General features: G+C 36.6%; 2 long non-coding RNA genes across 2 annotated transcripts; one reads left to right on the forward strand and one right to left on the reverse strand.

The window, feature by feature from the left end:
• Positions 1–16,669: 16,669 nt before the first annotated feature.
• Positions 16,670–63,116, reverse strand: LOC110364778 (uncharacterized). The gene is made up of 3 exons (XR_010470539.1): positions 62,999–63,116; positions 18,668–18,738; positions 16,670–16,808 (listed from the first exon to the last, which is right to left on the reverse strand). It is a non-coding gene; the product is annotated as an uncharacterized LOC110364778 (long non-coding RNA).
• LOC110364777 (uncharacterized) lies at positions 56,243–65,813 on the forward strand. The gene is made up of 3 exons (XR_002423766.2): positions 56,243–56,378; positions 60,235–60,356; positions 65,598–65,813. It is a non-coding gene; the product is annotated as an uncharacterized LOC110364777 (long non-coding RNA).
• The last annotated feature ends 78,366 nt before the right edge of the window (positions 65,814–144,179 follow it).

The following is a 144,179-nucleotide window of genomic DNA, read 5'->3' on the forward strand; positions in this document are numbered from 1 at the left end:
AAATGGTGGGAAAATACATTCTTATTTCCCATCAGTGACTGAGTTTCAGGATTAGACCTGAATTTAGGGAATGCTCCAAAAACTGCTTCCTGCATGGAATGTTGGGTCATATTAAATACTTGTTTAGGAGTGATTTAAAATAAACAGATAAAAAGTAGAAATTATAGATGGACTAATTTGATAAACTATCTCACTAAATATACCATTACTATGTTAATTTTCTTATAATAGCAATGTTATTGGGACAGTACTTTTTTAAGAAACAGACAAATAGGAGATTTAAACACTTGTCTTTACATGCTTCTGAAGTTAGCCTTAATAGAGCTAGAAAGAAATATGGTTTTCTCTGTTTGCTTCTATCAGAAATTTTTAACCACTTTTTTAGTCTGGGATATCTTTCTTTAGAATTTTGGGCAAAATCTCAAAGCACATTATTTTGCTACATTTAGTACACCTGAATTTCTACCTACAGCCTGCAAAATCAAATATTTTTTTCATGCAGATCCCAGCCCTCAAAACTCCTATAAGAAAGGATGTTCTTCTTCTCCTTTCCCTTTGAGGAGTACAAAACAAGCTTCTAGGTAAAAGTCATTTTGTTTTACAAGCTGACGCTCTTTTATTCTCTGTTAATTCTAATGACGTCTTAGAAACATGAAAAGATTGATTATGTCCTTTTATATGTAATATCTATAAATTCTCATTTATTTCAATCTTGTTCTGTCTGATATAATTACTAAAATCCTTTGATGAAAGTATACATTTATTAATCTCTCTCTCAAATTCTAGGAAATGCTTTGTTTCTTTTCATGTGTTCATACAGGGAGAAAAACAAAATAACTTGAAAAGTTTACAATAAATTCTTCCAAACTCATGGAAAGTAATTTTCAAACTACTTAAAAGAGGTAAGGAACAAATATGCAGTTGTTCTAGATCCTGAAATTACAAACATGAAATTCAGATTCACATCTGTTCACTAAAACTATGCATAAAAAATAGGCTTTTAAGCACCCAACTAAACCAATTGAATCATCTGCTATCTATTTTGCATTCATAAATGCATAGGCAGAACATGGAAAATACTCTTACTCAAATCCTTGTCTAAATGTTATAGTACTTCACTACTTGAGACTTAAAATATGTGGCTTTTTTTAGATATAAACAATAAAAACATGTTAGTAATAGATGTTAAACTTTAAAAGTACCCATAAAGACTGTTTCAGGCTAAAATTCTGAAATGGCTAGTGTGTAAAAGTAAACGACAAAAAGAAGAAAAACATTTTTCCATGATCCTATAAAGTTGAGGCTCTTCCTTTCCTTTCCTTTCCTTTCCTTTCCTTTCCTTTCCTTTCCTTTCCTTTCCTTTCCTTTCCTTTCCTTTCCTTTCCTTTCCTTTCCTTTCCTTTCCTTTCCTTTCCTTTCCTTTCCTTTCCTTTCCTTTCCTTTCCTTTCCTTTCCTTTCCTTTCCTTTCCTTTCCTTTCCTTTCCTTTCCTTTCCTCTCCTCTCCTCTCCTCTCCTCTCCTCTCCTCTCCTCTCCTCTCCTCTCCTCTCCTCTCCTCTCCTCTCCTCTCCTCTCCTCTCCTCTCCTCTCCTCTCCTCTCCTCTCCTCTCCTCTCCTCTCCTCTCCTCTCCTCTCCTCTCCTCTCCTCTCCTCTCCTCTCCTCTCCTCTCCTCTCCTCTCCTCTCCTCTCCTCTCCTCTCCTCTCCTCTCCTCTCCTCTCCTCTCCTCTCCTCTCCTCTCCTCTCCCCTCCCCTCCTCTCCTCTCCTCTCCTCTCCTCTCCCCTCCTTTCTTTCTTTCTCTCCCCACCCACAATAATATATAATTTCTCTTCTCAAGGACGCATGACTTGTTAGTATAAAGAACCATAAGTAATTCTGGGTCAGGAAAGACTATTATCTACTTTATGACAGAAGCTGATAGCAGTCCTCAAGCAAAGAATATAGAATATACAGTAATGCTTACCCACCTTCCAGCACCCCATGGCTTAGAATCTTCTTAAGTTAAGGATATGATCTTTTGGCTTAAAGCTTTAAATAGTTTTTACTTAATTAATGTGGGTTTTTTTTTTGTTTTTTATCTATTTCTAATCTGCCATTAATGATTCCCTTTTGCTATGAGACTCTTTCACAGTCTATCCCCAGTATAGAACAAGTAGTTGCTTTTGTTTTAAAGTTCTGCATAATGATTTCTTTGCATCAATTTTAGTACTTTCATTATCAGAAATATTGCATAATCATTCAGTATCTGCACACCTCCTATGATTATATGGCTCTTCATAACATCTCCCTTCATTATTTCTTTACAAAGTGGATTTTTTTTTTTTTTTTACATTGTATTCCAACTTGATCATTACTCATGAAAAGACAACTGTTTTGTCTATAAATATTTTGAGTGATGGTGACCACACTCTCACTACTTAGCACTCAAGAAGCAGGCACATCAGAGATTTACACAGTTGTGTAATGATGCATAGGGTTTAATTCTCTATTCATTTCTGAGTAATTCCTGCATTTTGAACACTGTTTTGATTAACATTTTTCATAATGATTCTCGGATCTCTTTCCTGTGTGAAGTAGGTAGCTTAGAAGACATCACCTAGCCCATGTGTTTAGGGTTTTTTTTCACCATATGTATTACTTTGATTTTATCATTCTTTAATATCATCTGTCAGTTTACCACTTAGTCTCTTGATACCGTGTTATTCTCCATAGCTTTTTAGAGCCAACAGGTTTTATTATTCTCAGTGTTTCTGGATCACGAGGAAACTTTGTCATCTCACTAAGTACTGCCTTCTACATATTATTTTTCAATATGGTGAACAGTGAAACTCCAGGCATAAATCCCCGTGGAATGTGCTTGAAATGTGATCATTTATTTTCCCCTTTCTTTCCCAGTCCTTTAGCTGACTATTAATCCACAAAATCTTAAGAACCTGTGCTGAATGATCTTTCTGAAAGGTTTTCAATGTTATCATATGATGTACTTTTAAATACTTAAATAAAATTAATATTGAGTGAAAATTGACTCAGTATGGTAGTATATGACAATAGGAAATTCTTAATGTTGCTGCCTGCCTAAAATCCAAATATCTTGCTAAAAGGACACAATAAGTACACAGCATTTTTTCTTAACCCATGGGCTTTGATGAGGTGCTGTAGTCCTGAGTGTCTGTGTACCTGAGAATGTTTTAACTGGGAAAACAAACTCTGGCTTTATAAGAGAAAGATTGAATTCTCAAAATTTTTTTTTTTTCTGATTCTGTTGTTATTTCTTTTGTTGTCCTTTACACTTTCCTGTGGTCTGGCACTGACTCATTTACAGAAACTAAAAATCCTGTTTGAAATGCAGATTCCAGAAGGATGACTGAGTTATTGTTCTGGATTTAGACATTTTTACATAAATGCTGCTGACGGAAATCACACAGAAGTGTCTCTACTGTCCTTTTAATCCCTCAACAATAACAAATTGTAGTTCTTGTTATAGGGTAATCATGGTTGCTCTTCTATACAACACAACTGGTCTTATTCCTTTACATTTTATTCTGTTCATTACTGATGTTTATCTGCGTTTTAATTTGTGTTTAATAAGAAAGGTTCTCCTATTTCCCTCAAAGATGTTTAATTGAAGTGAAGGTGACCAGCAGGTGGTTTGCATAAAATTTCATTAGCCTCTTAGACTGTTTTTGACACCCTAGCAAGAATACTTCATTACCATGCAAATGGTCATTGGTCCTGTTTCCAAACTAATCACCATGTAACATAACATAGATATAACAATGTTATATTCTCTGAGATTTATATGATTAATTCTTCTAATTTCAGAGTTATAAAGTTACACAAGTGGCTGCAGCATGGCAAGTATCTCATACAAGCCATATTATATTGTGCTATTAAGGGTATCCAGTGCTATTCAGATAAGAGAAGAACCAAAGAAAATCTGTTTGACACTCTTATCCTTTGAGATAAAGAAAATGGTGTTTGCTTTTCAGCTTTGAGATGCCACCAAGGCAACCCATACAAGACTAGTATTAAATTTCATTTATTTGGTTATCTCTTGTGAATATGAATAAATGAAGGTCTTTTTGCTTATAAGTTTTTAATACAATAATAATAATAATAGTTTCTAAGAAGTACAATTATTTTTTTAAAAAAAGAAAAAGTAAAAAAATCCCATTTTTTAAATTTTAATTGTGGCTTTATTTTCATATTGTTGACTTATTTAAATACCAGATGTTGATTTTTAGTGTCATTTTTAGCTTGTATATTAAGCAGTAGAAAATTTCACGTCAGTATCCACAGACTGGTTGCTTATTTTCAGTACATATTTTGTTTACATTCTCTCAAGTAGAATTCTATTTTTTCTGAATTCTGCTCTGAACATTGGATTTAAACATGGATTCAATGAATTTGAGTAATACAAGTTACATATATAAGGAAATACTGTAAAATTAGAGTGATTTTTACTGAAATCCTTTTCATTTTGAGGGTTGTTAGTTAGAGGACTGGTCATTTGAGGTAATGAGTTTTAATAACTGTTATCTACATACAGAAAAGCATGGAAATTTGCATGCTTCTTCCATTTTTTGTTTTGTTTTGTAAAAGAATTAAAATAGACTATCACAAGACTTTGAAACTGCAGGTAAGAAATGCTAAAGCTGTTGGATGTTTCAACCCAGTTTAGTGAGTACTTAAGTATAAATGCCTGAAGACTAGCACTGAAGTTGCATGTAGGCCAAAAAGCCATAGACAGAGAATTTGTACTTGTTTTCACAAATATGTAGAAACAAAAGTAACCCATAAACTTCATCTTTTTTTTTTTTTTTTTTTTCTGTAGACAATTATTTGTCTTTTTGGTTTTTATTGTAATCATATTGACAATTCAAGAGCTACTTTTCAACATGAAAAATTATAGAGCTTTGACATCCTGCCTCATGTACGCCAGTCACTGGTATATGTCATTATATGAACAGCATGCAATTTCTGTGAAGAACTGGAACCTCTAGCTCAAATTTACAGCTAGGGGGTTCAACTGATGTACTTTCAGCTGGTCTGCTTGACCTAATGAAGTGCCATCCTTCTACTGGTCTAGTAGAGATGAAGGTCCTGACAGAGAAAAATGTGACTGGCAGTTGATGATACCAAACGGCGTCCAGTGACCTGATTGCCATGGACCCTAAGATTATATCCTGTAGGACTGTTGCTTTAGGTGTTCCCACAGATCCTTCCTTGAGGTCACTGCCTATCCATACCTTACTGTCTCAGGTCCTCTTGGGGTCCCAGTTTCTCTGCAGGACCCATTTGATACACAATCACCACATACATAAACTCATTTCTTCCTGAAGAAAAAAAGCCCAGGTTCTCCAAATAGCTGCCCTGATTTATAATGTCATATTAGGATTCTGTTAGTATGCTCTATGTATAGCTGGAGCTCCAGTAATCATAGATAATGATGTTATTAAACCAGCATGGGAATGCTCTATGAAGTGTCACACAGCAGATTAGACTTTCATCTCTTGCCTATCACCAGAGCAGTAGGATGATTAAAATCACATGCTCATAGTGCTTTTCTGAGGTCTTGGAACCAAATTAAATTAATTATTTCTACAAGATTGTTACTCTTTTCTTTCCTTTTCAACTCTACAGGTATAAAGTGAAACTCACAGTTATCTTCTTTGGAAAGAGGACTCTTTGGGCAGATTCACAACTATGCATATCCTGGCCCTGGCTTGGTGGCCCAGAAGGCTTTGAAGTGAGAGTAGCAGACTGTGAGCATAAAACTAATTGCAAAATTTCAGTGTTACCAACACTGTAAATGATACTCAATTAGCTAGTTGACAAAGTTGCTGTCATAACAATGGTTGCTGCTACTACTGTTAATACAGACAATTTCTGACTTTAACAAGGAGTGTTATCTTTTCTGAAATTCATAAGTTGTTACGATAATAAATGAAATTACATGACTTAAAGGACCATGCCTTATTCTGACATATGACTTACTCAATTAGTGGCATAAATCTTACTGCACATCATGGAAAATGAGTCTCAAATGCAGTATCAGGAAAAGATTTAGGCTTCTGAATAATTTAAGAGCTTAAATATACATCAAATCTCAAGATTTTTTAATCAAGTTTTAGTATTTATACCTTTGAGTTGTTTACTTACTGTAATAGTGAAGACTTGTTAGTCATTGTGGAATAAGTATAATTAAAGTAAACCTCAGGAATAGAAAAAAAAAACCCTGTTTGTAAATCATTATCCTTAGTTTGTAATTTATCAACTAGAACCTCACCTTTTTTTTTTTTTCCTATATTTTTCTTTATTTTTTTTTCCCTGAAGAATCACAACATTGGGATGACTATGGTCAAGAGAGGAAAGCAGTTTTAATATTCCAATGTCTGCACCATAAAGGTCAAGTTACAGATCTTGTGCTCTTTTATTAAGGCAGAAAATATTTTAAAGCATTTCTGCTGACCCAATGGGTAATAAAGAATAGGGAGAGTGATTGATTTTTCTTATAAATTAATCTCAGGCCACTTTAAATTACTATACACCATAGCCAAGTTCTTTAAATTCCATTAAAAGGTGAATGGACAATCACTGACAATCTCTGAACATCTGGTTTGCATTTCAACATCTTTGCCTTGTGAATACTACTAAGATACAGTGCTAGTTGATATTTAGATAAATATGTTTTTGGGCGTGTTTCCATTACTTTGTTATCCTACCATTAATTTGTGCTGTGTGTAATAGTATGATGTATAAACTATACGGTAGAGTGTGTTAAATGCATGGTATATTTTTGTACAGTAGAGTTGTACAATGCATAGAAAATAAAAGCATGTGAAACAGTGAGCCTGTATCACAAAGTAACTGCAGAAGATAAAAAGCTGACTGGAGTAGCTCTATAACAATTTGGATGCCAGCTGGAGGTCTAAAATCATGCCTCTGTTGTAAGTACTACTGGAACACGATAGTAACTACAGCATGGTAATTAACTATTAAATCAAGAGAGCAGTATTGCACCCTCCCAACCTTTTTCTCCAGCCTCAGCTTTTTTACTTCAGTCTTGCCCTGGTTGTGCTTCAGGAAACCTGTTCAACCTAGAGAATCAATCCCATGTAAGCACTGCTTGAACATCACTCACCAAATTAAGCACAACATACAACCCTTATCTAGCACTTTTTCACCAGAAAAAGCTGCTAACAACATCTTTCACTGCAGCTTCTGTTTTGGAGTTTTGTATGAATGAATACTTTTTATGGAATCAGATAGTCAGGGTAAGCACACAAGTAAGAAAAAAAGGTTATTTTTTATAATTTTCCCTAATGGTTACTTAAAGCTTTCAGTTTCCAACATGCCAACAAAATTGTTAGCTAGAACAGCAGCAGAGATACAAATGACACTAATGTGCAGCCACAGTGATAGATTTAAAAATGTAAATGAGTATTTGCAGATTTTTTGAGAACAGAAATCATTCAGTTTCACCTAAGTTGTAAGGAACAATGTAAACAATGTTTATATATGTTATTCATAGCATTCCCCTGATCTTGCTGCAGAACCACCATGAGGTACAGATGATGTAGTGTTTTTTACCCTAGCTTCTCTCTTGAAGACCCCGAGGACTTCAGTATTCCCACAGCTGGGAATATGAAAGAAAAAAAAAAAAAAGAAGTGTTTCCTGTGTGTTTAACTAATCTGGAAAAGGCAAGATCCTATCTCCCCTCAGAACAAACATAAAGCACCTCAGGAGTGTGAGAAATTCCTCAGTATTGTCCTTCTACAGAGTGTTTCAAAAAGATGCACCCTATTTCAAAGATTTCAAATTAGATCCATCTTTTTGAAACACCCAGTATATCAGAAGTTTCTGAAGTTGTGGTACCATCAGTTATAATTTGTCCTTAAACTTTTCCAGGAACAGTGCACCTGTACAGAAACCTCAAAGTTCTAGCTAAACGCTCCATTGTAGCCTTTGATATCTTTATGTTATGATTAATTTAATACATTAATTAATTAAGCATTTCCATATTTATAATTGAGTGGTTATGCATGGGTAATTATCACATTACCACTTAAGTACCATAAACACCTTCTCTCACTGAAGATTTTTGTATCCCTTTTTGCTTTTCTTTGCAGTTTATATGTAACATTATTCAGCAAATACAAACAGTAAGATAAATATTTAGGTCCTAGAATACCTTAATTTTATTTTATATGTTGAAGTTTGTATTTACTGAATGATGCTGAGAAGCCATTATTACCTGACAAATAATAGACAGTAGTCATCATGGCTGATGACTGAATCCAACTTAATGCTAAATTGCTATAAGTTTTACAGCAAAAGTTGCAACTTTAGAAGTTAGTTTAAGACAATAAAATTTATAAAATTATGTTATACCACATTTTCTATCACAGCAGTATCTTAACCTATTATATGTTTTGTAGGCTCCATTTCTCTTCTGCTAGGTTGCAGATTCTTGTTTGGTGACATGACTGTGTAAGCTAATATCCACCCTCTTCCCAAGCACTTTTTCCCACCATCAAACTGCCTTCTGTTTGATGCTACCCACAGTTGCATCCAGCTGTTCATGCACTGAACTGCGGAATTGATCCAGCTGTAAAAGAGCTCAAACATTTTTTGCAAAGGTAATTTACCATAAATTAGATCATCAATCCAATCCATTCTGTGGCTGCATAAACACTTGTGTCAGCACTGAGCAGGGGCTCCTGGACCAGAAAAAGCCTGGGGAATGAGGGCAGGCTGGTACACTGCACAGCACAGTTGCTGTTGAAGGATCAAAGGCCCAATGTCCAGGACTCACACTCGACTGTAGAATATCTGGGACATATAATTGGCTCATTCTGACTAAGGCTAATTTTCATCATTATGCTATGTACATACATTTTTGAGAGGAGATGTTATGTTAACTTTCCGTATTTACTGAAAGCTAAGACTTACCTTTGCTCCCAAATGAGAAACTGGTAGCTGCAAATCTCACAGGCCCAAGAGGCTGCATTTCTTACATTTATTTATGAACCACCTTGTGCCTTGATCTTGCCTCTGGATCTGCTAGTGTGCCTGTCACTTAAATCATAGAGCTTCACAGATGCCCAAAGGGCCATACAATAAATGAAGATCAGAAGAGCTTTAAGCAAGATAAGAGTTAGAGAAATAAAAAAAATTGCCATGTTGGCTTCAACATCTTTTTTACTTTCAACCACTGAAAGATCTTTCAAATACTTAATTCTGTTTAGAGTATTTTCTGCTGAAACTGAAGATGATAATTTTAGTGTGCAGGTTTTTCTGTCATATCCTCTGACAAAACTGTTGAATAGCCACTTTGAACAATGGATTTGTGTTTTTGCAAAAAACTTTTAGGAACTCCCTTAATTTGTTTCATTCTAGTTTTGGAATAAGTGTTAATGTGGTCTTGAAGATTCACCTTTTGCTGAGAAATATCTAATTTGCAGTCTTCGCTCATCAACATTCACATGTTCCATATTACCTACCATCAGTTCAATTTCATTATGCTCTTTTTGAGTAAAACTGAATACAAGCTTGCCATGGTAATGGCTACTGTTAGCAGTAAGGGAACTTGGGCTCAGCACTCCAGTGCCATCCCAGTGCAGCACCAAAGCAATAGCTCCAGAAAGCTGAATTAGAGCTGGTAGTTGAAGCAGAACACATTTCCCATTCTCTCTACATTACTCCTGCAAGTGATATCTTTCAGAGCCAGTGCTTTCAGGAAGAAAAACAGCCTACTGCTCTTGAGTCTAGGTTATGCATCCATGAAACTACTCAGGCAGCAAGAGAAGTTGAATATTTCAGTATCTGTCTAGGCCTACTCCATGTTTACAGAAAAAAATACTGAATAAAAGGTGCTACATTTCTTTAATACCTACTAGTGCAGATTTCTAAGATAATCTTCCAACAAGGAGTGAAAGTGGAGCAGTTGTGTTTGAAAATACTTGCACATCTGGCAACTGTGTATTGAAGCTCCTTATTTGTTAACTCACACCCTTTGTGCTGCATCTGTTTAAGAAATCAGGGTACATGTCTCTATTGAAAAACAATTTCCTTGCAGATACATAGAGTACAGCCTGAATAAATCAGCTGGAAGGACTCAGAAATATACAGGCATAAAATGTGCACATTAATTGATGTGTTCAATAGCTGCCTCTGAAATTGCAGAGTAAGTTTTTTACACTAAGCAATGATAACAGTAAGTACATCGTGTTATCTTTCAAAAGCTGAACCAAAAGTGCCAAGGGTAAAAAAAATTTAACTTATTAGTAAAAGTCAGCCATATAGAGTCAGGAGATATGACTTTTCTAATGCATTTTATATTAGATCCATATTTTATACATGTAGAAGAAAAATTATGGGAGTACCCCAGGTCCTCTCTGATGCTAAGTAGAGCTTTGGAACTAAATTTATATACAGGATAATTATTAAAGGTAAAATTTCCTCTAGGCACAATCAGTGTAGAGCTGTTTACGGTAGATATCTGCACATTTTTATCAAATATTTTCTCAGTGTATGGAGAAAAGTTTTCTCACAGGGAGAGGATGTTATAATAGTCTAGCAGATTACCATCTTATGTGTAGATCTCGATATTGGCAGCACTTCTAATATACACTGCAAAATACTGTCTGTTTTGCACGTAACTTGAGGACCAGTAACTTGCTAACCTGAGCCTTTGAAGTTCACTAATCATGGAGCTCTTTAAATTGCTTTTTGTTGGCAGAGGAAATAAACTTGGAAGGAGTGAGGTCCTTCTGCCTTTTGAGCTCTGCAGACTGTGTACGAGAGCTCTGTGGCTGTAGCACAGAGACTGGTGCTTTTGCTCTCCACAGCAAGTTGCAGTGCAGAGGCCCCCAAGCTAGCAGAAAACGTTTGAATGCCAGAGCTGCAAGAAGTATAGACACACAGATGCCTGTGATTGCTGAGAACTAATAAGCCCTGCTAACAAGCAGGTCTATTCAGCTGGGATGTAGCACTGTGCTGATCCTGCTGCGCTGTTTTGGAAAGTATGTATGTTCAACACCCCAGTTCGCTGTGTAGATATACCAGCTTGCTCAGTGGTCTCCAATGCAATACACCGATAGGCTCTGAAAACTTGTTTGTGTCTTGAATCTCTAAAGATATGTGCAAGACGAAGCTTCCATGTTGAAAGGGTCACACTCCTGCCCAAAGATCTCATCTTGTTCTGTGTAAAAATGTGAGTAATCACTTTAGAAGATGACAGGAAAAGTCTCCATGAGAAATAATAGCAAATTAATTGTATGGTATTCACTCATTGAAGATGTCAGGCAGCTACTTATATGACTGACTATGGTTACATGTATTTGCACTGTATGTAATGAACATACTGTGGTTATGTACAGATTCAATTTTGTGAACAGTTCATTGAATAGTTCCAAAAGGTCAGAGCTCTACTGTGTGCTTCAGCAAAGAGGTGCACACAGTGGAGAGCAGTGGTGTTGTAGAGAAAATTATGGATGATTTCCTGACTACTTTGTCCATTCAGAAGCCAAAAATCTTCTTTGCATGTGCAACTTGTAGACAGTATGGATGCAGGTATGTTTAATGTCCAAAGACACACTTTGATTTAAATAAATAAATAGATAAATAAATGTCAGCAAGTGTGGAGACCTCCAAGTCTGGAAAGAATTGTTCTCCTTTAATACAAACAGACAACATTTAAAAAAAAATAAAAATCTGTCATTCTGTTATGTTTATTTTTTACTGTGTACAGACAGTCTCCATTCTTGATTTAGGAACTGTTGCCTTTGTCCTATGTGTTTGTGTCCTAAATGGACATGCCAAGGACATTCTAATGAGTAGCAGTCAACATTTTACAGTCATTAGCATAAGAAATATGTTACACTACCATTCAAAGACTACATTGACACATTATGAAGTTGTATTATTATTGTTATAACCTTTGACAACTTATCTTCAGCATCCTATATTGTTTGCTTCCTGATTACTTAGAGGACCTTTGTTCTCCTGTTCTTTACTTCTCAAAACAGTCAGTGGATTCAGTGTTTGTGTTGAACGAACAATCATCCCATTCATCACATAATAAATGGTTTATGTAGACTCTCACAGATTCAGTTTTGAGATCACTCTGATAACAAGTAGACTTTACAGTCCATCTTGAGCTATTAATTGGGTTTTGACTTAAGTGGCCTGGGACAGTAGATTTTTATGTGTATTTGTGGAACAATTGTGTGATTCAATCAAGCTTTCCCTTCTTTATTCCCTCCCTCCCCTCACCAATCCTTTTTGTTCCATGAGAATAGCTGGAAAAACAAGGAGCAAAAAGATTTTTTTTTTTTTTTGTTTACAATAGGATAAAAACATGGTTTGTATGCCTCGAGAAAACTAAAAAAAAATTCCTCCACAGAAGTTAATTCCTCTATTGGAATGACTGACCTGTGAAGCATTTCGTTATTCTGCCACTTCGTTTTGGCTTAAGTCAAAACAATTTCAAAAATTTAGAACAGAAGGAACAGGTTACCCAGAGAAGTTGTGGATGCCCCATCACTCAAAGTGTTCAAGACCAGGTTGGATGGGGCTTTGAGCAACCTGGTCTAGTGGAAGGTGTCTCTGCCCATGGCAGGGGGATTGAAACTTGTTGATCTTTAAGGTCCCTTCCATACCAAACCATTCTGTGATTCTTTGATTTTTAAAAAATTATTTATTTATTTAATGCAAAAACTTTTAACATTTCAGGGAACTGAAAATGGTTTTCAGTGACATGCTACATTTTCCCTCCATCTCCAGAATCTCTACTGCTCATTTGCACTACATGCCTGATAACTTTTTCAGCTTACCTGAAGGGTACTTCTGTTGAGCAGAGGTACTCCAAGGCAAAATCAATCTTCCTAATGGCAGAGAGAACTGTGCCACCTCAGTTGGTATTACAGGTTATTTAGCATAAACATATGTGTTCCCATTAAGGGCCATCCACATTCAACTGAAATGAGTCACTTGTGTAAGAAGTTTTGTTTATAAATCTCAGACTAATTTCCCTAGTCTATTCTGTATGTACCATGTGGCATAAAATTGTACAAATGTCAGCATGCAGCCTTGTAATACATTTCTCTGAGAACAAAATGTAAAGTCATTATGTAGTATATTTCTCAGCAGAATTATAAATAAATAGAACATGAAAAATAAAATCAGTTCTAAATGAAGACCTTCACTACTTATCTCCCAGTTAAAAATGCAAATATTTCCTCAGAAGCAACAACCCACTGACATGGTGGTTATATTGATACAGAGTTAATATAGATTATATTCACTATATGCACAGATAATGACCTGTTGATTAAAAGGGTCCATTGGCACTGTTTTTTATAACTGACGATATGCTCCACATACATGCACATGACTGTACTGTGACTGGCCTTGTCTGGAAGAAGGTTCTTTTCAGTCTTGCACAACACACAGACGTGGAGTCAGTCAGGTTTTCAACTTCTAGCTCTTGTAGAATACCTCTCTATTGAGTAAATATTTCTGACACCTTTTGGCTAAATCTGATCATGTCCTGCACAGACAATGACACACGTGCCATCAGAAGCCATAGTTTAGATGGTTATAAAGATTCACACTGTTGCTGTAATCCATATAGAACTTTATAAGACAGAAATTTATATCAGTCTTGAAAAGAGGAGACTTAAATACAGTACACACCAGAATAAAGCTGTTAATGACAGCTGTCAGGGTTATAAAGTCATTCCAGAAAGGAGGATTTTAAATTAGGTTTGTACTTTTGTGGTACACTATATGATACAATTTTTAATTACATGGTCACACTATTTTTTTCCCAAAATAAGCTTGCACGGCACCAGACCTTTTCTACAGATGATTCAGAATAATATCTTCAAGGCATGTGTTTCCTATAGTTGCACAAAAAGTACTGTAAGGTTATGTGGTTAAAGACTATCATGAATCATTTAATGAATAGGCAACTTCGATTATGACATTTCCTAACTTTCTAGTATTAAATTAAAAGTTCTTAATGTATTCATAAAGTATATTTTTCTGTACACTTATTTCCAACTTTAGTTTTCTTTTTGTTTGCTTTAGTTCATTATGTAGTCAAAATGAATTTAGTTTGCCTAATTAGAAGATACACAAGCCTATATCATCTGTAGAAATAGAGAATTTTCAGTTTAAATATGTGATAATTAAGAGCAAATGGGACCAAGTATTTAAAACAGTGACAGCTACGTATTTTAAAATGTTGAGATGCAGTTGTTTGGTTATAGAGAACACAAAAAGACAGCTGGAAAGATGCCAGTAAAGGCATACTTACTGAGAAACTTACTTTTATCTCAAAGATCAAAGGAACCCATGATCTTCAGCAAAAAACAGTTTGAAAATGTTGAAATTATAATGCACATTGCAGATGATAAGCAAAGTAATTGTTTAGCAATTTGTGGGAAGGTGGAGAGCTTTTACAAGAGAGCAAATGAAGGCATAAAGTAGCCCAACCACATGTTTACAGTCTGTCAGAGGCTGTCTTGAAAAGTGGAAGGATAAGAATAACCAGATATATTATTCAACTGAAACCATACCCATACCAAAAATCAGGATGTATTGTCACATAATTGGCACAACTGGGGACATCTAATCTTACTAATGTCTCTGTAATTGGTACAGACTATAAAAACAAAGGAATAAAGAACACAATTAGAATAATGAGTTAGACTGTTCAACCCTGACTCTTGGCAAGCACTTACCCAAATATTTCCACTGTGTACTCTCTCAGAAATAATTAATGTAAGATGGTATGCCTTCTTAACAAAATAGCTTGGCCATTTCTAATATTTATTATGCAGGTTAGTCATGAATGCTCACATACAGAAGAGAAGGTCACAGTTTTTGTATTTGCTCCCATTTTATCTTGCATGAAACTGGAATGAGAAAGCATTGTACAGGGGCCAATATGCCCCTTTACCCCACAATATTATAGCATTGATCGAGATAATAAGAAGACTTCAAATCATCCTAAAACATACAGAGGTTTAAGATAGGAAAGCTTTTTAAAAGCAAACCTCCTGTACCTGTGCTGAAAAAAGGAGATTTAAAGTAAATCCAGGGCTCTACATCAGCAAACATAAATGGTATTTTCTATTGACTCAGAGGATAGTTCCTACTTATGCCAAAAGTTAATTTGTCATCAAAGCACCATTCAAAGGTTTTATCTCCCACTGTTGCACGAAGAAATGAAGTTTAAGGATTAAATTTATTTTCCCTTTACTTTGATTTGTGTGTGGTTCTGCAATTCTGAAGGATTTGGGGTTTGCTCATAACTGCATGAGCTTTTTTACATTAGAGGACTAAAAGTTCAGAGAGGAGTTGAATGACTGAATCTTAACAGCGGCTACTGTCCTCACAGTAGGAATACACATATTATTCATAAACTGCTCTCACCAGATAATAATTTTGTTTGTGGTTTGTTTTAAATGAGCTGTCTAACATTCTGTAATTAATTCAGTGTACACGGCAGAAATGACAGATGGTTATGATAAAGGAACTTAATGCCTTGTGGAAGCAAGTCAAACCACAATCAGTAACAGATGTTTTCTGCAAAACCACATTGTGTGTGCATCCTACATTTATATATATATATATATATATGTAGTTGGAATATGGATCTATATATGTGTTTTTATGTGTATGTCTATCTATATCGCCAAATGTTACTTGAACACTTCCTCCACACAGGGCAATATTTGTGATGCTTCTTGGTGCAGTAAAGACCACATTTATCTCAGTAGTCATACAAAATTATTCTATCAAGGACAACTCCTTAAATTCTCCCTAAACTCTAGAAAACATTTACACAGATATCACTTTTGGTGACTTCTTTGAAAGGCAGAAATATACGGTTCTGGTTGCCAAGACAAAAAGTCGAAGCTATGGTTCCTGAAATTTTTGGAGTTGTGGTAATTCTATATAAAACATTGATAGTACTGTTTCTTAGAGATTTCAGAAAGCCAATTACTGGAACACACCAGTCAAACCGAGCTGGTGTTTAATGGTAGCCAGAATAGCTTTTAGTTTATGACTGGGTGTGGAGTCAGTGAAGCTATAGTATTACAGGCAGACACTGTTTTTTAACATTATCAAATGTTAGTCAAGATGCATAATCCACAGCATATATAAATACACATTTTTAAACCTAACCATCATAACTTCACAGAACAAACCTGATAGGTATAATACAGCTAAAGATGGACTGGGCATTTCATGACAATGTTTTCTATGCTGGGCTGCAATCTGCAAGATTAGTAGTCTCTCATTCAGTCTTGTAGTTTTACCAACCCTTTCTGTTGCAGGGAGACACCATGACTGAAAAAGTCCTTGGTACATGCTTGGGATCTAGTGTGTCATGAACAAACAACATAAGTATTCAGGAACTGGTTACTTAGTCTCTTGACTTTGGCTCCAAAAGGCTGAGAACCTGAACTGGGTATACACCCTGGACAAGACCCAGCTCCATATCCTCTTAATACCAGCATGCATGCCAATCCCTCTGCTCACACACCACTTATCTTTGCAGAAGAGAGCTGGATAGAAGCCACAGTGTACACTGAGAAGGTTACTGGCTTGAAAGATCAGAAGTCAGGACTGCAGAGGTATGTAGAGGTGGCTGTACTTTGCAAACCCTAGGTGTTCTGAACTGATGTGATTTCCCCTGCAACTCCAATCTCTTTCAGCTCAGCTGGGTTTCACTACTGCTTATGAAGATCTTTTCATCCAGATACATTGACACCGAATACCTATTTGTGCTGTTGGAGAGAAGAAAACAGAAATGAATGACTTCATTTAAATTCTGACACTTCTAAATCTGAAGAGCTCACTTGAAATACAGATAGAATGCAACCTGCTAGTTATAAGAAAAAAAATAAAACCAGGTGGGAAGTACTTAATCAAAAATTCTTTTGAGAATCATAACACTCTATTTAAGAAAATAACTCTTTAAAAGTAATCATCAGATATGTGAGTTAAAAAATTATAGGTCTGAATAAGGCTATTCAGGTATCTTGGATTACAGATATTTCTATTTATTTATCACAGCAAAAATTCTCAGTTCTTACTTCAGAGAGTAAGAACTAGTTTTAGTATCTTTACATTGTTACAGTGCTGTCTTTGCATAGTTTCCCTGCTTTTAGATTTTCTTGTCTTGGATTTGATCATTACTGTGATGCAGTAAGTAATCAAACCCTCAAGCAACTGAGGAGGGTTAAGTATCTCTCAGGTTATTTAGTGTCCTAAGATAAGAAACTCAGTTTTATAGAGCTATAGTGTATGAAAGAACAGTGTGGTTATGGAGTTAATGTTTTAATCAGGATCTAGGATATGTAGAAGTAAGGTTGCACATGCAATAACTTCATCTGTGGTAAACTAAGCGGAATTGTTGCCCAACTTCAAAGATCAATTTAATGGCAATCCTGAAAATCAAAGGCTGCAAAATCACAGAATCATTGCTGTAAATCAGTGTAAGAAGTGAGATGCTGAAGAGTGAGAGCTCATTGCCTCTGAGCTTGCACAACCAACTTTCTGGCTCTTAGCCTAATCATTAGACCAAATATTATGCTGTTTCGTGATGTGGATCCTATCTGGATTTCTGGTTTAGTTTTTGTCATGCAAAAGATGCTGCTAGACTTGAAGTAATCTCATTGAAATGAATAACTCATTTGAAAGTGAATGGGATAGAGGCCTGTCTTGGAAATGTTTAAAGATTTCAGAAGGCTACATTAAAGTACCCACACAAAGGGCCCTCCCAATTGTACTAAAGCTTTTACAAGCTTGTAGTCCCTCCAGATGGAATCTATTAGAGTCAAGGAGATTTGAATCAGAGATATTGTCATTCTTCCTGAGAGCTTCTGTTGTAAACAGACAATACTGACAAAAGTAACAGTAACCCAGATATGTGAATACCCATGAATAAATCTCACAGACATTCAGTCATGAGACTTGATTAGAACTCAAGTTCTGCCTCCAAAAGAGTCCAAAAATGTCCAGTTTTATAGGTTGCAATCATTGTAAAAAACACGTGTCCTGATTTTGTATGTATTTTGTACGGTCTGAGGCCCAATACAGAAAGCAAAACCAAATAAATCACATTGTAACATTATATAGGAAAAAGCAGGAGTACCACCACAGTATAAAATGGTATCATCAATTAAAAACAAAGTTTGAAGGCATTAAACTGGTACTCTGCAAGTTGCTTCATGGAAATATTTGAACATGCTACTTAAATTACGGAAGTACGGTGTCTTCTCACTTCAGTACTTCTCATAGAAACTGGCTGCAGTGCACTTGTTCAAGATATCCTAATTTCTCTTCTCTCAACCTTTAAGACCCAAGCACTGGGCAATATAATGAGAGGTGAAACTCAGGTAGGTTACGTGTTAGGTCTGAGCTGTCGTTGTCTTCACCTTTTCCAAGAGTCTTCGGATGGTGCTCTCCCATTAGGTAGCAAACTCCTAGATGCAACCCCACATTCCTCTTCCAGTAAGTGACCCATATGCCAGATGGACCCTGTCACAGGATGGCTGGCATGCGGAGTGACAGAGAGAGCAACATCTCAGTGCACACAGCAAAGGAGAGAGTGTGAGACAGGAGCTGGTGCACAGACACCCACCTTCAGCTTGTAAGAGTCGACAGGCAGCTGTTTGCCTGATGGCGTTCCCAAGTCTGCATCCGCTGAGCAGCCTGCAAGAAGACAACAGAGGAGCCTTTAGGGAACGGGTGCTGACTCAAGTCATCTACAAACGAGACTTGACTGTCGCCAGTACTATTGACTACTTAGAAATCCTAAGGGACTGTTCCATAAGGGAATCATCTAGTGCTTCACTTGCAAATCTACTTATTACTTTTTCACCTCCTATTTATTTATTTATTTATTTTTATGTGTGGCTGTTGGCTAATCAAATTATCATTTAGAGCTACTACTACCACTGCTGCTACTGCTACTGTTACTGCTTCTGCTACTCATCATTCGCATTTTCTTATCATATTCTTGCATACAGTATTTTTTCTTATCAAGATAATTATTGTGCTTGGAAATAGTACCCTTCCTCAAAACAATGATTTTTTAAAAATTTGGTTAATATGGGTTTCTCTTTGTTTAAGCACAGTGCAAAGTATGCCTTATAATGTTATTAAAATTTTAATTTCATGTGATGCCTATTGTCTATCATAAGTGTGACATTCTGATATGTGATTAGAATACAGAGAAAGTGAAGGAAATTTGATGAAAAAATATTATTGGGAATATTTATGCCTCTATCTGTGAATCTGGGTTTTTGTCCACTTCAAAATCTTCACATTCTTCATAAATGTCAAACTAGAGACTACAATAAAGTTTAAAAAATAACAGTCAGGGCATATAAGATGAAAAATACAAGAAATTGGAAATCAAGAAAATTTTTCTTTGGAGCACTTGAAATGCCTTACTAGGATTTTCTTCCTTTCTAGTTATATGTCATTTCTATGAATGTTACAAGAAGTAGGAAATGTATCTTTACCAGAATGCTTTTTTTTTTTTTTTTTTTCCTTTACAGGCTTTCATAGTGTCCTCTAGATTTTACCCTCCAGGTCAGAAAATTCTCCCCTGAATAAAAATAATTTTAGGACTCTGATATGGCAGTTTATCCTTTCCTTTGAATTGTTATTATCTAAATTTTAAATAAGAGTCTAAATGATAAAACTCACATTCTGGGTTTTTACTTAAATGACTTTTAATAAAATTACTTCAGCTTAGGCATAATCATTATAGAAGTCAGAAAATACCTTCTGTCCTGATATTTTTGATGTTGAAATGGAATAATTATCTATATAGCCCAGAAGGTTCAAATTCAATTTGCATTATCAATGATATAGTTGAGCAAACAGATGACAGTTCATATTAGGAAATCCACATATTATGTAATCATATAAATATCCTCACATATATATGTGTATAAATTATGGATGTATATCTATGTAAATGAGATTTCTTCATATTTGTCTGCTTTTCAAAATTTAATGACCAGACAGATGGGATATCCTGGATAATCTATTGCTTAGGAAAAAATTTCCATGAAAAGGAACTGTAAACTTGGACATTGGTAACAGCATACTAAAGATTGATTTGAATTTAAAATTTTAAACATGAACGCAGTGGGCCTTCACTTGACAGAACATTCCACTTCCAGTGGAAGCCAATTAACGGGCAGAAAGATGAGGATGCGGTAATTATAGATATTGTATAAGCCAGAGGAAAAAGGAGTTTCATTATAGTTATGATTCATACGGCCCTTAATTCCCACCAGTGCTAAAAGACAATAGCATGTCACAGTGCCACAGACTGATCAAAGTCTGGAATCCTCAAAACAACCATATCACACACAAAATGCTGTTACAGAGACTATGAGAGTCTAAGAGAACAAAAAAAAGTCTATGAAATACGAATACATGTCTCCAGCCTGGAAAATAGAGACGTCATTCTCACTATTGGAATGTCCCTTACACTACACGAGTATTTTCTCATTTGGTTCCTAGGCGTTTTCACAGTTTGACATTTCCTACAGTACATAATCCTTGCAACAAGATTTAGTGCTTACAGTACAATAACAAGCAGCAACAAGGCTTTTCTACATATTCCTCCAAGTCATTTTCCTTAGCGTGTGATCAGACTTTGAAAAATATGTTGGTTTGTAGCTGGTTTTGTCATGTAAGGTTCTGCATTTAGAAATAGCTGTGTGAGCAGCAGGATAATTTGTTCTCTAGCTTGGTCCCTGATTAGATTCAGGTCCGGAGGCAGAGTTTCTCACTAGATGTTACTGCGTGGGCTGAGATTTCTGAAAGAAGAGATTACCAGTTGTGATGATCTGTCCCGGAACTGGTACTTGTGTTGGCAATACAAATGACACTGTTTATCTGAGCTTCTTGCCACTGAAACCACTACAGCTGGCAAACTGGAGCCAGAATACAATAGTGGTATGAGAAAGAGGAAGCAGTAATTGTATTTCACTACAAATGTTTTTATATTGAAATCAGGAGACAGTATTAAACATCAAGAAAACAGATTTTTAAAAAGTAAATATAAACGTATCTATAACTATATAACTAAATGACTTGAAATCTTTCATCACTGGTAGTTTAGGATTTCACAATATCAAGAACTAAGGTCTAGTAAATAAAAACACAACAAATCAAAACAAGCAAGAAAACAATTGCAAAGAAAAAACACACCTCCCTGCTCCCAAACCTCCCCAGCAAAAACCCGAACACCATTCCACCCTCCACACCCCCTCCCAAACTGATAGCCGATTAATTCTGGAAGTTTCTTTCTAACAAACAAGCATTGCTCTACAGATAGAAACCCCATCTTTTCTGCTAACATGGCAGTAACTTAAGCTTCTTCCACTTGGTGTTGAAAGCCCCTTCTCTCAAATCCAAAACTTTAATCTCAAACAGCCAGAAGAACATTTCAGTCTAAGTAACAAATGTGTTGAAACATTAAGGAATGCAAGTCCACAACATGCCAGATAAAGCCCAAAGTTTGGCACTGAAGGTCTTTTATTTTGAGAAATTTAAAGGGTACACTTGATGCAAAATAAAACATGTCTCTTTTAACAGTATGTACATATGGTGGTGTATTTACTTATGTAAAGGATTTGTCTTAAATTCAATTGCACTCCAACTGTCTTGCAAAATAACAATATTTTAAGAAGCCCCACTCCCTGCTGGTTTTATTGCTGTGTGTCTATGAGAAGCACAGTATGCATATTGTTAGTTGTTTCTCTTAACAACATTAAATTAAAGTCTTATGCAAAGCATCAGGAAAAACTGCAGTATTCTTAACAAAAGGTCAGGTAAATCTCTTACCTTCTTATCCTTTCTCCATAGCTTCTGAATAGAAACATACACTGTTTCCTCAAGATTGAGAAGCATTACTTAAAGACCCCAAATGATTCTTCTCATCCCAAACCCCTGTAAATCTATAAATCCCATTTCAATAATCCCTAATGTATTACAGTCAAGATGTGATTGATGCAAAATTTCAACTCCCTGCTTTGTTTTTTGTGGGAAAACTGAAATCTAAAAAGCACAATGGTTACTATGAATTTAACAACAACCTCAAAAACTAGAAAGCTAACCATCATTCCCAGTCCTGGCGGTAGACTGCGTGTTCCTTGGACATGCTGGGTGACTGTATCTTCCATTTGCTTTTTGCCAGCTGAGAGGCAAGCCAGAGTGCCTCTGTGATTCTGTGATTCTGTGAGACTCTTCCAGCTACAACTGTATCCCAGGGAAATCTTAATGTGAGCTGTTGAAAACTAGTTAGCAGAATACAGACAAGTTTTTTTTTGGTTAAAAAACTTGTTTAATTGTTATTTATTATTTTACTACTTGCTTCCTTTATTAAGATCTATTTCCTTAGAAAGGTTAATTTTAGATAACTTTTAAGCTTTGCAGTTTCCAAAACTGAACCCACAAAAATATCTACTTAAATGTAGTTTGTTTGTTTGTTTGTTTGTTTCTTCCCTAAATTCAGATAAGACATAATAAAGTGGGACCTCCATTATGCATTCAATAATAGAGTACTAGCCTTTATAGTTTCCTGACTTCTGGTCGGGCCTTGTATTTCTTTTAAAAAGCTACCCACCTCTCATTAAAGCCTGCTGCTGAAAAAGAATGAAACAACTTTGTTAGTAAGTTGTTCAAATTATTTACTTTAAAAAGTTAAATTTATACCAAGTGTGAACCTCAATAACTGGGCTACATTATTGAATTTGAAAGCATGCAAATCTCTTTCAGGAAAAAATTCTTCAAATTTTTAATTTGATATGTTCCTTTTTAGACAGATGTTTTTATCAGGTTGTATACTTTCTTTTAACAAAACTCTCTTCTGGTGTTGATGACTGGTAGCTCAACATGGATGTACAAATACGTTAACTGCAACACAATTTTCCTTACATATACAAAATTCTGCTAAATAAACTAAGTGGCTTGCCTGACTGTACGAAAAAGAAATGGAGTGTTGCAGAGTATATGGTTCACTGCTCCTTTCTGGAATCCACAGATCAGAAATACTGCAAGAGTCATGACATAACAAAGCTTTCTAATCGTAATTTACTATGAGTCACCATTAGCAGTTGTCTTGGGCAAAATGGCACTGACTTGTGTCATCAAAAATGTACCATGGTATATTATGTACTTATTCAGATGCAATAATTAGCTCACATTAATGCAGGGTGTGTTTTGGATTTTGTAGCAAAGGTTATTCAAGGCAGCAAATCCGAAAGGGATGTTTCCTTTTATTAGTGCTTCTGGCAGGTTGAATTTTATCAAATTACCTCAATAAAACTATGCCATCATAAAACTCTTACATACTGTATCACATGACTGTGATTTAAAGAAACAGTGTCAGATGCAAGGTTTTAAAAGGAGTCCTGTGGCATAACTTCTGGAGAATTATGGTCAGATACCAATGGGAGACCAACAGTTATTACTTTTAGAAGAAAGAATTTGAGAATTTCCCTAATGCTACTTATACAATGTAAATGTGTTGTGCATCTGCAAGGAAATCTGCTCTCTGCTACCCCAAATTTCTCTGCCAATTAGAATGAAAAAAAGCTTGGCCATCAGTGTTGAGGGGAACAAACCACTTTCAGGATCCATTCTAGACAGTATACCAGACCTCTGGAGGCACTAAACTTTTCACAGAGTTATTCTTCGAGAATAATCATACTCTCTTGAATATTGTTTATTTCATCACTTACTTTTACACATCCTGAAACAAATGCATATCACTTCCATGTCATGGAAGTAGTCCCAGGACTACAATCATATCATGATCTTTCCCTTCCATTGGCACTTAATCACTGAGTAGATTACATTACAGTGTGAACTTTTCTTCTTATCGATATATTCAATTATTTGATATGTCTTGGGACAATAATAGTCTTCAAACTCAACACCAAGAAATATGCTATTGCATGATTCACTGGCTAAAAGGTGCACTATCCACATCTACATGATGCAAGGTACTTCTCCAAATACGCCAATTAATGCTTGATTTCCTGGACTTCTTCCTATTTTAAAGAAAATACATAGTTGAGACTCTTAATTCTTCTTAAATAATAAAGCGTAGAATTCTTAAGAATTAAAATATAAGCTTTTGTTTTGAGTATTAGCAATAATATTGAATCACCATTTGTAAGAAATAGAATCTCAAAGAAAATAAGCTGATTAAACAAAACATGACATTTTAATTTCCTTTTTGAGCTTCAGTGCTCATCTTTTTGGGATTAATTTTCTTAGTAGAATCATAAAATTTAGCTTCAGAAGCTTTTATATTTTTAATAGTATGGTTTTATATCCTGATATTTTAAAATGCACCAATTTTTTCAGTCACTTTGGAGGTTTAGAACTCTCTACAAAACAACTTTAAAATAAATAGAAAATCGAATTGGTACATACAACTTTCGTGCTTTAGTACCACCCTGACTTTGTCTGAGTAGCTAAAAGCATGAGACATTCCTGAAAAGACATTGTCTACATGATTAATCTTTTCCCGTCTACAGATGGTTGCATCATAAGAAGGACAACTTGGAGTCCTCATTTACGTTTCTCCAAAACCATCATCCAAATGTCCATTGGCAGCCAAAATATCCAAATGTTGGGCAGCATCGGGAAGATCACTGAGAGCAAGAGAGAAGGTACCTGCTACATCCTGAGTACTGTGTGTTGTTCTGGTGCTTGTATTTCAGAAGTCTGTAGCAGAGTTAGGGAACATAGAGAGTAAAGCAGATAAAATAGCTAGAGGGGTGGAGGACACACACATGAAGAAGGGCTAAAATGTTGGGAATCATCAGTTTGGAGGATGAGGATGTCATCAAGGTGTACGAAATTGTGAAGACAGTGGATGAGAAGAATACAGAAGTATTGCTCAAAGAATCCTGCTACAATCACAGGTAATGAATGAAACTAGCAGGAGTTTGTCTTATTATCCTACATTTTCTAAAGTTGCCGGTATTTTTGTTTTGTTTGTTTTGGTTTTGGTTTGTTTTGGTTTGTTTTTTTTCTGCATTCTTTTATCTTTGGAAGGTATGGTCTTGGAAAAAAATGAAAAAAATCTGAGGACAAAATAAGATGTCCTTAGAATTCATTCAAATGAAAAGAAATAATCCTCTGAATACTTTACGTATTTTGATTAATTTTCAGTAACAAGTAGGGCCTTACTCTGTTTAGTTTAATATCTAGCCAAATCTGAAGATTCAGTTTAAGTAACCAGGTAGCTGTTTTCTGTTGCTCCAGCAGAGGGAGGTTTATATTCCTTCTTTTTATTCTTTAAAGAGCTAGTGAAACTGCTAAAACTGTAGAGTCTATAGTCTGGCATTCAAATGCCAGTACATATCCAGTTGTTGCTATAAATGTAAAAAACTCAGATATAGTATTTCCTAATATCAGTTAAAGAAAAATGAATCAAAATTACAAGGAACTTAATGATTTAAAACTCTTGAATTCTATATGTATATGAATACAACAGAATAGCTTTCCTTATGTGTTCTTTTGAAATAATTTATTTTTTCCTGCATGAGAAAATGCATCCTGTACATCTGGAAGGCAGACCTCAAGTTGCTCTATGAAAGATGAAATAATTTGTTGAATATATTTTATTCTTAACATCTTTAACAATACACTTCATAGATTCTTTTCAGTTATTTCAGCAATGCATGCCTTGTTTGAATTTGCTGTGGAATGGCAGTGCCTGTTTTATCTTCTATTCAAAAATCTATCTAATTGCTGGCAGATTCAGGAATGTACAGAGGCAAAGAACATTTTTCCATGGAATTACAATGCAGTCACTACAAATTGTTTTCTTGTTCAAAGTATATGACAACATGAAAAAAAAAAAAAAAGAGTTTTCTTTCATATGATAAATACCAGTAAATTACATATTTGAATATTGGTTTACTGCTGACATTTGTAATAATAAGCAATCAGCTGCACAATAGAAAAAAACGCAAAACTAGATTTTCTAAACCAAAGGCATTCCATCTATATTTTCTAGGTTGCTTTCATGGGTATAAATTTATGTCTATATGGCTATATTGGATAGTTTCAGAGCTTGCTCAGACACTAGAGTGCATAGGAGGAGTTTTATCAAGCTGAGAAATAGGTAGAAAGGATATAGATTTTTCACAGCCTACAAAAGATTGCTCTCATTTCACAAGAATGTCAATAGCCCTACTGAAATCACACGAGACTACTCACACATGTAAAGCTACTTGCAAGTGTACATATTTATTCAAACAGACAGGAAATATCTTTAGGTAAGTATTCTTCATGTAAACAAGCATGATGAGAATTGTCCGTGGTAGGAGTCTTCTGTAAATAGCAAAGAGACTTAGGATGCCTCCATTGCCAATATCAGTAAACCTCCTTTAGCCTTTTCAGAGCTGAAGGATCTACATAAAGACAATATTGTGATTGTTCTTATAGCATAATAGAGGCCACTGCTTGTTTAATCAAATCAGAACTTTGACACTACTTCTTTTTTTTGTTTGTTTTGTGTTTTTTTTTTTTCATTACCTTTGGTAGCCTAATGAAGATAAGATTCTAGTTGACAGCAAAATGTTGATGTTTCCCAAAATCACCTTTTAATGCCCAAATATACTGCAGTGCGGTAGTAGTCTGAATAGTGGTAGTCTTAGCCTTTCTTGGTTGGTTGGTTTGTTGGTTGCTTTTTGGTTGCTTTTAAAGCTTTCTGACATATGTAGCAATATGCACAAGTTTATGAACTATTTTCTGTATGCCATCAATTCACTTTGCAAAATTCAGTCAAGAAGCACATGGTAGGGCAAAACGTTGTGCTGTGTAGTAAAACTGTTTTTTCTTGCCACTGAGAAAGAAGGAACATGCATCTGTCTAGGTTGTCCTGCATCATTTTCATCAACACATATCAAAGGGTGGTTATCAAACCTGAATATCTTTTCTTCATTATTATTTATATCAATGAAGAAGAAAACATACAGTTTCTGAAACTGTCAGATCTCATAAACTACTTTTCTCTCTGGAGAGCCACGTGGAATACTTCCATGACCAAAAATGTCTCTATTTTGATTAATTAGGCCCCAGATATTATATTTCTATCATATTCTGTCAGAATGGTGATTTTTGTGCCTGAATATTTTGTCACGGAAAAATTGTACCTTTGTGTGGCTGGAATTGTCAGCGAGGACTGCTTTATCTGCAAGATGAGAGATGGCCTTACCTAGTCACCTGGAGAATGATTAATATACTCCTCAAGAGGCCATTTACTCTTCCAAGAAGGCTCCTTAGTTTGAATGAGATGTTTTTGTCTCTAAGAATTTATGGATATAGAGAATCTGAAAGAAAAAAAAGATGATTCTGGGAAGAGTATGATGTGCCTTCTTTTTGTGTATTTCAAAGGCAAGAATGCTAAGAAAATATTTCAACTGAATTCTTTCTTCAGTGACTTACTGTAGTTATATACCTCTGCAACAAAAGTGGTCATAGTTATGAAAGAAAGAGGCCTTAAAGATCCTGCAAGGCCTTGCTAAGCACTTTTGAAAGATGGTGATGCTCAGAGTAGTCCAACTAGATCCTGTCACTCTGGCCGATGTTCCTGTTCCTGATAGGAAATACCTAAGGCAGAGAAAAGGCAGGCTAAGCCTACATGATACTTTCCCCTCATGCTCTCCCAGTCTACAAAAATTCCACCCTAGGTATCTTCCTTTTTTGTGTATGGTAATATTTGGTAATTATCTAGAGATTCTCTGGCACATATTTGTCCAGTTTCCTCTTGAAGCCACACAAATTTTTAGCATTTCTAACATCCTTTGCTGTAGAGTTCTATAAATCTCTTATCTGTTCAGTGCATATTTCAGTGTTCATAATGGAATACACAGATGCAGTATTAACTGCATCTAAGAATGTCTAAACTAGAAAAGGGAAATCAAAGAGGTTTTCTAACACCTTTACAAATCTCTAAACTAGCAACAGGCATGTAGCGGATGTAGTACCCTGTTTAATGAATTTGATTTTGCCTTTGCCTGTTTTACAATCAAGAAATCCAGTAAATGCTTCTGCAATTTTAGAGCTTCACTTATTATCTTTAGCAAAAAAGTAGCACCTTCTTCATCAATCCTCCACTAGTACCAGATTACTTGTTTGGAAAGCCTTAAGGTGTCTAGATTAAGCAGCATGTATGGAAAGCTTCACTTGAGTCAAGTTCCTTATTTTGTATTAGTTATTTGTAAAAAGTGTACAGTTATTTCAGAAAGTTCTGTGTTATTAAAAGCAACCAGTTGGGCACTGAGAAATTGATCAAGACTCAAGCTTCACAGCAAAACTGGACTAAGTCAGTTAAGCATAAAAAGTAAGAAAAGATTTGTAATCACCCTAAATGTATCCATTTAGCATCATATGTAAAGCTGAAACTGAAGGAACCTCACCAATTCATGTTGTAGAGCCTGTGACACATCAACATGCTATGTAGGTTCTTTTTTTTTTTTTTTACTTTTGTGTGTGTATGTGATTAAGTAATAGCTGGCAGCAAGACTTTGGCAGGAACAGGCAAGTTAGTTGCGGAGTAATGACTCACAAATAACTAGGTACTCCTAGAGGTCTCCTGGTTTTATTTACAGGTTTGTAAGATTTTTGACCCAAAGACACCATTAGGGCCTCTTGAGCAATGGAGGTCATAGAACTTCTCCTAGTAATACTCACAGAAAATAAAGTAAATAACCTCTGAAAGGAAACAGCGTTTTTCAGAAAATGTTCTGTTTTCATTTTAAAAGCTCACATTACAGAGAATCCACACAGATCTTTGTAAAGCGTTTCAAGCCTTTACCGTACTTCTAATCAACACAATATTTTTGTCTAATCCTAAAAATATTCAGCATGTACTTTGAAATTTGGTCTTGGTATTTCTTTGTCTGCTAAATGGTAGAACTTTTCACACTTCTATGCCATCTTGACTTAAGACTGGGAGAGCAGGAAAACTAATGTTCCTTTGGTTTAAAAGACAAAGGATATTGCTAAACAAATATCTATCATTAGGTATCATGTAGAAAGGCATTAGAAACTGTAAAAATGACACAGTTGTGATTATGACTATAATGCATAGAAGTGAGTAGGCAAAATGCTTATTTCGCTCTTAAACTGTTTGGTTTATGTACCTTATCACACAGTGAAACATAATGCAGCCTACTTCACCATGGTACGTTGCTTGGCACTCATTCTACTCCCAAGTGAAGGAAAATCCTCTGGGAACAGGAACCTCCTTCCTTAACTACAGGTTAATGTGTTCTAATCAAATTCAACTTCAGAAAATATTTGAGTACTTTGGGGTAGGGCTTGCTCATCTGCATTAACTCTGCATTGAAGATTTTGGACAAGAGCATAAAAATTGGCTGTAGAGGTAAAAAAACTTGATCTCTCTTGGAAAAAGGTCAAGATATGATACTTTCACTGAGACTGATTTTGGACTTTGCTGCTCTTTGAATTAATTAATTAAAAGCAGAAACAACTGAAAGATACATATTAATATTAACACCCTATCAGAAAGAACTTCCTTCAGTCAACAGAAGAGGATGAACTGGGGACACCTTTCCTAAAATATATGACTTGGCCTTCGGGCCCTCTCACAACACTTCTTTTAATACTGCTAGTTGAGAAAAGTGCCTCTCCAGCTCCCTTACTAGAGGATCAGCAGACTTCACATATTATTTCTTCAAGCCCTAGTTTTGCAATGATCCTCTTGTTCATTAGGAATGCTCTGCAGTATTGGACCTAGACCAGCTGCACAGTGATAATAGCTTCAACTTTGAGTGGCATAAGAATAGATGACCTCTAGTATCAGTTGATCATGATGAATACATGCGTGTTCTGAAATTGCTCCCATCGTATTTCACATCCAAGTATATACATTGAAATTGGAACAGGCTCCGGACAGCAATGTTTATGTAATCACACTCAGTGAATAAGAATATAATGTAGAATTGAATGTAGGCAAGGTTGGCAGGCATCCTCAAGCCTCACCTATCTTTCTGTGTTCTTCATCTTTAGAGATATAATGAGATTGAATGCCTTTTGTTCACCCTTGAGAGAATTTATTTCCACAGCTGATGGAAACCTGTGATTTTCACAGTTGATACAATTTGATTCACAATATTCTTTTGCATATGGATATCAAAAACTGCATTTTTTTCCCCCAAGAATTCCCCTTCTTTCATGAGTACCAAGGTGTCCGTGTATCTGAACAGGAAATGAAGGGAAATTCAATTCAAATTTTTCAGTAAGTTATTTAATTCACAATATAGGATAAATTAAATTTGATTTGACTGTAACTGTAATTTCAAACCTAGTTATATTTATGTCAGACTGTAGCTCTTTAATTTCACAGTAGGAGTCCTACAGTAAACCAGAGAAAAAGAGACACAGGTTTTTTATGGACTTATATCGCTTTCCTTATGTTAACACATTTTGGTTTTCAGCAATAAACATTATGTAATTTAAGTAAGGAAAGCATAGCCAAGGAAGATTGAGAAGTTCAGCTTGAGGCACTCTCAAAGTTTGCTTCCCTCCTGAGAGATGTGAGGGAACAAAGAGATAAATGAAATATCATGAGGACCTGCAAAACACACAGATCTTCAGGAAAAGAAGCTTATGTGTGATAGCTCTTCTCCTACTATCACATCACCCTCTGACCAAAAGAGTGCAAGGGGTAGCCATGTGTCCTACTGCTGCTCCTTGGTAAGAGACAGTGGAATATACATGAACGTTATTGCAGCTAAAGAGGGTAATTATCTTACAGCATCAGTGGAATAGCAAAGTGTCTGAGCAAAGTGGAAGCCATTCACAGAAAGGGGTGCGTGCTGCATAGAGCTGAAATGCTACCACAGAAAGGGGCTGCAGTGCAGAGGGAAGCGGGGCCCCCCGTGCACCTCCTGCTTCCGCTGCGTTGCTCAAAAATTTTCATCCCTTGTTCATCTGCTCTCCGCTGCTTTCTCTGTCTCACTGCTCAATGAAGAACAAAGCTGTAGATTATTAGCATGTATTAACCTCAGTGTGGTTTTGTATGCCATTTTAAAATACGATTTTCTGTGAGGAATGGTGTTTCATCTAAAGAATATGATTTTAAACTTCTGGCACATACAAGTATTTGAATTAATCCTTTCTCAGCTGCGTGAGGAAATGCTGTTTGATGCTTCATAAAGGTATTCAGTACAAGTCATTGCTCAAAGGAAAAGTTATTTCCTTGTCAGGCTTTTGTACATGTCCCAAGAGGTCATAGATATTCTGTGTATATGTATGTATGCGCATGTGTGTGCATCTGTTTAACCACTTAAAAAAAAAAAAAAAAAAAAGAAAGCAGCCTAGTGCTGGTAACTTGATCACAACATTTGTATCAGCCTTACTCCTAGCCTTTGGAATGATACTGATGCTTTTTGAACAGTTTATTTTGAGCACCAAACTGCATGGACAAATATCTGAGCTAAAAAAACTTCTTAGCCATGTGCAGTGGCCAAAAACACTCCTTTGCTTTCAGCCTCTACATGTTCACTCTTCCTTGTATGAAGTATGATTTAATCCTCTCTTCTCTTGTCAGATTACTGGTGTTTTCTCACCTCTTCTGACTCACAAGGTCTATCAGGTCATCCTTTGAAACAAGGATGAATCTTTTTATGTAACAACTCACCTCTTTAAAAATCACATCTGCAGCCTGATGCTAGATGCACTCTGCTGGCTCTATGACTTCCACGAAGGAGTCTGCTGTCATGACAATTTTGAATTGATACAACTATACTGACATTAATGGAAGCACTCCTGGTTTATGCTTGAGCAAGTAAGAATAGACATAGACCCACTTTATTAAAAATACATGTAAAACAGAGAACATCTTACACTAGAGTCTTTACCAAATGCTGATTTGAGTGGTCAAACTGGGGTTATTTCATTAATCTGTGACAATAATTTTAGACCACTGTAACTAACTTGTCTGTGAAGTTAGCTCATTCCACAGAAGTGACTCAATGAACTGAAGAATCAAAACTCAAGTCTATAATTCAGATTTATTAAATGTACTCAGGAGTCTAACAGGAGTGAATCCATGACTAGCATTAAATAGTAGAGCTGTATTTAAAACAGTGGAACTTTTTCCAATTAAATTAGGTATGACATGGGTTCCATAAAAGCATTTTTTATTTTCTATTAGACCCATATGAGCGCTCAAAATATATAGAAGGTTTCTTTTTAAAATTCTATACTGTAAAGGTTTTTGGTAACAGGAAAAATATCATTGCAATTCACACAAGGACAGAATTTCTCTGGAGTTTTCTTACAGAGACTACCTCTAGTTAGTACAAAATACAAACTCTTTTACTCATTCAGAACTCAGAATTATAGAAATATTCAATAATTATATACAGTGATTTTTTTTTAATGTTAACTATATATTCTGATGCTTGATATAAAATTTGATTTTGATTCAGGCTTATTAAAGAAAATTAAAATACTTCTTAAATGAGGGGGAAATGAGAGGAAATGCAAGAGTAGCAAATCTGACTCAATTTTCTTCTGTGAACTGACACAGAGATAGAATTAGAGATAACCACAGCGACAGTGAAAACTTATCAGAACTTTTCCTTGCATTCTCTGTAACTTCGTATGAAAATCCCCAGGCTGCATTAAGGTTTCAAATCAGACAATGCCTGTGAAGGTTAGAGATTCCTGGGGAAATATCTCTGTACGGTGGAGTGGCATTAAGAAGTGATCTAACAAAGACAAGCTGATGCTGCATGTTCCAATTACGAAGAGCTGTTATCAGGACTTTTTGCAAAGCTCTTAGATTTCTTGATAAATAAGAGAGACACAGAGCTATGTGTTATTGTTATGGTTAATGACATTGATTTCTTGGCATGACAGCCAGAGAGATACAAAGACAGGCTCAAACCTATGCAATGTTTGGGTTTTTTTTTTAGTGCTAGCATTTTGAAGTATTCTAGTTATTTTACAGGCAGAATCAAATGAAATAGCTTCTGAATTATCTCTGTCTGTTAACTAAAACATAGTTTCAAAAGTAGATGGACACTTCTGCTTGGAAGAGGTAGTGTGGTTAAAAGAAAATTTCTTTACTGCTTGGACATTTAACTCTATTTTATTTGTTCAAATTAGAATGAGAGCATGATATGAAAATTTCTTCAATGGTTAAGCAAGAGAATTTCTGCCTACTGCCCAAATACAGCATATACTTTGTAGCTAGAATCAGTGATGTTTTGGTCAATTTAAAGGTTCTGATCTAATCTCCGTGCTTCTCAGTAGAGTTTTGAATGCACTGAATTCAACACTCCAGGCAGAATTTGCATCTATCAGCTAATTGCGGTTAAACAAAATGTTAAAAACCTTACCAGAAAATGAATGCCAGTGAAAAGCTTTTTCTACTTCACCAGTGAAATTTTTCATTTTCTTTAGCTTTTCCTTTTTTTCTCCACTTTCTTTGTTTCTGTCCATGCATTATGTGCACTGAATGCTGCTTGAACTTGTTCAGCTATGTATTTGTTATTGTCTTTTGACTTCTGAAGAAAGAATATTAAGATGGGCAGTATAGAAATAAATAAAATAGGATTCTAGACAGCTACATCCAAAAATCCTCTTATGGATTATGGTTTCTTATTTCCTAAACATAATAGCTGAAATTCTATACTGCATGTTTTTTTAAACAAAACAAAACAAAACAAAACAAAACACTTCGCAGCCTTGGGAAACAAAAGAGAGCTACACGGATGTTAAGCTTGTCTTACTATTTCCTCTGGGTTGCATATTGGTCCTGCCAGTATTTCAAAAAGCCTGAGGAGACAAGCAGCCTTTCTGTCTGTCTGGTGGGATGTAGAACTGGTGGACTCTACATCGCCCCACAGCACCTGGCCTTGGCTTTACTCAGGTGTTCTTAGCAGGTTGTTAACATCAGGTTTATAATAGGAATTATTTGCCTCAATTCTTGAGCTAAAATTAGGCTGTCCAAAACAATCTAGAGCATTAGGAAACATGTGGAACACAGACCTTCTGTCCAACAAAAAAAAAAAAAAAAAGAAAAAGGACAATGGGATAAAAAATTAACTCCATTTTAAAATTAACTCAATTTTTTAAAAGGGTCTGTTTGTTAATAGAGCTGTATTAACATTATTTTTATTTTCTCTGTTCTCAGCCTACTTAGGGTCTAGAGATTTTTAAGAGTTCCTTGATCTATTTTTTCTTGGCATAGTCCTTCTGCACAGTCTGATCTGAGTGAGCAAAACCAAATTTTTGGTCCACCCAACAGATAAAATCTTTAAAAAATAAAGAGATCCTATAATATCACAGAATCACAGAATCACAGAATGTTAGGGATTGGAAGGGACCTCAAAAGATCATCTAGTCTAATCCCCCTGCCAGAGCAGGAACACCTAGATGAGGTTACACAGGAAGGTGTCCAGGTAGGTTTTGAATACCTCTAGAGGAGACTCCACAACCTCTCTGGACAGCCTGTTCCAGTGCTCTGTCACCCTCACTGAGAAGAAGTTTCTTCTCAAATTTAAGAGGAACCTTTTGTGTTCCAGTTTGCACTCCTTATCCCTTGTCTCACCATTGGTTGTCACCGAGAAGAGCCTGGCTCCATCCTCATGACACTCACCCTTTATATATTTGTAAATATTAATAAGGTCACCCCTCAGTCTCCTCTTCTCCAAGCTAAAGAGATCCAGCTCCCTCAGCCTTTCCTCATAAGGGACTTGAAGGAAGCTGGTGCAGTCAAACTGCTATAAGTACATTACAGTGATGAAAGTTCTCTAGTGGCATTACAAAATTTCAGCTGAAATAAATAAATATGAAAACTGTCAGTCTGAGAATTCCAGTTTTTTCTACCTGTCAGTGTGGAGAACAAATGAGAGAGAAAGAACTCTCTCAGAAATGAAAAAGTTAGACCATAAATGGAAAAACCTTCCTCCAACTTTCAACTTGAAATGAATGTCATTCCCTGTGAAGTATGTGTACAACATGTACCAGTCATGAAAAAAGAGCAGGAAGGTAGGTAGTTACTGGGTTGCCTTTTGACTAAGTAACTTTCAACATTAAACACTGCTAATTTTAAAGTAGGAGTAGTAAAAAATCATTACATTGAAAAAATATCTGCATATTTGGTTGTATGTGTTGAAAAAGCTGGTTTTACCCTGGAACCACTGAAACTGATGACTCAAGTTCATCATGAAAGCTATGATACTTCTTTGATTACCTATAAAAGAGTTGATCTAAAGGACTGTGATTTTTTTGTTATTATATTTACATGGTGTTCAATAGATAATTGACTAACTGAACATCTGTCATCATTGCATCAACCATTAGTGACAAACAGGCAAAAACTTTTTAAGATAGTTCCCAACTGCACACACCTATGTCAGAATTAGAGATTTTATGCACACACATTTAGCTGCTTACTTGCTTTCTTTTCAAAACAGAAATGCTGGGAAGTTGACAAAATCTAGAACAAAGAATTTTCCCTTCTCATTTTACATGGTTAAATTCATTTGGTCAGAGGTGATAACTATTATATGTAACATCTGCCTAAAAATTATTAAACCTTATTCCCCAATACATTTTTTGGCTGATAGACACTACTTCAATGCAGCTGTAAGCTTGGTTTAATGGATCCTTTAAACATCCAATATATACAACCACTTTATACTGTGAAAACAATGCAAACCAGCAAAATATAAGAGTTTTCTGCACCATGATCGACTTTAACAATGATCTGTTGATTTACACCCTTCGAACATTTCACAACTCTGCCTATGTTTGCTGAAACATACTGCTAGGAACCCAGACCATGAGGGTCCTACTTTAAAGAAATTAAAACCTTGACAAGCAGATACCTTTATCCCTATATATTGTTGGAAGCTAAAAATAGTCAAACTTCTTACCAATTACACTGTGTTTCTTTTTCTAATATTTTTGTTTTATTTAAAACACTATTGACGATGAATGCAAGAAGTAACAGTGTTCAGTTTATTTAACTTCACTTTCATTTTACAAATATGTTTCCATTAGTAGTAGCTCTTCTATTTGCTGCCACAAGCAAGTTATTTATTTTTACACTACTTATTCATTTCATTATTTTCTGTGAAATTAAAACCAAGGACATGAAATCTGGATTCTCTGATTCACCCCAATAAAGCTTTTATTGACTCTTTTGTTGCAAATTCTTTTGTAACAGTTATTATTAATGTATTTCTTATTTTTATTTTCATTTCTCTACTATGTTCAATGTCCTATGCAGTCCTACTTAAAAAAAGTGAACAAGCAAATTTCAAAAGTCTTTTCTTCTGTTTCTTCCTCTGGACCTCTTCTACAATCTTCCCTGCATAACTAGCTTGCATAACTCAAAAGTCACAGAAATGGGAAAACTGGTCTGGTAGTCAGATTTCCAGTCAAATCAGCTGAAAACTGCCGTGTTCCTTCCCAAAAATCTGGTAACTCCGAAAAGCAGCCTTTACTTCCAACGGTGCTCTTCAAGAAGCTTTTCCACATTAAATTCTGAAAGAATATAATTTGTCTCACACTCTTAACTGCTTGAAAAGACCCTTCTGGGACATTTTTTTTACTGCTTGAGAAGGAGAGATATTTTGAGCTTTTTAGTAAAACAAGGGCTGGGAAGAAGCTTGTTTCCCTCACACACTGCATAAACACAAGCTCAGAAATTTCAGTTGCCCAGTTTGTCACAATTCAGATTTTAAAATGCCAATAAAGCTAAAGGGTCTCTTGTTTTATATTGCCAGTGATACCTACTTTGGATTTTGGAATAACAAGGAATATGAAACATCTGGTCTTGTTTAGATCATGAATCCACAATTACTCAAAATCTCAAAATAAAAAATAACATCACAAAGTGGGAAGCGTAGTCTCTAATCTGAATGTTTTCCTTAAAGAAGATTATATTATTAAGGACTAATTATGGCAAACCTGTTTATATTTTCTACTACTAGCCTGAGGAATAAGTCAGAAGAAAATCATAAAAGTTTCACTTGAATTACATACTACTTATTCTGAGTGAGATGGAAGAATCCAGTCCTTATATTTTAAATCAATTATCTCACTAAATGGTAGTGTTTATCCAGCTACTTTGCTTATTAACAAAACTAAGGAGAACACATGCATTCAGATGTAAGCTACTCAAACTGTTTTAACCTGAGTTTTATAACTTGGAGACACCAATTATTTCATTTTATTTTTTCCTCAATAGGAATTCAGCTGTTTTATAAATTATTATAAATAATATGGAAAATCCATCTGAACACAACTATTTTATAATTCAAACACCCTGCATCACAGGTGTGATATTTAACAGACTTTTTTGGATTCTATCATAATGGTCTACAGCTTTTCCCTGAATATGAAAAAGAATAAAAACACATTTTCTGATTCCAAGAGATATCTTTTATTGTTGTTATAAATATCATGTTGTCTTGGAATTAAGGAAATGGTGCCCAGCATCAAAGCTCCTTGAAATGTTTGATCTCCTAAACAAATCAGTGAGTGTTTTCCATTTGTCACCACACAAATGTCATGCCAGGCCTCTTTTTCAATAACACAGCTCTAGCTACTACTGTACCTAATATTTATTTATGTCATAACCATACAAAGTAAAAAGTGTTTGAAACCCTCATACTGAGCTTTGCTTCTTGTAGGAAGAAATGTGATGTACAGCATGTGGAGTTAAAAGAAATAAGCATAATCAAGTCTACATTTCAGAAGTTTATTCAGAAGTTTCAGTTTATTAACATTACTTCACACTGAGAAAAAAGACTTGTTAGCATGGGTAGGGACAAATTAGAAAGGAGATGTTTTTCTAGCATATGAACTAAAAGTTGCATTTTTTAAAAAATAATTTAACTCTGTAGTATAAAGAGAGAACATAAGTAACCATTCCCCTGCCCCCCCCACTCCCCCTCCCCCAAAAAATCGTCTGAACAGAGAGGCTCCTGACCTAGTGTAATATATGGACTGCACAGGTCAACATTGACTCTCAAATTTCAAGGCTCTCTTATGCTACTTTAACTAATTTTTTCATCACAATTTGGTCTTTGATGTCACAAATACCTTCTGTCACATACATCAACGTAACATCAAATATAAGAAGATGGAGTGTGTTCAGTGAGGTCACAGTGAAAAAAAAGATTCTGAGATGTGTGCAAGGTAGGGAAGTACCCGTGAATGTGTTAATAGTGGAAATACCTGAAATTATTGTTAAGCAGCTGAATTTGAGACTTTATTTTTGTGTATTTAAAAAAGGCAGGTTGCAAGTATAACTGCAAGTTACCCCGTTCTCTGGATTTTAATAACACTTTATTATGCTTCCAGGACACCAAGTATAAGATGGGATTTTAAAAATGTCTTATTCTATTGCATAATAGACCACTTGGAGCCCTTAACATCTATATGAAGTCAACAATACCCATTCTGAAACTCAGCAAATAAATATTTATAAATGATAAAGAAACATTGCTCCTTGGAGTCTATCAATAATTCATATTTTAGAAGGCCTTAAAAACATGATAGACCATAATGGCTCCAGTGGAACAGTCAACTCACATAAACTTCTGGGAGGAATTATTTTTTTATTTCATGTAAACCTCCATTACAATTCTATAGTAGAAGAACCATGTATTAAAATGCCTCTGTAAAAGTGATACTATAGATGTGCCTGGTTAAGACTAGTAACCTTTGTGGCTAGAGATAAATTGCCATTTGGGTTAGGGAATATGGGTTTCTACTTTCTATGCAGTATTATAAATGTACAAAGTGCTTAGCAATTGCCTTTATTCCTAGTAATAATTATTGTTAGTTGCCTGGCAGCTGCATTGAGGAAGTCCCCAGTGCACCAAGTACCATGCAGAATGTAGCAAACCTTATTATACATGCAACAGTTGTATTGTTTAAACTAAACAACATAAACACTATGAGCAGCATAGCGTCAAAACATTAAATGGGCATAAAAATGCTTAGATCGATCTATTTCAACCTTGTAAGAAAAGAATCATATGTGTAAATTTTACTCCTAACTGAAGTAGTTACACCTGTGTAAAGCCTGCTTGTGGACAAGGACTGAGAGGTGGTTCCCATGCTGCTTGCAATTTTGCTAGATAAGACAAATGTAAGGTAAAGCCAAGAAAATGAGAAAGTCATGAGGAGGTGAAATGACTTTCACATATGAACACAGCAGGTTAATAATGACAGCAATTCATCATTAATAACCAGGAAAAATATGTTAAATCCTTACTGCCATGTATGCATGATCCCACTCTTACACTGTTAGCTTAGTAGCAATGAGTGACTTACTTAATGAGTTTCAGACTTTAATTCTGCATTTTCTTTCTCTGTCTATACTATCAGTTTAAGCTGACTTAGAAAACCATGGTACTGTGATATTTTCTTTGTGACTCTATCCAGTGTGGCCAGAGAACAATTCAGGCAAAGAAACCTCCTCATGAAGCAGATCAGGGCATCAGCAGCACTGAAGCATAACCAGAGGGAAAAAGGAAAATTTTTATTATTCAGCACAGCCTGAAGTTCATACCTGTTTCTTTCTCTCTAGAAAACTTCTAGTGGAATGAGACCTCTCAAGATCTCTCCAGATGACAGATTCAACTGCTATTACATTTCATTTAATTTAAAAAAATAATCAAAAATGTTGATGTAAAACCTAAACTGTTGAGTATATTCAGTTTGGAAAAGCATGCTTAACTAAATTATCCTTATTTACTCCAATAGCAATCTTGGATTTTGGTGGCTTTGGGAAGTTCTTCTATATTTCAACTGGTATTAACAGGAGCAAGTTTTGTCTTAGGTAGTCCCATAATGAAGGGAAAGCATAAAGACACACTGAAGCAAAAGTCAACATGTTCACCTACAGCAGGGATGAAATTCTTGCTCACAGGGCTCAGCAGCACAGCAAATAGGTGAAGGAGCAATCTACATGAAGCCATTCTCCTCACTTTGAACTTCTTCCAGATGCCTCTTCTTCATAAGCCTGTGTGCTTGCAGGAGGAAGCACCAAAGGAACCAGCCAAACAATGAGGAAAAGTGAAACAAAATTATTTTCCTACTGAACTGGTGTTTTTTTCTGAAATAACAACCAACTTAGTCACAGAAAGTCGGGCCTCTGAGTGCACCCTTGGTCCTAATTTTTTCTGACCGCCTCTCCTCAGGCCTCCATCCCTTGCCTCCCTGCACAGGAGTGCCTCTGAAGCTCAGACCTGAGTCCCCAGCCCCAGCTGAGCTATTCCAAGTGCAGGTGGGGGCCAATACTGTCCCAAGCTGCTGCTGGCCTTCTGCCTGCCCCTCCTTCACTGAGGACCTGGCCACCCCCTCCTGCTTGTCTGCTCGTCACTCGACTGTTGGTGGGAACTGTCCTTGCCAGGAGCCCTGCCCTGCTGGCCCTACTGGGGTGCCAAGGGACAGTGCCCTTTTTTCGGAGAGCATCACCCCTACTTGTGCTGTGATCACCCTTGTCTCTATCTCGTCTTCTCTCAAAGAGCTGCCCTCTGAGCAGTGGTAGCCAGCCTACAGCTTCAAACTACAGAAAGGGAAAGGAAAGAAACAGAATAGTGGGGATGCTAAGCATTTGCACCCTCCAAGTGCAAGAACCTCAAGATTAGTGAAATAAATAACTTACGCTTTTTCTATGGATAAAAAACATTTAATCCAATTCCTTGTATTCCTTAAACACGTGTTCATTAGAGCATAAGCAAAACAGCGCTGGGTGCGCGGGGGATTCGCTCCGCCCAACACGCACACCTTTAAACAATAAGAAGTGTGCTTAAATACAGTAAGGTATTACATATTCATAATGACCCCAGAAACGCCTATACATATTCATAACCTTTCCCACTTCTGATTAAAATGAGTCTCAGATGACCATTTCCATAGACCCTCCCCTGTTGCACCTGTGCACTGCCACTTGGTGAATTTGAGGAGGAGTCTTTGGTGGTCTTTGGATGAAGGCTCCTTCAGCTTCATCACAGTGAACTTTTTACCTTTGGCTCATTATGTTGAATTGACTGGGACCCAAGCTGCCAAGTTGAATGACACCAGACCGGCGCCCCCTTTTGCTGTAAATCTTCGTTATCTTGTCTCCTCAAGTTTACAGCTAGGTGCAGTAAAACTTCTTATCTTGGCATTCGATGGGGTTCTGTTCTTCTTAACATAAAGCTCTAAACTAAGCATTTATTGTGTGACTAAGCCTTAAAGTGTTAGCTCGTTAGTAGGCACCCATTATAAGTTTAGTTAACCCTTAAAATGTTAGTTCCCTCTGTCAATATAACTTCATAAGCAAGTTTCATAACTTTTTACATAGAACTTAACCACCTTTTTCCAGGCTCAGAGCCCATGCCTCATTTGGTTATATCTGTAAACATTAAACATCTTAGCACGAATCACAACTGCATTTTTCACATTAGGAAGAGACAACCAGGAAGTGCAGTTTCTGCAGTCCTTTGAGTCTTATTCCAGGCCACTCCACTTCATTTGCATGATACTAATACACATGCAAGTACCTTCAGTCAGTTCAGATTGAGAATAGGACCATTGGCAAGACAGCCCCTACTTTACTCACTAGTATTTGCAGTAGGAAGTATGTTGCCTTAATATTTTCTGGTTTTAATAAGTCTGTATTGGCTTTAATTAACCTTCCCTTAGGCTCACAAACATAACAAACACTATTTCTAAAAGCAAATAAAATTAACTGTGTTCCATGGGATATTCAAGGCATTTTTAGCTCCTAAAGATACAAATAGAAGTTTTAGTAGGCGGCTTTTTTTATGTGGTATTACAATATATCATTGATTTGGTTAGCCAATAGTTCAACATCATTAAGATCCATGCCATAAGCATGAAATAAAATTATAAAATGAATTAAGTTGGCTGAGCTTTGCAGAACAACTACTCCGTATTTTCCTTGATTTTTATGTGCTGTTTACACAATTACAACCTTCAAGCAGAACACCGTGAACTTGGGAAAGTAATTTCCGCTAGATTTATGAAAACTTAAGTGGTGGTACAATTTACCAGCCTAAAAATACTACAGTGTAGCTGATCACTGTTGAGCATTGATAAGGATCGTGGCTGAAAACATGTGACGAAACTAGTTCAGTCAGGAGAAGACACATTCAGAGCAGGGGGAACTGCGATCTACACATAACGACGAGCTAACGATCGACAGATCAGGCCGGCTGACCGACAGGAGATGGAGGATGTGCTGGAGGGCACATAGCCCCACCTCATGATTTGCCCAGCTCGGCAAACAAAGGGGAAAAGTTGAGATCCTTTTAACATGGCCCGGGCCTTGTCCAAACTTGTTCATCTTTTGCAGTCACCACTTCCCCCTGGATTTCTGCTTGACACAAAGGGTCAAGGCGGAGACCCTCAGCGTGGCCCAGGACTTGTCCAGACTTGTCCCTCTTTTGCAATCACCACTTCCCCTCCCCCCCCCCCCGCGACTTTCCTCTACTCTGGGAGCTATAAAAAGCTCACCTAAAACAGCATGGTTTAGGTAATACCAGCTTGGCCCCACGAAGAGAATACCAGCACCCTGAGGACCCTCACTCTGAACCAGACATCGGAGGATGCTGTGCTCCTGACCCCAGCATCCTTGCCGTGGAACACCGAGGCTACACATCATCATACAAGTCCTATCATCCACACTGTGGGGCCGTAAGAGACTGGATCCCTCACTCTTTGTTTTCTTCCTTTCTCTCTGCTTTCCTTCTCTCCTTTTTCCTATAGCCCCATTTCTTTGCCTCTCCTTCTGTATATATATATTACTCTCTCTCTCTCCCCCTTATACCTTAGTTTTCCTTCCTTCTCTACCACTCTCTTTCCCTTTTGTACATATAAGGATAACACCATCTTTAAGCTCTGCTGTTGATTTCTGGTTAAATTTCATGTTATAGCTACTGATGGTTGCCAATACACCGCTCGTAGTAGGACTTTCGCTGTTAAGGTGTTGATAAGTTCTGTTATACTTTTGCCAAGTCACCATTCCTTGTAACCAATATTCCAACAAGTACTTTTAGTAAAACTCACAATTGAATTGGACCCTGGAGGTGATTCTCTGTCATTCACTTCACATAACTGTGCAGAATTAACCCAGAGTTAACTCACACCTGGTCTCATCTGTTGAGTCAGGGCACGTGTTGCGTTAGAGTTAACTAATCCCTCATCCCATCTGTTGGGACAGGACAATCACAGAATATTCCCAACAGTCCATCTCCTGTAGAATAAGATTCCTGGTTTTAGAAGCAATTCAGAAAAGAAGTAAAATGAGTAAAGTATAGGGGTGTGAGTCCTTTCTGAAAGCCACGTCTGCACACAGACAACCTCAAAATCTTCTTTAAAAAAAAATCTTGATAAGATAAAGTTACACTACTATATATTAACATTACAGCTACAAATGTTCTTAAGCTCAGTGTTTCCTGAAGTGTTACTACCAGCCAGCATGAAACTGTAGTTAGTATACAGTTGTCATCTATAATGTTTTGTTTTGTTTTGTTTTGTTTTTCACATGGCTTTAGCAGAGAAATCTTGCATAAAAATGATTCAAAACTGCAGTTTATGCCATTCAGCAACATAAATGTAATGAGAAATAAATTCAATCAGAGTCGCTTAATTTTTCTACAGATTACTGTAAAAAAAATAATCCTTGTTCTCGCAAGTAGAGTGTAAATGGGACTACTTGAGTCATAACTAACACTGATTTCCTGTGGTTTGAACAAATATGTTGAGTTATTCCAGCATTATACACAGAAGCAAATGAAGTAAAAATAAACCTACTTAATATTTGGACAGTCTTTAGCTATTCTAAAAAAGCAATTTGATAACTGTACCAACTTATTTTGTTTACCAATGCACACCTGGATTACACATAAGAATTCTTTTAAGATAAAATAATCAAATAAGATCATAGCTTTTGCTCAATATAACATTATAAAGCAAAATTTCAAATACCACCTACATTCTAATATTCTAGCTGTACACAGCATTCTTCTCAGAGAAGTTAAACTTGAGTGCTTACACTGCAGTATTTTTCACTGACAGATCTAGATAGCCTGTAGGCTTTCTTAAGCTGTAGTTCAACTGATAACTCTCCTGAGCTTTTTGCTTCTCAATTACTAGCTCTCCTGCAACTGCTGCCAGTGTACTAATAAAATAGCTCTACTGATGCTGAACAACTGTGAATATCAGTGTAAAATATGGCTGCTCCACCCCATCTTTTATTTATCTGCTCTCAGAATTGCTTGAGTGTGAAGGCAGAAGAGTCTCTGAAGATCCCTGCTGTTTTTCTGTTTCAGAGGGCAGGACTAGCATACCGGATGCTACTGGCAAAAGCTACATCAGGTGTTTATACTGTGTCAGTCTTTAGTGCTTCTATCTGGACATCTTTCCAATTGGAAATACTGTTAATATGAATTCTCTCTCTTTGTGTTTCAGTTTCAGGGAAAGCACAAAACACAGAACTTAATGTAAAACTCCCAGACTCCTTGACTAGGATTGTCTGATAACGTTCTCATCTCTATAAGTCTGACCGCTGTGATCAGTTCCCCATAGCTAATGGAGCTGACTTGCAAATATCACGTGCTCTTTGTATGGATGATTCTGAAAGAGACTCGATCTCTATTCAATATTGTTCCCCACACCCTAGGATTCTTTAGTGAGTCATACTTTCTTTAAATGTCTGTTTTTCATATTTTTCCGATAACCTTATTGAGATCATATTTTGAAATGTGTACAGGCAATAATAAAACTTGCTCCTGAAATTCTCACTCAGACAGCAGTACTGAATGGGTTAACATTCCCAGTTAAAGCAATTAAATGTTTTATTTATATTTTGGGTATTAAGCAAGCAATTCAGGCATTGTAACAAATCAAGCTGACAAGTCCTATTCACATGAATGACAACGTGCAGACAAAAATTAGATTAATTTCCAAAATAACAATAATTCTTTTACCCAGAATGCCAGATTTATGGAAAGTGTTCAGAACATTGCTTTCAATTATTTCCACTTTGCAACAAATTATTACAGAACAACCTTTCCTTTATAATATTACCCTATTTTGATGACTCATTGCACCTTTTCATTCTTTGTATAAATGGACTTCTCCGTTATGTAGACTCAGAGGGAATGCAATTGCAAAACAAACACAAGACAGAGGACAAAGAAATAGTTTCCTTGTTAATGTAGTGACACATTTATGAAAACTTTGCTAAATTAATGTAGCTGCGGGGTTCATAATAACCTATGTGCCCTTATTCCTTGCCAGATGATGCATAGGTTATTTCCCTGGAATTAAGCAGTCATGCATATTTACCTCACAGTAATATCTTCTGACAAACACAAACTCACATATAAAAATATATTTAGAATCATGCATGAAAAAGTCTGAGAATTAATTAATCCAGGGTTTTTCAACAGGAAGAAAAACAAATTTAAGAAAATGGTCATATGATACAGTAGGTAAAAATGGTCAACACAGAAGTAGTTGGAAACAGTAGGGTAAGGTCCAACTGTTTCCTTATCAACAGCTCTTTGGTTGTTCAGTTTTAAATTACAGAATTTTGGGTTTGTTACATTGTTGGTACTCATTTGCCTGTTGATGGTGATCACACTAAATAGTATGAGAGTCAGCTTTGTATCACTGATATCTAGCTGCTGCTGCAGACTTACATTAGCTTTGCTTTTAGATCTGGCTCCTGCTGTCCAAAGCCTTTTAAGCATTAGGTAATTACAATGCATAATTTATCATGACAGATTAAAGTTAGTCATGCATAGAAGACAAAAGTCCAAGCGGGGTGCTTGTCTAGAGGGATCTGTGCTGTATATTTGTATTTGCTGGTCATTATTGTCTCTCTAGTCCTAAGTCAGAGAACTGATTAAGAGTTTTTCTGTCCCCTATCTGGATACACACTGCAAGGAGGATATCTTTGTAAGTAGTACTGGATCTCTGTGACTTGGTTTGATTCAGGAACAGTTCAGGAACGCAGCCAAAGCCATTTGCGTATAAGGATTTTTCAGAAAGAGGTAACACTGTTTTTTAGGACACAACTGTTAGTGAAAATACTGGGGTTTATGTTGTTCACTGGCTGGATAACCTGAATTAATTTATTCATGCTGATGTTTTTGTTGTTGTTATTTGGTTGGTTGGTTTTGGTTTGGTTTTGGTTTGGTTTTGGTTTGGTTTTGGTTTGGTTTGGTTTGGTTTGGTTTGGTTTGGTTTGGTTTGGTTTGGTTTGGTTTGGTTTGGTTTGGTTTGGTTTGTTCTGTTTTGTTTTGTTTTTTAGTCCTGCTGGATGTAGAATACAGTTGAAAGACTAAGTAGGAGAGCCCAGAACTTTATGTACAGCATTTTTTTTTCATGACATAAATCTAACTAAATGAAGAACAAAACCCAGAATGAATAGCAGAAGCACCATTTGCCTTTGTCATCTTCCTGCATTCTATGTTTTTTTCTTTACTTGCACTCATATAAATTCTCACCAAGATTGACATGCTTAGCTACAAGAAAGAAAAATCCTCCCCATAAACCATCACACAGAAACAATGATCAGATGCTAGTCAAAATGCCAGACGGTGTTTTGCCCTTTGTGTAAAAGTTCTTCCTCAAAAACACTGCTAGAAAACTTTTATTTTTCCCACTTATTTTAACAAATAGTAGTCTTATTTTTTTCCCCATAACAATTACAGGAGTAGTAATTATCCACTCAGTGTGCTGTACATCTTGAGTTTCTCAGCCAACTTTCTTTTGTTGGTTATCCTCTCAGGACAAGATACGCTGAGTGAACAGTGTTATTTGCATCCCACCCTCTACTTCCTCCCTCCAGAGACCTCTACGCCCTCTATGTCCCTTTGACCTCAGGTATATCTGTAATATCTTTGATGTTCCTATGTGATAACATTTTCATTTCATTCAATGTTATCATATTGTGCAGAAAGCTTTTTGTGTTCCTACTACTTTTCAGGAACACAGAGCCTTCCCTAAACAATCCATAAAATAGGGTATCATCCTACATTCTCTGTCAGAACAGTTCTTTATTATGTACATGTGAATGTAGTGAGACTGTATAAGTGAGAATAAGAAATAATGTACTGGGAAGGTCTCAACGTGATTTCTAGAATGCCTAATCGTATACCATAGGGAAATTATGTCCCCTATGCCCATAAATCAAGTTTCTAAACCAAAGGTCTAAAGGAAGCCATGCAGCTGAGAACACGTGAAAAAAACACCTTGCAAAAACAGCAACTGCAATTGTTGATGTTCATTACTAAAAGTGACAGATTTTGGATCTGCTCTTTTTTCAAGTCCCCTGTGAGTCACGTTACCATCATTTCTTCATCTGTAGGGGACAAACTCTGTCCCTTCTGTGAATTATGTCAGCAATCTTCCATCAGACACATACAATATTGCTAGGTGACACCTTGCAGCAGGTGTTCACTTCCATATGGTGCTTCACACATTTACTTGAACTATCATATCTGAAGCATATTGGATTTGTTCAGCCTACAGAAGTTGTCAAGCTAGATGGACGATATTCTTTTAAGTATGTACATTCATCTTGGCTTGACAAGTGTCCATTTGACACTGAATGGAAATTATTTTCCTGAGAAAGCTCTAGAATACCATATTACTTGTCACTGTAATTGTTGTGCTGCCAGAACTTTGCAAGAAATATTTGCAGATTGTCACTGACAAATCACTTTTATCTTGATAGGTCAAAGTATAAAGTATCTAGATTTCCTGTTCTGAATTAGATAAGTGAGCACGTTATAAACAATAGACAAATCCTTACCTCCTTTTAAATTTTCATAAATGAGAGTGAGCATTGAGTCTGTGCAACTGGCTGCTTCAATATAGCATCTCTGTCATTTAAAATGGCCTCTACTGGAAAGTTTAATTTTTATTTTTTTTAAACATCTTTTTTTTCTAGAACACATCCTACTGACAGGCTATGCAATTATTATCAATTTACTTGTTCAGCACAACACTACCTACAGCAATGAATCTTTAACTGCTTTCGTATTTACTGAAAGGATCCAGTCACTTACTATGTGTGGGTAACATTCGGCATCCTGATTTAGTTGAGGTTGCAAAGTCCTAGACAGTTTAGTAAGAATACTTATTGACTTGGAAAAAAACAGGGGAGGATAACACAGTCCCTGTGAAATGGGATTCAAAATCATCAGGCTACAGTGTCATTTGTAATCTCACAAAAATTATGCTGTGTGGAAGCAAGACTATTTTTTTTAATCCACTCTATCATGATAGCAAAGATAATCAGACAAAAAAATTTGTTCAGTCTATTTTAGGATGATACATAGAAAAAGGCTGCTATATATGTCAAAGGTGTCGATCCTCCATCTATATAGTGCTAAAGATCCTCTGGCCTACTTCCTAGTATTTTTCTGCACTGAACAGATTCTTGGCAGTAACCCCAAAATTAATGAAGCACACATGTCTCTTCTACAAAATCTCTTCCAAAATTATGTTTTCCTATAACAGATTTCACTCTAACAAGCTGGTGCCTCTTGGTACCTACCAGCTGTATCTTTGGGATTTTTTCTTGTTTCTTGCTGTAGCACTGGATATCACAAGTTGAAGTGAAAATATCCACACACACACAACAACAACAACAACAACAACAAAGTTTATCTAGAATAAAACTGGAGAGAACTAGTGCCATGTAGGTGACAGCCTATTTCTTGCATTTGCTTTAATTTCAGAAGAAATCAGGTTCAAACATAACACAATCCTGCAGTCACTAGGGGTTTCGCTCAAAGACACTGCTATCCAAAGAATTAATGTTCAACTTTTTCAGGCACTTCTGGCCTGCCTGAAGAGGATGGTGTTTGTGTGAATGGCTGTGGGCATTTTCCTGTCTGTCTTGTTGCACTAGTGAGGTTAAAAACTGTCCATTAGAAAGTGTTTGAAGAATCCATATACATTCCATTTGTATGTTCTAGTCCTGTAAACTGTCTAAAATATAGTAATGCTTATATAAGGTTAGATCAAAAGTCCACCTAGCTCAACATCCTGCTCCTCATGCTGAACAAGTACAAATAACTTCAACTTTCTGTAAGACCTTGCCATCTGTTTTAGCTGAACTCTAAATAATTCAGTATTATTGTAAGCTTTGTCATATGACTGTTCATTTCTCACTGATCACTTGTGAATTTGTTTATCTGTCTGAGTACAGAACTTTTTCAGAGAATCACAGAATGGTTGAGGTTGGAAGTGACCTCTGGAGAACACCTTGTCCAATCCCCCTGCTCAAGCAGGGCCACCTTGAGCCAGGCTGGAGACTCTGCAGCCTAAGGAGGGTTATTAACACTTTTTAACTGTGAGGGTGACTGAGCACTGGTACAGGTTGCCCAGGGAGGTTCCAGAAAGGTTTCCTTAGAGACTCTGGAACCCTCCTTTTCTCCAGTCTGTCAAGGTCCCTCTGAATGGCAAAATGGCTCTCTGGTATATCAGTTACTTATCCTATTTTTGTGTCATCAGCAAACTTGCTGAGTGTGTACCCTGCCCCTTCACCCAGATAATTAATGAAGGTGTTGAACAGGACTGGACCCAGTATTGAACCCCTTGGGTATGCTGTTTGTCACTGGCCTCCAAACAGATTTTGTGTGGCTGATCACAACCCTCTGAGCCTGATCAGTCAGTCAGTTTTCAATCCACCTCACTGCTTATCCAGCCTGTACATCAACAGTTTGTCGATGAGGATCTCATGGGATACAGTGTAAAAGGCCTTACTGATGTCCCAGCAGAAAATTACCACTGCTCTCTCCTCTCTTACCAAGACAGTCATTTTGTTGTAGTTTATCAGGTTGATCAAGCATGACTTCTCTTTAGTGAAGCCATACTAACTACTCCCGATTATTTCCTTGCTGTTCATATACCTGCAAAATTATTTCCAGGATTAACTGCTCCATCATCTTCCCAGGGATTGAGACTGATGGGCCTGCACTTCCCTGGGTCTTCCTTCTTGAAGACAGGGATGATACTTGTTTTCCTCCTGTTCTCAGGCACTTCTCTCAGTGACCGTGATTAATCAGAGATTATTGAGAGTGTCCTCCCAATGACATCTACCAGCTTCCTCAGTACTTGTAATGCATCTCGTCAGGGCCCATGGACTTATGTATGTCCGATTTGCTTAGGTATTCCCTGACCTGGTCCTCTTCCACCAGAAGTACATCTTTAATCAAGACTTTCCCCTTGGTCTCTGAGACTTGGGATTCCTAAAGACCAGTCTTGCTAGTAAAGGCTGAGGCAATGGTGGCATTGAGTACTGCAGTATTTTCCATGACTTGTGTAGCCAAATCCCCTGTCTCATTAAGTAATGGGCCTGCATTTTCCCTAGTTCTCCTCTTGTTGCCTATATAATAGAAGCTCCTCTTCTTGTATTTGACATGCCTGGCCAGATTAATTTCCATTTGGGCTTTAGCATTCTTAACTTCATCCCTGGACACTGAAACAAAGTTTCTGTATTCCTCCCAGGTTACTTATCCTTGCATCCGCCTTCCATAGGCTTCCTTTTTGTGTTTGAGTTTGTCTAGGGAGTTCCTTGTTCATACATGCAGACGTCCTCACATTTTTGCCTGACTTCTGATTCATTGGGATAACGTTCTCTTGAGCTTTGAGGAAGTGGTCCTTGAATATTAACCAACTTTCTTGGGTTTCCCTCCAGGGCCTTATCCCATGGGCTTTTTCCAAGTAGAGCTTTGAAAAGACCAAATGCTGCTCTCCTGAAGTCCAGGGTTGTGAGCTTGTTTTTCACCCTGTTCCCTGCCTCCGGAATCCTGACCTCCATAATATTGCAGCCACTGCAGCTGAGATTACCTTTGATTTTCACATCCCCAAACAAGCCTCTCATTTTTGGTGAGTATGAGGTCCGTCAGAGCACTTGTCATTGGCTTTGCAATCACTTGGAGGTGGAAGTGATCATCAATGGACCCCAAGAACCTCCTGGATTCCAATGTCCTGTAGTGTTGTCTCTCTAACAGATATTGGGTGGTTGACTAGCACCAGGGACTGTGAATGTGAAGCTGCTCCTACCTGTCTGCCTCATCTACTTTTTTTTCCTGGTCGGTTGGCCTACAGCAGACATCCACTATCATGTCACTTTTGCCTGTCCTGTCTTTAATCATAACTCATAAGCTCTCTGTTGACTCCTTGTCCATGCCCAGGAAAAGCCATGCACTCCAGCTGCTTTCTCACGTAAAGGGCAACTCCCACTCCTTGTCTTCCCTTCCTGTTCTTCCTATAGAATCTGTATCCCTCCATCGCAACACTCCAGTAATGGGAGCTATCCCACTAGAACTCTGTGATCCTAACAAGATCACAGCTCTGCAACTGCATGTAGATCTCTAACTTACCATGTTTATCCCCCATACTAAGTGCATTAGTATACAGGCACTTAAGCAGAGCACCCCAGCATGTGGAGTTCCCGTAGAATGTTTGGGGCATTTATCCAGAATGGTACCTTGTATACAAGCCCTTGACTGTGTGCAGGTGCTGGAGGTGACCCCACTCAAGCCCTATTTGATTGATTTTGTGTTTGCCTACCATCACAATGCTCCATGCCCTTTTCTCAGCAATCCCTCACAGGCCTGCTGGTTGCCCTCTCACGCCCCCATCATTCCTAGCTTAAAAGTCTCCTAATAAGGTCAGCCATCTGATGAGCAAGAACAGTTTTTCCTTGCTTAGTAAGGTGCTACCCATCCCTCCCAAGCAGACATTGTTCTGCAGACAGGGTCACATGGCCATAGAAACCAGAAGTCTGCTGCCAACACCAGTTCTGAAGCCAATTATTAACTTGTTTTATTAGTGCCCTTTTCCTCACACCCTTTTCCCTCACAAGAAGGATTGAGGAGACCACCATGGTCCCCATGCCCTTGATGTCCATACCCAGAGATTTGTATTCACTTTTATGACTCTGAGTAATATTATGGTCCTGACTTCCATCTTTCCAGCTTTCACTCTGCAAGGATCACACTCATTCGTTGCTTTGGCTGCGGTAGCTTTTGTAAATGTAACTTATTTTTAAAAACTAACTGCTATTCCCCTGATGCTCAAGCCAAAATAAAAAGCAGATTATGCACTATAGAGAGTTTTTTAAGTCTTACATAAGTTTCTTAAAAATATTTGGTAATTTCTTTCTATAAAGTTTAGCAATTTGTTGTAAAAACATTTCTATCAACATTTCAGTTTTACACAGTTCATCATTGTAAGTACAGAGAAAAATAATGAGTGTGAGAATCTCCCTAAATCTTTGTGTGTAAACCAATGAAAAATGTTAATTAGTCTTGCAAAGACTTTAGTTCTCTTTTATAGCATCAAAATTTACAAGCTTCATGACCTAGTGCTTTACACTTTCGACTTATACTTCTGTGGCATTTTAAAGTGTGTTGGGATGAGGAAGCTGCCCATAAAAATCTTTTCTTATACACCTTATTTCACTTTTAAGGCATCAAAGTTTTTTCTTTTCAGTTTTCTCCATTAAGACACAACTTTTTATTTCTGAGGGATGTCTGGGCTTGTAATCATTTTCCAATACTTCAATTTGATCACATTAGTTTTTATTGAGTTCTTTTAAAGTCATACTTGATTTGTGGTTTGTACCACTGAACCTCTATGGCAGCAATGATCATTCTCTGTGTGCCAAACAGGTATTTTACTTTTTGGCTCTGTCTTTTGATTTTCTTCTTCCCCATTTTGTTCACTTCCTTTTTAAAATTAGACATTGACTACATTATTTTTTCCCCTTTTTTCCTACAAGGATTAGAATTTCACTGCATTATTGACACCGGTATAGAGCCTTCCCTTTAGCAATTTTATCTTGAATAGTCATCCAAACAATTCTCAAAACACAACCAAAGACTGTCGCAGATCTTGAAGTTGCTAATTCTCTGGTTCAAGAAATCTTCAATTACGGTGCCAAAAATTTTGTCATTGCTCCATGGTGTGTTATGGAATTGACTTAGTTCACTTAAAGTCAAAACATCCTGTTTGTACACTTACATCTTTTCAAATGTCTCCTACATTTCACACCCATTGTTATTGTGTTAGATGACTGATGGTAAAACCCCAATACTGTATTTGCCCCGCTTCAATACAGAACTTTATTTTTTTGTGGTCTTTTGTGATGTCATCAATGCATTACACAAACATATGACTTAAACATTTGTTAACATAAGGTACTATGTCTTTTCTGGCATGATTATCTCTTCGTTACAAATAGTTTCACTTCTTGTCTTGCTTTCATCAAACTTTAGAGAAATCTACTATATTACCATTTTAATCCTGAAATTTTCATTAACCCTTTTATTTTTAGATTCTGAACATTTATAAAGAGGTATACAAACATTTCATATGTCTATCTATTTTATGTGCTTAAATGTTGTCTAATATTTCTTAATGTATTTCTTCAGTATTTTCTATCCACATTTTAGAGCTTCCTTCTCATTCATAATCAAGGAATGCAGAATTTTTCTGAGGGAATTCTGATATTCATTATCTTAAACAGAGTTCTCTTTCTTGTGTTTTACATTCCCCTTCTTTCTATGTACAAAGAAAAGATAATCAACAACTGCCTTAGTTTTGATTGTCATGATCTGGCACAGTGCCAGAAAATGGCCATTTTGCTGTAACACATTTTTTTCCTGTAGAAATTCCTTTCACTTCTTCTGAGTTCTTACGAACCATTAATGTCTCCCATATTTTTTTCCATTATCCCTCCAAGACTCATTCTCCTTCTCTTCAGGCCTATGCATGTTCCTGTCTTCAAGAAGAGCTTTTATTTTCTGTTTTTTTTTTTCACCTCTCTATATCACAATACAAATTCTGTAGTATATCACTGAGTGGGCTAGAGATAGAGCCTCACAGGCTTTAATAAGATGCTTTTGGCTGTGTCTAGAATGACCCTTACAGGCTCCCTCAGGTTGGTTGACCAACCAGCAAAATTGGTCTTTATGAATTGCTTTGGGGACCTCCTTAGAAAATTATCTACTTAGAATCATCAGACAGAAAAGAGAAATTTCTCTAGAGTGGTGAGTAGAATATTGATGCCAACAAAGACTATGTTTTCAAGCTTACAAGCTTACAAGAAATCATTAAGCACCACTACTGACAGCACTCCTAATAGGAATCTGATACTGAATCTGAACTGTTTTGCAGGACATACAGACCTATTTAAACTTCCTAATGTGTTTTTCTTCTTTTTTGCCACCCACATGACCTCTCCACAGAACTTATAGGGAACCAAGAAGGATGGGAGTCAGGCTTTTCCCTGGGTCCTGCATATTCTATCTTCCCCTACAAAGAACCAAAGCTCTGCAGGCAAAATCTTGCAGGTCCCAGCATGAGAGCTAAGATAGTCCTGAGAAAATTACATCAGAATTCAAGTTCCTACTCCAATACTGTGCTGCAGTTTCCAGCATGGGAAAAAACACTACTGCCCTAGTAATGTCATCAGAGTTTGTGCAAATGGTGAGAGGGAGGAGAGGGGAGGGGAGAGGGAGAGGGAGAGGGAGAGGGAGAGGGAGAGGGAGAGGGAGAGGGAGAGGGAGAGGGAGAGGAGAGGAGAGGAGAGGAGAGGAGAGGAGAGGAGAGGAGAGGAGAGGAGAGGAGAGGAGAGGAGAGGAGAGGAGAGGAGAGGAGAGGAGAGGAGAGGAGAAAAAAAGAAGCTGGAGTATCTTTGTAACCAAGTTGGAATGCTATATTGTACATAATGGGTCCAGTGGATGGTTGAAAACTGGCTGGATTGTCAGGATCAAAGAAAGGTGTTTAATGTTTCATATCTTGCCAAGTGGAATCCTGCAAGGATTTATCCTGAGACCTGCTTTGTGTGTTAACTTTATAAACAACCCAGAAAAGATGGAGTGTACTCTCATCATGTTTTTAAATGGTATCAGACTGGGATGCAGTTGATAAACACAAGAGCAGGTGTGATATTCAGAAAAGCTGGAGCAAAAGAATGAAGGGCAACTTCATGAAATTAAATTAAAAAAAAAAAAAAAGTGAATTTCTGTACCTGGGATTAACTAATGCCTGAAAAAGTATGAGCTGGGGACTTACCATCTGAGGACCAACCCAGCTGAACACTTTCTTGGATCCTGTTGGACAGTGGGCTACACAACAGACAGCAGTGTGTCCTGGTAGGAAAGAAGGTTCATAGAAACCTGGGCTGTGTCAACAAGACTGCAGCCAGCTGAGCAAAAGACTTGGAAATCCATCTTTTAGACTGCCTCTGGAATACCTTGTGCAGTTTGGGACCTCCATGACACAAAGGATTTTGATAAGCTGGAATGAGTTCACTGCTGGGTCAACAAGATTATTTGGGTTGGGGAGGAGAGGCTGGAGCATTTGGCTTTTAAGGAGATGGTGATGAACTGGGACTGGAGATGAACAGACAGCTTTGGAGGGAGCCTCACAGTAGCTCCCCAATGCCTATGGGAAGGCTACTGAGAAGATGAGGTCTGGCGCTCTGGTGAGATGCTTGAGAGAATGACCTGGTCTCAATCCAGTGTTGACCATGCTTGGAACAGGAGTTTGGACTAAAGAGCTCCTGAAATCCCTTCTAAATTGAATTCTCCTATGATCTCTAAAGGATGTAACCTCTCCACGTCACCTCCCAAGTTCCTCATAGCCAGAAATCAGAATCAAACAAGTCTATTCTATAACAGTGATTCTTCCAGTTATAACAGCAGAGACTCTTCATACATAGACAGTCTCAGCTCTGATTTTATGGTGGAAGGTAATAAGAAACTGGGTTGTCTGATGCTGGAACACAGCAAGATAGATACTTTCAGTGAGGGAGGAAGAGAGGGAGATGAAAAAGGTTTGAAATCCTTCTGTAAATACAGGTCTCCTGCTCTTCTTGATTTGAGTAGTAAGCCCTGTCCTTCATAAGAACACCATTCCCTTATTACTTTTCTATGTCATCATCATCATCATCATCTCTGTCCGTTTTACCAATTCTGGAATAAGATTCCTAGATCTCAACAGTTTCTTCTCTGTTCTTTAAGACTCAGGATTTCTGGAATACTGATCTGAATAGAATGGACTTCGCCTTATAGAATCTAAAAATCAAATCACAGAAAATTGGAAATAGAATTCAAGACTTCTGGTCCAAATTTCTTCTTTAAGCAAGGCTTATTCCAAACTTAAGTTTCTCATGGCCTAGCTATACTTTGGAAATTTCAAGAAATTGAGACTCCACAGCATCTCTGGACAACCTATATTTAACCACTCTCAAGGTAAGGATTTTTATTTTCTTTTTACGACTAATAATTTTCCTTGTTGCAACTTGTGACCATTTCCTCTTTTCCTTTAACTGTGCAACCCAGAGAAGGTTCTGGCTCCATCTTCTCACTTCTGGGAGTGAAAAACAACAAACAGATCTCCCATTAGCCTTCTCCAAGTTAAACAAAACCTATGACTGGAATGTGGTCATGGATGGCTATGCCCTTTTCAGGAAAGACAGGCCAGCCAGGCGTGGTGGTGGAGTTGCTCTCTATGTGAGAGAGCAACTACAATGTACTAAATTCTGCCCAGGAGTGGATGACGAGCGAGTTGAGAGTGTATGGGTCAGGATCAAGGGGCAGGCTGGCAGGGGTGACACTGTTGTGGGCGTCTGTTACAGGCCACCAGATCAGGCTGAGGAAGTTGATGAGGCCTTCTATGGGCAGTTGAGAGTGGCCTCACAGTCACAGGCCCTGGTTGTTGTGGGGGATTTTAACTTCCCTGATGTTTGCTGGAAGGACCATTCAGCCAGCCAGCCACAGTCCAGGAGATTCCTCCAGTGCATTGATGATAACTTCCTCATGCAGATGGTGGAGGAGCCGACTAGGAGAGGTGCACTGCTGGATCTCATCCTCACTAACAAGGAGGGTCTGGTTGAAGCAGTAAAGGTTGAGGGCTGCCTGGGTTGCAGTGACCACGAGATGGTGGAGTTCAGCATCTTGTGTGGCAGAAACAGAATAGCAAGTAGAATTGCAACCCTGGACTTTAGCAAGGCTAACTTTGGCCTTTTCAAGCAATTGCTGGGGGAAATCCCATGGGCAAGACTGCTTGAAGGTAAAGGGGCCCAAGATAGCTGGATTGCATTCAGAGATTGCTTCTTCCATGCTCAGGATCAGAGCATCCCCACACGAAGGAAGTCAAGGAAGGGAGCCAGGAGGCCTGCGTGGTTGAATAGGGATCTGTTGGGTATGCTCAAGCAGAAGAGGAGAGTTTACAGGTCATGGAAGCAGGGGCTGGCCACTTGGGAAGAATATAAGGCTGCTGTTAGAGGATGTAGGAAGGCAGCTAGGATAGCCAAGGCCTCCTTAGAATTACAGCTGGCGAGAGGGGTCAAGGACAGCAAAAAGAACTTTTACAAATACATAGCTGATAAAACTAATACCAGAGGCAATGTAGGCCCACTGATGAATGGGGTGGGTGCCCTGGTGGCAAAAGATACAGAGAAGGCAGAGTTACTGAATGTCTTCTTTGTCTCTGTCTACTCTGCTGGAGGCTGTCCTGGGGAGCCCTGTACCCCTGGGACCCCGGATGAAGCCAGGTCAATGGAGGAGTTTGCTTTAGTCGATGAGGATTGGGTTAGGGAGCAATTAAATAGTCTGGACATCCATAAATCTATGGGTCCAGATGGGATGCATCCGCGGGTGCTGAGGGAGTTGGCTGAAGTCATTGCTGGACCGCTCTCCATCATCTTTGCCAAGTCTTGGGAAATGGGGGAGGTGCCCGAGGATTGAAGGAAAGCAAATGTCACTCCAGTCTTCAAAAAGGGCAAGAAGGAGCACCCGGGTAATTATAGACCGGTCAGCCTCACCTCTGTCCCTGGGAAAGTAATGGAACAGCTTATCCTTGGTGCCATCTCAAGGCATATCAAGGATAAGAGGGTTGTTAGGGGCAGTCAGCATGGCTTTACCAAGGGTAAGTCATGCTTGACCAACCTCATAGCCTTTTATGAGAATGTAACAAGGTGGATGGACGATGGCAGAGCGGTGGATGTGGTCTACCTTGACTTCAGTAAAGCCTTTGACACAGTCTCCCACAGTATCCTCACAGCTAAGTTGAGGAGGTGTGGTCTAGACAATAGAGTAGTGAAGTGGGTTGCAAACTGGCTTAAGGAGAGAAGCCAGAGAGTGGTAGTCAATGATGCGGAGTCTGGTTGGAGGCCAGTATCTAGTGGAGTGCCTCAGGGGTCAGTACTAGGGCCAATATTATTCAATATATTCATTAACGATTTGGACGAGGGAATTGAGTGTACTATCAGCAAGTTTGCTGATGACACCAAGCTGGGAGGGGTGGCTGACACACCAGAAGGCTGTGCTGCCATCCAGCGGGACCTGGACAGGCTGGAGAGTTGGGCGGGGAATAACCTAATGAAATTTAACAAGGGAAAGTGTAGAGTCCTGCATCTGGGCAGGAACAACCCCAGGTTCCAGTATAGGTTGGGAAATTACATATTAGAGAGCAGTGTAGGGGAAAGGGACCTGGGGGTCCTGCTGGACAACAGGATGACCATGAGCCAGCACTGTGCCCTTGTGGCCAGGAAGGCCAATGGCATCCTGGGGTGTATTACAAGGGGGGTGGTTAGTAGATCGAGAGAGGTCCTCCTTCCCCTCTACTCCGTCCTGGTGAGACCGTATCTGGAATATTGTGTCCAGTTCTGGGCCCCTCAGTTCAAGAAGGACAGGGAACTGCTGGAGAGGGTCCAGCGTAGGGCAACAAAGATGATTAAGGGAGTGGAGCACCTCCCTTATGAAGAAAGGCTGAGGGAGCTGGGTCTCTTTAGTTTGGAGAAGAGGAGAATAAGGGGGGACCTTAGTAATGTTTATAAATATATAAAAGGTGAGTGCCATGAGGATGGAGCCAGGCTCTTCTCGGTGGCAAACAATGATAGGACAAGGGGTAATGGGATCAAGCTGGAACACAAGAGGTTCCACTTAAATTTGAGAAAAAACTTCTTCTCAGTGAGGGTGACAGAGCACTGGAACAGGCTGCCCAGGGAGGTTGTGGAGTCTCCTTCTCTGGAGACATTCAAAACCCGCTTGGACATGTTCCTGTGCGACCTCACTTAGGCGTTCCTGCTCCAGCAGGGGGATTGGACTAGATGATCTTTTGAGGTCCCTTCCAATCCCAAACATACTGTGATACTGTGATATTCTTAGTCTCTCTTCTATGTTACATGCTCCAGCTACCTCAGCTTTTTAGAAATACTTCCACCAGACTCTTTTGAGGTTGTTGAAAACTTTCCTGTGTCCAGAGCTGTTTGTAGAGATTCAGATGCAACCTCATCAAGTACCAGGGAGAGGGAAACAATCACATCCTTTGATCTACTAGCTATGGATGTGGTTACTTCTCACAGTGACACGTGACTGACTCATGTTCAACTTCATATTGCCAGAGCTCCTGGCAGTGCAGAGAAATCTCTAGCCTGTGCCAGTACCTGGGATTCTTCCATGCCAGGTTGCAGGCTGGTCTTTGCATTTGTCTTTGTTGAACTTTATTCTGTTTCTCTTGGACAATTCTTCAAATTTATCAAGGTCACTCTGAACACTGTCTTCCTGCTATGTTGAAAGCATTGTTAAAGTCAAGATAAATGATACCCACTGCCTTGCCTTTGCCATAGATCTAGTCGTTTTATGACAAAAGATTATCAAGCTGATGAAGAATGATTTCCCCATAGGAAGTCTGTGCTATTAGTTTCTACCTAACATTTTTTATTCCTTTTGCCTGCAAATGTCTTCCATGATGACGTGTTCCCAGGAACTGAGGTAAGGCTGTCTAGCTTGTAATATGCCAAATCTTTCTTCTGGCATTTGTTGAAGATAAACCAGGGACACTTTCTCATAACTACAACCACTCCAAGATATTGGGGAGTGGTTATGAAATTACATCAGCTAAATCCTTATTTTACAACCGCTTTAAAATAAGTGTTTAAAAGTTATTCTAAATAATTGGAAGAACTTGCAGGATAATGTACATCCTATAAGTTTGCTTTAGGAGTCTTGGATGCTTTTTTCAGACCTGTGGTTCATAGGATCTACTGTATTTTGACACAGTGATATGTGGATTAAAAGGAAGAATCTTACACTTGTTTTGCAGGTACACCTTTCCACAAATGAAGCTTAAATTAGAGCATGGTAGTTTTAGACATCAAAGTAAATGTGAATGAAGAAAACTGCATGGCTGTGTGACTCATTTTAAGGATATACATTGTACAAAAGGTAATTATCACCACTGTTTTTGAAAGACATTTAAGGCCTTCCTGAATTTGACAGGGAGGGCTACAGTAGTTAGTTTGTTCCCTAATAGCATCAGCAAAGATTCACTTTAGGCTTGGACTGCCCTTTCAGTCACCAATTATTTTGTGTGCACACCAAAGGAAATCAGTCAAGACTGTCAGTAGCATTGATCCCGCTTCTCTCTGCCAGATGTTCTTCTTGTCCATCTGCTCACACTTGCTTTGCACAACATGAAAAAGAACTGGAGGCTGTGAGGTGACACTGCAATTAACCTTGTAAATTATTTCCCTTTTGAAATGAAACCAGCAATTGGCTCCATAACTTACACAATTAAGAGCAATGCATCTTAGTCATTTTCTGTAATCCTCCATTTAATATTTGATCATTGATTTAATGTTTAATACTGTGGAATCATTGTTCTGTGTCCCTCGTTTCTTGAATGTCCTTGATTTTAAGGATAGTCAGCAAGATAGTAGCTTGATCTTGCAAAGCTTTACTTGTGTGAGTACTTTGATGAAGGCCAATGTGATTATTCATATGAATAAGGGTTTGCATGGGTAAGTTCTTATATTTCAGAAACCTCATCCCTGTCTTAGTAGTAGTCTTTAACTTGTGTCTTTTCTTTGGGGTTATTTTAAAATTAGTTGTATGTGCAAAATGGTCTATAGGTGTTAAATATAAACATTTCCAAAAGTCAAATTTCTATGCAACATGATTTGAAATTTTGTCACTTCTTTAAACAGTTATTAACAATCTAACAATTCTAACCATGGAAAATCAAAGCTGCCTGTTAATATCATTTGACATCATGTTAATCAGAACATGCATATGTATATTTGTTATATACTGCAATTAAACACTTGAAAGGGTGAATATTTCAGGCAGATATTTTGCCAGTCTACCTAGATACTAAAATATCTTAATACTTAAGGGTGTTTCTGTTATTCTAGACCTCTGATTCTGCTATGTAAAGGCTGCCAGTATGTTGCAATTTTTGAAGAAAACTGCTATTCACTGAGAAGTAAAGGAAAATGTGACAAGGGACTTGTTATAATGAATGATTCAGATGACCAGTTCAGGACTTGCAGTTAGGCTTCCAGAGGTGAAAGCACATTTCATTAAATTATTATATCATGTATCTTTGCTATTGTTTTGTTTCAAACTCCACAAATGTTTTCTTATTCAGATGCAAGTCACTAGGTTGCTATAATAAGCAGTTGTATTACGTGACAACTGCCGACTTGGTCATGACCTGGCACTGAAAATTGAGCCTTCCGTTCATAAAAAGCATTGGGTACTACAGCTGGAGCTATGGGACTGACCCTGTGCTTTGCTATAGTATCATGACTCTACACACAGGGCAAGAAGTACCACTCACTGCATCATGTGTTGTTACAGCTGAACCAAGAAATTTAAGAACCCACCATTGTTCTAGATCTTAGTAGATCTGGCAGAAACTTCCAGGTTGCTCAAAGTAGCAGTTCCTTGTTTTGCTGGAAAAGAAATATCCTTTTGCTCGGTCAGCTATGAATTACTTTTGAAATGTATGCTTGCTCCACAATGCCTGGGGAATCTTCTCAAATTCAAATAGCTGAAATAAGTTACAGTGAATTATATCAGACTTCCCCCATATGTATAAAATATTAAACAGGATATGCTGAATAAGTACAATAAGACCTGCCATTAATGTATATAATTTGTTTGGGTTTTTTTTACTTTTTGTGGAACCTGTTTTAAATCAACTGGGAAGGTTCATTACTTGTCAAGCATGTCAATAGCTATAGCTTTTTCCTGCTGGGTATGCAAACCTTTATCCTGGAGTTCACTGAAATAGAGTCTTGTTTCTAGTTGCATCATCTTCAAGGTTTTCAGTCATGGGTTTTTTTTATACATTACAACTTTTATAGTGCAGGTCTGGAGAACAGTAAAAGTAAATAACAATGAAGAATTCCAGATTTTCTAAATTCTAGCTTCTCTGCATGAAGATGATCAGAGTAAGAGCAAACAGAACCTTAATCTATCATGATTTTAGGTCTTGTTACGTGAAACCGTTTTGTCTTTTTTCAAAACACAATTATGAGAACTCAGAAATTCTTATCACACTGTTTGCAAACAATCGACAGATTAGCTTGTTTTGTGTGTTGCTCATGCTTACATGAGCTTATTCTGCAAGTAGAACATGACCCTAGGATTGATCATGAATTAAGGCATAGTTCACTCTGAATAAGCACAAGTATCTAAGAATTACATCCTGGCAGATATTTTTCTATGGGAGTGTCTTTGGATAATCAAAGTTTAAGACATAAATACAAAAATATAATTAAGAAATAAAGAAATACCTTAAGCACATAGGCAAATATAATTTCTTCATGTCACCTTCAGAAGTCAACAACATTTTTTCTCATTGAGTATAGTTTTCACTATTCAGAAAATGTGAGGTAAGAGATGATGCGCATGGCTACCCTGCCATACTGTGGTCCAATGGGAGGGACATTCAGGACAAGTGGATGCCAAAGCTTATCCTGTGTTAATTGGAATTTAGCAACAAGTGAACCAGCCCTCTACAAAGTAAAAACAAAGACACCTTCAAAATATGTGCTGTTCTGATATAAGTAATGGCTTACCTTCCCTTCCTTTCTTCCTTTCTTCCTTTCTCCTCTCTTCTTTTCTTCTTTTCTTCTTTTCTTCTTTTCTTCCTTTCTTCCTTTCTTCCTTTCTTCCTTTCTTCCTCTCTTCCTTTCCTAATTGTGGAAAACCCAAGTTATTTTGCTATTTAGCCAATAAAGCACAACTTTTCATGATTTTTTGTTCTATGTCATCACCACTTTTTGCTTCTTCGCAAAATGTGAGAGAAAGCAATCTGCAAAATCTCCCATTGGTCACCATCTTTTTTCTGCCTCAGAAAGTTGCTACAAGACAGTAAAAGTCGCTACTTTTTTTTTGCACAAGTTTGTTTATCTTTCTCTCTCTCTTTGTGCTGTCCATTTAATTAAAGGTCAGGATCTATGACTATAATCTTCTTCTGGGATAATAGCTAAACCTAATAGGGTATCTTCTTTATAACACTGGCAGTCTATCACTGCTGATTCCTCATGGTAGCTATTCTGTGCACCTCATCATTCTGCTGGATCTTTCAGTAGACGCTGTCTTTAAAATCCCATTTGTACCATTTGGGTCAGGTCAGGAAGAGTAATGGCTCTAATCTCTTTGGAGTGATATTATTAATCTTGAAGCAGGTGAGGAGCAAGATGCTTTCTCCAGTCAAAGAACTCAGACTTCAGTTCTGCAGTAGGTAATCCCAGGTTTACCGAACATGGCAAAATGATGCAAAGAATAATTTTTGATCATATTTAAACCTGTATGCTATGTTAAATCAGTTTCAGAGACTTAAGATGAAGGACTAAAGTTTCTCTTTTCAGTTTCAGCCAACTTGTTTTAAATTTTCTTAATATGTTTTCAGCAGATAATAAGCAAAAATAAACAGGAGTAGCTGTGAATCACAGCAGTCTTCCTCTATGATTATAGTCGTATGCTGAGCTTTTTGCTTCTGAGCATAACAGGTGCTTTTTTGCTGATGTCTGATAGTTTGAGAAATTCACAATTAACACCAGATTCAGCAATCTGATGTTTAAATCTGAGGGTTGACCTGTTGTTTAAGTTATAAAAGCCATTGACATCAGCTGCAGTCACTGTTGCTTCTGAACATCCAACCAGGACTTTTTAGTACCTAGAATTAAGGCTTCCACAATGCTCTATTTTTGCATCTATTTTGTGTATCCATTCACATGGGTACTGATTTGGAGGTAAGCTTCACTGCTTTGTGAACAGGAAGGTTAGCAAAGAACAGGATGGAATATCAGACTGGCTTTTTTGTCTCTCTTGGCTTAGGTTCCTGTGCACATTCACCTGCAAAATGGATTGTTTAAGCTTACTGTACCCATCCAAGGTGTTTCTATAAATTACACCTCCATATGAGAAATATTGATAAAATAACACAGTACAACACCATCCCTAGCTAGGCCTCAAAATAGCCTTCTGCAAAGGCAGATAGGTTTGTAGGTGTTAAGCCTTTTGCATTTCCAGGTGTTTTTTGTTCTTCTATTGCAGTTTCTTGTATAATGTAATTCCTTGATTCTAGTCCACAGATTCCAGCATTATGCTGGCACAGATTGAGAGTCCTGCAAACCCCAAAATGGTTCCAAAGACATGGACCCCAGCTTTTGCTTCAATATACTGGGTTGTTCTCACAGTCATGTAAACTATTACAGATTATTCTAGGATGTCCTTGGGTACAAACAGAAACTCAGCTCAGGTGTAAGCAAACATGCCAAATAATTTGAGTAGAGCTAATTGAAGAAAATTCAGCTAAATGTATCCATTAGATTAACTTGTTCAGTATGTTGAATAATGACTTTGGAAAACTAAGATAGAGATGGGGAACTGGTTGTATTCCTTTTTGGTTTGAATTGGTGCATCTTAAAATGCTACTAATGTATGTCCAACAGATAATAAAGATAGTAAACTGTAGCAGTTGTGCATGAAACACCTATGGTCCTATCTAAATTAAATGAATCCTGAAAAAGCTCCACTGGAATTTAAAAAAAAAAATAATCTCAATACTATGAAAATAGATTACATTTTTTTTTATACTTTTTTAATTATGTATATCAACTTTCCATTTTTAAAATTTGACATTTTGGTGATTTTTGTCACACACAGCCTTGTTTGGATTCTCACCTGTATTTCTCGAAAAGTTTAAAATGACACAAAATCATTATTTTTTGTCAAAAAAAATACTTTGTATAGCAATGCTTTGTATAAATCAAGAGTTTTCAAGATTAAAAAAACCCAAAACAAACAGTTGAACCTAAGAACCACCATTTTCTTTTTCAGCTCTAAGGTGGAATGAAATCAGATTTGCAAAATACATGCCAAAATAAATTCTTCTGAACTTACCAGTACCAATAACTTGTATAAAAAAAAAAAAAAAATAAATTTCTATTGAAGTATTAGTGCAATAAAAATAACATGCATTACAACTGGTCAGCAAAGAGGCTGTAAACTTCTAACAACTGTTATTTCTAGCTCACCTTGTCATTGCTACAAAGGAAAAGCTATTACCAAAAATAAGAAACACACTCAGTGTCATTTCATGAGCTTAAAAAATATTTTCAGACTCATCCTCCACCCCAACATATTGACTGCTTTGATTTCACTTTCCAGGGAGGCTACCACTTAACTTGTGGGATTTTCAATGAAACATCAAAAGGACAGACGAAACACATTGCACAGAGCTCACAGGAAGAGAATGCACAGCTGGAGCACAAAGATGCATATTGGATCAAACCACTGAGGATCACTCCGCGCTCATTGCTGTTTCCATTGACAGAATTTAGCTTTTCCTCTTTGTGGGTGTAAAAAGGCTCCTTCCTGCTCCCTACATGAATCTTCATAAACCAGAGACCATCTTCAGTTGGTCAAAGTTCTCCCTAAATTTCTCTGCCCAATTACTTATTATCTGACTCCCACTTAACACTCTTCAAAACCTTCAAGAATTCCTAGCCCTCTACTGATGGAGGGTCAAGGGCATATACAAAATTTAGATGTCCCAGGGGATTTTGAGGACAATTCTTTATTCTGTACAGAGCTGCATTCTTTCTTTAGTCTGCACCTGCATAAGTGAAGGACCCACCTCATATTTCACTTCACTAACATTCATTCCAATAGGTCAAAAACGTCTAGGGTGAGACCTGACCTATTTGAGGTATAAGGAGATTTATATTTAGGACTGAAGTTTCTTACTCAGTTTCAGGATCCCTAGTGCTCTTTGTCCATTTATATGAGTTAAAACCACTTACTACTTTTAATATCAGCACACCTTTTAGCAAAGTTTCTTCCCTTTTGGTTTAACCACATAAACAGAGTTATGTCCTGGGTATTCATTGGTCACAAACCCAATTCTATGTTTTGAAACCAGGTCAGATGTGGGCTAAGCTGTGTAACACACCTGGCTTCTCTTTCTAGGTCCAGTTAACTTTGAAGGAGTTAGATTTCCTTTGAGCAAAGCAGTAATTTCTAGTATTTTCCATTGTAATATGGAACTAGTAAAGCACAGAAAATAAGAACAAGCTGGTTTCTATTGTGGCCACTGCTGTCTTGTCAGAATTATGTTGAAAGACTCAAGGTGGAATCTTTATTAATGAAAAAGAAAACTGCTTCAAATAACTGCTTCAAATGTTCCTCTTTCTGTATTAACACTACCACTGAGGGGAAAAAAAAAAAAAAAAAATAAAATAAAAAAAAAAGTTGATCTGTACAACACATTTGTATAGAAAGCATTTTTTACAGTTAGATCCATAGGAAAAATAACTCAATGATTATTTTAACTAATAATATTTCGTTCAATGTAAAGGCATGTTTTAAAAATAAAACAAGCGTGCTTTCAGGACTTTTCCAGATTATATCCTATGTTTACCACTTGTCTAGTGTCAGATATGAAAAACACTCCCTAGACTCCAGTGAATCTTCTCCTTTTTGACATACAAATTTACAATAGAAATAGAATCAGCTTCCATCCCTATTATTACATCTCCATAACCTGTAACTTTTTTGCTAGGTACAAGCAAGTGCCTCTTTTAGCAGGAGTCTCTGTCCTTTCTATTTCTATTGTGATTTATACTGTTTTGATTGTTAAATTTATATATAGTTCAGAAATTGTAAATCAGGTCTGCTCCAGAATCCTGATTTTTCTGTGTAATGTAAGACTGAACCAAATTGTTTGCAGATCTTCAGTTTGCTTGACAATTTTGTTCTTCATTGTAAAGCCTCAGTGCTCGTTAGGCTCTTGAGTGAATCAAGCCTCTGCAACAATGGCGGAAAACATATCAGTAAGCCATCAGGAAATTCAAACTGCTGAATGCAGAGGAACTATTAAGAGCTGCTAAAGTGAGAAGTGATATTATGTAGATCATTGAAATGTTATCATCCTCTTAGCATTTTGGAAAATGTGAGAAAATTTCAAAGGCATACCTAGGCAACTCTGTAAAAGGAATTGGGCTATTGTTTTCTCTCTGCATATATGCTTATTATTTTTCTGCAAAAATACGTGTGTTCAGAGATTTCAATCCGATCTTAAAAGAAACAGCTGAACATGTAATTAGGAAAATTTTATAACAAATAATTCTTGAAATTTCAGTTACATTCAGAAAAGAAGAGAACCTTTCTCTGATCTTGAGAAAGAAAGGACTTACCAACTGAGTAGGATTTCAAGAAGCTTCAAATCCATTTCCACTCCCAAGCTCAAATTATTAGAGTGATACTGTCTGTTTAGGAAAAATTACTAATCTCCTTACAAGGAAGGAACATTTTCTTCACAGAGGAAAAAGCTGCTGTGTTCTGAGGCAGCAACGAGAAACTCCCAAATGAGCTAATCACATCTTCAGCATCAGCGAAATGATAGTAAAAAACTTGTCTCTGGAGACATCATCCAAGTGGTCAACAGAAATAGGAAATGATTGTCAGAAGAGGGGAGAAAAAAAAAAAAACAAACAACAAAACAAAACAAAACAAAACAAAAACAAAAAAAAAAACACAAAATAAACAAACAAAAAAGCCACAGAAAAAAAACCACAAACAAACAAACAAAAAACCACAACAAAATAAAACACACACAACTGCTGGATGTGTTTTTTTATCTTTTAGGATAAATTTTTGTCTAGGTATATAACAAATGTGTTATTTCATAGCCTAAGCAGACTTAGAAGGTAATAATTTTTTTCAGGCAGTGTTTCATGCCTAAAGTTGTTGTTTAAGCTTAGTCATTTATTTTTATCAGCTCAATATTATGACCATAGAAATCAAAAGCCAAAATTATAGATACTACACATTTACTTAAAGTAATAGTAACTTCTGGTCCCTGTTTGACAACAAACTGGGAGCTAATGCATTGTCAAGCAATAGGTCACCCTCAAGATTTCTAGATCTCCTCTGTATCAATCCATTGTTTGTCTATTTTGCTTTATTTATGAACACTTATATGTAGTCGTTCAACCTCATATAACTTGCAGCAATCTCCCGTATGTTCTCAGTCATCAAAATATGATTTTTGTGAAGTGCAAAATCTACTTTTTTTCTCCTTTTGAATGAAAGTTGGAGGAAGAAAGGAAGAAGTGCTTTATTGTCCGAACTCTTCACTTCAGCTTCAAGCAAGTAAGTTGACATTTTAAAATACGGTCGAAAAATAGAAACTGAGCTCAGTAGAGTTTAGAGGAGGAGGAGGAAAAAAACATAAAATACAATCAATATCTTCACGAGACCTAAAATACAGTTAAAAATAACAGTCTTAATATACATTTCCTGGGCGTATATCAAATGCAATAGTTATTGAAAGATTGTGATGGATCACACTGGACTAAAAAATGACAGCTACAGTGGACAATGAGACCAAATCCCATGGTTCTTATACTCTCTTTGCTCAGGCGAGCTGCCACTTGCACAAAGAAACCAGACTATAAGGGAGCCATAAGAGTTAGGCTACAAAATCATTCTCTTCTTCTAATGCTAAGTTGTTCCCAGCAGTATACTCTGAATTGTTTTGTCCTGGAGTGCCTAAGTGACACATGCAGTGAAGCTGAAACCTCTGTACAATCTTTATGTGCTGCTTAAAAATCCCATTGGTTTAATGTATCAAATAATAACCTGAAACCTTCTAATGTCCTGACTATTAGGCAGTTACTGCTGAAATTCAGGCTCCATACTTTTCTTTCTTTCATCTCTTATAAGCCTTTTATTGCTCTTTGTATTTGTCTCAAGAGTGGGCAGAATAACAGGCAGTGCAGTGGACTACCTGAATTTAACAACACAAGGGCCTCATTACACTCTACCTCCAAGACAGAAAAGTATGTCTTTTTCCTATAGGTCTTCCTATTGTGTAGGGAAGCTAAATCTATCTGATTCATTTCACTTTTCCTCAAAGACCATCCCCTTCAGTTTTGATGCTGAATGACACCCACTAAGAGAACACTTTTCTGGAGAACCATAAGAAATTATATCATGCAGGTATGGCTGACAGATCTATGCAGGCTTGGTAAAGTCTTTTATAAAGGCATGGTGGTTATACTGAGATAGCTGAAATGGTAATGTTTTCTTCCTTACATATTGACTTTTAACTGAATGTCCATTATCATCAACCAAAATTCTATTGCTATTATTCCTTGTTGTGTGTTTCATTACAGAGTCTTCAGACTATTAGCTCCTGGGAATTTGTTATAATTGTTCATTTTGATATTGGAGATAGCAAGTACTGTAGTACACCTGTTGAACTGAATGCTTTTCATCACCAGTGACAGTGTTGAGGCCCTGATTTCAGTGCAAGGCTGGCTCTCAGGTGTGCAGCAGCTTAACTTTAAGTTGTGTGGAAACAGATGTTTTGTGGAGCTGAGAGGAAGGACCACCTCCCTCGTCTCTTCCATCCTTTTTTGCTCAGAACCTTGCACTCGATCATTGCCTGACCAATATTGCAACTGTGTCCATTCCTATCATAATGTCCTCCTGATCCTGCCTGATGGTCTGGGTTGTGGGTGGCTGTGAGTACCATCACCAGATCTGCTCTGCTTTTCTTGCTGAGGTATAGTGGGGCTGCATCCTATGTGGATGAGGGCTCCCTGAACCCTGCAGTGCAGCCTGCCCCACTGCTCCCTGGCCAGCCTTGGATTTGGGCAGCGGATATTTAGTGGCTGGCTCAGCAGAGAGGTACTCAAGGTAGCATATAAAAATTTCTAAAATCCATCTCAGTTTAGGTGTAAAAGTAATATATCGGCAGCTGTAACAAGCACATGGTCAGTTCTTGTAACACCAAAGGGAAAAAGGACTGCAGTATGTGAGACTTAATTTTCCAGGTTGGTTCTCTTCCAGATGTTGAGTCCAGAGTAACCTTAACCTTGTTTTAGCATGAAATAGCTGGAAATCATTAGTTGGAGTATTACACTAATCAGACTTTTCTAGGAAGATTTCCAGGGTACTATCTGAGGATGGAGAGTCACTTTTATTTCAATGAGCCATAATTTTTTTTCCCTTTTAAAGAAAAAGAAATAGGTAAACAGGTTGAACAATCTCAAGTCTCAAGTCTCATTTCCAATAATGGATTATTGGATCCTAAGTTTAATTGCAAGTCAGAGGAATTTTTTTTTATTTTCATTTTTTTATAATTTTTTTTAATAACCTATATTTTTATTTTAAACTAGATAAAGTTATTTACATGTTGGGGGGGGGGAAAGCCTAATACCTTGCATATCTGCTTTTATGCAAGCTAAAATCAAACCAAAGAATCCTTTCTTTACTGTTACATTAAACCAGGTAATTGAACGTGCTTTATAGTTTATCTGTATAAGATAAAGTTTATGAACAAGTCAGATAATTTGACTATACTTATATACTTATATATAATATATAATACTTATATATATTATAATATATATTCTATTATATAATATATAAAAATATATATTATATAATATATAATACTTATATACTTATATATAATATTTTTATTGCCTCTTGTCTCAGCTACATTAAGGAAAGGGTTACTTTCTTATGAAAATCTACATTTAAAATCTATGCATTGTTCTAACATTTTACTGGAATTCACAGCATTTATTCAGAATACTGTGGCTTTCACAATGTGCCAAAAATTTAACCATGGGAAAACACAAACTTCACTATAGGAATGTATTAACCCTGTTGGACTTTGGTCTAGAAGAGCAGTGTCCATACTGTGATGTTCTGATAGGGTGATACAGCTTATTTTTTTGCCAGATGATTCGAAACAGCATGGTAAGCAATTAAAAAAATAATTTTTTTTCTTTTGGTCAGTTCATACTGAAATAAAATCTGCTACCTAAATTTCCCTATATAGCTACATATATGTATTATATTGGTTTATATACTTTCTTATATATAACGAAAACTACATTTGTTAAATAAAAATTTCTTCTGAACATAAGTTCCTTGCCAGCTGTCAAATCCCCTGGCTTTCTGTATTCAATATGGAAAACATTTTTAAACAATAGCAGTTTAAGCAAGTGTTTGCACTAAATTATATAGAGTGAACAGAACTAGTGGTTTGCACAATTTAATATTTTCGTCAAGAGAGGTCATTGGTATTAATGTTTCTAAAAATCAGTGCCTCTGCATGCTCAGCCCATGGACTTTTGAGAAAGGAATGTAGTGAAATGAATATACAATAGGTGTAAATTATGCTAGGATCCAGAGCTCTCTTGCAAGTGTTTTTAGGTGTCTACAGGTTGAAGACTGAAAAGCAAACTTCTTGAATCATAGTACATGATGAAATACACAATTTGAAGTTGAGAGCTGAATACGAAAAGGGGACAAAAATCCATGATATTTCAAAATATTCCAAAACATATTCAAAGTGAGTACAGACTAGTTAGAATTCCAATATAAGATTGGGAAGAATTATTCTTCTACAGCAAATTTAAGCAAAGCTGAACAGTCCTACTTAGAGTTTATAGCAATAAGTTATACCATGAATTACTTTATCATGTAATGAGTTTCATGTATTTGAAATAAGTGAAGACATTTAATGTGAGTATAAGAAAGGTTAATGGCATTTAAAGAAACTGAAAAATACAAGTAAAGTGATCTAAATGAGATATACACGTGAAAGCTAAAATATATTAAGTAGTGGATATCTCATAATCCAAGTATGGCTTTGGTAGCAGTATAGTTATTCAAGCACTGTGTAATTTTAGTAACTTTCTTCATATAATTATGGGCAAATTAATTGCAGTATACAGGATCAACAACAAATGAATATTTCATAACTGATTACAAGTATAAAAAGAATTTACTCCTGGAAGATTGTTGTGACAGTGTTTTTAATGAACACTTGACATTATTAATACTGTGATTTTTTATTTATTTCACATTGGAGTTGTACCTGGCATTTGGCAGTGATATAAAAATAGATGATCTCTGACTTGAGGATCTCATATAGAATGAGAATAGGCCAAAGTGGAGAAAGGATAAGAACAGATAAATTGATAAAGCTTTTTGGAAGTCTAAGATTACTGTATTTTAGTTGATATCCTAAAAAATATCCATTATTTCTGAGAATAAAAGAGGTAAATTCTTTTTTTTCATCTACACTGGGTGTTACGTCTTATTTCTGAGAGAGGAACTAGAGAATTATTTTCCTCTCATTATCATTTGGTTCAGTGTTTCAAGTGATTTATTTAGTGATTTAGATTATGGTGTTAATTGTCAGCTGCATAAAATTATCCTTAGACTCTGACCCACCCAGTTTTATCATGCCACCTTTTTGAGTTCCAGATGTGTTTCCGACAATCAGACAACTGAAAACATAGCTTTAAAGAAACACTGAGATTTTCATTGAAAGTTGGTATTCTGACACCTGGCATTTTAAGGAAAATACCAAATATCAGAAAACATGATAAAAATCATGAGAGTTGACAATGCTGCCATCTAGCCTTTTAAATGTAATCAACAGGAGCAATCTGATACAAAACAGTGAGTCTCTGAATGTCTCCATTAGCTCCCTAATTATCAGGCATCTGAGAGGACTCCTTTCAGTGAAGTCACTGCAGCTTGACCATGAACGATGAGCATTTGACATAATTCTCAAGAGCAAGCCTGTTTATATGTTGAGCTAGTGACATCATATACTCAGATATTTAAAGGCTGCACATATGAGACATTTCTGTGAAACACCTCATTATAAAAATTAAAAAGCCAGCAAGCTCCTGTGTCCTGTCGTTTAAGGAAGGATTATGATCTCTGTAGTACATCATATCCCCTCATGGCTGGCTTTCTCTATTTGTAAGTAGAGCTGCTGTTATGAAATTCTAAAAAAGGAAAGATGAAAATATTTTTTCTACATATATTATTCTCAGTATTTATTTCCTTTAATCCAGAAGTTTGGGATCTTTTTTATCACCTGAGATCAAAGATCAATCACCTTTTAATCTATATAGGTAGGACTGGTTGTGGGTTCTGTTTTAAATGCTGTGGTTTCAGATGTGTTTTGTGTGCACATGCAAATCTTCGTATGAGATTTATCATTCTTCTGTGTATTAATACGTGTAGACGGTTGTTACTTCTGTTTGAAATGCTAATTTCTGTTTTCTGTTCTTGTTTTAAAATGAACATTTGTCATTGTTTTGTTCTAGCTTGTTTCACAATAATTGATTTTGTGTTCACTTGTTAATTGGTTTAGTTGTTACTTTATTGAAATTCAAGGATTTGCTGATGTCCTGAGGAGGGTGTGTTTTCACTGCTAGTCACTAATTGCACAATGTTAAGCATTCATAAGCTTGCAACTTCTTCATAAAGCAATCAACACATTTTATTAACTTCCTGAGTCTCCGCTCTACTCCTTGAATCATAGCACTTGTGATCCTGCTCTTAGCTGAACACAGGTGCCATATTTGTATAATAAGAAACTCTTTGAAATGAACACATATTTTACTTTTAAAAGAGTAATTTCTTGGAGACAAATTGCTGCAATTATTATTATTTGTTTCTACAACAGGAGCATTGGGAGCATCAAAATCAGACATACATTGTGGTATGTACAGAACAAGAGAATAAAAGACACTCAAAGCACCAAAGAGCCTATAAACTAAGGGTTAGATGGTTCCCAAACGTATGAGTCACACAAGGAGCTTAGAAAGAGAACAAGCAGAAGTGCTACACACACCGGCATAGCTTTGCAAAAGCAATATGTACCTTCTGCTTAAGAACTCCCCTTCCTGGATGCTTTTTTCTGATGTGAGCAGAAGAAACAATGAAAGAGAAAGATCAGACAGATACTGGGTGCCTCATCTGGTGACCACCAAACGTGGGCAGACATGGTCAGCACCATCTGAGGAGACACACTTAATGTCAGTCCTTGAGGCAAGTGGGTGAGTAGGAGCTGTGACACGTCCTATTACCCTAGAGATCCCTTTGTCCAGGCCAGCAGACGAGACCTTGATGAGGGTCTCAGCAGAGGCTGGACAACAACCTCTTCCTCTCACAGGCTAAAAAAAGGGAGAAAAATGAAACCTGGCCTGATACTGAGGCCTCAAAGATGTTGAAATTTCAGATTCCATAGCCTTTGTTTGAAATTGAAATTGAAAAGATTCCCCTCTTTTCAATTCCTCTAGCTTTTGTCCTTACGTCTTTGATCTTTTCCTCACAAAACCACTGTAACTGTCTTTTATCCTCTTGTAATACACTTAACAAGAGAAAATTTAGGTTATATTGTCTTAATAATGTTGCCTGTAGCATTCCCAAATCCTTGCCCTCCACCAGTGGATTTTTATATTGTTCCCCATTGCTCTCTTTGTCTAAATAAAATCAGACTGAGCTATATGACTGTATACTCTCAGCTTCCCTCCCCAGGTTTCTTGGTGATAAATTTACAAATATCTACCATATACTTTGTTATTACCCACATAGAATTATCACAGCTATACATTAACAACAGTATAAATATATTTATATTATGCATGTGGGAGAGTACAGCCCAGGACACCTGTCTCGAGCTCTCACTTTAGCAGAACCAGCCTTTCCCTTGAACCATTAGCTGCTCTCTGTTGCTGCTCACTCTGCCTTGGGTTTGGGAGAATCTATTCTTCTGAAGAGCTGGGGGAAATGAGGTGAAATGGTCTGCCTGGACATCTGACCTGCACCTGCTCACACTACAGGTTCAGCTGTATGTGTCATGGCAGCCACAAGTTACCATGGCCTGGCAGACAAAAGCATCATAAAGTTCTGTTGCTGTCTCAATCCAGACAATTCAGACTCATATTATGTATTTTTTATCTTATCAAGGAATTTATGTAGATATGTTTCATACACTTGTCCAGGCAGACACCTGAGCAAAAAGGAAGGCAAACAATCATATTCAAAACCAATTCTACAGAATAACTAAGATTCACTTAATACACTGATTTCTCATGAAACCTAACTCTCTGGAGACTTTCCTAGCAAGAGGTGCCTTTATGTTTGTTTATTTGTGTCTGGATTTTTGTTTCGTTGTTTTAGTTGTTTGGGGTTTTTTTTGTTTGTTTGTTTGTTTTTTTAATGTTTGTTTTGTTATTGCTGTGATTTTCCAAGACTGTTTTTACCTGTTTCAATAATCCCATGCTTTGTAAAGGGAAACACATGGGGATGTTTTGTACCTGTCACCTTTGTAGACAGACAAATCACGTTCCCCTTTCTGTGTGTTCTTCAGTCCTTTCTTCGCCCTTCAGTCTCCCACCATCCCTTTGTCTGACCAAGTCTGTATCTTTTCTCGTTTAAATCCCACTTCAAAACACCTTCTGAGAAGAAAATGTCATTGCTTGTCTACTACTGGAAGGAAAGAGTTGGTCAGACCAAATGCATCGCTGAGAGAAAAGATAATACTTTTCCAACTATTTTTAGAAAAGTATTTCTGAGGAAAAACAAAAAAAAAACAAAACAAAAACAAACAAACAAACAACAACAACAAACAAAGGGGAAAAAAAAAAAAAAAGAAGGGGTTTTTGTTGCTTAGGAACATCATCATATCCTAATCATCCAGTCTTTATGTTGTCTGGATTAAATACTACCCTACTGGCATGGAGACTATTGCTCTTTGCTTTATTCTATGTATTGATAAACCCAGTAGCAAAATCAAAGTAATTTATACCCTTCCATTCATGTTGTAAATTATAAACTCAGTTCAAACAACCATATATTTTTTTCTGATGTACTTCCAACCTGAATAAGAAGCTACATATCTATGTTGGGACTGGGATAGGAAAATACAGCATCTGGCTGTCCTTACTGTGAATCAATCCTGATTCATCTGAGCATGACTAAGGAAGCATGATGTTGATGAAATGATGCTCCTGCAAAGGAGGTTTTCTGTTTGTTTTGTTGTGGTTTTGTTTGTTTGTTTGTTTTGCTTGGGACAGTGATAGGAATCTAAATCCTGTGGTCATTACATTCTTCATGGTAACATTACTAAGACATGCTTCATACAAGTGCTCACATCCATTTTAAATTCATTATAAAGTTGAATTGCCTTCATATTTTTGACAAATATTGGTTTACATTCAGAAATAGCTACTGTCTTCCAATCTGGTACGGCTTTGTGCATGGAAAAATCACTTCATACTCTCTATTTAACTTGCAGGCTTATTGTTAAGCTTAATTAGTGAATATACATGAGGCACATTGAGATCCTTAGGCAAAATACGTTCTCTATCATACCTACATAGACATTAATACCTTTAAAAGCAGCTAATTTGTATAGCCAAAGGTGTTATCTGCTTATACTTCATGATATTTCACAGGCTGCTTAAATCAATGCTTCAGTTAGAAAATGAAAACAGAAGAGATTTCAGCCATACATTCATGACCTAACCTTATATTATTTTTTTCTCTTTCACATAAACGTGTGATTAATCTCGCCAAAGCAACTATTTATCCTCCCATTATTTCAGTTCTGCAAGGCTGATGAGTTTTGGCAGCATTTGTTTTTGAATAGTTTATAGGCCTTCAGTAAGATTAATTTTAGCTCAGGCACAGGAAAAAAAAAAACATGGAAAAAAATCTCTTCGCTTTAATAATCACATGGAAATGCTAGAAAATGTCTCTTGATAGAACAGTCATTTTTTGATAAAATAGCGAATGGGCAAATATATATTATCTTTCTGAAATGCACTGTAAGGCAGGGAAATGCATGAATAAAATAAATAAATGAAATTGAAAAGAGGAAGATATGGAACACAAAGACATTCTAAAAAGGGTGAAAAAAGATCAAAAGCACAAAAGTATGATGTGCCTTCTTTAGAAAAGCACAGGGTTTCTTACAGGTGGATCATAATGTGTGTTGTAATTCCCAGCTTCATATTTTCTGTCTTTCTTTGGATCAGAAGTTTCTCTTCAGCAGTGCAGCCTGTTTCTTAAATGACAGATTGTTCCTCATACCATCTTCTCTCACATTTAGAATTGTGCAAGACCCCATTGCAGCTACAGACATAGTTTACCTGGAAGTTGAGTACTGGGCAGACTCTGAAAGCTGTCTTCCACCTCACCTCCCCATGCCCCAACCTCTGTTTTTAATAGGGTTTAGCAATTGCAAAGAAAGAGAAAGGCACCATGTGAAAAGACAGTTGTTTATGAATGGTTCAGGTGGGCTCTGGAAACTTGCAGATTTCCATGAACTCCAGAGTGAGGGTTACAAATTTCGTGTAGAGCACAAACCTCATTGAAGTTATTTGGAAAAATAGCCATTGACTGAGACATTTTGTATTGTATTCCGTTAAGGAATTCTGTTGGGCTGGTAAAAATGTTCCTGTACAAAGTCAACATGACAACCCTCATTTGGCTTTGATCAAGCATAATTTTATCCTGATAGTCTGCTAGCAAACCCACTCAGTCTCTAGGAGAATATTTTAATCAGTTTCTGATGATAGGGTGTGGAAATGGGTGGGCAAAAAATGTTTGAGCATGATTTATTTTTTATTTCTATTTAAATCATTCCATAGGCCCACCAGTTCCCCACAGACAGCTAAAAATCAATGAGCCAGGGACTCCACAGCCCATTGGCAAGTGTCCATCATTCTTCAGAACTTCAGAACAAGCAGGGTGATTAATCCATTTAAATTTACTGCACAGGAAATATCAGAGGTGGCAGATGCTTTCCTCAATTGTAATTTACATTGAGAAGAAAATTAAAACCCTCACCGTAACAATTAACTGACTGCTTCACTAAATCCAGTGTCATCTCTGGCTTTTTTTCCTGTGGAGAATACAACTATAAACATTTCCAGCTTTCATGACAGTGAGAGGTGAGGGGCTGGTGGTTTGGTTTTGTTTTTTCCTATTTGTTTTCTTTCTTTATTGTTTTAATTATTAATGACGTTCAGTTGCTTGTTTTGGGTTATAATTTTTGGGGTGGGGAACCACTAGGGAATGCTGCTTTAGAAACTGATTAATCTGTAGTCATTAAAACACTTCACAGACACTGCAGCAAAACTGTCAGTATCTCTTCATTAGCTCCAAGATAGGGAGCTTTATATAAGTACATCTAAACCTCAGCTGTAACATCTTCCTCGGGGCATATTAACAGTGCAGGATTTTACAACATTTCAGGACTAATTTCCTGCTTATTCAGATACTTTTTCATCACAGGGAATTTACACAGCTACAGACATCTGTCTTAATAACACTCAGCACATTAATACAGGTCTTGAGGACATCAGGTGATTGAGACTAGCTAGTCAGTTCTCCCCATCATTTTGAAATGATTGAAAGAGAATCCTTCATAGCTTTGGAAGATTTACTGAGCTGATTAATTTTTATTCTGTAAATTATACCCTTTTTCTTAAAACTATCAGCTGCATGTAAGACTTCCAAGGTGTGCAGTGATAGCTTGAGGAGGAAGACCCATTACATGAAGTGATATAAGTTTATGATACTGAACCTTGTGAACTTTCTCTTCCTTTGCTATAAATCCCACAAAGCTGGACATTAATGGCGCTCATTAGCAAATAATCAGAATAAGATGTACGCAAGTAAAAGCATATTTTGCCTGACCTTTTCTCCATGCTTCCATAATCTGTCCAACCTTAGCAAGAGATAAAAGCAAATTGTTTCTTAGCATTCCCAGTATGTATTTTTCATGAACAGTCCTTGTATTAAGACAGGGAATTTTCAAACTTTTCATAGTGTAGGCTGCAAATCAATGAAGGCAATCACATAACGAGTGATACTATCCTATTACAAGTTTCTGAGCTGAAAGAATGTATGTCAAGTTGAAATATCAATATGCTTGACTTGTTTCTGCATTTCTCTAGAAATTTCCTACAGTCACTGTTGGAAGCAAGAGACCCAGCTATGAACCTCAGGACCAAATCAGTATATATAATCTTATGCTGATGGACAAGCATAGGAAATGCTTCCTGACATAGCTGAAGAATCAGTCTTGTGCATAACTGGTGTAAGTAACCATATGTAAGACTTTATAAGATATATAGGAAAATATAAGATTTACAGGAAAAATGTGAGAAAGTACTTGAATGCACATTATTATTACAACAAAGATTGTGCATCTTGAGCACTAATTTTGGAGACAGTCTTTCAGAGGTCATCGGATCAGCAACAAAATCCCTCATTTTTTTAACTCCTGTGACCAGGCAGTCAAAGAACTGCTGCCACCACTGTGTCTGCTGCTGGCTTATTCTTCAATGAGTTTAAAAGAAACAACAAACTGGGAAAAAACAAAACAAAACAAAATGAAACAAACCCACAAAAACAACAACGACAACAACAAAACACACACACACAAAAAAAAACCACACCAAAACCAAAATAAAAAACAAAAAACAAACAAAACAAACAAACAAACAAAAAACCCAAGCAAGCAACCAAACAACCAACAAAATGAAACAACAAAAAAAATCCTCCTTTGGATCCAAGATATGCCACAGAAAATCTTGACAAACTACATCTTCTGCCTAAAGCTCAGTTGAAGTTTGGAGTGATGGTGTTTGTCTTCCCAATTAATGGTTACCCGTGATGGAGCCCTGTTTTCCTGGAGATGGCTGAACACCTGCTGATGGGAAGCGGTGAATTAATCCATTGTTTTGCTTTGCTTGCATGCGCAGCTTTTGCTTTACTTATTAAACTATCTTTATCTCAACCCACAAGTATTCGCACTTTTACTCTTCTGATTCTCTTCCTCATTCCGCTGGGGGGAAATGACTGAGCGGCTCTGTGGTGCTTAGTTGTTAGCTGGGATTAAACCATGGAAGGAATAAACTCTTTCATTCAAAAGCAAAAGATCTGTTTGCATGGACTTCCCTCAGAGAAAGCAAAAAGGACTTTGCACCCAATTTTTCTACATGCAAGCACATCAGCAGGGAGCAGGAAGTTTAGGATGCAAAACCTATGTATATAGCTGAATTTATGCTCTAAGAAGAATAAGATGATTTATGTGGAAGAATGAAGTGACTTACATCTTCATCAGAGCAAAGAGAATTCCAGGAAAGACTGTGACCTCCAAGCCACGATTTTTTCCTTTGGTCTCCTGGGATACTGTTGCCTTGAACTGCTGCTGTTCAGGGTAGATAGCCAAGTCACACTTCAACATAAAACATTTCTACTGAAAAGTGTACAGGTCCTTTTTTCTCATCCTGCCATCTAAGACTGGTAATGAGTTTGATGTAATCTCAGTTCAGTCCTCAAATAGTGAGTCCAATACACTGTGAATATTTATCCAGGCTTACTGCATTTATGTAGATTTTATATTAATATTAAATTTTGTTTATACTGTGTTTTATCTGCCTTCCCTTTTATGGTAACCTGTGGGTCCTTTGGATGACTTTTTCATGAAAGAAATTATTTTCTTAATAAAAATTGCTTGTTCTCCATAAAAAGTGGCAGGAAATTACAGCTGCTTTGTTGAACCATACTTATTGGAATTATTCTTAATTTCTGAAACAACAATGTTAAGATTAAATAACTTTCTTAAACACAAACAGTGACACTGAGGCTTATTCTATTCATCAGTTTATATGAGATTAAAGAGAACACGACTTTTTTTTGTGAAATGCTGTGTCAAGACGAAGGAAAATGTGCTGCTTAGCTTGTAGAACTTGCAATATAAGATGAAGGATAGGTAGGGGGCAAGTCTACAGTAAGACAGAAGATTAGGACAGGAGCTATAATAAGATTATAATAATTATAATAAAGGTTATCTATTATCTTATTTTTGAACCTGATAGTTCTACACCATAGTAAACTCTCAAAATAGGGATCAGCAGTCCCCATTGTCCTTTTACCTAGCCATTATCAGTTGGCCATTTCCAAATCCTGTGGGTCTCCAGATGGGAATTGAAAGATGAGAGGTTAATGACTTTATGCACTAATTCAAGGAGTACGCTCTATTTGTGAAAGTGCTAAGACTCCTGTGGAAGAAAGTGTCAAGTGAAAAGTTTGGGCTACTATCACTGGTGGAGTGGAAATGTCAAAGACCAACTCATTAGATTCAGAAAACAGATAGGTAGGGAGATTCAGAGCTTTGAAAAGCATGAAAGGTAAGAGCAAGCAGATGAACTAGGTACAATGGAAAAACAGAAGAGTCAGTGAAAGGATATAAGGAAGAGTGATGAGTGAAAAGGAAGATGAGCTTGCACATAGCAAAGAGCAAAAATAGATAGTACACCATTGCTTTTATGTTACTGTGACTAATTTTGACTCTGAAACAGGCTTAAAAAAATTTTTATACATAAACATTTTAGAATCATGCAAATGTTGGCTGGAAGGACATTTTAGAGTCATCCTGACACCATTCAACTTGAATCAGGATTACATCATTTTGTCTAGTGGAGTCTTGGAAGGACTATGGGCAATCTGTTTCTCTACTGCCTGAACTTTACAATGAAGTTTTTCCTCATGACATTTTGAAGATCCCAAGCCCTAACTTGTAACTGTTGCCTTTTGTTTTATCTTCTCTCTCTAAAGAAAATAGTTTGGCTCAGTCCAACTGGGTTTTGGCTTTTCTGTGTTCACCCTTTAATGTGTAAGAAAAGCTGTTGCACTTCTCTTTTATTGCCTGTCCTTGATTCCATTTTATGTATCCTCTCTCTTTGAGATACAGTTCTTTAAGAATTTCCTGCTTAGCCTCCTGCAAAAATGTCTTATCTTCCTGTGGAACAGGGCACTTTGTTCCTGAGTACTAATAGTTACTATTATTTTTTTAAATCCAGCAGCCATCCAAAACAACTCTGCTCATCTTCATGGTCTCCCAGGGGTTCCTGGCTGAAGTCTGTTTCTGACTAAAGTCTGTAGTCTTAAAGTCTAGAGTCCTAACTCTGTTGCTTAACCTCTCAGTCTCAGAATCTGGGTTAGAGATTCTTCTCCCATTGATAGGTGCAGGCAAAGTGAACCATGGTCTATGTGGTAGAAAACTGGGTTCCCTGTTCTGTGTTTAAGTGGCAGTAAATGAAAAAGGAAAACAACGATAAACATTCTTCCTTAAAAGAGGATTAATTGTTAAAGTCTTACAGCTTTCTTCAGTTAGCCAAAACAGTATACTTGCTTTCGTATGACTTTTTTTTATTACCTCTTCAACAAAGCTCACTTCTCATTTAATCATATAATATCAGGGAAGTTTACCAGAGTACCTGTCAGTGGTGATCCTAGTGTAAGTCACCTTTTGAGGACCTGTATCATGCTATCTTATGCTCTGCTATATGAAGAGGTATTGTATGAAAGATGGAGTGATCACACTATGCTTCTTTATGTGACAGCAAAGTGGAACATGGACCATGTTTGATCAGACTCTGCTTTTATTGCAAACGGATTGATTACCTAGTACCTGAGCCTATTGCATTATCCACCAGTCTAGACCTCTTATTTCAGCTGAAGCTCTAATATCTTTCATTTTAATCAAAGATCTTTTGATGTGACAATAAAGTTACTCTCCATCTCCTTCTCTTCAGTAATCCAGAAAATTTACCCTCTTGTAAACAGGAAAAAAACACCCTTGTATATCCTGGGTCTTTTCAGCAACTATTTTAAAACATTCAAACTAGTTGTACACTTGCTGAAATGTGAAAAGGCTGAGGACAATCTCCAAAGAACATAGACAGCCAGAAGTGAAATTTAGACTGGTTGAGGGATGTAGAATTACTCTAAGATAACAAGTAAGAAATCTCCTTTATCTGCTTGGAAGTTCTAGGCAGGAAATCTCTTCCAATAAACTTATACCAGGCAAGACCACTGGTGCAGACAGACTGCAGTTATTGAGGCTGAACAGTCCACTTTCTGCCTCTAGCAGAGCAGGAATTTTACTTGCTCTCTTTCTTGTCCTGTGATTCCTGCACTTATATCTGAACAGCAGCCAAGCTCCAAGAAGAGGGATAGCTTGTGCGTGATCTAGTCTATCACTTGATGGTTAGAGTTCTTTCTTAGAAATATGAAGGGCTCCTCTGCTGATCAAATGAACCCAACTCTGTTTTCTTGGGAGTATGTTCTAACCATTCTGTTATTACAAAGAAGGGAGGAAAGATAATATTGTCCTTTCAATAAAGGAGTGCTACATATCCAACTACATATTGTGTTCTTCAAGGCAAAGTGTCAGGGTGTAAAATCTGCAACGTCCACAAAGTTACCACACTAGAGGCTGCACTGAGGAGATCCAGCATCCAAAAAAATTGTTTAGCATGTTGGTCTTACCAGTCCCAGTCACGGGAAACAACTTCTGCAATGCGACTTCCACACCCACAGCTTGGTGCTTAATCTGGAATAAACAGTTTCACAGTGACTGGGTCCTGTTCCTAATCTGGTGCTAAGTGAATATATCAGCAAATTACTATTTGATGGATAGACACCACATTAAAGCTATAAGATTTCCATAGCATCCTTAAGCATGTTGTTAAATCGTTCTAATATTTGAAATCCAAAAGCTGAGTTTCTACATTTAGATTGATTCTTTCTAAGGGCCAAGGGAGTTGTTTTGTTTATAATAAGCCATACCAACTCTTTCAGAGCCACTGCATTGAATTCTGTAAATGTACATAAGGAACATTAGGCTTTATGCAATATAGTAAAAAACCTTATTAAACATTGAGAAAAATTACCAGAAGAGATTAGTGGATATTGCAAACTAATCTCTTCATATTTAGTTTTTATGTTTTTGGTTTTTTTTAAACACATCCCCCTTTGAATTATATTATTTTTAAAACACTTTAAAATACAAATATAGTTTAGTGTTTTAAGTTAGTTTAACATATCTGAAACATTGTGAATTAAAGACCTTACTCTCAGCTGCACTTTTTTATGTTGTTCTAACTTCAGTTAGTTACGTGCATTTCAAAGCCCCTGTATACTTCTGAAGAAGTTTAAAGAGGTCTTACTGTAAATAAGAATTCAGTTGTAATTTTTCAGGATGAATTGAACTGATCATCTATATTGGAAATAATTAACCAAACCACACCTTTGCCTTCTTTTTATTTTTTTTTATTCAAAACTATGGAACAGCTCCTGTTATTTTTTACTTATTTGAAGAAATATTTCTATGTGAGTATCCCTTTCAAATTTGAATTTTTATGTAGTTATTTTCTGAAGAGATAAAAAGCTATTTTTATTTTGCCATTTAATTTTATCAATAATCTGTGAGCAGAGTGGTGGGTCTGTTTTCAGAGAGCACTTCTCTTTGAAATCTGAAAGAAAAAAAATTAGTTCCTCTGCAGTTAAAACTACAATCTTTGCCTAAAGCCTTTCTAGCAGTTTGGAACTCTTCCAGTAATTTTCAAGGCCTTCCTAGAGCACCACTTGGGTAGGAAAATCCAGTATTCTCTTCACTGGCTGCACTGAATTTGATTAAATGATTTTTACTTATTTTAAGGTGAGAAAGGATTTTAAGTCCCATGCTCTCTGTTAGGAGTCTGCTTTTGCCCAGGTCTCTTTACAGTCAATACAGAAAGACAGGTAAGGTGACCCCTATGTTAAAGGACCTTATTTTGGCAGTACATTTGTCTGTCAATTGACTACTTGAAGATTTGAAATACAAGAAAACCATCTCTTCCTTCTGATACCTGAGCCTTCTTCTGAATGCTAGGGTCAAACATCTGTAATTATTCATCTAAATATAGCCAAAGTACAAAGTCATCTGTCCTGAATGAAAGTACATTCTTAGTATGATAATTACAAAGTAGTGAGAGATAAAAATTAAGGGGTGATTATACAAACACTAATATTAGTATTGCCAAAGACAGAATAGATTGGACAAAATGGCATTAGAGATTGAAATATTATTTATGTCATATCATGAAAACATTTTTTTTCCTTTTCAGAAATTATCCAGATAATCTCACCCAAACAATTACATTAACATAAATGTCTGGTAGAAAAAGTAATGACCAAAGCCATAAGTAGGAGAAGTTAAATAGATTGGGTAGATAGGCCAGCTATATCTTTTATCTTTCAAATAGGTTGTCAGATACTGTGAACAAAAAAAAAAAAAAAAAAAAAAAATCCAGTCTCATTAGACATCACTTTGTCATGCTTCTTTTAGGAGAATAAAAAGATGGAAGGCAATTTGTTTGTTTGACTTTCTGTCTGATGTAATTGATTACAACAGAATGGGTTTTGGTAAATCAACTGGCTCCATTGCTGGAAAGTACCTCACCATGGTAATGTCTATTCAAGTGAACAAAATGGCATACATCTAACAAGAGAAAAAAATAGAATAAGTGAAAATTCATGTTATATAAAGTCTGAAGCCAGTATCAGTTGATTCTCTATTTCTTGCAATATACAGCATGTACAGAGTCTAACATCTCTGTAAATATCACCTTTTCTTTACATCATCAGTATAAGCCTCTGTAAAGTTGTAATTAGGTGAATTTTTTCCCAAACCCGCTGCACAGAACTTCTACATGTATATCAATTAAGCTTTTTTTTTTCTTTTTTTTTTTTTTTTTTTTCCTTTTCATTTGTTAAACATAGGCAATTCACGGAGTACTTCATTACCACACACAGAATTCAGTGGAAAACCTCCAAAATGTACACAAAGTGGAACATTTGTCATGAGAGGAGAAACTTCAGCCTGAAGACAAGATGGCTTTGGATGCACCAAATATGAGCCTTTCCAGTACCTGTGGGTAGGAGATGGAACCAGCCACTTCACAATAGTACATGGTTGCAGGACAAGAGAAAAAAAATCATAAATTGTAGCAAAAGAGTTTCAGATTGTATATAAGGAGAAACCTTTTCACCAATGGACAGTAAAGTAGCAGTACAGGAAGCCTGGGGAGGCTGTGAAATGTGGGAAACTGCAGCGGGTCTGTGGAATCCTTGACAGAAAATATGAGAGTAGAGATCAGCCTTGAGATATTAAGATTTACCCTTGAGAACGATGGGAGTAAAGGAGCATCCGGAGTGAGGAGAGATGTACCCATGAGAGAGAAGGGGATAGAAGAATAACATGGATGACAGAAAAATTAACCAATGAGATGTTAGTGCTGTAACTTGTAACCAATAGTGAAAAGACACATGAACTGGTAGAATTGTATAAAAATGCACTTGTAGCAATAAATGGCATCTACTACTTTCATCCTGGAAGAACTTGGTCCATGTCGTTTGTCTGTCTCAACCGCGACAGTGAAATCTCCATCTTTTCAGGTTTTCAAGGTCACAATGGACAAAACCCTGAGTAATCTGTTTTGATCCCCTGAATAACCTCACTTGATTCTATAGCTGACATTGCTTTGAAGTGGGAGTTAGACTAGAGACCCTGAGGTCCCTTCTAACTTGAGTTGCTTTATAAACCTGTAGAAAGCTATGTGTATTGTAAATCAACACAAAAAAAAATATGTTAAAACCTAACTATAGAACACTGAACAATAAAATTATCCATATTCATACAGCAGATAACTTTTATATTTCACAGAAGTTGGTGTAACCAGTCGGACAAAATATTACCTACATTTTTTCCACTATATAAAATTAGATCCCTGTGTTTATGTTCATATGTCTACTATGCCAGTAAAAGAAATTTGGAGAAGGTTTGTTTTCTGGCCTGCCATTACAGTTTGGACTGAATGATGCTGCCTGTACCATGTGAAGAACTTTGCAATGTCCAGTTGCAAGGTAAATACTCATTTGTACTTACTGACATTGAAAAAAGAATTGCATTCTAATGCAAATCTGGCTCAGCCAATTCTCCAAGCCACTCAAGGGTGGATAGCTACAATTAGCAAAGGACTAATTATTTTTCTTTTTCTTTTTTTTTTTTAATATATTTTTCTTTCTGTTCAAGCCACAAACTGTGTGTTTGAGAAAAATCTCACAGACAATTAATTCATTTGGAACTCATACATAAAATAGCTCCAGAGAAAACTACAAAATTTAACTTGAAATGGCCAGCTAAAATGAGATTTTTGTGTACCCAGAAAACGTTATATGTACTTGTATACCCAATACTTAATGCTTACATACATAGATACCTATTAAACAGAAATGTGTTGGTTATATTCTTACAGTCCTACATTGAATCACTTGATGCATAATTTTCCATTCTATGTCTTCATTTCCCTGAAAGAGAAAACAGAACTTTAATTCTGTTATTGTTGTTTGATGTTTGGTGAAGCTGATGAAGAAAACTCTTATGCATAATTCCAGTATTTAGCTTCACCAAAACTAAACCCTTCATCACAATCATTACGGGTTTAAATACGTTTCACAGTTGGCCATATAGGTACTGATATTTTCAAAAGGTAACAATGAGTTAATGAGTTCAAAATAATTGTATCTGTGCATTACTTTTCACAGCTTCTCCTCTCTACTACTCAACAATTTGTTTATTCCACAGGCAAACCATTCAAGCAGACTGAAATAGTTGTTATATTTAAACCAGGAAATCTCCAAAATGCTCATTTTTCCTCTTCTCTGAAATATAAAAACTCCCATCATAATAATATATCTACAGTTGGCCAAGCAGAAGTGATTCAGTCCTAGTGACAACATTTTAGGACTAAAAGCTTAAACTTTAACCCTAAACTGGATACTGTGTCTCTGCTGTGCTGGAGAAGATTTGTCCTTTTAAGAAATAGAGATTCATTCAATTTATTATCCCTTTTGGGGCTCATGAGGCTGGACTTCAGGACTATGACATAATTATGAACAGAAAACACATTTTTCTCATTCTGAGTTTTGTGAAGGTGTTTCAAGGTAAATAAAGTTCTTGACTTTAAAAATTGATGCAAATTGCAATTGTAAAGCTCTCTTGTCACTTTTTTAATGACCTGCATAGGTAATTTCAAGCTTTCTTTACTCAACAACTAAGTGATATTCCCAAATCAACATCTTTCAAATTCCCTCTGAAATTAAGCAGAGACTGTGATTTTTAGGTTTGTCACACTATGGTGTTACAAACAGATCAGATAATTCACTATTTTTGTTGTATTCATGTATAACTGTGGGATTTTTTAGAGCCATTTTGATTGAGAGCAGGATGAAATGGAGAACTGTGTCCAGATAAACAGTTCCTGAGGTTGAAGGGTTGAAGCACAAAGGTAACATATTTATATATATATATATTTATTATTATTATTATTATTATTTTCTTATTAAGACACCGTTTTGCAATAGGCAGCATCATAAGGGAGATTTAAGGGTAAGTGGATATCTTAGTTTCAAAACAAATACTGTAAGGGCTTTGATTCTAGTCCTTGAGTTAGTCCCTTTTGTATTCCTTTTCCGTTCTGCAAAAAACTTTTAACAGACAGTATTTAAATTAATGAAAATGAAAGGTAACATGTGGAAATACTTTAACCACAGTGGAGCTAGTTGACACAACCATGATACAAAGTGCATTTACTATAATGTTATAAAGTGTCCTCCTGTTCTTCCCCTACTCCACCATAAAAAAGGTCCATAAGCTGTGGAAAATGCTGTGCAGCCTATTAAAATCCTTATATGCTCAACAACATTATTATATATTAAAGCTATTTCATCCGAAAACCTAATAAAAGCTGACACTACAGGTTATTCAGGATGTTGAAAGTGACTAGTTTTATGCATGATGTCATTAGAGGGAAAGCTAATAGAAGCTTAGATTGTGACACTGTATAATCATTAAATACAGACCTAATTTGGCTGGTAATTAACCCTGGAATATTATGTTGTGGGCAGCCCAGGAAAAAAAAAAAATAGAAAGAACACCTTGCAAAGTGAATGAAAAATGGAGGCAGAGGTACAGAGTATAGAAAATTAGGTGAATAACAATCAAGACATAGTTGACCAGTTTGGATTGCCACTTAAAAACTTTTGCCTCTGCTGCCTTACCCAACACAAATTGAAAGAGAAAGCTATGAAATCTACTGCAAAGCCATTATCATCTGCTCATTTTATTTTTGCTGCCAATTATCCTTAATTATTGAATCTTTTTTCAATGTATAATGACTGCTGAAATGTTAGCATGCTCATTAAATTGAAGGTCTAGCTCAATAAATAGATTTTGATAAGCTATGTTATAGAACTGCATTTTCATGTACTCCATCCTCTGTTAACTTCAAGTCCATCTTTACACAGCATTTTCCAAGATATAGCCATGTATTTATTTATTTTTACAGGAGAAAGGAACAAAAGGCCAGGATAATTAGTCTAAAAAATACTATGAAAAGACAGACGTGACCTGAATTTCTAGTAACTAAGGAATAAATACGGACATTGTTTCTGGAGGGGTGGCTGATGTTGCTTGAGCAAAGGCTACAGGAGGTTGCAATTCACATGGAAAGGAAGAAGAATTTTTCCTCAGAACCTGCCCATTTATAAGACTCATTACAGCTCACTGAACATCCAGTCATATGTACTGGGTGCTATCCCAGGGACCATCTTGAAACCTGGTTGAGTGAGCTGTAAAAAGAACAAGGACACAGCTGTCTTTGTGTCACATCCAGAGTACAATCTTGCCTGATGCTCATGTGGATTTCATGTCTCTGCTGTTGCACACCCCCAGAAAAGCGAGGGAACGAGGGAAAATCTGTGCCAATTTAAGGCAAAGGAAAGCCTTAAAAAAAAAAAAAAAAAAAAAAAAAAAAAAAAAAAAGTAGGGAATTTCGTAGGAACTCCAGAAAAAATAGCATGTGTGAAAGGAATAGTGAAGGGGGCAGACTTCTCTGAGCTTTCTGATGTGAGTCACCCACTGACACCACTATCAGACTTAGGCAGAATGGATGTGCTGCTGTGTCCAAAAGCACTCTCATCCTGCCTTCCACATCAGAAATGTCTGTTAGTGCGTTGTGTTTGCCCTGGACTTCCTTTTTTGACTTCCCTGTTGTTTTCTGACAACACCCATGATTTTCATCTCCTCCAATTACAGAACATTTTCTCAAAAAATATAATTAAAATAAAAGCAAATAGCTGACAAGATGTGCATGTAACAATGCATGTCACTGTATTTGAGCACCCAGCTCTTTCCTTTCTCATTCCCCATCAATCTCTTGTTTTTTTGTTTGTTTGTTTCTCTTTCATAATTATAAGATCTTAGAAAGAAAAAAGAAAGGCTTCTTCTTTTGTGTGTGTAACTTGTTTTAAACAACATCCCTGCCCTTACTGCACAAACACACATACGATATCATAAAAAGCAAACACAAATGTTAAGGTGACAATCTGAATTTATTTTAGATGTAGCTGTGTTGTTAGCTCTGTATTTCCTTGTTAGGCATTACAAGACTCATGACTTACAGAGGTTTAAAGTGCAGTCTGATCTTTGAGGTTATTTTTTCAAGGTAGTCTTCCTGTTCCAGATATTTCTGTCACACCATCTAGTAGCAATATATAATAACAAGAAGTACAAATTTCAAAATAAGACAGGAAAACCAGCTGCTGTTAATTTTTGATCTGTTTTCAAAGCTGTGTTTGTAAAATTAAGTTAACACTAGTTTTTTTCATCATAGCTTTATGAAGTGTATATATATAAATACTCTGAGATTTCACACGTTCAGAAAAACTCCCTCAAAGTGTTCTTTTGTTTTGGTTTGGTTTTAACAACATGTGAGATACCAGCAAGAAAGTTGTCATCCTAATGTTATTTCCACAGACCACTGTTGGTGGATGAAATTCAGTCATTGGTCTAGTTCTGAGGTTCCAGAAAAAAAATCTTTATCAATCATGAGGATAAGATACGGGGGAAAGACCATTTTGATAAGTCAAATCCTTAATGAGGACTGTGATGATCTCCTTTATAACCCTTCAGTCATCAAACAGAATTGCTACTAGTAAAGAAAACTTAAACTTACCGCAGTACCTTATTGACTCACTGCCTGTCCTCACACCTATGTTTCCCATGAGTTGAACATGTTCTTGCTGCTTCTGAGCACTCTGCATAGCTTTGCTAGGGACAATGCTTCAATTCCAGATCAAGTAATTTTTTTTTTTTTTTTTTTTGTTAATAAATATCACATATACATGTTTTGATATGAAATCCACACTTCTGAACCTTCTCACATCCTTACTGCAAACAGCACTGACAGCAGAGTAAGAATGAATGACGTTTTCCAACTGACCTGCACCACAAAGTACTAGTGAACTTGTAAAGTATCTGGGTGTACAGTGCTCACAAGAATGTCGGCTCAGTTTTGCAGAACCATGGGATTTGGAAAAGGTTCAAAGAACCCTTTGAACTTTTGGGGCTTCATCCAGAACAAACTGAGTTGCCTGGTCCTCTATCTGTGCACAACACTAATCATCACTAGCTGTAAAATCTCTGGAATCAAAAGCTGGCTGACAATTTTGTCAATAATATGCAAGGCAGAGTGCAATTCAGTTTGCTCTTTAACAGTTATAATGGCTGTGCTGAACTGACAGTAATAACAACTTGGTTTTGTCAGTAAACTAAGCAGATATGATTAGGGCAACACATGGGGTAGATTTTTATAGAGATCCACAGGGTTTTAACCATGCTTTCATCATTAAAGTCAATAGAAACTGGGCAGCTGAAACCCCAGGTAACTCTTCGGCAATTTATACCATGGGGAGAAGATAAGTGAAGTAATAAAATGCTATTTTTCCCTTTGAAATTTAGTACTCAGTAAGGCTGCTAGACTGGCAGCCTTGCAAAACAGAAGTTCTTTGCTGTATTTATCCACATGACAGGTATAGCATAAGTAACAGCAATATGGATTTCTTTCTCCTGCTGTACCAATGTGTTGCATACTTTTTCAATAGTACTCATTATCACCACCATGATATGGGACACTTATTTGTAAAATGTTTGAGTTCAGTCTTCCTTCCTACTCATTAGCAGTGCTCATTCCTATGCCTAGCTCCCCTAGCAATGGCCAGGGTTTCTTTCTGCTTTTACAGGCAGTCATGTGAGCCTGTTATGCAAACTGTTGGTCTGTTATCACATGAATAGACTCACTGAAGACAGCTGCAAGCATCAGACGTTTATTGTCACCGTCTCAATATGCTTCCTTCTTATGAGGTGCTAGACATTCCTTGCCCTGAATAGCTGGGGATAAAAAGGGCTAAAGAAATTATTATTATATCTGTTGTTGATCAGGCAAGAATCATCTCCAGACTATGCCTGTTTCTATCTTTCTCCATACAGTTGCTCTTTTTCTTTCCTCATTATGTACCCAGCTAAGCAGAAGAAAGAAATTAAAATTGATAAACCTGGCTTTAGGAAAAAATTAATTAAAAAAATGGTTTGGACATTGGATTTCCTTCGTATTTTACATGCTCTCTCCTCTAAACCCCTTTCCTCTGTCTGTTTGCCTGTCTGCAAGGATCTTTAACTTATATTGGCAGAGGTGCTCCTCCAAATATAAAGGTAAATTTTATCTCTTCAGAGAGGTCTGAATCAAGGAAAAAGTGCACCCAAGTAGAAAAAAAAAAATATGTCCTAGTTCTTCTGAGCTGCAGTTATCCTCAGATATTTCAGCCTCTCATGATGTTTGAAGAAAGTAGCTTAGTACATCAATTACCTAGTCAATTGCAAAAGATGCCCATGGAGAATTGCCTTCCCTGCATTCTACTTGGGGTAGGTTATGATCTATAGATACATGGGATGAAAGGCTGGAGAGAAATCTCTACTCCTAAAACAATGCTTAGTTTAATGAACTAGGTAGGTAGTAATTTTCAGAGTAAAGAGCCTGGACAAATTATAACAGTGAAAATAAGTGAAGAAAGAAAAAGAAAACGTTTGTACTTAAAATACATTATCTATTTAAAGTCTTAACTCAAAAAAAAGGTAAATTTTACATTTCAAAAAAATTAATTTTCAGTGTTTCTTTCCAGTGCCTTGCCCACCTCTCTGATACATAACAGAGTTTGAACACCCCAAAAAAAGCTCAAGACATGTGGTTGACCCAGCCAGTTAGATCATCATAGTTTGCACCTTGGTAACAGGGTGATCAAGGAGTAACCACAGGATAACTAAGTATATTTCTCTGCTCTTACTGGTTTATATTTATCTCAGGTAGTTAAAAAATAGGATTTTTTATGCTGTTGCTGAGAAATACCTGTACAGCTTTTATTCAAAGCAGCCATATTAAAATGTTGGAAAGATATTAATCTGTACTGGGAATAAGAGTCCTTTCCCTGAATAAATGTTATACACTATGTTTGCTATTTAATATTAAATGTTATAGAATCATAGAATAGTTTGGGTTGGAATGAATGTTCTAAGATCATCTTGTTCAATCCCCCTGCAATAAGCAGGGCCATCTTCAACTAGATCGGATTGCTCAGAGCCTTGTCCAGCCTGGCCTGGAATGTCTCCAGGGATGGGGCATCTACCACCTCTGGGCAACCTGTGCCAGTGTTTCACCACTCTCATTGTAAAATTTTTATTCCTCATGTTAGCCTGCATCTCCTCTCTTTTAGTTTAAAATCATTAGCCCTTGCCCTATCACAAGAGGCCCTGGTGAACATAATCAGGTTCGACAAGGTCAAGTGCAAGGTCCTGCACCTGGGTTGGGGCAACCCCCGGTATCCGTACAGGCTGGGAGATGAAGGGATTGAGAGAAGCTCTGTGGAAAAGGACTCAGGGGTGCTGGTGGGTGAAAAGCTGGACATGAGCCAGCAATGTGCACTTGCAGCCCAAAAGGCAAACCAAATCTTGGGCTGCATTCAAAGAAGCAAAGTCAGCAAGTCAAGGGAGGTGATTCTGCCCCACTGCTCTGCTCTGGTGAGACCCCACCTGGAGTACTGCACTGAGCTCTAGAGTCCTTGGTCCAGCAAAGACATGGACTTGTTGGAGAGGGTCCACAGGAGGCCACAAAAATGATCAGAGGGATGAAACACCTCTCCTCTGGAGAAAGGCTGAGAGAGTTGAGGTTGATCAGCATGGAGAAGAGAAAGCTCTGGGAAGATGTAGCATTCTTTCAGTAATTAAAACAGACTTATTATGTGAGTAGGACTGTAACTCAGTTTCTTTGGATGCATACAAGCTATTTCAAGGATTTAGGGCTTAGAAAATATTTGTTTACCTTTACATGATTGTTTGTGTTTGTTGTTTGTTTGTTTTTTAAATAAGTATTTAGAGAAAAAAAAAATCTTTGCCTTAGCAAAGGTGACATAAAAGAAAAAAAAATACTGTTTAAATCCAGTATTTAACAGAGTTTAAAGTATAAAGATGATATTGAGAAGTCATTATCAAAAGACTGAATTTGGATGTCATAGGTGATTCAACAGATGGTGATTTGTACTGTAGCTCTTCCTAGCACATTTTTTGAAGGAATGTGATGAGATGTCATATGTTTCTGACATTTGGTTTTCTTTAGAGAACTATTTCTCACCTGATGAGGTTTGTCCCTTCAAATGCTTTTGACGATTTGATAGCAATATTGACTGCAGCTTATATTTCATTTCTTTCACTAACTTGAATTCTTTTCCTTTTAAGTCTAATATTTCAAGTCTGTCTGTGCTTTAACCCCTTCTTCTCCAATTAAATTGATATTATGGAACTTTTAATGGCCATTTTACAGTTAAAGCAGCATGGAGATAAAAAGTATGTAAGTATATGCATGGTGTTACATTTAACCTAAAACATCCTACATGCAAATTTTGAGGGACAGGAGTTGGACCCAGTGATCCCTGTGAGTCCCTTCCAACTCAGGACATTCTATGATTCTATGAATTTAATTTAACAATTAACATGAATATTAAACTACTGATTCACATACTAGTAAACAAAAAGACAAACATTTAGACACTTGGTGAAACACCTTTCCTCTTCCTTTGCCAGGCTCAACTTCACTTCAGACACGTCTCCTTGCCCAGTGTTATTGCTGCAGGTTACACTTGGTGTCTTCAGCCAGGCAACTGTCAGTGCATAGTGGTGTCTCTCTGCTGACCTTTTTCCTATGCTGCAGCATTTGTTTTCCATGGGTGACACTCCCTTCAGGTGTGTGCACCTCCTCCTCCTCTGACCTCATAGTTTCTTCTGTTGTGTTTCACTATTTTGTTCTATCTTTGTCTTCCTCACTGGTGTTTTCTTAAATACGTTACCTTAGAGGTGCCACCAGTTTTGCTGGTGGAATTCCCTGTGTCCTGTGGTGCAGCCATTTCAGAGCCAGCTGAAAACACCTGTGTTTGGCCCAGGGCAGCCTCTGATCTCCTCCCAGACATGCTAGCCCTGCAGACCACACCACACTACCAAAATATTGAAATTTACATCCAATCCATTAGTATTTTTTTCTAAGCCAAAAGGATAGGAAAGGTTGGATGATACAAACAGATACATAATAGTTATAATTGACAACATAGATTTAAATTATGGTAGTTCTCCTTCAGATCTCTGCCACGCTGCCCAAGAAAAGGATATGAAAGTTACAGGTATTTGTAAAAAGTGTCTAAAATATATAGGCTAGTTCTCCTGCTTAGAAGACTTCTCACATTGTAAAAGGAAGGTTGATAAAATAGTTAGCTGCAGTCCTCATAAACTTTGTACCTCATGTATTTACCACAAGAACAGAGGGAGCATTTTCTGGTAAACCACATAATGTGATTTTTCTTCTTTTGGAATGCTTTATTTTATCACTTAAAAGGAAATGGTAGTCAGATAAGCAGGCTGCTTTCCCTCCTGGCTCATCAACATAATTTCTCACATACATGTTCACTGTTAATGACTGATGAAATGGGGAGATACACTGTACTAAGCCCACTGGGAGCAGAGATGGAGAAGATAGTTATGTAGCACTGAAATATGAGTCATGAAAAAAGCAGAGGCCAAACCAAGACTCCTTTTTTTTAGGGTGAGAAAGTAAGTATGGTGAAAGAAGAAAGCCGGGAATGTCCTGGAAACATGGATACTGAATTTGTATGGTCATTTTGGATACAGAGTGTCTCCTTTGGAGCATCTAAGCATGAATAAACAACATGAACAAAAGGAGTGAACAAAGCGGAAAGAAGATAAGACATCTGCATATATTTTTCTTTATGATCCAACAGGATGCTCATAAGAGTACATTTGTTGCCCCAGTTCCAGGAAATACCAATCACCTCAGCACAGGTTAACAGATAAGCTGTCAGTATTTAATCTCAAACACATGGATTCTGCATGGAAACTACTCTGTCTTTGATCAAAACCAGACCAAAGTGTTCAACCTTTTCTGACTTTAAAAAAAACAAAAAAAAAAATCAGTCAGATTTTGATACATTCCAATCTCTAGGACAACTTTTGTTTTCCATGGCAGAAAAAAAAAAAAATAAAATATGTAAACAGTAGCCCTTTGCATGGAAAATATATGACAGACACCTACACAACATGATCTCTAGAACTAGTGGTTTTGGTACTTTGTTTTCCTGCTAGAAGTGGAGAAACTTGATTACCAAGCATTTAAGAATTATAGCACCAATTCATTTTCTCTGTGAAGAAACAGACAATGCTGGTTCTTATGGCATATAGTAAATATGATTAAACATAAATTTATGTTACTCCATGGAATATATGAAACATGTAAAACTGTAAACATCTACAGAAGTTTCTCAGCTAATCAAGAATGTATTAGTCACACAGAGCACAGGCGATGACAAAGAAGAATGCCTGTGCATGTTTATTGATGTATAGATTTATTTATTTGATGGATGATAAGAATTTTTCCATCTATCTTCTTAATCTGTATTTAGCTAGTTTCAAAGGAAAAGTTTTAAATTATAGATTGGAATGTTATGTTGGCATGATACAGTACTGTATATCAATTCACTTTATGGAGCTGTTATGAAGTTAACCTACATACCAGATCGACTGTGTGAATATTAAAATTCTGATTAAAAATGTTGACCTGATTCTTTCTTTCTAGCTCTTATTCCACCAGTCTTATACTAATGTAATTCAACTTCAATGAAGTGATTTCAACTAGCATAAGACTGAGATAAGTATTTGGAACTGGCTCTGATACATATGCAAAGGGTGACTTTTCTAATGTGGATTACTTTGGAAAATACTATTAGAGCATAATTTATGTAATACAGAACAAAGGCAACTTTTGATTATACATATGTATACAATACATATATGTATATGCATCATATATACACTTTCACTTGCCTTGTAAACCAGTATGAAAGACTTGTATCAATATATTGCATTGATGCAATAACTGCAAAATTTTTGTAAGTATCTGCATTTATAAATAGTAGATTGTTAAAAAGACGGGAGGAAATGTATTTTCATATCATTTTTGAGAAGTGAGTGGAATTTGCCATTCTTCAAAGAAAGATGTTCTTATGAGCCCTTTAGGTGTTCACAAATCTTTGGCTTACATCTTCACTGCAAACAGTAAGGCGTGTGTGCAGTTACAGCTTCTATACTCAGTCTTATGTGAGCCATTTCAGAGAGGATAAAAAGCTCCAGGTGATCCCACAACAGGGCTGAATATTACCTTGCTGTGGAGCTGCAGGTACAGCTGCCTTCAATTCCTACCTGCCCTTGGGCAGATGGCTTCAGACCTCTTCTAGCAATGACCCTGAGCTGCCTTTTCTGCTGAGCATTCCCATTACGATGCTGTATTACGAATGGATGGAAATAGTTAGGACAGTCAAAGTGTGCTGATAAATGCTCTGTTCAATACTTCAGGCATCATACATTACAGTAATTTCCTGTGTGGTCTTCTCCAAATTCCTGAAATCATTGAAGAATGTAGATGGTCCTTGTGTTTAAATATAACCACAACATTAAGGCTATTCAATGAATGTAGCAGAGATTAGACTTTAACTTCAAATGAGAATTCACTGACTATACTTTCATTCTTCTTACAAGATTAGGACACAATTTTAGGACTAAAGAGAGCATGGAACTTGGTAAGGAATTACCATAAATTCAATATCTGTCAAAATTGTGTTTACTTTCTTCACTAAAATATTAGAAAGCTTACTATATCAAGAAGAATGCAGAAGGGTCGATGATATTCTATTTTTCATTAAACCAACATTTTTCATGTGTCTAATTACTGAAATGATATTGTACAGTCATACACAGAATCACAGAATCACAGAACGTTAGGGATTGGAAGGGACCTCAAATGATCATCTAGTCTAATCTACCTGCCAGAGCAGATGAGGTTACACAGGAAGGTGTCCAGGCAGGTTTTGAATGTCTCCAGAGTAGGAGACTCCACAACCTCCCTGGGCAGCCTGTTCCAGTGCTCTGCCGCCCTCACTGTGAAGAAGTTTCTTCTCAAATTTAAGTGGAACCTTTTGTGTTCTAATTTGTACCCATTACTCCTTGTCCTAATATTGGTTGTCACCGAGAAGAGCTTGGCTCCATCCTCGTGACACTCACCCTTTATGTATCTGTAAACATTAATGAGGTCACCCCTCAGTCTCCTCTTCTCCAAGCTAAAGAGCCCCAGCTCCCTCAGCCTTTCCTCATAAGGGAGATGCTCCACTCCCTTTTATGGTTATCATTCCATATTTTTAAAAATAAAAATAAAAATAATTAAAAAAACCCAACAAACCTCAAAGCAAAAGAAACCACAAAAACAAACAAAACAGACAAAAGAAATGCCCTGTCAGTATGCACAAATTGTATTTATGTATAAGCACACACATACATGTTTATATTTGTGTGTTCTTTTCTGTTTATATAACTTTTATGTGAACATTAAAATTTATGCATATTTATGAATGTGACATCCTGGAAAGACCTGAAGAATGTTTTAAAATATGTGCATATTCTCTCTTTCTGTATGTGTGCAGTGTCTCTTTCTATAGATAGACTGTGTGTGTATGTGTTTGAAATAATTATTTTGTATACCTTATAAAATAGAATTATTACATGACTACTGTGTTTTTTATTGAACTTTGGCATTGCAGGCCTACATCTTATTGTGTTATTAAAAAACAAACAAACAAACAACAACAAAAACAAAACCAAAATCAACCAACCAACTAACCAAAAACAAACAAAAAGCCACAAACAAACAAACACCTGTAATTATTTTTCTTTCTAGTTTCCATTGAAAAATACATTTGTTGAAGGGCAGATCTGCAAAACTCCAAGTACTAACTAGATTCTAACACAGCATGTGTTATTTTTTTAAAAAAATAACAAATATATTTTTCTGATTTGCTTTCCATTTGTAGTTTGCTAGTTTTAATTTCTTCTTAATCAGGAGCAGTAATTTTTTTCCAAATTCACCTTCATACATATCTGCATTTAAGTCTGAAGTGTATTTGAATCTTGATCTCCAAAGACCTTAACCTTGTTTACCTACTGTCGACAAACATTGATATTTTATTAGGTCATATTCTTCAGCAGCATCAGTTTCCATCTGATCGACAATGTGGAAAGGTTCGTTTGGTGGTTTTGCATCATGACAGCTTCTTTTCATATGCAGAAATGTATAAAGGAGGAATAGGTGAAACCTAAGAGACTGCTAGTGTCTCCTAACTCGATATCATCACTAAATCTGTAATTCAAAGACTTTGTGGGGGGAGTATGAGCTGAGGTAAGGAGGAGAAAGTGTCAAATTTATAGTATCTCATTTAATGATGACTCCCTTTGTCCATATTGGAAACCTAACTTTTCTGTTGCTGTTCTTTTTTTTTTTTTTCTACTGAAGCCCAGATTTTGATACTATGCAACATTTTAACACTATCATCCCTTATGGCCATCTTTCTACCTCTGACTGAAATTTTTATCATATGCAGCACAAATTGCCTGGCATGTATTTTGAAAATCAATGCCAAAAGAATGACCATATTAATATTTTTGCACCCCATCTTTTTTTTTCACTTTTCTAGAGCTATGAATGCTAAAAATACACAAAAATTGTTTATTTTCCTTCATCTAGTCAACCCAAAATTTATTTTCTTGTACTGTTGAGCAGTAGTGGAAATTTCCAGTTACTAATGCCCATGTAATTAAAAGGTGAAGTATTTTCTCACTTCCCTACAATCTCATGACCTATTAAGACAGTGAAGCCAGCTAGAAAACTTTGGTGTAGAGCCTCATAGATTTTGCTGTAGCAAGCTCATGACAAAATTTGTTAGCAGTTAAACTTTGTTCAGCCATTTGTGTATGTTTCTATTATTTTGCCTCACAGAATCCCTCAGAGAGAATATGTGAATATTTCCTTGGGGTTTTCATTTTTATTAGAGCAGTATTTCACAAAGCAATTTTTATTTTAAGGCAGTGTAAGAATGAAAGGCCCTAATAAATGAGTATAATACATTTGCTTCCAATCTGAAGTTCCTGATAAAATATCTAGCTACTTATCACTGAACCCTTTGATATGAACACATCTCTATCACACTGTTACTGTTAGCAAACCTACATTTGGATTCCCAAAAGCCTTAAGCTGACGATTTACTGCATACTAAGAAGTTTACAGAATATAAATTGTTCAATGAATTTGTATTTTTTCCTTCATTAGTACTGGCACCACCAAGAAGAATTCCATTCTTGAGCCAAAGATAGTTTCTTTTTCTCCTTTTTCAATTACACCTCTTGATTTAGCAGTGAGAAATTATTCCTCAGAGGACAACACTTTTCTCTAAAGGTATCTAAAATCATATTAAAACAACAATAAAACACAACATATTCCTAACTCCAGCATTTCATACAACTTCATTTCCAATACCAGAAGACACTGAGGTTTTTTACAAAGATATTTATTTAAAGAAAGCATGGTAAGGAATTCATTGCAGTGACTAGAGTCAGCAGCAGTAGCCCTCTGAGCACTGGTTACATACAAGTACATGGGGCTGAAGCCAGGACATAAAGGCTTGACCTCACTAATATTTCTTTACATATGTATCACTTTATTATTATATATTGCTTTGCAATTCTGACCATATTTGATTCTATTGAATCTGGAATGTAAAACCAGATTCATTTATTTTGTAAAAATTTTGCAAATAAAACCAGATAGCTTGTTTCATTAGTCTGGAAAGGGCCTGTAAAGTCAACACTTCTACAAAATACATATAGACTGACATTTGAGAGTGAAAACTCTCATTTTCACACTGGGTTTTACAATGCATTATAGTAAAGATGCAGAAGGAGAGGAATTTATTATCCATTTTTTTGAAAAAAAAAAACACATAAAAAGAAATTCAAGTCTTCCAAGATCCATTTTGGTTTTCAAATGTGTGAAACAAATACAAAGAGGTTTTTTTTAATTATTTTTCTTTTTTTTTAAGTTAGAGTAACTTCGTTGCAAGTAAAGTTAATAGCATAAAACAAATTAATTGCAAGTAAAAATGATAACTTGGATAATACATTACTGAGACAGAAGAAGAGATCAAATTTATTTGAACAGCAAGAAAATAGAAAACTATTAAAGCATTAAAACCAGTGAAAATAACATAAAATCTCATTAAAAACATACAAATACTAATAAGATAAAGGTTGATATCACTGGTACCAGCCTCATTAACTGTAAATGTTGTGGGGTACAGTGGACTCTAGAAATCTTTTTGGATATTTTGGTTGCAGCCTGAGCTTATCTCAGCTAGATAATTGATTTCTAGAAAACAGCTGCTGATACAAAATCATAGCAAGAATTAAAGAGCTGAATTTGTTGGGTAAGGTAAGATTTTTATATATAAGCTTTTGTGTCATCGCACCCCATGGAACAAAGCCGGAAACATTCAGTGCAATTCCAAATCCCTTGTGGATTTTGAAGCTTAAATCCTCTTTTTTTTTTTTGTTTTGTTTTGTTTTTTTTTACCTGCTGTGTAAAGTGTTGTCACAATTAAGAAGTTCCAGATGAGTGTATCTTACTTCTTCTGCACAGGTTATAAAAATATTGATAGAAATCAGCTTTAAGAATAAAAAGACAGAAAACATGAACCTCTCTTACCACAGAAAAGGAAGTATTAGATATTTATGAGCACAACGATTGCAAAGTTCATCAAAGAACTCTTTCATATTTGTAATCACAAAAACTCTCACACCCATGCTGTATCTGTCCAGTATGGCTCTAATAAGGTAATTGTATATAAACACTAAAGTGATCTAAGCCTCTACATTGTTCTGTAACTGATAAATTTATTAGAAGTGTAGGCCCATTTAAAGCATTCTTAATGTTATCTCTTTTATGGCACATTTTCAAGCTCTGCTGTCAAGAACACTTGGTAAATAGATATTTTAATCAGGGCTGTTAAGCTTCTTGCTCAATGATCTCGAGAGCAATTGACTAGACTCTGTTACTAATTCTCATCAGTTATGCTTTTAGGTTACACTAGATACACTGGAGTGTAACAATCCTGAAAGTATCTCCAAGAATGGTAATTATTTACTATATGGAGGATAAAGGTAAGAGATCTGTTCTGTAGAGGTAAGAAAGTCTAAATTTTGGAGAATTTAAATGGAAGATCAACATCGCCATTAGTACAAGTATCTGACATGGTAAAACCTCTGATATATGAACAGAATTTGTATTATTGTTGGATAATTTCCACAAATGTTTGGAGTATTTCATGATTTTGTTTTTTATTTTAGTCTAGATCTATAAGAAATCTGTTTTGAAAGGCATCTGAAAGTCTGTTCAAGTCTCTTTTATTTCAATATTTTATTTTCAAAAAATTAATTTTAAAAATTTATTCCGACAAGTTTTATTTCTATAAATTTCTTCACTGAAACCGTTATCAAGCATTGGAACATACTGCTCAGGAAAGTAATTGAGTCATCATCCCTGAAGGTATTTAAAAGATGTGTAGATGTGACTCTTAGGGACATGGTTTAGTGTTGGACTTCGCAGTGATAAGTTTACAGTTGAACTTGATGATCTTAAAGGTCTTTTCCAACCTAGATGATTCTACGATTCAAAACAAGAAGGATAAGCTGTATAAATGCATATTTGCATACCAGTGGTAGGGAAAGTAATGCTCTAACTAAAGCAAAGTAGATTTTTGTCACCTACCATGGATTTATTGATTTATAAATTATGATGTCAAGTAGAGAGCTAAGAGAAAGAATGTACATTTGGATTATCTACCTATGTGTGAATACATATAGGAGTTTGTTTGTGTTTTCATTTATTATATTTATACATTTACTTGTTCGCTATAGTATTAAATGTTCTTATTGTTCATTTATGTAAATGACCTTCATTTTGCATAAAATACAGAAGAAAAGACATTCTCAATTTCGGTAGAACAAAATGTTTGAAAGGTCACTCAAAAACCTGAATACCAGTTTTTAAAACCATAATTAACTGGAAAGTCTTGTGGACAATTAATTAATGTTAGAAGTTAAAAACATTGAGTCAGCTCTTTCCAGTTCTGAAACACTAGGGAGGTAAGAGGTGTTGATGGCCCACTGAATTATACTCTCCCCACTGAATTATCCTGTCTGATAATTCCCTGCAGCACGCCTGTAGGAATAAGTAATGATATGCAAAATTATTCACAAACCCATTCTGATAGATGTTTGTGAGACTTCTCATTGGTCCTCAACAGTGGATAGGAGTAAATAAGTTGGGGAAGGGATAGTTCAAGCAAATACTATATAGACTTAGTTGCCTTCTCAAACAGCTTATTCTGATACCAATCCTTCAGGAGGGATAACAAGCTCCTCTCGCTAAAAGTTTCAGTGAGAGGGCAGAAAGGAATTTGATTTCTCCTTTTGTCAGGTTAAATAGCATTATTCCTTACATGCAATCTTGTAAAACACACACATACAAAAATCTCTTGTAATTGAAAAATAACAGATCTGCAAATAATCTTGTATGAGAGTACACAGGAAAGTAAATCTCTAGTCAGGTCTGGTTATAATGCAGATAGATCGTTGTGCAGCTGCACAGCTACCTCTCTGTCAAATGACTGGGAACATTCATATAATGCTGATTGATTAATGCAGGAGATAAAGCTACCTGGGTTATATGGTAAATCCAAATCCAAGAGTTCTTTACTTCAACAGTTCAAAATAGCAAGGCAGTATGGTTTGCATTTTTCTTGTTCCTTTTTTTTTTTTCCATAAAAAATGAAAATGTATAGAGTACAGTATCAATAATATCCCAAGATCTAGAGGAGACAAACAAACAAGCAAAAAAAAACCAAAATAAAAATCCCAACACCAACCACCAAACAAAAAACCAAAACAAACAAGAGAAAACAAAAGAAAAAAAAGATAAAAGAAAGGAGAAGAAGAAAGAGAACTGGAGATAATGCCCTATGTTTATGAATTTTTCTACCCAAGGGAATCTTATAGTGTCATGTTCAAGACAGTACTTTCTCTTTCTATGAGGATGGTGAGGCTGACATTCTTCTGCTAACAAAGCACAGCAGTTTCGACTGCGTCTTTTACTACAGGAAGAAACAGATACCATTTTAAAAACGAAGGTGAAGAACAAGAAAAGATAATATACAGCAGTTTTACAAAATTTCATTCAGCAAGGGCATTTCATGGGAAATGTCGCAGAAACTGCAAGGAACAACTGGAAGAAAGAAGGACAAACAGAACTGATGACAACATAATGCCAAGTAAACCACAGCTTTTGAAAAAGTGATCTTGTCTTATTTAGTTGAAGCAGAAACACTTCAAAGACCGTGGCTGAACATAATGCTGAATCAAAGTCAGGGATTTCCAAGTTTCTAAAATAATTTCCAGCAAGGTCTAGGATTTTCTTGGAGATTTTATTTTGAAGTGCTGGATCCTGTTTTGTTGAGAAGATTTGAAAAGCTGGCAACACAGTTGCAATTGGATCCACAGAGATACTGATTCTAGTCATCAGGAAATTAGTTCTTGTAGGGGTGTAATGGCAAAATGTTGCTCATGGTATGACAGAAATGTACAAGAATAAAGAGACAATGCAACTCCAGTGTAGTGTTTTGAAGTGTTACACAGACAGTAGCTTTTAAAATGTCTGCCATTGAAAGTAATGGGTTTTATTTGCTTTTAAGCTCTGTCGTGGAGGACAGGAATCAATAATGCTTCTCTCCATTAAATCAAGACTATTTCTACTTTCTGGTATTCCTTTCAGTGTTGCCTATAATTTTATTACTCTCTGCTTTTCTCACAGGCTGCAGTAATTGACTGGCAAAACTACAGCATTTAGGAAAGTTTTTTGCACTTGGCATCAGGAGACGAAGAGTTCCTTAGCTCATTTCATTTGTGACTCTTGCAAACTAGCAGTCAAGTCATGTCTCTTCAGCATGAAGCTCCAAGGAATTTCACAATAGAGATTGAAGAGCAGGAGATCAAAAAGGGAGATAGAAAAGGTAAAGGGGACTAGAAGGGGGTACAGGCAACACAGAAGCAACAGACAGCATAAGCTTCAAAAGAAAAGGCATGGAATCTCGTGGTACACAGTAAAATCAAAAAAGAAAAAAAAGGTAACATTTTGGTGCTCACCTGACCTTCAAAAGACAGCCTACAGAGGCACTGAAAGGAGTGCTTACAGCTATGCCTGCCTCTGAGATTTCATCCTGTGTGAAAGGTGTAGATTGAGATGAATAATAAGATTGCCCTTTCAGATCAAGGCTCTGCCTGTCAATCAGTTAAAAAAAAAAAAGAAGGAGAACAACAAAAAAGGCAAAACAAAACCGAAACAACAAAAACAACAATAAGGATATCTTAAGAATCCCATGTTTGTCATTGATTCTGTTAAACATGCAATTAGTTTTTTTCTTTAGTGTTATAGGCAGCTTCACTCGTCTGACTGTTCCTGCTCTGCTGTCAGACTCTCAGTTCTCTTTAATACAAAGTGTCCCCAGGACACCTATCCTTTACCCATAGTATACCCAGGATACCTGTCCTTTGGAACATTTAGCCTTTACAGTGTATCTTCCTTTCTTTTGTGGAAAATGAAACTTGCTCCCTCCTGCATGTTGCTATAATATGTTCTGATCAGTAGAATTCATGTGTCATTTTCATTTTCAACAGTAGCAGGGCACAGTAAGGTACACAGCTGGTGCCAGGAAACCAGTTTCCCATTACTGTTCTCTGATGGGAGCTTATTAGTGACACCGTGAACTCTTCAACAGAGCCACTGAATTACAATGAGCGTGTAGAGCCCAATTCTCCCAGTGTTATCAATGACGAAACACCCACAGACTGTACTGAAACCTGTGTAAAACAATTTGGCAGTATCAGGACCTTGCCTTTTTAGATTTCATTTTTCTCTTTCTGAATCACCTGTATAATGCAAAAGAAAAATAATAGCCGAAACCTGGACAAGTGGTATATGAAGGAAGTAGTATCATGCTTTCTGTAGGACAAGAATGGCTAAGTAAAGCTTCAGATGAGGTTTTGGTCAAGGGCTAGGACCATTAGACCTGCCATTAGATGGCTCTTTAAATGTGCTTGGAGCCCGACTGTCCTTCTGACATCATGAGTCAAGAGTTGCCCCATCAATAAATGCACACTCTCAGAGTATTTTCCAACAAAATGTGAAAGAAATTAAGGAGAGGAAAAAAAAAAAATGAAGAAAGGCAAGAAACTGAGCAGTGAACTGGAGTTAAATTAACAACTTATAAGAAATCTCATAAATGGTAGATTAGGGTTGATTTCTTGTTATATTCCCCTTAAATAGAAACAAGCTACAAAACTGCTCTTGATTCTGATCTTTGCCCTGCCCTTTTCCTAGTAATATGAAGGTCTTTCCAGTGCATGTTATACAGCCCAGCAGTGTTAAAAAGTTTTGATGTTATTAGTTTCTAGTTCAAATAGAAGTGCATTTCTTAGCACATGTGAACAGATACTCATTCCGCTGTAAGTAGACATGAGAACAAGTGCTGGCAGAAAATAGTTAAATTTCTTATCACAGTATGGCCAAGTCTGTACTTTTTAAGTATGTTCCATCAGTTTACATATTCTCTCAATACCAAGTCTTTCTCTAAAACATGAGAATGTGATTCTTAAATTATGGGAAATAAAAATAATAACTAAGTAGGTCATTTGCAGAATGAAAAATCTAAAAGAGAAGGGCCAACTGTTTCTTACAGTGGTCTGAAATGAAGATGTACATCAAAGAACCTATTAAAGCCTGTTGAAACTACAGAGTACATCAAATAAAATAACCTATATTTAAAGTGCAAAAAATAGTATCTCCTTGAAACAAACACGTTGCAGATTACATGAGGCCTTTGAGAAGAATAAAAAAAAAAAAACTTTGTACTTCTTCTATGTTATTATTCTCACTTCGCTGAGGCAGGTTCACTTGAAAATGTTTTAGTGAAAGAGAGGTTAACATATGCCAAACCTACCATGCTAAAATCTTGTGAAAAGGCAACATGCCAGCATATCAAACTTCTGAACATAAATCATACTTCATAAAACATCAATTCATACAATTTTCAGACAAGGAGGAGTTTAAGCACATCACTGATAGCATTCGTAATCCCTGGTCTGGAGGGTAATTAACAATCTCAATCAGAGAGAGAGTTTATTAACAAGTCTGTGGACTAAAGCTCTGATTAGTTCTTAACACTGACATTAAGAAACAGAATCACTGAACCAAGAACCATTAGCTGTCAACATATTGTTAAACTGAGCTAAAAATAAGAGTGGTTTCAGTGTTAGAAATCTCGTAGTAGAATCACTGTGGGCTTGTCTTAACTTATGTTTTTATCTGTGAAACATTAATGTGATTTTGGATTGAAGGATCTACTATCGGTTCATGAAAATATTGCCATTGTGGTTACAAGCAGAAGAAAAATCACACAGAACAGTACTGCAGTCAACTAAGAATTTCATCATTTAAGCACAACTAATGGGCGTATCAGCTGCCCTTTTCCAAATATTAAATTGGTGAAAGAGAGGCACAAAGACATTCTCGGGGAACAGCTTCAGCAATTTGACATGCATCAACCCCACAACATGCACAAAATGAGAAAAACAGGCTTCCTACTGCTTTACAACAGTGCTGGTGTCTCGGGAATGATCTATGAGCCTTAGCGTCACAGAATTATTCTGGTCAGAAGGGGCCTCAGGGAGTCCCTAGTGCAGCCTCCTACTCCTGGCAGGGTCAACACTCAATGACTAAGTGGCTAAGGGCTTTGACCACACAAGTCTTGAAAACCTCCAAGGACCTACATTCCATAAACTCTCTGGAAAACCTAACTGAATGCTTAGTTTTCTTTATATCCAGTCAGAATGTTCCCCATTGCAATTTATGACCACTGTTTCTCATTCTCTCCTTGACCTCACTTGCACTTCACTAAAGAGCCTGGTCCTATCTTCTTAATGGCCTCCCTGTAATTATGAGAAGACTGCTGCTAGGTCCACTCAAACCTGTCTCTTCTTCAGGCTCAATAATTCCTGTTTTCTCAACCTCTCCTCACAGGATAAGTGCTACAGCCCCTGATCAGATGTACTTGCTTCTATTTGTCAAAATCCTTACTGCCCTGGAGCTCCCAAAAGTGAATGCAATATTTCACATGTGACCTAGTCAATGCTTTTCAGAACGGAATAATCATTTCCCTCAATATACTGTCTGCAGATCTCTGAAGAAGATTGTCTCATCCCAGGCACAGGATCTTATATTTGTCTTTGTTGAATTTCATGAGGTTCATATCAACCCATTCATTCAGTCTGTTGAAGTCCTTCTGAATGGCTCATCTGTACTCCCCAGTTTGGAGTTGTCTCCAGACTTGACGAGGTTGCACCCCATGTCCTCCTCTAGGTGAAAGATATTGAACAGAATAAAAGATATTGAATGGCCCCAGAATTGACCCCTGAGGAACTCTGCTAACTGGCAAAATACAAACCATTAGCCATCACCACACTTTGAGTCTGACAACCCAGCCAGATTTTCACCCATCTAGTAGTCCCCTTATCTAAGATCTTAACATCCCAGCTTGGACATAGGGGTGCTATAGGAGACCATGAGGAAAGTCCTGCTATAGCTGAAACAAGAAACATCCATTGCTTTTCTCTCATCCACACATTTTGTCATGAAAGGTTTGTCATGACTAGGTTTGTCTGGCAAAATTCAACCTTGGTCAGCCTCTGTTTGCTATTTCCAAACATAATTTTCGCCTGCCTGCGCTCAGAAATAGCTTTCAAAAAGGCAAAATCTTCCTCCACACAGAGAATCTCATAGTGATTAATTATGACACATTACACATTTTGAAATCTAGTTGAAATTAAGAATAGGAGATATGGAAATGCAAAGAAGACTTTAATGCAAATAGACTGAATTGATAATCCTCCTCTCAGAATAAGGTACTTTTCAACACAGCAGCTTGGTGTGGTTGTGTGGTTCTCAAGGGAGTGAGAAACAGGGAGCAATTAAAAAAGCAACAGAAAATTTTTCTTCCTTTCCCTTTTCTTCTTCCTTTTTTTGAGTATTCTGTTCTTCTGAAGAGAGTAGTATGTTCTTTGGACTAGTGAAGCTGGGGATGAAAGAAATAAGTCCAAAGCAAGATCTCAAGCCTAAGAGCAAACTCAGAAATATTAGGAATGGAAAAAACATACATTTGCAAGCTAAATATAAGTGCACTTGAAGCTGTTACAGGGACTGAAAGAAGTCCTTGTTGGCACACCATGCACAGACACAGATGGGATTTCTTACTAAGACTTCATACAGCTATCTAGACACTGGAAATTGGTGAGAGAACATTGATACTAAGTTTAATTTGGTCAGAGACAGGGTTAGGTTTTTTACAGATTGCTGAAGGGAGGGGGATTGGAACATAAATACGAGAATTTTTGTTGGTGGCAGATAGGTCTGCATGAGTACATGTAAGTGTGAGTGTATAGGTAAACGTGGCATGAAAATACCTGCAAAAAGTAAGAGCCCTGCACAGAACAGCAACACTCATGTAATTTGAGAGTCACACATGTAATGCATAATTCTTGAATTTAAAAATGTAAAACTGGCAGAATTCAGCACTCTTTGTTAGTTTAGAATATAAAGTGCTTTAATCTGGGTTTCCCTGCACTGAAATTTTGATTCTCTGCCATCCCTTTAGTAACTGAGTGGTCCAAGTTCCATAAAAATATTGATAGATTATACTTTTAAGTAATTCTCAGGTGCAATTTTTTGAACAACTTTTCACTGACAGACCCAAGCCACAGGGCACAGACAGCCGTAGAGCTATCACAGCCTTTACCAAGAGGAGTTAGGGAGATACCGACTCCTTCACATGGGGCTGCATGGTCTTGGAGCTCCCTATCCACTTTTCTTACAGCTTTCCTGATCACCTTGAGAGGCAGTGATGAGTGACACCAGCATACTCTGTCCTCCCTGTGCTGAAACAGACTCTGCTTTTCAGTCTGCCTTTAACCTGCTCCATTGAGTTTCAGTAAACAAGTTTGTTTATGAGTCTGGCAAATCTAGAGAACAGTTTAAAACCATGCTCAAAGAAATTTATTCCCAGTCATCCTATCATATGTCAGGGAGTCACATGAATTACTCCCATTCCTGACCCTCAAGTTTCCATTTAACTCTTATCTCTTGAGGCCGCATATCTCAGAAGTATTCTCCTCTGGACTTGGGACTATTTTTCAGATAAAATTATTAAAAAGAAGTTTATCAATGCCTTTTATTCTCCCAAAGGTCCTTTCAGTTATGAATTGCTCTTTCCCTCTTTTTATGTTGCTGTTATCCAGCCGTGTAGCTTATAGTCCAGTTTCTGTCTGTAACCTCTCCCATGCCGCCTGTATCTTTTTCACTCAGGACTTTTACTGTTCTTTCTATTGCTTGCTGCTCTCCTGCATTGCTCTTCCACCCACAACATCCCCTGTTTGCAGCAGGTTTGGCGTTGCTCTGTATATGCTTATATACATATGAGACATCATATGATTGCTGAAATGAGCAGCTCAAATATGCTCAGTAGGTATGCTCCAGATCAAACCCTTATAAAACATACTGGTCCCACATGTGCTGTCTACAGCAAGAAAGGAATGTCAGAATACTGGCAGGAGCAATGGAAAAGAAAGGTTTCTCCATTTTAATCACTTTTGAATACATCCTAAAATGATACTGGGTTTATGTATGGTATATTTTTGATAGTCACAAGAATTTTATTGCCATAATTCCACTGCAGCTCCCTTGAAGCCATGACTTCTATTTCTGGAATTAATACTACCTAAGAAAATAAAATAGCTAACCAAATAGATCAAGAGACCTTTAGATATTTGCACTTGCTTGTATTTGACCTTTTCTGAAAATGAATTTTGAGTAATTTCTCATTTTCAATAACTGATTTTCATCTGGAGAGTACTTCTGATAAGACATAACACTGTTATGAATGTGTACTGAATAAAGTCAGAATGAGTTTCAAAATATCGCTTTGTCACATAGAAAGAGCTTTGCTTAATGTTGAGGTGAACATATCATCAGCTGTACCTGGATTCAAGGCTGTGCAGTGTTTTTGAACTTGTGTTCACAGACATAACTGAATGAAAGCAGTCCCTTACATTTACCTCCAGTTTTTGTTTACTTTGTATTTGTTCCATTGCCAAGAACAGTCCACCATTATCAACAATAACATACTATAAGTACACACAAAAATATTACTGATTCATATATGGAAGTCACAGCTTGCATTTTTTTTTCTTGTAAGACAAAATAATTATCTCAGGATAAATAAAAAATTGTATGGTATAAGAAATCTGAAGTGAATAATCTGATTCCATACTTTAAATTAGTTGATATTCCAGTTGGACTGAGTTGTAATTTCAAAATTTATTAATATAGTACTTCTGGAAAAATAAATAAAATTCGTTGCTCTTTTAAAAGAGAATTTCCATAACTTAATTCCAAAATGCCATGGCTTTATGTTGAACTTTTTTGCTGTTATATACAGTAGTAAGAACAGAATTATAGTTTTGAAATGTGGAAGGAAGGAAGGAAGGAAGGAAGAAAGGAAGGAAGGAAGGAAGGAAGGGAGGAAGGGAGGGAGGGAGGGAGGGAGGAAGGAAGGAAGGAAGGAAGGAAGGCCCAGATATAAACTAAGTGCAATAGCAATTGCATTATGTTTTCACAGAAATAGGCGGTATGACCGGAGGAATACAGTTTGGAAACAATGTTGTTTTCACTACTTTGTAAATTGAAAATCTAGCACATAGGCTGGAAAATTGCCCTTACTAATGAGAGCCAAGAGGAAGAAAATAATCTAGGTTGTGAAGCAGAGTTAATCATGTGGGTGTTACTAAACCATATTGATGGCACAGAGGAGATGGGCTAGCTGAACTGCAGGAAGGTTTTTATCTCTATTAGGAAAAGCAACAAGCACCCTGGCTAGCTGTACCTATCTAAGTGGACAGGATGTTTGACCCACCCATCAAATGAGAAATATGTCTTCTGAAATCGGTGAATAGAAATTACATGATGAGACAAAGGTATAATCTCATTCCATCAAAGCCAGTCATATATCTGCATCCAGAAAACTGAAACTGATTTTTTACCAACATTCTCTGATGCATGATATTAGAAAAACACAAAGCAGTAATTAAGTAAAGTAAGACCCAAGCATCTTTTAATGCACAGTGGAAAAAAAGCAGAAGGGAGGTTTCTGAAGAATTTCCAAATACTGTAATTTGCAGTTGGAACACAAAAAGGACTGAAATAAACTGGGTAGGAAAATACCTGTAAATTATAGTCATTATTAGAGCTGTGTAAGTCTGTAGCTCAAGAAAAGTTTTGTCTTGACAAGAGCACTAAGAATAGGTCAAGATCACTGACCAGCACACTGAATGCACTTTATGTGAACTAGAATATTAACAAACAGTACATTTTGTTGGAGGCACTAAGAGTCCTGACCAAAACAAAGTTATTGTGCAGAACAGACTTTGCAAAGATTAGAACCTATCAAGGATGAGGAAAGGGTGTGGCAACTTCTAGTTACCATTCAGATCCTGGCATCTTATTAAGGAAAAACAGGTGTCATGGATCTAACATAAGCAACTATTGTAGAAATGTAGCTTACTTATTCACATATGTCAAAAAACAACAACATTAAAATGTATTCATAGACCTGTAGGCAGGCAAAAAAAACCAAACCCAACCAAACCAACCCAACAACAACAGCAAAAAAAACCCACAACAAAACAAAACAAAACAAAAAACCAAACCAAACAAAAAACCCCAACCAACCAAACAAACAAAAAAAAAACCCAAACCAAACTAAACAAACAAACAAAAAAAAAAAAAAAAAAAAAGAAGACACTCTAATTTTAGGCCATTATATTCCAGCTCATTATTTTGAAATCCTTTATTAAAACAAGGAAATGAAAATTCTGTGATAAATTTGTCTTTTGTAGCAGCACAAATCATCAATAGGTTAATATTAGAAATTAACAACACATCACCAAGGTGAAAAGGTACACACAGCAGCTGAGCTGGCTTCAGTCTGTGACGAATTCTGTTGTGTTAATTTGGTGGAGCAACGTGAAAAACTGATTTAGCTAGGGCATTTTGGTCATGTGTGAACATACAAAAACCTTACTGTAGAACCTAAACCAGCAAGAGAAAGGTACAGGTCTAATATGGCAAAAATGACTGACTGTGCAACCTGCATGTTTTTTTTTCTTTTCTGAAATGTTAATCAGAACTCCCATATCTTTATACTTATTAATAGTTAGTTTGCCATTTAAGATGGACATATTTATTGTTACACTACTGCACCCAACAGATTTTTTTTTCCATTGCTTTATGTCTTTTTGGAGGGAAGAGGTATTACTAAATGTCTATGATACTTAAAGTGATCAGAACCTTAAGGCTACAAAGGCATCCACAAAAAATAAGAGAGGCACATTTTTGTGTAGTACCACAGAATGCCTCCTCCCTGTAGAAAGAAAACGGGATGCATGTAAGACCTTCTTACCTCTTTTCTGTACTCTTTACAGTAAACAAGAGAACTGATAAGCACATGCACGTATGTGGTTTTGAAACACAGGACGTTTCACTGCACTTCTGTTGAAAAGCAAATTTTAGCCCAGGTGGTCAGGTACAGAATATAGGCTATGTATCTATATTCACAATGTAAAAGATAGTACTGAAGAATTAGAAGTATTAAAAAATTAGATTACAGACTTCTGTGCTACTAAGGTATACATATCACATAATGTCTTATTATCCTGTGGAGAAGGGGAAAAAAAAAAAAAAAAACAACAGATAAAACATCTCATTTTTATCAGTATTTGGTGAGAGAAATCAAGTGCATGAGTTCAACAGTGTATGTAGGAATAATGAATGAGTCTAGAATCACCTGCAAACCCAGGTGATAATAACCTAGCAATATCAATACCCGTGGAGTAATGTTTGATCCTTATATCAAGACCCAGAAGAATCTAAAGCAGAGGAGAAGTGATAAATACATGCTGTTGGGAGAGATAGAAACTGAAGGGAAAGAATAAAAGAAGATATTCTGAAATGGAAAGAATTACAACAGCGTAGAGATTTTCCTCCCAAAGGTATTTGATGCTTCTTTTAGTTGAATAAGATGATCCATTTTGAAATTGATAAAGCATCTCAGCCACAGGCTTATTTATGGTCCTCTGATAACCTTGCATGGCCAGATCCTGGAGGTTTTTAAGTCTCTTTGAAGTGTCATTAATGGCCATCAGTTTTTGTACATCCAGACATTACTGAATAGTGAAGCCATGGAAGATAATTTGTGTTCTTTTCTCGTGATCACCATTTAGGATTACTTCCCTCTTACAGAATGACTGGTACCTAATTTCATAAAGAATGCCTACAGTATGTGTTCATTTGGGTAAATGTTGTAGTAGGCAAGCTGTATACACCTTGGCTGCTGACTTTGCACAAATCAGAAAGGTTTAAATCAGAAGGCAACAGAGCAGCAAGAATATGTGTCTAGAATAATGAGAAAGGAGTGAAATATTGAATGCACATTTTTATCAGTGTTTTATTCTGATACAAAAAATATTGAGGGATATTAAGAAAATCTGATACAATATATTAAATTTATCATTTTATAAATTTATTTAAATACGTTTACCAAATATAAGCATGTTAGAGGCTAATATCTTTACAATGAAAGGAAAAAATGGTGATATGATACTTTACAGAAAATTAAAATATTTTCCAAAATATAAATGGTATAAAAATACAAATCTATATCTTTGCCCTTATTTGAAATACCAAAATTCCAGCAGATTGGTAAAATAACATGTTAAAAAACGTGACTGCAAAAGGAGGGTTTAATAACAGTTTTATCCAGAGATGTCATGGGAGGTTCAAAAGTCTCTCAGGAGAATAGAGATTGATTAAAAGGAAGATGGTCTCTGATCTTGCAAACTCAGGGCGTGGGAAGGCTGAACTGGAGAACATTAAAATGTGTTTGCTTTTTCAATTTTATATATAGTACCTACTTATTTTCAGGTTTAAAAAAGTTAAGGCCCAAGTAACTCTTACTTCATTTTTTTAATTCTCTGCTTTAAGTTAAGGAAAATTAGACAAGTTAAGGAAATTAGACATGTTAAGGAAATTAAACAAGAGTTTGTTCAGATTTTTATTCTACAGAGTTGTTTATATCATCATGTTTGATTGTGCTTTCATTGTAACAACATATCTGGGGTTAGATAATTTATTTCCTGTGCCAGAGAGACCAGCATGTCATGTTCTGAGTAAAAGCTATGGTACAGCTAAATCAAGAGCACTGAACTCTGGAGGTTAAGATGACATTGCATTCCTGCAGCAGCTAGGACAGCAGAGGTTGGGGAAGTAGATCAGTGGTGCCTATGAGGCCCTGAGTACTTTAATTCAAGACTAGAATAAGTTCCAAAAAATGCGTGGGATGGAGTAGATCTGGCAGCTGCTAATGCACTCACATGCTTTCAGACATTTTGAGTGTATGTGAAATGAGCAGAAGGCTACTTCTAATTAGCCTAATGAGTAAATACAAAAGTCCAGCTAGCACCTACTCTGTCTCATTGTTTGCAGTTAGTGTGAGATGGTTATGTCACAGAATATTGGTTTTATCTCTGGGTCCTGTGGGCCTAAGACACAAATAGTAATTTTTGTGTGTTTTTTTCTCACTTCCAAGTGCTTCCAAAAATGTGCCAAACTAGTGCTTTATAGCACTAATTTGAAGATGTGGCATCATCCAAGATGTGAACAGCGACAAAGCCTGCTAGAATAGCACTAGAAAACTGTTCAGGCAGCCAAAGATGGTGCTACCTCTCTAGTATTGACTTTTGGAACAAGTTCTTTTTGAGAGCTATAGTCATGCCAAGAGCCATACTTTAGATTCATTAGGAAGACACACTATTGAAGTGGTAAAAGCAAGGACCTTGGAGAAAAATTAAGCAGTTTGGATGAGCTGTCATCCAGTGCCCAAGCTTGCCCTACTTTCCTTAGATTTTTTTTTTTTTTATTTTCTCTTTAGCCAAGTAGATGTATCTGTTGCACTTAAGAATGTAATTGTAATATTACCACTGATTTTCTGTCCAGGGGTCTTTCCTATTTCAACCATGGCTGATGCAGTCTGTGGCTTCCAGGAACTGTACAGAATTTTAAGAATCTCTGGACTTATTAGCTGTAAAATATTTCAAATTCCATATTAAATTTGGAAGGAAAGTCTTTGTGCAAGAGTAAATCTGCATGTTCCCACTGACTGCAGTAGCTAAGGAACTGACATGCCACCATGTGGCATACAAAGAATCAAGGAGTCAGTATAGCATTTTGGTTTAAACTTGAACTTAAAATTGATCTCTAAACTCAGAAGATAACCACCTGAGCTACAATGGATATTCCTAAGTGAGAGCTGAAGCATTTTGTGTTAGTAGATTCTTTAAAATCTTGAAGGTTAAAACAGACCAGCAGGAAACTTTAGATGGTTTTCTGGCTGTAGAAACTGATTTTTCCAACTTATGGTACATCCTAACTTGCCTTTTGTATATTTACCTCACCCTTTTGAAAAGTTTCCTGATAGAAATTAGTATCTGTATTTAGTCCCTAACTCACTTAAATGTAGACAAAAGGACTTGAACACTTTTGTGCCTGCCAGACTGAACATCTGAGCATTTGCATAAAGGTGTGTTACTGCTCGTCTGAGTAAATTCTGCAGTCATCTTTAGCAATGGAAGACTGGGGCTGACTCAGAGATTAATGTAAAATCCACTAAGGTCTAAAGGGGCTCCCTGGGGGTAGGATACTTAAAGTGACCTTACCCTTTAGGAATGTCAGTGGATGCTGAAAACATTGTTCAGTCCACAACTTGCATAATCAGAGTCTTGTCCTGATCGTACCCTATCTGAACAATTCAGAGAACTGCTTCTTTACATTCTCTGCATTATCAATGGGCTTTGGACCATGTGCAAACATATTTATATTTACTGACCATTTATTAGGGGTACAGAGAATAAAGCCAAAAACATACTATTGTGGGTTAACCTTGACTGGATGTCAAACCTGCCACCCAGCCCCTCTCTCTCACCTTCATTGACAGAACTGAGGTAGAAAATAAGATGGAAAAGCTCATGGGCTGAAATATAGACAGAAAGATTGCTCACCAGTTACAATCACACACAAAATAGACTCGACTTGGGGAAAATTTATTCAATTTATTGTCAATGAAAAACAGAGTAAGATAGAGCCAAAAAACCAAAACCCTAAAAAACCTTTCTCCACCATCCCTTCTTCCCTGCCCCTCCTTCCTCTTCACACTCTTCCCCTGCTCCAGTATGTGGTCTCTCTCATAAGATATGATCCTTCATCAGCTGCTCCAATGTAGGTTCTTCCAACAGACTGTAGTTCTTCAAGAACTGGTCCAGTGTGGGTCCTTTCCATGGATACATTCCTTCAGAAACAGACTGCTCCAGTGTGGGTCCCCCATGGGCCATGATTTCTGCCAGAAAACCTACTCCTACATGGGCTCCTCTCCATTGGCTGCGGCTCCTGCCAGGAGCCTGCACTGGCATGGACTCTCCATGAACTGCAGCTTCCTTTGTGTTACATCCACCTGCTCCACCATGGGGTCCTCCATGGGCTTCAGGGTATATATCTGCTCCAACATGGACCTCCATGAGCTGCAGGGGTACAGCTTGCATCTACCAAGGTCTTCACCATGGGCTGCAGGGAAATCTCTGCTCCAGCACTTGGAGCACCTCCTCCCACTCCTTCCTCATGAACCTTGGTGTCTGCAGGGCTGTTTCTTTCATATTTTTCACATTCCTCTGTCTCTCACAGCTGCTGCACAGTGTTTTTTATACTTTCTTAAATACATTATCATGGAGGTGCCAACAGTGTCACTGAGGGGCTCAGCTTTGGGCAGCAGTGAGTCTGTTTCAGAGCTGGCTGGAAACACCTCTGTCTGACATGGGAGGAGCTCCTGGTCTCTTCTCACAGAAGCTGTTGTTCCAGTCTCCCTGCCACCAAAACCTTGCCACGTAAACCCAACACACATACATTTATGAAAGAGAAAATAAAAAACGATCAAACAAACAAACAAACAAACATTTGTAATGATAATTCAGCATACAAATCATTTTGCTAATGTGATTTCAGGTATAGGTTGATGTTATTTCACTAATTAGTTTAATACAGTTCTAATTTTTGTACAATCTTAACACTATAAAATGATTTATTTCCTGTCGGTCTTGCTCTCATAACTTATTATTACACTTGCATTTGCTACATTATGAATTGTTCCCATGGCTGTGAAAGTAAGAAATTTCATTCACTTTGGCTCTATTTTTTTTCTGTTAAACTTGAATCACTTACTTTTATTGTTGAAAGACTGCAAAAATTAAACTGCATTATGAAAATGCAATAACGTACTCTGTATGATATTGGTTCATATCTGTTTCATTTTTAGCCACTGCTGAATAACAATTGTGTAATATCATGTTCCATTACAAGCAGTCTTTATTAACCTTTGCGAACTATTTTTATCCACTGAGATTCCAAAAGCTTGATAGCAGTACTTACTTTGGTTTTAGTTCATTATATTTTGTAAAAGAGCTGAGTTAGCAACAATGGTTAAATGTAATAAACTTAGAGTAACTTTCTGTATTATTTCTGCCCCTGCTTTCAGTTTTAATATGCTGTTTTATCACAGGGAAAAATGACACATTGTGTGACAGCCTGATAGTTTGTTTCATTAGATGTGTGATCCTTTTCACTCTCGTATCAGTTGAAATGTTCACATTACTGCAAAAGGAGAAAAGCACCTCTGCGTACATTTTGAGTTCAACTGAGAATCAAATTCCCTCAGGATAGAGATTTTACATATTTGTTTTGGAAACTGTGTATATCTACTAATCCAAATAATATCCAGAATATGTGTTCATCACACTGTGCTCGTAAGTTAAACATAATACAAATGAAGTATCAACACCCATATCAACGGCACATATCAACTTCAACACAAGTTACAAAACTACTTTAAATCCCCATAGATGTTGCATATTTACAGTTAAAGAGATGACAAATATAAAATTATTTGACCAAATATAATATTTCAACAACTAAAGTATTTTGCTTGCCAAAAATTCACTCAATTTACACAAATGGTTCAGCTGGAAATTAATTTTAACAATGCTTTATCACTATGAGTGTGATTTTTAGGTTACTGCATTTAAAAAAAGATGCATTGAGTTGTAGCTCATCATAATACTATTAAGTATTACAATTTAGTTTATGAACTATATTCCTTTTCTTAGACATTAGGCATTATAAATCCCTGGAGTCTGATGGAAGACTTAGAAAAAGTTTGTCATTCCCATTTTTCTTTTCAGGTGCTTTAGAAAATTTAAGACACAGTATTTCTTATCTTCCATAGCAAAATTGGAGGTTCTTAATCAGCAGGTCAATACACTTGCCATTTTATGAAAAACTAATTACATTCTGGTTTCAGTCTGTAAGACCCAGGAATATGTGTATATGTATTTGTGATTACCTGAGTTAGAATATCAGGGATCAACCTCAGTGATCCCTCAGGAGAAACACAGAGCAAGCAAAGAGTGTGAGCAAGTATCATTCTTTACTTTCTGTGACAAATTGGACAAGCCAAAATTAATGGCCCCCAATGGTCTAGTAGAATGAGAAAGGACCTCATGGGTAGTAGGTTGTGTGGGGACCACATGATCTACTTTATCTTGTTGTCTGAGGTAGGTAATTACCTTGGTGAGATGACAATTTAAAGAAAGAAAAAAGCAGTATCTCTTGAAGATAACTTGAAAGAACATAATCTCAAATGACTCATTCTTCCCAAGGAATTTCATAAGCAACAGAAAGGGGAATTATGCTCTTTCCCAGACTCTTTCTATGTCTGGGTACAGTTAGTCTATAAATTAATCTTCCAGTTAAATTAAACAGACAGAAATATACACCAAGCAAAACTTAAGAGCACTCCTGTGGCAGCTCATTGACTCGTTTGAAACACATATATTGGTCCTGTTCCTTTGTTACAATGGAAAAGTGCACCACTGCACCACTGTTATAGGAAAAGTCCTGTCTAAAAAGAAAAATTATTTTTCTCTCAGAAAGAAAGTTCTTTGCTTGCCTTGAAAATTTCCTGTCATACATGTATATAAATATCCATATATAAAACTTTATATTAGAGTATATAATCCTAAATTTACTCTGTCCATTTTGTGAAAGTAGAATATTTTATCCAGACTTCATATGAGGTAGGTAAAAATGTTCAGACCCACGCATGGATTAAAAAAAGAGTCAGATTTTCAATGAATTAGTATAAGAGGGGAAAGGGAAGAGTGAAATTTCTGTTCTATTTTTAAGAGCTAGACATTTTATCTTTTTTTTTTTTTCTTTTTTTTTAGTAATGGTTATAATATCTGTGATTTGATGAACTCTAAAAGATCTTTCTTTTTCAATTTGAGGGTGTAGATAAGACAACATTTCTCATTTTTATGTAACTTTATATGTTGAGGGTTTAGTAGAGCGGAGCAAATGAAGACGAAAAGGGGAAAAAAAAGAATGAGTCATGAAGGACTGTCTAACTGAAAAGGTAATGATAGTACTATAGCCTTTTACAAATCTACTTGACACCCTGCAGGAGAGCACATTGTATCCCCAAAATGAAAAGAAGAAAATGGAAACCAAGGTTGAGTGCAGTGTGACCAATTAACTAGTGAAATAAATGGCACAGTAACTTTTAGTCTCAGCTGTATATTGATAAATTAGTCAGTTTTCCAGATCTGTTACCACCATTTCTTGAGTCCTTCATCTGGCAATCTCAGTTTGACTTAATCCACTTCCTGAATTCATTGCAATGGTTTTCCAGTCACCATGACTATTTTGTATTTTAAGAAGCTGTCATGATTTATCCCAGCAAGCAACTAGGACCACGCAGATACTCTCTCACTCTCCTCCCAAGTGCCATGACAGAGTGACCCAGAAAAGGAAAAAAACCTGTAATTTAAGAACAGTTTAATAGGAAGAGAAAGTGATGATTATGATTATAATAATACAATATAGAAAACAAGTCATGCATAATGCAATTGTTCACTACCCACAACACCAAGCCTGTCTGTTCCCAAGTAGTGATAATTGTCCTCCTCAGCCAGCCCCAGTTTACATATTGAGCATGACATCATATGACAGCAAATACCCTTTTGGGTAGCTTGGTTCAGCTGTCCTGGTCTTGCTCCCCACAAGATTTCTGTGCACCTGGCAGAGGATGAGAAGCTGAAAAGACCTTGACTACTCAGCAGCAACCAAAAAAATTTGTGTATTATCAACATTCTTCTAATATTAAATCCAAACACAGCACTATACCAGCTACTAGAAAGAAATTTAACTTTATCCCAGCTGAAACCAGGACAGAAGCATTAATTGAAAAAGAGATGGGCAGGATTTGAGAAGGAAATCAAGAATCCTAATTTATTTTATTTGGAGGTAGGAAGAGAAATAAAGCTATGTGATAATAGGAACAACTGTTCTTTTTAAGCATTTTGAATTAAATTGTATATGATTTGAAATTAACAGATAGGAGCTCAATATAAATTGTTATAAATTTACTAATCAGGCTAAATATAGAATTACATTCTTAAACTAGTGAAAATGCAAGCTGATTTTATGTGTATCTACTGAAACTGTTTTTTAAAGTAGCTCTCGGCTGCTGCATGCCACGTGGCATCACTACACAATAAAGCAGAAAATAGTAGATGTGAATACATAGCATAGGTATTCAAGGGGTCTAATTAAGGTAGAAAACAGCAGTAGGAAGCAAAACAATAATAAAGAATTCTCTAATGGTTTCATGTCTGGTCTCTGAAAAATTTATTAAAAAGAAAGTTTGTCTAGATAAAATATTGAACTACTCTAATGATGAAAGAAATCACCACCTGGCATAGTTCAAATGGCCATTACACCATGGTTCAAATTAATACCCAGAAGAAAATATTCTGAGCACTAATTGATTAATGAAAGTAAAGGTAAATGATGGCAATAGAAGGTGTTTCACTAAATCCAGTCCTTCTGATATAATTTACCGTAATAATGATTACTAAATTATAGTGAAATATCTTGAAATTTAGAATCCGTAACATGATCTTGATAACCACTCTTTTAGTGGTGGTGGTGGTGGATAAGCTGTTTACATTCCAAATAAAAATAAAATAACTAGAAATCAGAATTCCTATAAAATAAAGTAGGTTGGTTGATTTTCATGCTCTCAAACATACAGCATGGTTAGGAACATTTTTTTTTTTCCTAAATGGGAATCGATAGGAAAGTACTAGATATGAAGCTGCCCTTAGAGCTTCTTGAGAACATCTGCAGGCTCCTCTTCACATCAGCTGATTCATCCCATTGCTGTTCATTTCAGCTCTTCACATTGACCTGTGCACACTACACTGACAAGTTGTGTTTAATGGACAAGTCAGCTGAAATTAGCTATCATCTGGCCTTTCATTCTGAATATTTTCATTTGTACTAGCCTTCCTGAATTAAAAAATAGCCAACAATAAATAATACTGAGAAACCACAGAGCAAGCTACAGTTAGTTTATTATTGTGGACATGTCCTAAAATGCAATTTCTTACAGCAACACTCATCTTTTAAACAAAGATTTCATCTATTATAATTAACTGAGCAGAAAGCTAAAGGTAGTTATCTACTGATTATTACAGCAGTAGCTGGCACATCTATAGCAACAAGAGTATCAGTGTTTCCATTATAAACCCTGTTATTCTAGGTTCTAAAAATTTGCAGAGTATTGAAACTTGTCACAAAAGTTAGAAGATTAGAAGCAACCATTCTGAAAGGAAATTTTGGTGTCCATTAGGTTACATAATTGAAGAAGAATAATAGTTTGCTACTTGAAAACAAATTGTGCAGGCTTTTCAATTTTGAAGGACTTCACTGGAAATAATGACATTTACCTTACAGTCAAGACTCCCTGTGCTATTTAAAACATAATTACATGATTTTCTTTAAATTATAGTCATCAGGATTATATAAACTTCACACAATACTTCCATTAACACTCTGGATTATGTAATGGTGGATTAATCTGTATCTGCTACTGTAATAGTTGTCCCTTCTGATTGCTGCTAGTAATGACTCCTGTTCTGCACTGCATACAACCAGCCCTCATTTGGAGGGGCAGAGGCTGGTTCCTTTGTGAAGAATGAGTTTTTGAAGCTTCTGGCTTTAGATATTCTGAAGGAAACTGGACAAATATCTGCAGAGGTGTGTTGGATATCACTGAGTCTGTCAAACACAAGAGAGATGTGAATCTTTCTGATATCCATTTTCTGATTTATTTTGTCCTAAACCTATGAAAATATTCTCCTAAACCTATGGAGCTACTCTCAGTTTGTAAAAAACAAAACCAAAAAAAACTAAACAAAACAAAACCCAAAAGACAACAACAACAACAAACACCAAAAAAAAACAATCAATTGAGTTCTATAGAAGGGCTGAAATGTGTAATACACTTTCTAAAAATCAGAAGTAACAGATAATAAGGCAATTAAAACCTATCTTAAAGTTTTTGCAGATTTGTTTGGTTGGGAAAGCTCTCTCTACCTGTCTCACCTCATGCTTATAATACAAGTGTTGGGAGGGAAAGGACAAACAGGCTTGATAGCAGAAGTACAATAAGAAAAGCCAAGAATGATGCACCACCTGCAAAAGGTGTAGAAATTGTACTAGCCAAGTGTCAAATCTGCAGCCAATTACGTTGAAATTGCTATATTTCTTACTGAAGTATTTCCTCTTTTAAAGTTAGTGTGTGGGGAAAAAAAAACACAAAAAACAAAACCACATTCAAATGAGCTAAAGCTAACAAACCAGAGCCAAGCCATGTAAAGGTTGTGGCATCTTGGAACGATAATACTCAATTATTCTCCAAGTGGTGGCAAGCCAATATTGTTATTTCTTGCATGCCAAGAAGCACTTTTTTCATTCCACTTTTTCTCCTAGATTATATACAAATACCGCAAAAAACATTAGACAAGTCTTCGGCATATCATCCAGAAGACATAAGATATTTCTGAGGTAAAAAATAAGTAGTTTATTTTTCATTATTGTAATATTAAAAATCTTTCTGTTTTTAAAGTATGAACACACTATCTAAACAGACTATGTAACAGTCTATCTAAATAGTCTATCTGAAATGAAAATAAAACTAAAACTGCGAAGAAATGAAATTTGACAGCAGTGAGACAGAAAAATCCTGCATTTCTGAAAGAAATTTCTTGTTCATGAGGTAAATGCTAAGTGTGAGTTCTTCTGTGATCAATTATCTTTTTCTCCTAAATCCTTTTTTGAGATCTGTGAGACTGAACAATACTATATGGTAAGGTCTGTATACATGAGATGTATTATGGACTAATTTTCAAAGGAGAAACAAGAAGTGGATGTTTAGTAAGAACAAGTAAATATATATTCAGGAATTTGTGTCCTATAATCTTTTTTTTTTGTTAGAATTAGATTGGCACAGGATGAAAACAGTTTGACAGATTAGCTAAAAATGAAGAGGAATGCAACATTTCGTTCCTGTATTCCTACTGACATTTTTCTGCTTACGTTCAATTTCAACAGACATTTTTGGAACAACTCAGGGAAAACCCAGCAATCTTGCTAGTATTGTCTGTAGCATGTTAAGTCTTGCTGTAGAGGAAAACAATGTTAGGATGTTATATTACATCTACTGTTGATTGGTATCTGCGGTCACTCAGGTCTCTGCGAGCATAACAAGTACTCCACAGAACAGCTGTCTCGTGCACAAATTGACCATACCATATTGTTTTGATTATTTAGTTTGGCAGACACAGCTGATGGAAGTTGCAATGCATTTTCAGTAAGCACTTATGAATACATTTTCAGAGGATTCATTTTAGCTCTTTCACTTATGCTTTTTGATAAAGCATAAGTGCTAATTCAATAGCAGGGATTTTTGCTATGGCAATAATGATTTACAGGATAGCATTATATCATTCCATGTGATCTCAATTAACTTGCTATGGCTGTATTACTGGGCATGGCAATATCTGATATTGCAAATTTCATGAATGATTGCTGATGCTCTTCTTTTGACTTCATGGACTGTGTGTGGGCAAACAAGTTGAAAGTATTTGATAATTCGGGAGGCGACTGGAAAACCTCTGCAATACTGGAACTCATCAAGAGGATACAGGGTTGATATGCATGATTAGTCTACTGATTGTATGGTCCAAATGCATTCTTCTGCATTTAAAACCTGAAGTTTTACTGGCTTAACAATACTATATTAATCACTGTTTTTTTTCCAAATTTAGCTATGCTTTTACTAATATTGTGCCGGCCTAATTTGAAGATGAAAATTCAGAAGTGACCTTCATCAATTTTTATATTTGCCTGACCATCTTCCTCCATGATATTGCAAAACCAAGGTTCTGTGCTGCTCTGTGCATTATCAAAGTCTGATGAAAATTTGAAGATGAAAATTCAGATCTGGGGACAGGTTTAGATTGTGACTCTTCATAATGAAGTTACATTGCAGTAAATTAGTAGATAGTGAAGAACAGTGAAATTCCTGTAGTACAACACCTTATGGAAAAGTAGAGCAAAAAATTAATATTTTTTTCATAATTTTGGTATATCAGATAAATTTCTTTTGTATTTTCATAAGGCAAATAGAAGTTATGCAGCTAAGTATTACTGAAAAAAAACATTGTGGATGACAAATTGACTAATCTATAAATTGGCAAATCCAAACCAGATAATTTTCCTTTAATATGGAAGTAGACCACCTCAAATTTCCAGTCGAGAGATCAGAAGACTGTGAGTTATTTGTCTTGTCTTGGAACACATGGGGGTAAAAAAGCAAACCCACATTTGTCCAAGTGTTACTAACAAAATTTATCAGGAAAGTACTTTACTGGACTTCATAAAATAATAGCTGACAATGGATGTAGAGCAATGACTATTGGAAAAAAGTACTTCAAAGGTGAACACATCACTGGCTCTAAATCACCACTTCGTTGTCTGGAGGAAGACTTGGATGGCATTTCACTTGAAAACTTTCTTCTGTGTATCTTGACAGTACAGAACAGTATCAAATTTAAATGTTCTGAAAGTAATCTTGAAGATATTATTAAGTCATCAAATAGATGAATAGTACAGAAGCATCCTAGAGACCCTAGTCATAGAGAACGTGTGGAGAATGTTGCCAGGTTGCTCCATGTTGTCATTTGGATGTTTTGGGATTTACCATCAAGGAATATGTGAATGTTTTGTCTGACCTGCTTCTCCCTTTTCCCTTCTCAGCATTCCTCTTCAGTTCCATCTATGTTGGTGGAATTATCCAACTTGAGCCTTACGACAGTTTTCACAATTAGAAAGTTTAAGTGACCTTCATCAATTTTTATATTTGCCTGACCATCTTCCTCCATGATATTGCAAAACCAAGGTTCTGCGCTGCTCTGTGCATTATCAAAGTCTGATAAAAATATTAGCACTGGAACTTGAAGGCGCAGGTATTTAATGCATATCCCTCAAAAAGTTCACAAACCAAAGATTTAGGCACAGACCAGTCTAAACCTAATAACGAAGAGAAGCTATTTAGGACATGTCTTTGGTCTACTTACTCCAGTATTTTCAGTCATTTTCCCAATATTGTACAATGCTTTTTGGTGAGCATTTATATTTTCATTAAGAAATGTACCTAACGGAATGAGAAAATTCTATAAAGACTATAGATAATAAATATTTACTTGGTTAATTTCTCCTTTTCGTTGTAAGTTTCCAGATTACTTACTTTGATTGTCACAAATGGTGAGAATTTATTAAACTCATGCAATAACATCTTGGTCTCTGTGGATTCCTTCTGAACTTCCTGCATTAATAATTCTTTCTTGAAAGTTATATTTTTATAATTTGTGCTTTGTTTTGTTTGAGGCTCATCCGAGTCAGGGAATATTGTTTCTTCTCCAAGACAGAAAATTTTCTAAACCATTAAAGAGATTCAAGAAGGCCATCTTAATATCTTGACAGAATAGTCAAATCCACATTAACAACATTGTTTGTCAGGTCATATTCTTGTTCATCTTCTTGTTTGTTCTCTTTCCACAACAGATCTTAGAAACAAGACACGCAAATGTTCACAAACAAGATAAAATAAAAAGTCTGAAAAATAGCATAAAATCAGCTGAACAGATTTTCCTCAGATAAATGTTTACAAATACTCTTTTCGTGTTATATATGCACTTCTTGAAACAGGAAAATACAGATGAAAAAGTCAAAGCTCTGTCTCTTGCTTCTCATGTTAAAATTCTTTTTTTAAAATACATTCTTAAAATATAATTTCAGTTTACCTAAATAGCCAGAGGGGATGTATTTTTCAGCATTTTGAATTTTTACTGAAATCATGGTCTGTACAGTTATATATATTTTCTGATCAAGAACATATACAGTGGTCTCAGTTGTGTATTGATTCAGGGGACTGCAAAATGTATACATAAAAATATGTTTACCATTCATGCTGTGCTATTCACAAAAGTAAGTCAATGATATTCTGCTCTTTCACTGACCAACATTATGAGCATATTGAAAATGTTTCTGTGAAATATGAGATATAGGTAAGTGTCCTGGTTCTCTTTTCACTAGATTTTCCTTTCAGTTAAGTTTCTTCTAAGTAACTGCATTTTCTGAAGCTGACTATGTTTTTCTGTCATTGTCTAGACTTGATAGCATTTGATTTTTCCCGTTGTTACTTAGGTTAGAACAGGAATGGTATGCAGAAATGCCAATGCTTGTACTTATCCTTATAGGAACTAAGTTGACTTCTTTATCTTTTGTGTTCCACAAGTGAAAAGGCATAAAAAGGTCTCATCTGCAAGGATGAGTGGACAGAACAGGGTATCAAAACTTGACCAACCAAGTATTCCACCCATACATGTCACGCTCAGTTTAAAGCTGAGGGATTATAAGAGTCATACTCTCTTATTTAATGGCTAACATCCTTGAAGAATTATTGTCCATTGTCCTGCCTCCAATGTCAATCTGTGTATTCCTGAATTCAGTTCCCATCTGCTGCTTAGTCCAGTCTGGGACTTCACAGTGCCTGCCCTTCAGTGTCAGTGGTGGTCATTGTTGCAGCACACAATTCTGTGATGGTCATCAGGGAGCTTCAATACTGGTTTTGCATATTTTTCATTATTTCTCTTAGTAGTAGTAGTAGTAACAGTATTAATACAATTATAGTATTTTTTCGTTGCTATTGCTTTATGAAAGCTGTTTTCATTTTTTCAACCTGTAAGTCTCTCTCCCTTCTCTCCTTTCCCTTTCCCATCTGGAGAGGGATGGGGTTAATAGACAGCATCTGTCATCTGTGTGAGTGCTGGCCTAGCCTTGAAAGGTTACAACAACATAAAAAAGACTCTAAATTTCAAAGAAGAAATAGAACATAAAGAAAATAATAAAACCTGACTGAATTATATACCATTAAAACTGACAATTACCTATTTTAAGAATGTCTGTAAATCAACTTTTGTTTTTTGTTGGTTTGTTTGTTTGTTTGCTTTGTTTTGTTTTGTTTGCTTAAGCTCTTTGTGAATAGTTGTTCATAATGTTTTTTTAAAACCCAAATTGAATGTTTAATATCTTTATTTTTGGTTTAGATCATGTTGTGTTTGCTCTATATGTAGATTTTTTTATGTGACTGTCTTAGAACTGTGAACATTATCTTTTAAGACTGTAGGAGATAATTTTAGTAACTACTTGTTATCAATGTCCTCAATTAGTTGTGATAGGTAGTGCCACCTTTGCTGATTACACAACAGATGCAAAGCATAATAAAAGGATTTTTAAGCCAAACCAATGTTCTTATTAAATGTTTCAGAACTTTTCATTCATTAGTATCAGTCACAGTGTAGCTTATAAAAAGACCCTTAATTTCCATGGAATTGATTAAATTATATGTTTTTTCAGGTAGCAGGAGAAAATAAAACAATTTTATTGTTATTGACTAACTGAAAAGCATAAAAATCCAACAATAAAATAAATAAAATATTTTTTTAAAATATAAAAAAATCTGGAGCTGTTGGACCAGATGGCAGAAACACTAGTAATCACAGATTTTTCCAAGAACAGATAGGTGTAAATAACTCTTCATAAAAACAGAAGGTCCTTGAAGAAGATTTGAAAACAGACTTATTTCTGCTATATAGCTTTCAGAATAGCCTCTTGACACATTTCAAAGCAGTTTTAAATGCATACATGCACCTTTATCCCCATTCACACGGTTGGTGCTTGGCCCCCAGTCAAAACTTTTAACATTTCATACCTTAAACAGAAACTCCCACACCATCATATGCTGTCTATAGAGCCCAAAAACTCTTTCCCCTTTTCCCCCTTCCCTTCCCTTCCTTCCCTTCCCTTCCCTTCCCTTCCCTTCCCTTCCCTTCCCTTCCCTTCCCTTCCCTTCCCTTCCCTTCCCTTCCCTTCCCTTCCCTTCCCTTCCCTTCCCTTCCCTTCCCTTCCCTTCCCTTCCCTTCCCTTCCCTTCCCTTCCCTTCCCTTCCCTTCCCTTCCCTTCCCTTCCCTTCCCTTCCCTTCCCTTCCCTTCCCTTCCCTTCCCTTCCCTTCCCTTCCCTTCCCTTCCCTTCCCTTCCCTTCCCTTCCCTTCCCTTCCCTTCCCTTCCCTTTTCTCAGACATCTCCTCATTTTGAATTGAACTATCAGAGTTCATGATACATGTGATAGTATGCATGAAAAGAAGCAGGGTCACCACCAGAAACCATCTCCCACTAAATCATTCAAGAGGGCAAAGGAGACATCATTTTTCTACCCCTTCAGCAAACACATCTGAAAAACCCACATGACAAAAAGAACAGAAATAACAGGCAGCTGCTAAAAGCAGTTCATGAACAAAGATGAGCAGAAGCTTTGTGCATCATTCCCATTTGTTCTAGAAAGATCCAAAGACCTTTAATATGGATTCATACTCATATATAAGATGATGATAAAAAAGTTAGTCCGAATTATAAGCTGCAGCCTAAAGCTGAAATAGTTCAAAGGTCTTTGATTCCAGTCAAGGTCTTAACCTTCAGTCTGTAGGGGTAGTTCTCACTGTACTTTCTCCACAGGAGGAGCTTCTCAGCAGTGTAACATACAAATTACTCAAATGCTCCTTGATATCACTGCATACATATAATCTATTTATTTATTTATTGAGTCATTAATATGGACCAGAACTAAGGAATACTCCAGCCCAGCTACGCTGTCTATATGATCTGAAAATGAGAATCCAAATCCCTTTAGACACCTACTATTCATCTGGGGACAACATCTTGTTAGGAAGTACAAATTAAATTATGACCCTAGTGTAGCACTGGTAGAAGAAAACTAACAGAGAGACAAGATAACATTTTACTGTATGTTTCTGTATTCCAAACACATTGACTAAATATAACTGAACTAAAGTGTTGCTGTGTGCAATGTTATTTTTTGAAATGTGATTTATAAAGCATATATCAGAAAGAATTACACCCAAATACATTCAGCTATGAAGGGGACAATGTACCACTTCCCATGCCTTAATATATTGAACAATAGCCTGATTTTTCCTTCCTTATTTTTTAATGCAGGTAACAAGAGATATTCTTTCCCAAGTACTTTAAAGTCACATTGGATACAGGTAGTCAGAGATGAGCAAAACAGGCTGAGTGAAAAAGACATTGACAAAATCAGAAATCAGTCAGATTGGTGATATTTTAAAGTGGGTAGACAAAATTCAGAATCTGAGCATCTTCTATATGACCTATTTACAAAACTGTGAAGACTGTTGTTAACACTGAACGAAATATTACAGAACTCTCATAGACATGGGAAACATCTAACAGCTGCCTCCATCTCAGTAATCTACAGGTGTAGAGATGCACAACATTTTCTGAAGAAAAAGGAAATAATTACAATATCCAAATGAATTATCCTAACTTTTTTGCCTAACAGTCAAGAAAGTTACCTTTTAGAATGCTACGTCTCCAATCAGGATACATCGCATCCTATTAATATGTTCAGCATTATTCTACAAGAAAAAAAGATCTAATCATAATATTTAATAGTTTTTTTCATTGGTTTGTAGAATCAGACCAATTAGTGAACAAAACAAAGGAGTCTAGTTAATCATTCATCTTGGGAATACTCTTTTAGGTATCTGACTTGTAACAGTTTGTATGAGGTACTGTCCTCAAAATTCTAGATGCAAAGCCTGTTTAAATGTCAAGAAAAAAAAAAGCATTCTGTATTTTGAACTACTATTCTTCTCTTTCCTACTCTTAACTGCCATTTAGTGGGAGTTCATATGATTAAAAATGGTACTGGGTAGCATTTTGACAAAACTATTAACTGCTTGTTTTCTACCCAGTGAATATACCTGCAGAAACTAGAGAGAACATCTTATTTTCTCTAGACACGTTTCAAGTTGATGTTTGGTGCTTTCAAAGCCTACAATTTCCAGGACCCCCTTATTTTCTAGGATACTTTCAGTAGCAAAGGATTCATTTTCTAAAGAACTGGTTTCCAGTTTTTATGTAGAAGGATATATTTGATATTCTTTGAAAACCATTGTAAGATTTCAGAGTGTAGCATTGACATCTACCAGAAGCAATGGTGCAAAGAGCCATTATGCAAGCATAACACTTAATGGCTTCAAGAATTAGAAAAGGGAGATAATGGAAGAAGTGCAACTTTTCAAAAAAACATCCCCACATTCATCATTCAAATGAAACATTATGAATCAGTGCATAACACACAAGTGGTGTGATAAGTTATTTCTGTCCCACACCCTCTGCTACCCAAATATAAAAATTCAACAAAACTCATGCTTTAGAACTGCTTTGTTTCTTTGAGCAGTGCCTGAAATTCAGACCATTCTCTGTGGGATGGCAAATTCATTGCCAGTGCTATTTTGCTTCTTTGTTTGTGCTTCTGGGCATAGGCAACCAAATTATACCTGTCTGCAGGATAGTGTTTGGATTGGTTTGAAAAGGAGTTTTGGTCAGAGCAAAATGATAGAGCTGTGATCCAGCACAAGAGGCTTCAAACAAACTGCTCTTCATTGGAATTTATAATATTCATAATATTACTAAAATAAATTATTTGGTTATTTTAGATTTGTTCCGTGTGTCCAGGTAGTAATTCAAATCTTCACAAGTCTTTAGCTTTAAGTCTCTCGACATATTTGTGCCAGAGAGAGAACAGCAGTCTTGTCATCTGCACTGTTATGATCCCAACTTCCCTCTAAGCATAGGAACATGCAAGTAATACCATACATGAAACTAGGATTCAAAACTATGCAGCAAACTGATACTTGCTTTTCCATAATTCATAGAAGGGTTAGTTCGTCTTACTATTTTTTTCTAGAAAGCCTAATATTTCCTCTCGTCTATCAGCTGGGCTTTTTTCAAAATTAGCAACATTTTTTTTTTTTTTAATTTTTTATGATGTTTTTAAGACCAGGGTCAATATAACTAGCTTTCCACATATTTAAATTTATATAATTGGTGCTGACACTAGTTTTATCAGCAGAGAATGGAACTGTGCTAACTTGTATTTCCTCAATGGATATAAATGTATATGATAGACCGCTTAGTGGAAAGACAGCAGAGGGCAAAGAACTTGAGATAGAACTATGCTTAAAACATAATGAGAAACAGGTATATTATTAAATTAGCAGTCAATTAAAATTAGTAATTACTCTAAAGTGACTCATACTGAACTTCTTTTAGAAAGTGCCTTTAACAATAAAAGGGATATGAATTATCCAGTCTTGTCCACACTTAAAGAGATTGCTTCTGTAGATAAACTAGTAGAGCATTAGCTTAAGCTAGTTATTTAAGTAGAATCAAATATATTGGGAAAAGATCTGTCAATATAGAAGTGGTTACTCTACGGTATTTTGGGGGTTGGCTGGCTGATTTGTTTGTTGGTTGGGGTTTTTTGCCACTGTCTATTAAGACACTGATTTTTTACACCTTAAATCAAAACACTTGTGCTGAAAATATAAATGAATTTTATAACCTTTGTCACGTATAATAATATATAGAAAAAAAAAATTTAAATACTCTTTTTTTTAGAAATACTCTTACTAAAGGTCAGGAAGGGCATGTCTGAACAGGTTCAGCAGCTGCTCTTTTGGAAAGGTGAAAATATCACTCAGGGTTATTATATGTGTATGTCTGTGAACACAGGAGAATTGTAGATTTTCTATATTAGAAGTGCAGAGAAATCTGAACAGACGAAAAATATTTTTTTTTCAGGTTTGGAAATCACCTGTCATTTCCTTTTAATGAAAAAATGATGCATATTTTCTAGAATACTGCATACGATTATCAGTTTTGGGGCAAGTGAAAAGGTTTTTCTCCAGTTCAATAACTTGCATTGTAAACTAACTTGTCAGAAATGCAGCTCAGGACTGAGACTGTGATGGGACTTCTACCATTTCTTCTTTATTCACAGTTCATAGAATCATAGAATGTCCTGAGTTGGAAGGGACCCACAAGGATTATTGAGGCCAATTTGTGTCTGAGGGTGTTGTCCCGTCTCTTCTTGAATACTGACAGGCTCGGGTATGTGACCACCTCCCTGGGGAGCCTGTTCCAGTGCTCCGCTACCCTTTGTTCCTGATGTCCAACCTAAACCTCCCCTGGCACGTCTTCCTGCTTTTCCCTTGGGTCTTGTCATTGGTCACCAGAGAGAAGACATTGGCACCTGTCCTCCTCCTCCCCTTGCGAGAAAACTGTAGACCACAATGAAGTCTCCCCTCAGTCTCCTCCAGGCTGAACGGCTGAACAAACCAAGTGACTTTAGCCGATCCTCATACAGCTTCCCCTCCAAACCCTTCATCACCTTTGTAATCTTCTTCAGTAATTTTATACCTTTTTTACACAGTGACACCTAGAACGGCAGACAGTGCTCCAGGTGAGCCCACACCAATGCAGAGCAGAATGGGACAATCACCTCTCTCGCCCACCTGGCAATGATGTGCTTGAAGCACTCCAGGACACGGTTGGCCCTTTTATCCTCTGGGGGACACTGTTGGCTCATGTTCAACTTGCCATCAACCAGAACCACCAGATCCCTCTCTACAGACCTTCTTTCCAGCATTTCATCCTCCGGTCTGCATGTACAGGCAGGGTTGCCATGTCCCATGTGCAAATCCAACACTTGTCCTTGTTAAACTTCATACAGTTGGTGATTGCTCAGTTCTCCAGTTTGTCCAGATCTGCCTGAAGGGCCTTTCTGCCTTGAGAGTGTCAACAGCTCCTCCCAGTTTTGTGTCCTTGGTGAACTTACGTGGTATTTCTTCAAGTCCTGTGTCCAAGTCATTTATGAAGACATTGAAGAGTACTGGCCCTAAGATGGATCCCTGCAAAACCCTACTCGTGACATAATCCCATTTACTAGGACCCTTTGAGCCTGGTCCATCAGCCAATTGCTCCCCTACTGCATTATGTGTTTTACCCAGCTGTATGCTGGACATCTTGTCCAGGAGAATACTGTAAGAAACAGTATCAAAGGCTTTACTGAAATCCAAAAAAATCACATCGACAGGCTTCCCTTGGTCAACTAGGCTGGTAACCTTGTGATAGGAAGAAATTAAGTTTGTTAAGCAAGACTTTCTCTTCATGAACCCGTGCTGGCTGGGACCAATGACTGTGTTGTCATTCAGATGGTTTTCAATAACTCTCAGAATAATCTTCTCCATGATTTTTCCAGGAACACAAGTGAGGCTGACAGACCTATAGTTGTCAGGGTCATCCCTGTTGCCCTTCTTGTAGATTGGGACAAGGTTTGCCAGCTTCCAGTCAACTTGGACCTTTGCAGATTCCCAGGAACACTGACAAATCACAGAGAGAGGTCTTTCTATGACATCCGTCAGCTCTTTAATCGCCCTTGGGTGAATCCCATCAGGCCCCATAAACTTGTAAGGATCTAGCCGGAGTAGCAAATCCTGCGCAAGTTCTAGATTGATTGGGAGTTAATTGCTCATGGTCTACAATTGTTTTCTACAATGTTTTCTAACCCGAGTCCATCTTTGGTGTTGAAGACTGAGGCAAAGAAAGCATTAAATATCTCGGCTTTCTCTGTGTCCCTGTTAATAAGGTGACCATGCTCTTCAGGTAATGGGCTAATGTTATTTTTGGTTTGCCTTTTTGCCATTAACATATTTTTAAAAGCCTTTTTTATTGTCCTTCACACTACTGGCCAGCTTCAATTCTAACTGAGCTTTGACAGCATGAATTTCCTTCCCTACAGTGGTGAACAGCATCTCTGTAGTCATGACACCTGACTTTGCTTCCAATGACTTTGTAATTTCTTTTTTCACTGTATTTCAAGAAGATCCTTGATCAGCCAAGCTGGATTTTTTGCCTTGCCTGCTAGATATTCAGCATTTTGGAATTGTCTGGTTCTGTGCTTTTAGTAAGTGGTACTCAAAAAGCAACCAACACTGATAGAACTCAGCACCTTCAAAAGTTTCTTCCCAGAGAATCTTACAAAATAGTTCTCTCAGCAACCTGAAGTCTGCTCTCCTTATATCTAGAATTGAGGTCCTGGTGTCAGTTTTCCTCCCATCAGCATAGATTTTGAACCTGACTGCTTCGTGGTTGCTGTAGCCAAGGCAGCCACCAGTTGCCACTTCTCCCACGAGACCCTCTCTGTTTGTGAGTATCAAATCTCGGGAAAGCACCTTTCCTGGTCTGTTCCCTTAGTACCTGTACCAAGAAGTTATTGTCCAGATGCTTCAGGAATCTTCTGGACCTGCTTGTGCCAGGTGTGTGATATTCCCAGTTGACATCTGGCAAGCTGAAGTCCACAATAGTGACAAAAGCAGATGTCTCTGAGGCTTCGCTTAGTTCCTTAAAGAATAACTCATCAGTGTCATCAGCCTGTCTGGGTGGCCTATAACAGACTTTATTTGTCTGACCCTTAATCCTTACCCAGAGGCTCTCAGCTTTGCCATTGCCAACTATCAGCTCCATGCATTCCAGGCCCTCTGATACATACAGTGCCATCCCCCTGGCTCTCCTGCCCTGGCTATCCCATCTGAATAGCCTGTAGCCATCCATCATGGCACACCAGCCATGGGACTCATCCCACCAGGTTTCACAGGAGTTGAACATGGATTTCATGTTTTATCTCTTGTGCAAAACAGTATTGTAATGATTGCAGCTTCTTTTTGCTACAGTCAGAGCCCTCATGCACCACCCCTCTCTGCAGTCTCTCCCACTCAGGGCCCTGGCTGAAGAGCCTGAGACCAGGACTGGCATGGCAGAGGTTGCCTCTTCTTTCTGGGGTACCACAGACCATATGCATGTGGATGAGGGCACTGCATTACTGAGCATGCTGCCAGACCCTACTCCCTGCTCCCTGAAACCTGCAGCCCAGCCTGCTCTTGCTGCTTCCTGAGGACTCTGCCGCAATATGTGAAAGCCTGAAATATGTGGCCTCCTGTGATGCTTAATGTTTTAAAATAGCACTGAACTGCCAATACAGAGCTCAGTACCTGACAAGGGAAAAAAAAATAACATCAGCCTGGGGTGGGTGTGCACGCTCAGTGGATGGCAGCCTCTACATGCACATCCAGTAGTTTTGTTCAAATCCCAGCATGAAGCTTAAAAATCTTATGTTTTGGGTTTTTTTAAATCCTTATGTAAATAGAAATGAACTGATTTTAGAAAACAGCCTGCTCACTTTTACTCCTTAAACTTCCTTCTAAGAGCAGACTGGGTGACTTCATCCATAGTTAGGCAAATAGCAAAAAGTTCATTTTTTTCTGCTCTATATATGTTGTTGTTCCAAGGGGTCATACAGACAAATAATTACATTTTTATATGGGGTCTGGCTGGGATTCCCTACAGCAGCCCTCAGAGATGGGTTCTGTATTTGTAGCTAGAAGGCTGTTGATAACACACCAACATTTTGGCTATAGCCTAGCAGTGCTCACACAACATCAAGGCTGTCTCTCCAACCTCACCCCAAAGGCCAATAGGCTGGGGTTGGGCAAGGGGCTGTGAGGGGACATAGCCAGGAGAGCTGACCCTAACTGACCAAAGCCATATTTCATGTCATATGATGTCACGCTCAGCAATAAAAAGCTAAGAGAAAGGGATAAGAAGGGGGACATTTATCACTGTGTATACGGAGCCTACTTCCCAGAACGTGGCTGGACATTGCCTGCTGATGAGAAGAATAAATTTATTTTGTTTTCTTTGCTTACACATGTGGTTTTTGCCTTTATTAAAGGAGTCATGTGGCCTTTATTAAACTGACTTTATCTTGATGCACAAGTTTTTCATCTAATTTTATCCCTCTGTCCCACTAAAGAGGGAAGTGACAGAGTGGCTTGATGGACACCTGACAGCCAGACAAAGTTAAGCCACTACACCAGTGCAAACCATGTTATTCAAAATTGCCTTGCACACTAAAATAACTAAATAATAAATTGGCAGGGAGAAGAGGATCAAGAAAACAAGTCCAATCATTAAGTCATGAGGAAAATGGTCTTTCTCTGGTACTTTTAAAGCAATAGAGGTAAAAGAGGAAGGGGGGGGGGGGGGGCGGAAATAAAAAGGAACAAACAAATAAAATATTGCTAAAAAATCCCCATCAATAAAACAGAAAGAATAAAGATTTGATGAAGAACCATAGATAAGAAAGAAAATGGAAGAGAAAAATAAAAAAAAAAAGAGCTGCTGTGGATAATGAGGAAGCAAAGACAGAGATACATGCACTGGTGTTCTGTTATTCTGCCTACACTTGTATATGTCCTGTGCTCTATGAAGTGTGCTTGTTTTACAAGCAGAATTCTACGTGCTACATGCATCAACTTTCATGAATCCTTGTGAAATAAACTGTGAAACAAGGTTGAGTTTTCTAAAACTGATGCTTAGGTTTTTTGAGGGTACATATTGATGTTAGACATGACTAAGATAGCTGGATATTAGCTTGTCCAGCTTTTATGAAGCTTTTACGACAGCTATCTAATTTCCTTGGTGACTACATTTACATGCAATTTTCTTTCGTATTCTGAGTCTGTGGGTTCTCACATCTTTTTGGTCTTCTCTTTTAAAAATCAATTACATACTGCTTCTCAGATTCTTTTCCAACACTTCATTTTCAGCCTCCTGCTGACTTGAAACGGCATTGTTGCAGCACCTTCAGTTATCTTCACTTAAATTCATTCTTTCCTTTACAGAATGACTTTTCAATTCACTTCTGAAAAGAAGAGATGTCCATCTCCTTTTTGAAATTTTAAATATAACTTTTAAGTTTCATGCTGAGCTTTGAAACACAAAACTGGATGTGCATGAGGAGGCTTCAATGTACTACTAGGCATGCCAATCCTAGAATGATTCTAAGATACTGCTCAGTTTAAAGTGTCTTTGCGAAATCTTGCAGCCACATTGTATTGCTAAAATTTGGCAGCTCTGTAGACTGAGAAACTTTGTGAAGCCTAGAAGCTATTTCTTCTTTTAGATTTCCAAGTTTCTGGGAGTCTGTTAGAGAATATTTTCTCCTAGTGGATGCACATTTGGTTTTCTTTAAATCGGTATCGTCTTCTCTTGACAAATCAGCTATTTGATCAAATCGATCTTTTTATTACATTCTTATTGATATTTATCATTCTACCTGTGAATGACAATGTAGTTCGATTTTTTGTTTGTTTTCATTTTTGTAGACGACATAGTAGACACACTACCCTGCTAATTGTGGGCATGACCCACTGAAGCATCTGAATTCTTTTATTTATTTTAATCTAATCTTCCTAATTGAGGCATGAAATTCTGGAACAAAAGCTTGCTTGCTGTTAGTCCTCTTATTGTGAGTTTATTTTCTGTACTGTGTAATTGGACATCTGAATCTCTGATAGCTTTGTATATTATCTAGTGTCTGAAGTACATCTGACACAACTCAAGCTCAGTTAAAAATACAATAAAAGACTTCAAAGATAAAAAACACTGCATAATTTTGCATCTTTGTCTGACAATGTAAGGCAATCAGCCGTCCAGTGATTTCAGTTGTCATGTTTTAGAGTATGTCTGTTTTTTGTCATGGGATTGTAGCAACCAGTGCCTTATGCAATGAATACCACTTCCTTGGAAGAAAATACTCTACCCATTTAAAAATACTAGATTTATGTTTCAGTTTTCTTTCATTTTGAAGCCCTCAAATACTTCGGCTTCCCAATTAAATCTATTTTCTCTAGTTTGCTCTTCCATTCTTGCCATCATGGTATTCCACTTTCACATTAAACCTTCCTAATAATTTTTTTCTGCTTTTCTTCATATCTTCTCAATAAGTGGTTGACAACATAGTTTTCAAAAACTACTTTTAAAATATAGCTCAACAGCTTCTTAGTTATATTTTGTTTTGAATTTGAGATAATTCCTTTGTACTTACTAGGAACTGACTGCAAAACAGAATCACTTCAGCTTCGCCGAAGAAGATGGACATGTGTAGAATTTCATGAAGATAGATTAAAACCCTAAGAGAACTAATGCTTATCAGAAAAAAAAAAAAAGCAATAGATATACCTGAAAACAAATTTTAATGTAAGAATGATTTAATCTTCCAATTAAATTCAGATGTTAACTATATCAATGCAGTTTCACTATAACTTCTCACTTTTCAAAGATAATGTTACTTTTGGAAATCTCGTATTTAACCTATCTGAATCTTTGTTGGCTAATCTGAGATATATTTCTTGTGGTGAAAACATGGTTAGTTGTTAGTGCATAATTAAGCAGTTTATTTCCATAGCAATGATACATCACCCTGTCCCCTTCAGCTCCCCCCACCTTTCTCTTTTTCACTTAATCCACTCAATCTTTCCTTTATCCCCCATTTATTAACTTGATATGCTTTCAGAGACATTCCACAACAGAGAAGTACATAAATGGATATGATGACAATGAGTAAGAGAGAAACTGAGAAAACGAATGAAAAATGCTATTACAGGAAAGATCAATAGAATGGGTACTGATGACAATAAGCACTGGTATAGTTTAAGAGACAGATGAGATTTCCAGCTTTGTGTTTTGTATCTGAAGGTGCCACTACCTTTCAGAACAGCTCCAATTGTTTTTCTGAAAAACTGGTTACTCTATAGCAAAAGGTTTTACCTGTTTACAGGCTTGAAGAAAGTAAAAGTTCATATGTGTGCAGAAATGCATATATGCTTCTTCATCACACATGGAATAAGACATGCTCTAGTGCTAGTTCATGTATTCCCATTTTATAAATACATCAGAAGAAGAAACAGGAAAGAAAGAGGAAATAGGTCAAGCGATGGAGAGCTGTGAATGTTATAGATTGTAGCCAAACAACAGAGAATCACAGATATGATTTGTAAAGGGGAGCTAAAGAAGTAGATTGACATTTTACCAAGACTGATACAACTCTAAGACTGAAAGTGGTGAAAAAAATCCTACCAACAGATACCATAAACTAAATTGATTTTATTTACATTGGGCTGGTTACTTGTAGGTAAGATTCCAATAACATTGTATGGTTGATGCCAATTATTTCCCCTGATGAACATTAATTAGCAACTGCATACTCTAGTAGCTGGGCTACAAGCTTCCCCATTTTTCCTCAGATTTTTTTTAATATAAGCAAACAAAATCTTCTCTGATTTGTGTGAGTAACTATGGGATTGAATTTACTTGCTGAAGATGGTATTTAAGTTTACTCATAGAAGAATTAGACCTGCATATTTAATGTTTGCAAGAATTTAAAAGTCATTTACTCAGCAGAAATATGATCAAGGGAGATAGTTGTTTAGAATGTTGTTAATCATGAATTACGCAACAATTTGTTTATGGATTAATTTTAATAGAAGTTAATCATGTTCTTGAGTGCATAAGAATAGAATTCTATGAGTTACATGATAGACACCTTTGGATATTTCAAGGGTATGTTTCAAGCGCTGTCATCTCTTAGGAGAGCTCCAAACATCTGAGGTTCACACTCATTAAACTTAACACATATTTCATATATCATCTTTTCAAAATGTTTGGGTACTGGCAATTTTTTCCCACTGATTTTTTGCTCCTCATCTTTTGCCCAGGAAAAAAATCAGCTGTGAACAGTGTGCCTGAGTTCAGAGACTAAAATTCTGAAACCCAAACTCTCTTTCATGCGTTTTATGTGTAGAGAACTTAGAAGTGGATGGTGCATATCTTGATATCTTTTGAGATTTGACTCAATATAGCAAAGGTCTCCTTTCTCTGTTCCAGCATACCTACTGACGTTTGAGCCCCATAATCTTTGACTTTTATCTCCCCAATCCCACTTGTTTAAAGAGATTCTTCAGCAAGACAGGCTAAGGTCAAGCAGGGAGAAGCTTTCTCTTGGTCATGTTATATACATAAGGAAGATTTGAAAAATTAATCAACTTCCCTCTCAGTTAATGCTGCCATTTGTTAATCATTAATCCAGGAGATCACCTTCCCTTAAACCTGAATGACAGTTCAATATCTGTGTCAGCTGTTTCTATTATGTGTTAAGTAGATGGTCTCAAAGGAACGCAGAATTTGTGAAGACATATCAAAACTGGTTTCTGTGATACTGAGATGCATGCTTCTAGAAATTGTACTCTGGTATTCTTTAATAAACTGCTTCCAGAGGGAAGGGGCCAGAAGAAGGAGGCTCTTGCTATATCTACTTATTAGGATAGTGCAAAGAAATCCACCAAACACCACAAGAGAATTTATTGTATTTCACATATGCAGTCCAGATTGATTGCCATGAGCAGTTTTACAATCAGCCTGGTATGCGCTAGAATCATCAAAATAAAAGGCTAACACTAAAACTAACATGTGGATTTAAAGATACTTGAAATGATAGAGATTAAAAATGTAAATCCAAATTAATCTGTCACATTGGCCAAAATAAAATATCTGCTAAGTACCAAGCCTGCAGTGTGTGATTTAAAACTTTTTAGCCTTGTGAATTGGCATCAGAATTGAAGAATAAGAAGCAAAGAATAAATAATTGTACTTCAGTTATGTTGAGGGTTATTGATCATTAGCCAGCTACTCCCGGAATTAGTTTGCAGAATAAAGGAGTAATTTCATTAGAGCTAGTGTCACATGTACCATGTGTTTGTCTATGAAAATCTTTATCTTCTGCAAGTCTTTATCTGAAGCTGCTCTTCAGCAAGATCCTTAATTTTAATGACTATCAGGGATTTGATCACTACATGTTGAATCTTTACCTCTCAGATGTGAATAGCTTTTAAAAAATGTTCCCAATTTCAACAAGTATTCTACTGCAGAATGACATCTATAAATGGAATACTTTTCAATTGCCCAGCTGTATTATATGAGGTTTACCATATTTTTGCCACTAGAAATCCTTTTAAAAATGAACAATTTTGATCTTTTGGAACAGTGGGTAAGGTAGGTGAGGGAAAGGGATACATTCAAGAGGGATACCTCTGAAAAAGATATTATTTATAAAATATTGGAATCTTGTACCGTGAGGATTCTGGCATAATATTGGCATCAAAATAATTTTTTAACTCTTTTTTTTTTTTTTTTTTTTTTTTTACTGTTGCAAAATGACTATACATCAGAAATTTGGGTTAGATAAATATGTCATTTTTTTCTGCTAGGCATAATGATATTTTTAATTTATGGTTCCTTCTGAACTAACTCTTCTCAAATGCTTGTTCAGCCATTTATTATGAGTAACATTCTTTTAAGCCAACACAGATTTGACCACTCATCTATTCTGAATCTCATTTACTTCAGTATTACCATTTTTAAATGGTCATTAAATATTTTGGCCAAATAATTTGTCATCTACAGAATGTACAAACTTCACTACAGTTGTTTCGTATTCTCTATTTATGGAAAGTTTAAGACCACTCTGCAGCAGTCTATTTCTGCTCCCATCCAAGTTAATGACAGTTTTTCAATTTGAAAATTCCATAATATAATATTCTGTAATTGTGTGCCCGGCTCACAAGACAGCTTCTCCTCATTGATTTGCTAACCATAGTTTTTATATGTGTGAATGTTGAATAACACTTTTAGATACTTTTAATGAATACATACACACTTTGAATTTTTTGACTGATGTGGATTGCTGTGATGCTCAGAAGCTCAGTGACTCAGTTATCCCTGTTCTGGTGGCATAAATAGTCTTTAAAGTGAGCATATATTACTTTTACAAGCACTTCCAAACCTCTCTGTGGTAGTAAGGTTGTATAAAACTGCCTAATGCAAATTAGAATTAACTGCACTCTATTTTGCTTATTTCAGTTTGGCCTCAAGTTTTTGTGGATTTCTTCCTTAATTATGAAAATTTTCTGCGTAATTTACATTCTCTTATAAAATTACTTAGAAGATTTAGTTTAAAAGTTAAAAAAAAAACATTAGGCACCACAGAATTTAGCTTTTTTTTTTTTTCACATTTCTAAGCTTTACCCTTAAAAGGGTCAAAAGTGGATAAATCAGAACTGTGAGTTT

The sequence above is a fragment of the Columba livia genome, chromosome 2 (assembly GCF_036013475.1).
Source record: "Columba livia isolate bColLiv1 breed racing homer chromosome 2, bColLiv1.pat.W.v2, whole genome shotgun sequence".
NCBI lineage: Eukaryota > Metazoa > Chordata > Aves > Columbiformes > Columbidae > Columba > Columba livia.